The sequence below is a fragment of the Microtus oregoni genome, unplaced genomic scaffold (assembly GCF_018167655.1).
Source record: "Microtus oregoni isolate MIOR12 unplaced genomic scaffold, Mior012 000071F_ref0000514, whole genome shotgun sequence".
In the NCBI taxonomy this organism is placed as follows: domain Eukaryota; kingdom Metazoa; phylum Chordata; class Mammalia; order Rodentia; family Cricetidae; genus Microtus; species Microtus oregoni.
Window position 1 is genome coordinate 4022503 of NW_024543978.1, and position 144179 is coordinate 4166681.

Consider the following 144179-nt stretch of genomic DNA (forward strand, 5'->3'; position numbering starts at 1 on the left):
CATCCCCTTCTCTGTGGTCACTCTCTGTCTTTTTCCCTCCATCTCCCTCCCCTCTTTCTCTGTTTCTCTCCCTCTCCCAACACCACAGGCTGTCCTGGTTACTGTGAGGTGTAAGCCTTGGGTCTTGGGCCTTCATTTCCTTTAAAATGCCAAGTTTAGACTTAACAGGAAGAAAGAGCGATTCCTATGGCACCTTACAACAAGGAGGATGAGGCTGGCCACCCAAACTCACAAATCTTTAAGTGTTGGCCAAGTGGAGAGAGATGCCTTGTCCCTCCATGCATCTCAAAATGTGGCCAGGCACAGAAGTTAAGGGGGACAGTCAATGACCAGTGGCGGGAACCATGAGCAACGGCATTTGCATGGCAAGGAACAGGAAGCTGTCTTTCTCACAGTCCCTGCAGGTAACCCTGGGATGATATTTATGCAGGGAGTTGAAGCACCCATTGCTTCAACCTCCTACATGAGGGTCCACGGAGTAGCGGTGCTGGCAAAGAATGCACTGGCCTTGCTGTGAAACATTTTTATGTGTGAAGCTGGGCATTGAACCCAGGGCTTCATGCTTGCCAGGCAAGCGCTCTACCACTGAGCTGCATCCTCAGCACTGAACATAGATGGGCTTTGCCTGAACTGCCATGAGATGTGTACTTGGGGTATTGTCAAACGGCAGCAAGAACCAACTGGAAATACTAGACGTTTAATAACTCAAGCTGAGTTTGGGGTTCTTTGGGTAAATGTTTTCTTATAATTTTCTTATCATTGTATTTTGCCTTAAGAAAGTTAGATTTATAAAAACCAGTGACCATATGTTATATTATATATATATACATATAATTTATATTATATAAAGGACTCCCCATTAAAACCAAACGAAACAATATCTTACTTTAGGATATTTTTCAGTAGCTAGCTCCTCCCAAGGTTTTTCAAAATAAATGTCTGATAAAAAAAAATCTATGGAAATACAAGGTTCACAAATTCATGTTGGTTTAAAGTAAAGGGCCCCTGGCAAGACTGACACTCACTAAATGACCAGGTGGAGCAGGGTCTGGCAAGCTGCCTGTCTCTGTCATAGACACAGGGCTTTAAAGAGATGGAATCAATACTTTGCACCGTTGGATATAGCCTAGGGGGTGGCAGCTGGCTATGGTGACTTGGAAGAGACTGTGCTCCCACTGTGACATGTGGCATTGTGTGCTTTTTAGGGCTATGCTTATGTATATATATAAGATGGGCCTGGTGACACTCTTAGGTTTCAGCAGTCACCTGGAAATCAGGGTCTAGAACAGCAGCTCCCTGCCTTCCTGGCAGTGTGACCTTTAATACAGTCCCTCATGTTATGGTGAGCCCCAACCATAAAATCATTTTTGTGGCTAACTCATAACTGTAATTTTGCTACTGTTATGAATCATAATATAAAATCTGTGTTTTCTGATGGTCTTAGATAACACTGTGAAGGAGTCATTTGACCTCCCCAAAGGGGTCTCAACTCCCCAAGTTAAGAACCACTGACCTGAAAGGTAATTTTCTTCCCTTGCCCTGTACCTCCTGAGACAAAGGAGCCAGTTCCACCTACATACATGTTCCACCTACATACACGTTCTCTTCCACTCAGTTTTATGTTCATTGTTTTATAAATTCTGATTTTTAAGGTAGGTGATGATACTCCAATGATGTGGGATCTCATTCTATATATGTGTTGCTTTTATTGGCTAATGAATAAAGCTGCTTTGACCTATGGCAAGGCAAAATATATCCAGACTGGAAGAGATAGAGAGAGAGAGAGAGAGAGTAGGTGGAGTCAGGGAAATGCCATGGAGCTGCCAAAGGTGGCAGACACCAGACCCTTACTAGTAAGCCATAGAGAGAGAGAGTAGGTGGAGTCAGGGAAATGCCATGGAGCTGCCAAAGGTGACAGACACCAGACCCTTACTAGTAAGCCATGGCCCTGTACCAGCAGCACACAGATTAGTAGAAAAGGGTTAATTTAAGATGTAAGAGTTAGTTAATAAGAAACCTGAGCTAATAGATCAGTGTTGTAATTAATGTAGTTTCTGTGTGATTATTTGGGTCTGGGCAGCCAGGAAACTAAATGCAGCCTCCTCGTGTAAAATGGTGCCCAATGTGGGGCATGAACCCATGATGTTGAGATTAAGAGCCTCATGCTCCCCTAAATCAGGATTGCAGGAGTAATTAGAGGACCCTTCCCTCAGTTCATATACTACACAGCAGTAGTAGCCTAACAATATCTGTGAATCAGTTCCCCAAAATGACGACTCTGGAGCAATGGCTTCCATGGGGACATCTCCAGCCCATGAAGACACAGCTATAAAGGGAACCATGGTCTCTCAATTAGCTAATCCCACCAGGATTCAGCCCTATAGACACAAGTGAGCTCCTCTGACCAGGTCTCACTGTCATGCACAGAGACAGCCATCCCCAAGGTCTCCCAGCCAAAGACCGGGTCAGGACTGTGCCTCCCCTAGAGCTCTTCCTCAGCTGCCCTTCTCTGGCACAGGCCATCCAAAGGGCAGAGACCACTGTGCCATTCTCATTTGCTTTAAGAAGCATACAGAGGTGACGTCTAGTTCTTTTCAACTCCTGTTGGCTGGGTTTGCCATCACTGAGCTATCTAAACATGTATGTGATGACCATAGACAGAAGGACCTACTAAGAGGAAGTTGCTTTTGCTGTGGCGTTGAAGTTCTCAGTGAATAACAGCCACGCTGGGAAGGTGACATGGGAATACTAGAAAGTGGATCAATCTTCCTCACAGTAAGGACTTAGGAAACTAGGTTCACACGTGTTGAGATGCTTCTCATGGCTGCCTTGCCTGGGAGTACAAGATGTCACGTGAGCATCATTACCTTAGAGTTAAGCCGAACATTCAGCCAGAAATCACAAACTGTACAAAATCAAACCAAGGCAAGTAGAAAATTGTAGAGGAATGAACAGTGTAAACTTCTTCAAGTTTCCCCCTTGCACTTAAGGGGACGAAGAGGAAGTCTGGGAACCTGGGGCCTGCATAGAGGGCTGGCTGACGCAGACCTATCTGCCTCTGCACGGGGGTGCACCCGTTTGAAATACTGGGGGATTTGATCCATGCTGTTCTGAAATGCCCAACGCAAAGGCTGATTTAATTTGACAGCAAAATAACACCAAGTCCCCAAAATAAAATTACCAAGATGTAAAACAGCATCAGAACTCCAATTAGTTTTATGTCCTGGAAGCTTCTAGAGGAAGCCTAAAAGACTCCATCATGAGGAACAGGCATCAGTTCAATCTGTACAGATTGCTAAAATGTAGCCCTCTAATTGAAATTGCTCAGAGCCCAATATGACGAAAATAATCAGAGGGAAATAAGTGAATTTTCCCCCTTTTAAAAAAATGACTCATTGCAGTGACTATTTTACTGACTTAATGCAATGTTCCTTTGCAAGATCTAAAAAAAGAAAAAACAAAAACACAAGGCTTTTTTGGCACTGGGGGGTCTAACAGGAAAGGCACATGTACAAGGGCCATAGGTGCTCGTGTTACTGGAACAGAAACAGGTACTGACCATTTGTGCAACACTTAAAAGGGCCTTAGGCATTATGACGTATTTACATTGTCCACTGGGATGGCTGGCTGGCCCTGACCAGTTTTGAATGCATCTGGACTTAGTCTCCAAAGTTCACAGAACCATCTTGGTGCCCAGTCCGTACCCCATCCTTTTTCCTCAAGCCACCCCAGTGACCCCAAGTATGTTTGCCACTCTTCTTAGTGATGGAGATGTCAGGAGCTTGACCCTGTGGGTCTCCCTGGTCAGGAACGATGTCACATATGGCTCTTCCAGTTAGTGTCCTCTGACTGCATGAGGCAGGCGAGGATCACTGTGTCATGTTGGAGCTGTGGATGCTGAGCCTCTTGAGATGGTAATTCTGGCCATCTTGGCTCTTCCAGCTCAGTGTGGAAGAGTCCAAAGTCTGTCTGAGAGACACTGAAGAAAGGCATGGCTGTTTCTGGGCATTGTGTTGGTTAGAGCTGGCTTGAAGGACCCTCAGACGGCTTTCATAGCCTATGGATGTTGTGTGAGTGGTGATGTTATCTCTGGCCATCCCCAGTCCTTGGCCATGGCCACCATCTTTCTCCTGAAGCACATCATACCTCTATAACCAGTCTATCTTCATCATCACTGCTGGGATCGCTCAACTCCACCCGAGTCTGTTTTCTCATTCCTTCCAAACTCCTTTTCCGGATGGACTTCAAGGGGGCTTCAGAGACCTCTGAGGGTTGTCCTTGGTCAGAAGGAGCCATGAATTCTTCCGTGCGACATGTGCTGCTCTCACTTCCTAAAGCTGCACATGGGACGCTCACTTCCCTCTGCCCATACTGGGTCCAGGAGGGAAAATCTGCCTGGGGTCTCACTTCCTCCTGGTGTGAACTAGTCGAACCTGGACCTGATGGCAGCATTTCTAAACGTGTTCTTCCAGGTGATATTGGGCTAGGTGAAGGTCTCCTAGGCAGGAGAGCCTGTGCTATGCTTTCTGGAATGGCTCTTCTATCTGGGGAGCTTTGGGCCAGTGTCTCTTCCATATGGGACTCCACACTGTGACCCCCCAGTGTTCTGTGTCCTGTTCGTGTCCCCGTAGGAACACAGATGGCTGCCACAGAGGTAGCAATGTCACGGTGGGGAAATGTTCCTTTCGATCTAAGGGATGGAGGCGGCTTTGAATCATCTGGGGAGATACACAGGCTGGCAACTAAGGAGACTTGATCCTGGGAAGGTGGCAGTGGAGTCCCTGGGGGTCCCACATCAGAACCCTTGCCCTGGGGCAGGGGATCTTCCTGAAACATTGTCAAGCACACATTGGATGGCAGAGATTGTCCTGACCCATTGGCATGATCCTTCTCCTGAGAACAGTCATTACGCTCACCAGCAGATGGAGAAACATCCTACAACAAAGAGCAAAGGGGGAAAAGTTAATTGGCACAAAGAAAACTGTGATCTGAAACATGGTCTGCCATGAAAGAAAGGTCTTGAGGTCCCGACGGCGCCTCCCTGAGCGTGAACCTCAATAGGATGTCCTCAATAAGCTTCCATTAATAACTGATCAGCCCATTAACCTCAGCCAAGCTCCTGACTGATACAAAAGCAGTTTCTGTGTAAAGCCAAACAACCCCATTACCCAGCTGGTCCCACACTTCCTGTCTCCTGGTCCACCTAGGGTGCTTTCGCATTGCAGTAACACCGAACATATGCCTTAGCATCTTTCTTCTGGGGGAACTAATCACGCAGACTTGGGGTTTTCAAGAAAACCTGCCAACAGTTTCACAACCAAAGCCGACCAGTAGCATTGTGACATAGCCCCGGGTGTAGGTCAACTGTCTACCTGGCTCACAACAGGCTTTCTTGGTTGTTTCCCACTGCATACGCTGCTGGCTGGCACCAGAACTTTTAGGGGTTTTCCTGTCTCCACCTCCCATCTCCCTGTAGGAGTGCTGAGGTTAGACCCTCAAGATGTGTATCCAGCCTTGATGTGGGTGCTGGGGATTTGAACTCGGGTCCTCACACTTGAATGGCAAATGTTTTATTTATTGGACCATCTCCCCAGCTCCAAAAGTAGCTAATTTTTCAGTGTAGAATGTTTGGGAAATTTTTTTTAGTCTGGTTTTAGGTTTGTAGAAGGAGATCAGGTAATTTCACCACATAGACAATGATATGGAAATAAAGGCATAAGTCGAGATGATGGGTAGGCACTGGTGCCTCAGAATGGTGGTTCCCACCTTTAGAGTCAAACTGTCTCTTTCCAAGATGGTTTTTGTGCCAGGGGAGATGGGTTCTGAAGATTGTTGGCAGTCACCTTCCTTCTCTTTGCTCCCACGACCAACAGGCAGGTTTGGGCTGGCACACGATGGCTCTCCTTGCAGATGCAGACCTGCAAGAGGGAGCGTGTTTTATAAATACAATCATGAAGTGGACCAAGAACGATGAGGAGGTGGTCCAAGTCTCTACAGTGGGCCTCCGTTCACACAGTGTGTCCAGGACTCTGATCACCTCCAGCTCACACTTGGACAAATGCATCGTCTTCACATCCTCCAAGGAAGGAAACAGTAATGCCAAGACACCAAGGTGATGACTCCACAACCATATACATTGTACACAGAGTTGGGCACGGTGTCCACTCTCATCACATACATTGTACACAGAGTTGGGCACGGTGTCCACTCTCATTACATACATTGTACACAGAGTTGGGCGTGGTGTCCACTCTCATCACATACATTGTACAGAGTTGGGCACGGTGTCCACTCTCATCACATACATTGTACACAGAGTTGGGCGTGGTGTCCACTCTCATCACATACATTGTACACAGAGTTGGGCGTGGTGTCTGCTGTCATCACATACATTGTACATATACATTGTACACAGAGTTGGGCGTGGTGTCCACTCTCATCACATACATTGTACACAGAGTTGGGCACGGTGTCCACTCTCATCACATACATTGTACACAGAGTTGGGCGTGGTGTCCACTCTCATCACATACATTGTACACAGAGTTGGGCACGGTGTCCACTCTCATCACATACATTGTACACAGAGTTGGGCGTGGTGTCTGCTCTCATCACATACATTGTACACAGAGTTGGGCACGGTGTCCACTCTCATCACATACATTGTACACAGAGTTGGGCGTGGTGTCCACTCTCATCACATACATTGTACACATACATTGTACACAGAGTTGGGTGTGGTGTCCACTCTCATCACATACATTGTACACAGAGTTGGGCGTGGTGTCTGCTGTCATCACAGCACCGCCCTCCACATCTGGGCTTCTTGAGTAACCTGGTTCTGGAATCAGGTGGCAAGAGTAGAGAACTTGCTAGACCATGGATTAGAACACCTTGGTGATGACTTGGCCACCACCAGAGTGCCAGGCAGCAGGGGGAGAGGTGGGCACCTGGGATGCTGTCATTTGCTGTGGCTGATGTCAACATGTGGGAAGGGAAGAGACAGAATAGCCTCTCACACCTGTTTCCCCTTGTCCCCCTTACTCTCTCCTCCATTTCCTCGCAGGACTCCAGAATCAGGCCAAAAGAACCACAGGGTGATCCTTCCCAAAAAGGCAGACTGCATTATGAGATGAGCTGATAAAAGAAAAAAAAAACTTTCTAGAATGCCTGAATCCCTAGAAGATACACTGGGCACACTGTCAAATCTGCTTTTATTTTGATTAAAGTTTATACAAGCCCAGAGTTTTAAAACCTTTCTACTTGTTAGGAAAGCTAGCAACCCCTGCTGCCCACCCAGCCATCCTTTTTCATTTTGGAGCCCTAGAGCTTCATCTCTCTCTCTCCTGTTGCTATGCTTACAGGCTGACCTAAGACCTCCTTCAAGGCCAGGAGAGAGCAGCTATTCTTCCCAGCTAGGACGAAGCACACTTGCCTCGCTCCATGCTCTTGACCTTCATGTGCACAGCCCTGACTCCACACCCTGTGTAGGTGGTGTTCTAAGTCACCACTAAGCTGGTAGAAACTGAAACTGCATTGCCTTATATAAGCAAAGTCGTTTGCCTCAGAGTTAGTGCCACGTCCCCTGTGTGCCTTTCTGCAGATACATTAAAATCACCCCAGACTCCCAAACAGTCTTACATTTGATTTCTCTCTGGACAAGCTAAAGCTCACGCCTTAAGCTTGTAGTAAATGTTGTGGGTTCTCTTTCCCATTAAAAAAAAAATGGAAGGAAGTGATGGCGGGAGAGAGGGAATAAGGAATGGAGAGGAGGAGAGAAGAGGAGGGAGGGGGAAGAGGAAGAAGGTAGGAAGGAGGAAACGACAAGAAAATTGAAAGAGGGAAGAAAGAATGAAGGAGGGAAAAGACAAAAAGAAATGATAATGATAATATTGATAATGATATTAATAAACAATTTGCTGGTCTTCACCAGTGGTTTTCCATTATAGGCCTTACTATTATAGGGTCATCTGGCCACACTGTCAAGTTAGAGGCCTACAACCAATGCTGGGTGCAACGTTAGGCACTTTTAGAATCCCTGCACCAGGGAAGCAGAGGCAGGAGGGTCCCTGGGTCTTGCTGGTTGGCTAGCCTAGCCCAGTGAGTAAGCCCTAGACCAAGGGGAATCTCTATCTGAAAATAAACCCAGTCAATGGCACCTGATAGCCTCTGGTCACACATGATATCGCCTCCCCAAACCGTCACCTATGGGCATGGATATCACAAATCAATTAGATGCCTAAATCTTCCTGGGCTTCTAAAAGTGAACAAAGTCTGCAGAAATATGCTGCCCCTTAGAGTTGAGCACAATCATCGATAAAGCTCGTCTCTCTCCACCATCAGTTTCTAGGATTACTGTGTACACTCATCCTGAGCGAACCAGCGCTGGTAAAGAACAGAGAAAGACAAAGGTTTAGAAAGTGGTGGGTTTCCCTTCAGTATGGCCTCAGCGAGCACCCATGTGACAGAGCTGTCAACGACGAAGGCACCAGCTGCTGGTGCTCCTCCTCTGGTTAGCAAGTGTGGCCCTGGTCTTCAGCAAAACAGGCGCTGCACTTCCTGAGAACTCAGAGACGACACGACAGAGATGAATCTGGTCCTCACAGGATCCTGTGCTAATGGGGACAGAGATATAGGACGGGGGAGAGACATGGAAAAGAGTTTGAGATAGCGCAGGGTGTTGTAGGAGCTGCGGGCTGCTTTTTGCCACCCAGCTCCCGGCTCCTGGCCGCTTGGCTAGCTTATGCCCCGAAAGAACAACACACAAATTGTATTCTTTTAAACACTGCTTGGCCCATTAACTCTAGCCCTTACAGGCTAATTCTCATATCCCGATCAACCCATCTCTAATAATCTGTGTAGCACCAGTCTTACCGGGAAAGATTTAGCATGTCTGACCTGGCAGCTTGCTTCATGGTGTCTGCCCGGGAGAGGGGAGCATGGCCTCTGAGCTCACTTCCTCTTCCTCCCAGCATTCTGTTCTGTTTACTCCTCCCACCTATGTTTTAACCTATGAGGGCCAAGCAATTTCTTTATTATAATTAACCAATGACCTTCCTCCATCAGCAGGGCTCGTGAAGCAACAAGGCAAAGGGTAGGAATATGGCAGAGAGTGGCAATTAGGAACTGTTGTAGACAGAACAAGACACAGAAGGTAAGGGAGAAACTGGTCACAAAGGTGGGGAAATACTAGAGAGAGATGATAAATGATGTTGAGAGTGATTGCATTGTCCACATGCAAAGGATACTCTAGAGGAAGGAAAAACAGCAGCTAGGAAGGAACCTAGGGCTAAGACTGCAGCTGGGCCAATGACACCAGTGTGGGAGGAGGGTGTAAGCAAGGGGGAGTGAAGCAAAGGCAGGGCTGTCAACAGGTATTTTTATCTCAGAGTACAAGTGTCTTCTTGGGAAAAGCCAATGTTTTCAGTGTGGATTGATGATGTGGGATGGTCTTCTGTATACTGTGAATATGGTCTATTATCAATTGCTTAATAAAGAAAGTAGTCTGGTCTGTAGCCAGGTGGAATGGAGACTTATGGGAAATCCAAGCAAAGTACAGGGGAAAAGAAGGCAGAGTCAAGGAGATGCCAGCAGCCACCAGAGAACCAAGATGTGAGGTTACACCACAACCATGTGGCAATACAGAGATTAATAGAAATGGGTTAATTTAAGAGGTAAGAGCTAGTTAATAATAAGTCTGAGCACCAGGCCGAAGCATTTGTAATTAATATTAAGCATCTGAGTGTTTATTTGGGAACTGGCAGGCAGGAAAGAAACCACCAATTACAGATTGACATTTGTTTTTTTCAAAGATACATGTTGATGGCACCTGAAGATTGGCTTGGAGGGAGAAAAGCATCCGAGATAAGAAGCCAGTTCCCAGGTCTCTAGGGCCTCCTGGGAGGCCCAGATTCCATGTCCCAGCCAGGGCGAAGAAAGGGTGGAGAAAGAGGGTTTGTCTCAGGACCTGCTTCTTTCCCCCTCAGGAAGCTGTCACAATAGCTGTGTCTATGGCTCCATGGTTGCCAAGGACAGCCACTCTAAGTGGATGGCGCTTCATCCCCACGGTGACAAAATGACCAGGCAATTCATTCAATTTAATGAAGAAATAAAACTAATTAGTATAGGGAAAATAATCAGATTGGCCAAACATCTTTCCAACAGGTTGTTTGGGTCTTTAAGCTTGAGCAGAAAGGTCGTGGGCACATTTGACCAGTAGCTTCTGGCTCATTCGAGAGCGCAAAGGAAGAAAATCTATTGATTTAATTTGGTTTCAACCCTACAGTCTGCAGAGAAAAGTGAATTATCTCTAATAATTGTGAAAAATGTCCAAAAAATGTCACTGAAGTGTGTTAAACTAATTTGGATTATTGAAGCAGGACACTAACTTGCTTTGAAATGAATGGCCCCTTTCAAAAAGCAAGCCGGGCTCTGGTCAGACCTTAAAGTGCAAAATGCCATCTGTTTAGGCTCCATCTCCACACACTCCGAGTCACTCCCTTCTTCAGAATCACAGATTCTACCGTCTCCATGTGTCTTCAGGGCCCGGCTGCCCACACTCAATTACAGAAATCTTATTAGAGAATTCTCTCACCCAGGCTCTCTGCTGCGTGATCTTCCCCTGATTAAAGGCCACACTCTTAATAATTTCTCTCAGAAATAATTGCCATGGCATGTCAGGAGGAAAAGACTGCTTAAGCAGTTACAGCAACTGCGAATTTAGCCCTCTTGAAAGGGCTATGTATGAGAAACTGTAAAATAATTAAAAAGAAAACGCAGGCAGAGACAACATGACAGAACTGATGTGGGATTATGGGCCTCTGTAATGTCAAATCTGCTTGGGGCTGTCACATTTCCAGGCCTTATTAAAATGCTAATAAATGTATTACTCAAATATCATTATCTCAAAATGTGCGTAATTTGAATAATTTCTTTTGGTTTGTCCCAATAGCTCCCCAAATTCCATTCATGTGGAGTCCACAGACTCGGAAATCTGAGGTAGGAATGTCAGCCTCCAGTATCAGCCTGCTGCCCTTCTGAGCGAGTGGAGATTATAAACAGGAAGGTGGGTTTGGCTCTGGAACTCGTAATTGATTTGAGATTAAATTGTTCAAAAGTGTCTCTGCATTAAGGAACACACAATGTGCTGGCAATTAAAACAAGCAATGAGTTAAAAGAGAGCTGGGCAGATCTTTAAAACTAATCGTACTGGGAATAGTTATTTGCTCATTTATTCAAGTATTTATTGAATCCATCGTAAGTCTATATTTTTGACCTCTTCCTGTTGAACTGCAGTATTGACCGAACATGGAGTGTGGTCGAAACTGCTCCAAGAGCAGTAAGGGAGGTGGATGCCACTCATGGAAATCACAGTCTAAGAGGGGACAGAGATTCCTTTTGTTCTCCACATGTTTTCATTATTGTCAGGGGGCACAAGTGCCACAGCGCACACCTGGAGGGGGTCAGTTCACTCCTTCCACCTTGTGGGTCCTGGGATTGAACTCAGGTCTTTAGGTTGGATGACAAATGCCATCCTCACACACACACAAATGTCACCAAGCAGGGGTTATCAACACCGTGAAAGACGCAACAAGTAGATGTTCAGACAGTAAGGTGGTGTCCCAACCTCACGTCTGTCCACAGAAGGATCTGAAACCACCACTGCCGGATGGCGCACACCTTTAATCCCAGCACTCATGAGGCAGAGGCAGGCGGGTCTCTGTGAGTTAGAGGCCAGCCTGGTCTACAAGAGCTAGTTCCAGGACAGGCTCCAAAGCTATAGAGAAACCCTGTTTCTAAAACAAACAAACAAACAACAACAACAACAACAAAAAGACTTGAAACCATCCAGGCAGTGCCTGTCCCTGGGGCTGTGTCACTAATAAATCTGAGTATTCAGCCATGTAACTATCCTACCATTTTCTTGAAGTCCCTGGTGTGTTGTTTGAGTGGCTACCTTCATGTGTTACTGACGTCTGACTGTTCGTGTAGTCTCTTTAGGACACAGTATGGTGCAAAGTGGTGGCCAAGGCCTTCGGGTCTTCTCAGCCAGAGAAGATGGGCGATTTTGGATGCTGACGGCAGCCAGGAAGTGATGGGAAGCCTAGAAGCCTGTGGGCAGTTGGAGAGCTGGCAGAAACAGCATCAGCCTCCAGCTCTACCAGCAGGAGGGACCCAAAAGAGGGCCAGAAAAGCCTGTTTAGCAAGGAGAGCCTCTGGTATTTCTGCTCTAATGCAATCTTTGGAAAGTTCTCCTCAGAGCCATCAGGAGCCTTTTCTTTCAGGGTCACTTTCCCAGTGGTTCTCATCACCTCTCTTTCTCTGATGAAAGGCAATCAGGCTTGACTCCCCTCATGGACATCCTGTACCTTGGCTATGTTTAGGACAAAAATGGTACTTAAAATCTTGCCTGGACTCTTTTTTTTTTTTTAAATTGTTTTTAACATGTCCATTCTGTAAAAGTGAACCCTTCAATACAGAGTGGAGATGGGATTCTGAAATCATAATGGCTGGTGATTAGAGAGATTGCAGGTGTTAAATGCCGAGGTGAACCAAGACTGGTACTTTGCACACTCTGGGTTTTAAAGTCTCTTGTTGCCAAGTGAAGATTCTGTGTGGATCTCTTCCCGGGATGCAATCAACACACCTGCAGCAGAGGGTCATCACTCCTTAAGATTTACACACCCACGAACGGGCAGAAATTACTTTGTCTCAGCAATTTCAGAGAACTGTGATTTAACTAAGAACTATAGAGAAAGAATTAAAACTCCTCCATTAATCCTAATAATAATAATTTTTAAAAAAAAGTGCAGGGAGGGCATTAGAAGAGACATAGGAGAGCCAGTCAGAGAGGGAGGGTCTTCCATACCCCCAGAAACCCCTTCTGAGGACAGAACCCCAAGGCCAGCCCAGAGGCCGGGAGCAGCTGAGATACCCAAGATGGGTACAGCAGCCAACCAAGGCAGGGCCTAGTTTTGGTTTTTTGTTTTTTGTTTTTTTTTATCCGGGATCATATGCAGCCATGTGTGTATAGTATTTAAGAAATTGTAGCCTTGCTACGTGTATTATTAGAAAACTTTTACTTTAGACCACCTGTTACTGTCATCATCCACAAGTCTCGTTCCCAAGGTGACTCAGCATGTCTGCATCACATGATCCTCTCTGCTTGTTTCAATTCTGTGAGTGGAACTGGTCTGAACTGTTTTGAAAGCTAGTTGTGAGCCAGACTGTGGTGGTGCACATCTTTAATCCCAGCACTCGGGAGGGAGAGGCAGGCAGATCTCCATGAGTTCGAGGCCAGCTTGGTCTACAGAGCTAGTTCCAGGACAATCAGGGCTATCATATAGAGAAACCCTGTCTCGAAGAACAAAACAAAAAAGATTTATTTTCATACAAAAATCTCCAACATAATCCACCATATAAGCCAACTAAAACAAACAAACTACATGATCATTTTATTAGGTGCTGAAAAAGCCTCTCATGATAAAAGTCTTGGAGAGTACAGGGATACAAGGAATATATCTAAACATAATAAAAGCAATATACAGCAAACCAACATCCAAAATCAAACTAAATGGAGAGAAACTCAAAGCAACCCCACTGAAATCAGGAACTAGGCAAGGTTGTCCACTTTCTCCATATCTATTCAATATAGAACTTGAGATCCTAGCTAGAGAAGTAAGACAACAGAAGGAGAGGAAGGGGATACGAATCAGAAAAGAAGTCCAACTCTCACTGTTTGCTGACAATGTGATAGTATAAAATAAATGACACCCAAAATTCTACAACTCATAAACACCTTCAGTAATGTAGCAGGATACAAGATTAACTCAAAAAAAAAAATCAGTAGTCCTCCTTCATACAGATGATAAACGAGCTGAGAAAGAAATCAGGGAAACATCACCTTTCACAATAGCCACAAATAACATAAAATAATTTGAGGTGGCTCTAACCAAACAAGTGAAAGATCTGTATGACAAGAACTTTAAAACCTTGAAGAAAGAAATTGAAGAAGACATCAGAAAATGGAAAGATTTCCCATGCTCTTGGATAGGTAGAATTAACATAGTAAAAATGGCAATTTTACCAAAAGCAATCTTCAGATTCAAGGCAATGCCCATCAAAATCCCAGCAGAATTCTTCACAGACCTCGAAAGAACAGTACTCAACTTCCATAGGGAAAAACAAAAAAAACCCAGCATAGCCAAAACAATCCTGTACAATAAAGGAACTTCTGGAAAAATCATAATCCCTGGCTTCAAACTCTACTACAGAGCTACAGGAATGAAAACAGCCTGGTATTGGCATAGAAACAGATAGGAGGACCAACGGAACCGAATAGAAGACCTGGATATTGATCCACACACCTACAGACAACTGATTTTTGACAAAGAAGCAAAAAATACAAAATGGAAAAAGAAAGCATATTCAACAAATGATGCTGGCATCACTGGACATCAACATGTAGAAAAATGAAAATAGATCTGTCTCCAAGCACAAAACTCAAGTCCAAATGGATCAAAGACCTCAACATAAAGCCAACCACGCTGAACCTCATAGAAGAGAAAGTGGGAAGTATGCTTGAACGCATTGGCACAGGAGACCACTTTCTAAATATAACCCCAGTAGCACAGACACTGAGAGCAACAATCAATAAATGGGACCTCCTGAAACTGAGAAGCTTCGTAAAGTAAAGGACACGGTTAACAAGACAAAACGACAGCCTACAGAATGGGAAAAGATCTTCACCAACTTCACATCAAACAGAAGGCTGATCTCCAAAATATATAAAGAACTCAAGAAACTTGACATCAAAAGAACAAATAATCCAATAAAAAATGGGGTACAAACCTAAATAGAGAACTCTCAGCAAACAAATCTCAAAGGGCTGAAAGACACCTAAGGAAATGTTCAACATCCTTAGCCATCAGAGCAATGCAAATCAAAACAACTCTGAGAGTCCATCTTATACCTGTCAGAATGGCCAAGATCAGAAACACTGATGACAACGTATGCTGGAGAGGATGTGGGGGAAGGGGAAGGCTCCTCCATTGCTGGTGGGAGTGCAAACTTGTACAACTGCTTTGGAAATCAGTATGGAGATTTCTCAGAAAATTAGGAAACAACCTACCACAAGACCCAGTAATACCACTTTTGGATCTATACCCAAAGGATGCTCAATCATACCAAAAGGACATATGCTCAACTATGTTCATTGTGGCATTATTTGTCATAGCCAGAACCTGGAAACAACCCAGATGCCCCTCAACCAAAGAGTGGATAAAGAAAATGTGGTACATTTACACAATGGAGTCAATGGAGTACCATGCAGCAGAAAAAAATAATGGCATCTTGAAATTTGCATGCAAATGGATGGATCTAGAAAACAACGTATTGAGTGAGGTAACCCAGACCCAGAAAGACAAATAGAATATGTATTAACCCATAAGAGACTTTTAGACATAAATCAAAGAAAAAACCTACAGTCCACAACCCCAGACAATTTAGACAGCAAAGAGGACCCTAAGAGAGGCATACATGGATCTACATAAGAGGGTGAAAAAGACCACATCTCCTGAGTAAATTGGGAGCACTGGAATCACAGGAGAGGGTAGAAGGGGAAGAGAGAGGAAGGGAGGGGAGCAGAGAAATAGGTATAGCTCTGGCAAGAATTCAACCTTGCCAGTGAATGAAACAAACTGCTCAGGTGCCATTGCTGGAGGCTTTGTCATGGGTTTCCTGAGAAAAACACCTGCATAGTCCAGGTGGTCTGTGTGAAACGTTGGTGCTCAAGCAGAGAGGACTGAAGAGTGTGGGCTGCTCCCAAGGTGTCCTTACTGGAAAAGACCTGACAGACAGCACATTCAGAGAGGCTACCTGGATGCAGGGACATCATAAGCAAACTCCTGGAACCTGACCCATGCTCGGATCCAGCAGAGAGAGACAGGGGAGGACAGAGGCTCTCTCTCATATTTGCCCAGAGAATGCAAGGAAAAAACTAGAAATTAATATTTTGTGTGCCTTTTATCATCGCTATTTTCTAAACATCAGCTGTGTTTACCAAAAACATCTCCGTGGCCTGAATTTGGTCATTAGAGTTCAGCACTGTGACCCAGCTTCCTCCCCTTTAGTATTTTAGACAATCGAGTACAAGGACCATGAGGGCAAACTTAGCCTTGGATTTCCCTTTGCAAAAATATTATGTAGCCAGGCATGGTGGGCTTCTGGGACTTATGAGTTAGAGGGAAGATGATCAGAAGGGTAGTGTCATGTTCAGCTATATGGTGAGTTTGGGACCAGCTTGGGCTACAGGAAGCGTTATCAAAAAGAAAGAAAGAAAGAAAAGAAAGAAAGAAAGAAAGAAAGAAAAGAACAAAGATATCTAAAAAATAGTTGCCAGACTGTGAAAATTGTGTTGGGAAAGTAATTTGGTAGCCTCCAAAAGTGAGATAATATTGACAACAGCATCCAAGAGACAAAATGGTTCTTGGAGTGAGAAGGCTGGCTAGAAGAAAAGGCGGGGAGACAGTAGGAACCGAAATCAGAAACAGAATCAGCAGAGTAAAGGTTGGGTAACTAAATGACAGGGCCCTCCAGGGAAGACTTTCCTGCCACTGTATAAATAACATATGCTATATATTATGTGGACAGAGAGAAGTTTGCATAAGATGTAGGAAGAAGGGAAGAGTTGCTGGCTGCTGCTCATCTTAGTTGCTTTAGTTGTTGTGACTAAAAGTTCTGACAAGAGCAACTGACAGGAGAAAGGGTTCAGTCTGGCTCCTGTTCCAGGCACAGCCCATCATGGAGAGCAGCGCAGGGAGCCGGAGCTTGAAGCATCTCATCACACAGTCAGGAAGCCAAGAGCAGTAAGCATCATCTCACTGTTTCCATCTGTATGGTCCACAGTCTCCCGTCCAGGGAATGGCACAGTGGGCTTCCTACCTAAGCTAACGAGATTGAAGCACCGCCTTCTTCATGTGTGATTGTGTGTGTTTGTCTGCCTGTGTGTTTATTTGTGTATATGTGTGTATCTGTGTGTGTGTATGCATGAGTGTGTCTCTTTGTATCTGTGTGTGTCCGTTTGTGTCTCTGTATATGTGTATGTGTCTCTGTGTGTATCTGTGTATATACATGTGTCTCTGTGTGTGTGTATGCATGAGTGTGTTTGTTTGTGTGTGTCTGTTTCTCTGTATATGTGTGTCAGAGTATGTGTCTGTGTCTATGTGTCTGTGTGTGTATGTGCATGTGTGTCTGTAGTGTGAGTGAGACCAGGAGGTGGTGCATTTTCCTTTGCTCTTTGCTGTTTCTTTTTATTGTAAAGAAAAACTAAAAGGTAAATTATGATGTTGCCTCTAAAATTGGAACTGGAAACCATGAGGCTCCCTCCCAGCAGGTGCCCACATGTGTTCAGATGCACTTAAAAGTCAGTGAGCACTGTCATTGTCAGAGGGCCAGAAGGGGTTGCTGAGAGTGAGCTAGACCCTCATAGGTCAGAGCAGGCTAAGAGTGAGCTAGACCTCACAGGTCAGAACAGGCTGCTGAGGGTGAGCTAGACCTCACAGGTCAGAACAGGCTGAGAGTGAGCTAGACCTCACAGGTCAGAATGGGCTAAGAGTGAGCTAGACCTCACAGGTCAGAACGGGCTGCTGAGAGTGAGCTAGACCTCACAGGTCAGTAACTAAGGCATGGGTTCTCTAGCACAGTTGACAGGCTCATGAAAAAAAAGAGAAAAAAAGTGTTTTTGTTTCATCTCTAACCAAATCCATGATTTTTTCTTACTGACTTTTTTCAGCCTTGCCTCTTTCAAACCATCTTTTGAGTCTCTCTCTTATTTTTTTTCTCTTCTTTGATGACAGTTAATCCATCTGAGGAAACTTACTTATTATCCTTCCCTCACTCAACCAAAAAAATCACCATATCAGAGTGGGGAAGTATACTTAAAATCTTCTGCTAAGTCAAAACTTTAACCATGCCCAGACAAGAAGAGAATACTCCAAAATAACGAAAGGACAAATTATGGAGAAGAAAGGAAACCAAATGAAGCGGGGGCGGGGGGAGGACTGCTAATGTTATTTGAATTCTTTAGTGTCAAAATTAATTCAAGAGAATCTACTTTATGGGTCACTAATTTCAAACTTTCTTAACTCTAAATGAAATGGGAGAGAGAAAAGTTCAGGCTCAGGAAGATAATTGATGTGTTTAAGCCGTTGCTCCATCGTTCCTGAAGATTTACAGCCTGCAGAAGGAGGGGTTATCCTGCTTCAGCAACTCTGCAAGCAATAGTGCTGAAATAATGGCTTTGGGAAAGAATATCTCCTATTAATTCTGACAGGAAAAATAATGTTGCAGACCCATTAGCTCTCATCAGAGAAGAGGAGGGAGTCCGTGGGTGAGGGAGCCCTGTAGTTCAGGCTGCCATCTTGATTCTGCCAGAGAAAACATCCTGGGATGGGGCATGACAGTGTGCAGGCCTCTGCGTACAACCCCCCTCTCTCCATGGTACACACAGGTTGTAACAGACACACACGGAACACTTGGTTCTTTTGCCTCGTATGCATAATAGGTAAACGTTTTTACCTCTGAATGCCCCAGTCAGAGCAGAAAAGCAACTACATAAGGGTTTGTGTGTGTGTACATGAATGAATGTTGTGTGTGCATGTGTTTGTGTGAATGCATCCATGTTTGTGTGTCTGTGTGCAGGTGTTTGTATGTTTGTGTATGTGTTTGTGTGTGCATGAACAAGTGTGTTCATATGTTTGTGTGTGTGCACTTGCGTGTGCACTCAGTTAAGAACTTCAGTTGGTTATGTGACAATTCCATGAAGTACATGCAGACAAGGAGTAAGAACAGGAGACTTCTCTCTCCCTGCCCTGGCCTGGAGTTAGATACAGGTTCATTGCTAATAACTAAAGGAATGAAATTCTGCAGTTGATGTAGTGTTCACGTGACTGAAGAGAAAGAATTAAACCTAATTATAATTCTTTTGCTGCATGGAAAATGCCACAATGAGATGGGCTGCAAATCAAGCCATAAGAGCTCCTCATCTGGCTCAGGTGTCAGAGATAGACAGCCTACGGAATCACAGAAATGTCACCTCCCAAAACCACTCTAGAAGGGACACCACGACCATGGAGCCTCAGCTCCAGCTCCCCAGAGAGATGGGGTCAGAAGAATAGAAAAGCAGTTTCCAAATTCTCACTCTGTATCCCAGCATTCCCTCTTCTATCATGTGAGGTTTGGAAAGTTGGTCTCTGAAATAATCATACATTTTACTGCAGAGACTGCCTTTCTTAGTAGGGCTCAGTTCCTTGTTATTTAACATTTAATTTAGCCAATTAATTTAACATTTCTCTTTTGAAGGTTATTTTTCCTGTTTCTGAAATACATATCAATGTATGTACAGTCATGTTCACAATCAGCTCTCAAGTTAAAGCTCTTGCCCAAATCATAGCCTCCCCTAAAAATACAAGAAGGAGGAGGAGGAGGAGGAGGAGGAGGAGGAGGAGGAGGAGGAGGAGGAGGAGATAGAGAGGATGATCAGAGGAGGAGCAGGAAGAGGAGGAAGTAGAAATGCCATTATTGAAATACTCTTTGAGATCTGGATTGCCAGAGCCAAACTCCAGTGATCTCCAGGCTGAAGGGGTAGCTCAGGAGGAAGGCACTGCTCTGCAAACGTGACAACCTGAATTGCAATTCCCTGCACTGTGTGCGGCCCTGTGCACCTGTAATCTCAGCGCTGGGGAGGTGGACACCGGCGACTTGGCAGTCTAGTCTAGTGGTTGAGCCCCAGGTCCCAGGGAGATATCCTGTCTCAAAACACAAGGTGGACAGCTACTGAGAAATGACACCTGAGGCTGACCTCTCAACTCCATGTTCCTATGCCCACATACAGGTTTGTGTGCAGACACGCATGCGTGCACACACACACATACACACACCTCACACACACTCAATCTGAATCATTTTTAATGCTTCTTGCAATCGAATGAGCCTGCGAAAGGCAGGCCCATTTCTCAAAACATAACTGAGTTATTTGGGAGCGCTCATTTTTCCTTGCATCCTTAAAAAGGAGAAATTGATCCATTTCAATGATAATAGCCTAGCCAGGGAGAAAAAGCTTCCCTCGGTTCCCCATTAATCCTGAGGGTGTGGGTTGGGGAGGGGGGACAAGCTTACGTCAAAGGAAGAGCAGAAACAAAAAAGAAGATCTGGGAGCTGGCCCCATCAATTTTGGTTTTCCAATCACCTTAGGGAGAGACAAAATTAGGTGCAGTCTCTGTGGAAAGATAAATGTTCAGAGAGAATCATGGTCTTTGATCAATCCCAAATTTCAGAACAGCAGAGAGGGTGGGAGAGCCGTTGTTCTGACTCATTCTGAGGGTAGAGCTTGGTGGCTCTTCCCCACTTTGGCGCCGGCCCTTGCCATCCCCTCTTTCTGGGCTGTAGTAGGAGGGAGGCCTTGGGAAAGCCGGCACCCAGAAACTTCTAAACAGTATTAGTGGAAGGGTGGAAGCCTGAAATCCCCTTCAGAGCGAGGGAACTGAGAAAAAGGGAGAAGAATAAAAGTTGACCAAACTCTACTTAAGAAAGGAGAAATGTTCCTGCCGAAACTCGCTCAAGAACCGGGTGGACAAAGGGGCTGCTGGAGTGTTTTCAGCCTGGCTCCAGCTTGCAATCTGGCTACGCAGCAACCCACTGGAGTACTGTTTTCTCAGCAGAGGCATGGGCTGGTTTCTATGGATCCCCTTTACAAAATAAAGGGGGCAGTCACGAGTTCTTTCAGACCAAAGTGGAGAATGAAAACTCAAGAGTCAGCTGAGCTGGATCAGAAGTGGATCACGTGGTCTCGAACTCGGAGGTAGGCCCCGAGACTTAAAAGCCCAAGCGGTGCTCACAATAATGGGACAGATGGGCCCTGACTCCTGGAGAATCCTACAAAGTCACTTTACAAACTCACACGGGCTTTAGAAATTCCCTCTTTTGTGACAGGAAAGTGGAGGTGGAGCACTTGGTAGGCTCATGCTAAAGCAATCCGTCTGGGTAAAACTGCACTTGCAATCCAAAGCCTCAGTAGCTCACAAGCTTGCGAGCGAACCCAGAAACACAGGTGGGCAGAAAGATGCACTGCAGAATTCTGAGAGAGGAGCAACAGCACAGCACCGTACAGCCTCAGAAAGAAACTTCCACCAAGCTGCGAGACAGCCTGCTTGATAAGGTGCTGACCCCACAAACAAAACGACCCCCATATTAAAAAAGAAAAAAAAGAAAGGAAGGAAGGAGAAGAGAGGAGAGGAGAAGAGAAGAGAAGAGAGGAGAGGAGAGGAGAGGAGAGGAGAAGAGAAGAGAAGAGAAGAGAAGAGAAGAGAAGAGAAGAGAAGAGAAGAGACAAACTTGATATGGCAGTATCTGCTTGTAATCCCAGAACTAGGGAGGCAGGAACAGGCAGGTCTGGTCTTTGGGGCTCACTGGCCAGCTCCAGGCCAATGAGACACCCTGTCTCAAAAAATCAAAGTGAGCCAGGCAATTGTGGGCCGTGCTTTTAACTCTAGCACTCAGGAGGCAGAGGCAGATGGATCTCTGAGTTCGAGGCCAGCCTGGTCTACAGAGTGAGTTTCAGAACAACCTGGGCTACATAGGGAGACTTTGTCTCAAAAAAAGAAAGTTGAGACAGGAGCGGGGGAATAAAAAGCAACTGAGGGATAACACCCTGGATTGACCTACCTCTGACCTGCACGCGCGCGCGCGCACGCACACACACACACACACACACACACACACACACACACGTGTACAACACCTAACAAGCAAAATCATCAACAGATTGCTGGAGCTTTCCTTTCCCTCTCTTTAAAGAGTAGCAGCTGGCATCCAAGAACCACCTAGAAGCATACACAGTGGTGTATAAAAAGCAAGTAGCAAACATCAAGTCAGGAAAGCAGAAAGGTTCATCTGGTGAAGGAACTGGCCACCAAGCTGGATAACCCGCATTCAGTCCCTGGAACCTGAGCAGTAGGAGCGAACCCGCTCTCACCACACACCTCTGACCTCCACACATTCACACTGTGGCATGAGAAGCTCCCCCAGTTCCCACGTGCAAATGAAGAAATGTGATAAAAAGAAGCCTGGTCCTTCCCAAAAGATTTTACTCCAACACTCACCAGTGGAGTTTGTTCTGTGACTGGAAAGGCTTGCAGGAAAGAATGTGGAAGGGGCCTTTCCCTTGGGGGAGGAGCGTAAACTACACAGGTGCCCTGACTATTCCTTGGGGCTGGCACGTGTTAGAAGGTGAATCTTGGAATCTATATAGATAAACTGAAGGCCTATGGTTAAAAAAAAAAAAAAGAACAAAAAATACTCAGGCCTTCCTAGAGAAAGAGAAGGCAATGGACAGAAACTTTAGGCTGCTCCCAGGCTCCTCTCCTGGGATGGTCTTGGGCAGAGCTGAGGTACCATGGCTCGCCTGTGCCCACACATACCTGTCTACTTGGATGTTTTCCCAAAGTAGAGACAGTCATGTATACAAGGCGACCCTCCTCCAACTGTCCCCTGATGGGAGTCAAAGGCCTTCTGACCACACCCATAGAGAACACTGACAGACTTGGACCCTGTAGAGGCAGAGAAAGGAGACCTGAAAGTCAGACGCGGCTGCTGGGATTTTACAGAGGGACTCATCCTGGTTTGTAAAACACGGAAGTCATAAATTCAACCCAGAAAAGGCATACACAGCTCAGGGGTTCATAAACTAGCACAATGGTCTGGAAACAAAGCCGTTCACATGGTTAGCACGGATGCTGACAGAAGTATAATGAGAAAATTCATGAGTGACCGTCAAGGAATGAGGGTTGGAAACACGGAAGTGGGCTGCATTGAGCTTCCTCTCTTGGGCCTCTAATGAACATCAGAATGGGCCAGGAGGCAGTTGGGAAAGTGAGGTAAGGAGCGGACGGTGGGGGGGGAACACCCCAAGGCCTTCTGGGGAAGAGTGTAGTAAAAACGACACTCCCCCTCCATGCCTGCTTATCACTTCAAGAAGGTTAGCCTAGGCTACCCCAGCTCCTTGCCCCCTCCAGAGGAAAACAGGGCTAAGTGATTTCTCACAAGGGCACCCTCCAGTCCTATGTGTGCTGCAAAGGCCTTTCAAGCATACTTCATTATGACAGAAGTTCCATCCGGGAAAGAAACCTATCCGCAAGCTCTAATAAATACAAGGTGGAGAGGATACGAGGAGATGAAATAAAGCGTGGAGTAGGTTCTCCTGCTGAGATACACCCTTCCTGTGTGATCAGAGTTCCTGATTGCCCTGAGTCTTTCTCAACCCTCAGTCCCACCTTTGATGTCCTCCTCATCCATTTCAAAGAGCACAGGCCATTAACCCTTCCCCTTCTGCGTGCTAGCTTTTTCAGAAAGGGAGAAGAGGGATGTGACTTCTCAGGGCGGACATCTTCCAGCCCTCGGCCAGCCACAGTGCCCAGCTGAGGTGGACTCATCCCGAGCAGGCGATAAGCTCATTAGAGCCTAGACAACCAGGTGGACAGAAAAGACAGACAAATCAAAAGCACTGATTTCAGAGACCCCAGGGGGGGCAGGATGCCCAGCAGGTGGGAAGCAGTTTCCTGTCTCCTAAGAGGTAATCAGCTAAGTATAGGAATAACAGCCTAGAAATCAACCTTGCTGGAAGAAGAACCCCAGGCAGCCTGGGCAGACATGAGCGAGAAGTCTCCAACTGATCTGGACCGAGAAGAGAAATCAGATTTGAAATGCCCCACAGGGTGAGCTAGGCCAGAGCATGGGCGATGCTAAACCCTCTGTGTTGCTATAGGGGAGAGTTGCCAAGAAAGTATGGGTGTCTGGTCTATATGAACCCCAGGCGTATAACAATTCATTGTGAACACACATATACGTTATGCAATATTTGGGACATATTTATGCTTCAAAATATACATGCCAGGGTGGAGAGTTGGCCCTGTGGTTAAGAGCACTAGCTGCTTTGGCTGAGGAAATGAACTTGATTGCCAGCACCCATGTGGTAGCTCACTACCATCTTTAGCTCCGCCTCCAGGTAAACCAATGCTGTCTCCTGACCTCCATGGACAGCAGGCATGAATGTGGTACATACACACACATGCAGGCAAAACACTCTCACATATGAAACAATTAAATCTAAAACAAAAACTAAAGAGTCATATACATGCCTGTTGTCCATTTAGAATTCAAATTTAACATCTAGAATTCAACTTTAACTGGTATCTGGTATTTTTATTTGCTTAATGTAACCACCTATCTCAGGATGGAGGGCGGGGACATGGGTCAAAGAGCAATTTGTTTGAGGACTGAGTAGGGGAGCCAACCACTGTACTCAGCCTTGCCCAAAGCTCTGTATCATTAAGAGACTGCTGCCCTGGGGTTGGCTATGGCCAGTTAACTGGGAATGAGCAGTAATTATCAATAAATATGCCTTTATTGAAGCGGGCGCTTAACAAAACCCTCTAAGTGGGAGAATTCTTGATGGGCCTCAGAAGAAAACAGCTTTTGGAGAGGGCATCGAAAAACTCAAGGCACCTTGTTGCCAGGGAAAAGTCAAGATGAAGCAGTGTATGGCCAGCATAGTCCTCACGCCCTTTCTCTGTGGTGGATGTGCATCTGTGTGTTTAAGCCCAGCATGAAAAACAACCTTCAAAAAGTCCATTTGAAAAATGATTAGTACATCTGATCTCAAAAACCAGTTCTGTTCTGGCCATTATTGGAGAACCCAAGGCTATCCATTTTCCTCCCAGTGGCCCCCTAACCACTAGGGGAGACTAGTAAACACAGTCTATTACTCCGAAGATTCTGTCAGGGTGAAGAGCCCAAACCAGCCTCCCCTAAACTCCAGGGAGAGAGCCACAGTGGCTGGATGGGAATAATAACCTTTAAAAAGCACATTAGAGAGAAACAAGCCTGTGGGTTCCGAACAGGGCGGCCAAGCTCCAGTAATTGCAGGTTCGAGGACATTTTCTACATGAGAGTTTTGTTATGCTCCTAACTTCCCCTCAAGATCTTTAAAATGGAGGAGGGAAAAGAAAAAGAAAAAGAAGCAAAGGGCCTTCTCTTAAACGAGGATGGAACAACAACTGAAAAGGAAAAGGAAAAACCCACAGACTTTGGCTTTTGTGGTAGAACTTGTCCCCAGCACACAGTTTGAGACAGGCCAATGCAAACTTTCCCTGCCAGAAACATCTTTGCTCAACTTCTGAAGACAAGGGGCTTGTAAGAAAACCACCACGCTCACAGGAAAAAGGATTGGTACTCAAGAGGAAAGCTCTTTGAAGGGTTAAGTCAAGATCTCTCTGCCAGCTGGACCTGGTGGCTCACATCTATCGTCGCAGCACCCAGGAGGCTGGGGCACAAACATTGCTGTGAGTTCCTGACCTGGTCTGAAAACTGAGTTCCAAGTCAGCCAGGACTCTGAATAAGATGGCGTCTCAGCACAAGCCGAGACCCATCAGTGGTCGTTTCTTCCTCCACACCTAGAGAGGAGACGGAGAAGAAAGATGTAATCTAAAGTGGAGTATTGACTGGAATAAGGGCATATAGACCCGGATGTATGCGTCTTGTGGCTGCATATATCTAGATAAGGGTACAACCTAGCCGTGGCAGAGAGAGACCTTGGGTAGATCCAGGAAGAGGGATGCATCTATAAGGACCAAACAGACTCAGGAAGCCACCATAGGGTTGACAGTGGATGAGAGAGAGGTAAGGGCTGAGCAATGGCCAGGGTGGGAAAAGTCAGTTTCTGCAGTAACCTCACGCGGCCATCTCCGAGTCATTTGAAACTTTTGTATACAAATTAAACCTTCAAAAGCCCTATCTTAAAAAGTATTAGTCTATTTGCTCCCAAAATATGTCTCCCACCTTATGAAGGCCTAGGGCTTATCCATCTTTCTACAGTAAACATCACCGGCTCCTGCTTGCTGAGAGAAAATCCGCTCAGGAGCTGCTATTAGGATGCCTATTTGAGGGAGAAAGCTGTACCCACCTTCTGATAAATAGGGAGCGAGGAGCCAGGAGCTGATGAAATAGTGCGGGGTAAATAATAAAACTTTAAAGTAGGTTTTTGCACAGGAATGTACCCCGTGGTTCTTTATGTTTTATAGACATCATCTTCTCTCTGATTATAGGTTTGGGGTGTATTTTCTCGGTGAGGGTTTTAATGTGGTTCTTATCAAATACTTTGAAGGAAAATATAAGTAATTTACTTCTCCAGTCACAGTTTGGTTTGGTAAAGACTGTGGTGGCCTCAGCTTCACACTCTAGCTCTGAAAAAGCAGGCATTGACATCGATGCAGGAATACTAACTAGGTCTCATGTCAGAGGAAACAGGAGTGGAGTGCAGAGGAGACCCCAAGGCTGGAGGGCAGAGTGTGCCTTTGGGGGGACGCTGTGGAAGGAGGGAGAATGAACAGGCATTGGAGGTTTCTAGGAGACAAAAGAGCCTGACCATGGAAACCCCAAGTGTGACCTTGGCCAGGGGGTTAGGGACAAACACCACAGAGTTGGTAAGATGACTTTCCTTTCTGTGGCCCCCGTTCTTAGCACCACAGGCCCTGTCCATACATGAGAAAACATCAGGCAAACTTGGACAGAGTCAGCCTACAAGATCACCAGCATTCCCGCAACCATCATCACAGAGACGTTCAAAAACATGGCTCCAGCCAAGAGGAGCCCAGAGATACAGCTACATGTCATGTGGTGTTTAAGATGGGATTCTATGTTAAGGAAAAGGTTGTGAAACTTCTTAATGATCATTGGTTAATAGAATTTCAGTACCTATCCCACAACCACCCTGCTCCCATAAGATATTTACAACAGGGGAAACCGAGAGCATGTCGCAGCCACTCTAATGGTGTGTTTAAAGATGAAAAACAACTCACGCCCCCAAGTGTCCTTCCCCTTTCTCTGAGGGAGAAGTTGGAAGCAGCGTCTCAGAAGACAGACTTCAGGAATCTTCCAGAAGTCCACATCTTCTTGTTCTCTTCTCAGATGTGACCATGCAATGTCACCCTTTCCCTGAGAGTCTTAGAAATCAGCACACGTTTGCCTTCTATCTTCAGTTTTAGCATTCTTCTTGGGGACATTGCACTGTCAGGACCACCAACTGGTGGGTGGGGCTCCCACCAGCAAATATGCGAGGCCTTTATTCAAGAGCAGCAAGAATTTCAGTGCTGGGAAGTTGACTTCATTGGTAAAGTGTGCTTGCCTTGCACATAGGACCTGCGGTGGAGCTTCATGATCCATGTAAGAAAGCTAGGCATGGTGACATGTGCTTAACCCCAGCACTGGGGCGGTGGAGATAGGAGGGTCCCTGGACTTGGTGGGAGCCAGCCAAGCCCACCTGTAGATCTCCAGGCCAGTGGAAGACCCTGTCTCAAAAACCAGGGTGATGGTTTCTGAAGAGCAAGCTCTAACATGATTTCTTACACACACACACACACACACACACACACACACACACACACACACAGAATCAGCAGCAATCCAACAGCAAACCTAGTGAGAGACTTGGACCTACCCCCATGAGACAGTTAATGCAGAAGGGATTGGTTGCTTATGATGAAGGTCTGATGCCAGCAATGTCAATCGACAAAACAGAAAGCTCAAGAGATGTCCTGAGAGCATATGGCATACAGGCAGACCACGCCCTCCAGTCACTAGTGCACACCACAGGGGGGTAAATAGTCCTCTACTCTCTTTTAGAAGATGGGGGTGTGGCCCCCAAACACCTGCCCTAAATTAAGTCATCAACAACAGACACGAATGAGCACAGTCATGGTTTCTGGCCCACAAGACTGAAGAGGCTCCAGGCCACTCTTCAAAGGCCTTCCCTTGGCGCCTGCTGCACACTCAAGATGAGGCAGAAGTATGAGGTAAACTATGGCCACCGTCCACACAGAGGGGTAGCTTCTTGGTCTTGTTGCTTGCTTCAACAAAATGTGTAACAAACACAACTTAAGGACGGGTTGATCTGGGCTCACAGTCCCGGGCTCCAGTCCATCACATCAGGTGAGTCATGGCGGCAGGAGCATGAGGCAGCCAGTTTAGTGGCTCTCACAGGCAGGAAGCAGAGAGAGGTGAATGCTAGTCCTCCGCTCGCTCTCATCTTCTTATTTAATCTATCTCTGTGCATCTGGTGCCTTCCATGTTTAGGGTAGGCCTTCCCATCTCACTCTGAAAACATGCCTGGGGATTTGTATCCTCGGTGGGTTCCAGGTCCTGCCCATTGGTGACTGATGGTAACCCTCACACCCAAACCTGAGGAGGAGAGCACAGATCTGACGCTGTGACTCTTGATCATTCCTCAAAGGTGACCCTCACCACCGCAAACTTAAGTTCTTTCCTTCTAGCTCATCGACAGCTACTCAAGTGCTTGGGCTCAGTCAACACAGTTCCTAACATGGGTACTAATTCCAAAGCAGTTCGGGCCTTGGGGGAATGGCTCAGAGGGTAAAGGGGCTTGCCACCAACTGCTGGCTGGAGTTTTATCCTCGGACCCTCTTGAAAGCCAAGTCCTGATAGTTGTCTCCTGACTCCTGACAAGCAATAAAATGGATTTCATGGATGAAAACCAGCCTGTCTGTTATTTCTAGACTCCCAGACCCAGGCTCTTCATGAAGCACAACCCCTTCCCCCACATTTATCAAGATTCTGAAGGAGGCTTGTCCCAGGGCAGACTAAGGGACAGCATCGGAGGGAGCCCAGGGCTGAGGTGGGCTCCAGGAAGATGGCATAGTCAGATCAGCATTAGAGAAAATTTTCTTCTTCTGATTACTCTGGAGCCGCTCTCCCCTCCCCTCCGCGAGCGAGAGCGATAATGATGGACTAGGTCCCTCTCTTCTCGCTGATTATAATGATATTGTAAACCCTGATCATTTTTTTTTTCAAACTCCATTTAATGTCGGGTGTGCATTCATCAAGGGTTGTTGTTGTTTTTCTTCCTTCTTTTAAAGAAGTAGTTTTATTTAAAGGCTACGAAGTTTAAAGGTAACTGAAGGTGTTTGAAAAGCATCTCTGATTACCAGCCTTCGAATTGCAGGCACCTGCTGGCACACGAAGTACCAGCCTACTCAGGCCTGTTGCACCCTGGCTGATGGTGGTGGGGAGGGTCTCTCTCCCTCACAGTGTAGACTTCTCAGTGGCTCTCCCTGAGTGACAGGTGGGGGGGGGGGTGGCTGGGAAGGAGAGTGAACATGAAGAGATAATAGGACACTTTCCTGAAGTTTTGACGGAATCTCACGCCTTGTTCTGTATAAACAATAGCAAGGTGCTTCTCTGCTGTTATTACTGAGGCTCACCATATAATTTGAGGCTTCTGCTGTGGTTGACAGTGGGAAGCAACAGCAACAGTGTGGAAAAAGACACAGGGCCAACCACTGCAGTGTGGCGACAAGGGAGAAACGTCACTCTTCGGGGTACAGAAGAGGAAACAGGAGGTAGAAGAGGAAGGGTCCCCAAGCTCATGAACAGTGTGGCGCATTTGATAACAAAACTTTTAAAGAGGTATCAAAGAAAAACGGGAGGTTGTTGCACGCACCTTTAATCCCAGTATTTGGGAGGCAGAGGCAGGTGGATCTCTATAAGTTTGAGGCCAGCCTGGTCTACAGAGCAAGTTCCAGGACAGCCAGGGTTACACAGAGAAACCCTGTCTCACTATATATATGTAAACACACACACACACACACACACATATATATACATAGAGAAAGAGAGAGGTGTCAAAGCAACAGAACCATGCTGCTGAGCAGAGCTTCGAAGCCCTTTTCTCTCTCTCCAGTTTGACCTTCACTGTCCCAGGACTACACTTATGAATAAGTCTGCTGTGCTTGGAAAGACACAAGGCCCAGGCCTTACCAGTTTGAGTCAAAGAGATAGGAAGTCAAGAAGATGTAAGAAGACCTCTGGAGTTAGGGAGTCAACTCCAACACGACAGCATTGCCAGCCGGGACACTAAACAAGTGGAGACTCTTGAGACCTCCTGACTGTATCTCAGCTTCTGTGGCAGAGCTCTGCGTGGCTTCCTCCTGGCCTCTGGCCTTGTCACTGTAGGGTGCCACTTCCTGCTGGATCTGAAACCTGTTTGCTCCCATTTCACTCTGGCCTGGGTGCCCTGAGAGAGGCAGGCACACAATTGACAAGGCGAGCCTCTCTCGGGAGTGAGGCTGCCCTCCCCTTTCTCTCACCAGTCACTAGAACACAGACCGGACAGCAGCAACTGCTGCAGCCATGCTAGGATGTGAAGAAGGAAACCTATGGTGGAGAGAGCAGATGGCACACAGCACACCACGATGCCCTGTACGAGACCTCCACCATTTCCACCCCAGTGGTTATTGGTGAGAGAAACAGAACTTCCTAAACCCATTGTCGTTTTTGGTTTTTAGGAGAGAAGTCCAGACTTGGTCATATTTAATTCTACATCAACATAAAGCATCCGTGAAAGCCCCGCCCTCGCCTGCTCCCCAATACCACGATCTGCCTATGTCCTTGGCTAATATGCCCTGTCTGCGGATCTCCAAATAGGAAGCATTTACCATTCCATCGTATCCATAGCTTCTCTAGAACAGCAACCAGCAAACAACAGTCTGAAGAGCAAACCTGAGCTGCTTGTCTTTGTAAACAAAGTTTGATTGGCACGCATTCCCACCTGTTCTCACCTGTTCACACCCGTTCACACCCGTTCACACCCGTTCACTGCTAGATGCTTTCTCCGCAGTGTGGTTGAGTGCTTGCCATAGGGACGGTGGGGCTTCCCGTCAGAAATCATCATGACTTGATTTTCACAGCAGAAGTTTGCCAGCTCTTGATCTAGATAACTGCATGCAAAGGTTTAATGAAGTCTCCTTTCACTTAAATAGAGTATGTGTGTACACATTTGTGTGTGCGGGTGCACACGCATGTATGTATGTCAGACATGCACCACAGGTCAGCCTGGGGTGTCATTTCTCAGAAACTATACACCCTCACAAATTAACTTTTCGGAACGTCATAGACAAGCACCGTGTTTACGTCATTTCCACTCCTTCTTCCCCTCGCCCTCCTTCCATGCACCCCTTCTCAAAAGCATGACTTCTCCTCTAGCTATATATCCATGTATAGAAATATCTACTGATATAGATAAACTACTGAGCCCACTTAGTGTTGATCGTACACACAGGGTCTCTTCCTGGTCTAGAACTCACAGTGTAGGCTAGACAGCCTGGCTGAGGAGCCCCAGGCATCCACCTGCCTCTGTCTCCCAACTGCTGGGGTTACAATCTCTTGCCACACAGCCAGCTTTTTTCCATGGCTTCTAGGGATCACAAACACTTCACCAACCGAGTCAACTCTAGGCTCTAAATGAGGTCATTGACAATCAATGATCCGTCACCATCTGAACTGAAAGACTTGCAAACCCGGCAGCTACCTTCCCACTCCTATCCTCCTCTTCTTACCAACAAAAGCCCCGTGCTGTTGGGAACATCCTAGAATACTATTTTGGACTCTGCAGCCAGGTGACCTCTTGACCAGATCCAGACAGCAGCCAACATAGGGATGGCTGGAAGTCCTCCAGAAAGCCATCCCCCAGCAGCAGCGCACCACTATGGGGCTAAACTGCCATTTCCCAGTTTTCCTTGTAGCCAAGTGTGGCCACCCTTCTTGAGTTCATGTCCTTTCTCCATCTCACACAAACATGGGAGCCTCAAGGTGCTGCAGTGACCCTGCTACCCACAGGAAGTGCACTGTACACAGATGAGCCAGTGGATGCGGGGCACTGGTGAGGTCATCAGTTAGCCTTACTGGCCATTTTCTTGTATTAGAAGGAGTGTTTAAACACACCTGTGTTCTTGCCAAAAGGAAGGGAGGGAGGGAGAAAGGAAGGGGGGAAAATGCTTAAAAATGCAGCTAGAAATGACAGCTGAGTGGTTAAGAGTACTTGCTGCTCTTCCAGAAGACCTGAGTTCAGTTCCCAGGACCCAGATCAAGGAGCTCCCAACCACCTGTAATGCTGATAGAGCGCATTGCTGAAATTAGTCTAGAGTGAGTGCTCCATGAGCATTCGCTAAGAGGACCCTTGACCGCTGTTAGTTCATACAAGACATTAGAGAGTAGAGATGGATGACGTCATTGCTGAAATTAGTCTAGAGTGAGTGCTCCACGGGCATTCGCTAAGAGGACCCTTGACCGCTGTTAGTTCATACAAGACATTAGAGAGTAGAGATGGATGACGTCATTGCTGTAATTAGTCTAGAGTGAGTGCTCCACGGGCATTCGCTAAGAGGATCCTTGACTTGCCCCTTGTTAGAGCATACAAGACAGTAGAGAGTAGAGATGGATGACGTCACACTGAGCAGTGGCCAACCCTGAACTGCTAAAACAGAGACAATCATAATGGGGGTGGGGAGATGGCTGTTGGTCAAGTTCTTACCATACAGGCATGAGGATTTAGGTTTAATCTCCAGAATCCATGAACAAGCACTAGGGAGTCAGAGGCACGCCCCAAGGCTCACTGATGAGCAAGTTTGAGGCTCCGTGGGAGACCCTGTCCTAAGGTGGAGCTGTTGAAGGAGACACCTGAAGTCAGCCTCTGGCCTCTATCTGCACTCATGCACATTCTTTTCTTTTACTGGAAATAGATTGTTTTCATACCTTGTATTCTGGTTATGGGTTCACCTCTCCTACTCTTCCTAGGTCCTCCCAATCTCCTCCTCTTGCAGATCTGCCTCACATTAGAAAACAAACAGGCATCTAAAGAATAATAAAAAAATAAAATAAGATAAAAACAAAAACAAAGAAACCAGAAAGGACAGAACAACCAAACAAAAGAAAGATCCAAAGAAAAAGCACAAGAAACACAGATAGATACAGAGGCATACGAGTTCCCATATAGAGGAATCCCATAAAAACGCAAAATCAGCCAAGTGGTGGTAGCACACACCTTTAATCCCAGCACTCACGAAGCAGAGGCAGGCAGATCTCTGTGAGTTCAAGGGCAGCATGGTCTACAGAGCAAGTTCCAGAACAGGCTCCAAAGCTACAGAGAAACCCTATCTTGAGAAAACAAAATAAGCAAGCAAACAAGCAAATAGATAAATAAATAAAAACACAAAATCAGAAGCCATAATGTATATACAAAAGATGGGTAAGGTTTAAAAGAAAATGCTCTGATTAAAAATTATGAAACAAAGAAATCTCCAAAAATGACATTGAGTTCATTTTGTGTTGGCCATCGCTGCTGGGCCTAAGGCCTACTGTTAATAGTGGTTTGTGTGTCCCCAGCAAGACTCCCTTAGAGAACGCTAGTTTTTATTTCCAAGTGGCGATCAACTGGATATAGTTTCCAGGCTTGAGAAAAGGCCTACCTCTACTCTTAACTCCAGGACCCCATCTGGTGCAGACCCATGTAGGCCCTGTGTATGCTGCCACAGTCCCCATGAGTTTGTATGTATAGTCTGGTTGACATGCTTATGGAAGGTTAAAATGGATGACTATTTAAAATAACACACAGAAGTAGAACTGATTCTAAGCAGCCATATTCAGGGTACTGTTTAGGTGGTAGGATTTCAGTTTATACTAGAATAAAGCGAAGGTTTCTGCCCCACATCCGTCGAATCTCATCTGACCTTCAGACATGGCGCTCTAGTCTAGCAAGACTCTAGCCCATTCCAGTCCCTTTGGGCCTCTCGAAGGACATACTGTGCTAAAGACTATCCACAGAATGGAAGTTTCGCTCCCTAAAGTTACCCTCAGAACAGAGGCCATGGCCAAATCCATATAGTCTCCCACTTACAGGAAGCGCTCTCAATTACCAAACTGTTCACATTTTACAATAAGTTGCCTTGGTGACTACATCTTCACACGGTGAACATGTAACATGCATTCAGTTGTCCCTGAGCATCACCCATTTTGGTGCTGAATCTGTGGGGTCCTATGGTCTCATAAAGGTGACAGCAACCACTAGTCAGCCCCACCACCACGAAGAACAACAACTGACACCCCACAGTGTCCCGTGTCAAAGACGGATACACGGTAGGTAAGGTAGGAATTCAGGCTTTAGGTGTTCTCCATTTAGCCATGGGCATATCAGGACACAGCCCATCCTGGGCCGAGGAACATGAGTCCTTCACTTTGAATTACAAAAATGCTACTCAGAAAAACACATTAGCCTGGTATGACGCCAATGGATGCTGGTTTGGTTTATTCAGAGACATTATCTGAGAAAATTAGTTTTGGAAAAGGTAATGGGGGGTGATTTTAACACAAATACAGTCATTAGTCCCAGACATTTGGGATACAATTATAAGCCCTACATGTTGCTCCAAACAAATCTCTTGAAGGCCGCCGTAGAAAAGCAAAATAGAACATATTTTGTGAAAATTGCGAACAGGCATCTACTGGAAAAATGAAAGTGACGGTCCTAATGTTGAGTGAAAATGGGCTCTTAGGGCTGAGGATAAATCTCTATGATGGCATTGTCCTCGGGTTCTAAAGGTACTAAATCTCAAAGAGCTGGGATGAAAGCAGAGAGCTATGCTCTGAAAGCTACATTAGGTGACTCAAGCCAGCGGCGCCGGCGATGACAAAGACGTTATTAAAGACGCACATTGCAAGTTCAGCCCAGCCGCCTCGTGAAATGTGAGCAGAACACATGTCACCAACTAACACTTTATGTAACAGGGACTTCACGGGACCCAGGCCACCAGAGTAATCAATTAAGTGTTGGAAGTGGAAGTTGGCCTGTTTCGTCTAATCTCCGTTATGTTTTAGGTTGTCCCCCAGACTCTGCCTTGTGTTGAGAAAAAAAAAAAAAAGTATGGAGCCTGTATGGTACAGGGCTCCATCTTGGAACTTATAGAACTGGTGTCCAGTTCTCCTGGAGATGATTTTCCACTTGCTCCTGGGAGAAGTCCATACAGGAAGAAGCTGGTGAGGGATGAAGAGCTATCCTTCAGAGAGTTGAGGGCTGTAAACAGGGAGTGGGAATAAGAATCATCTGTGTTAGTGCCCAGCATCTACTGAGACCCCACGTGTGGTCCATAGAGTGCAGAATAAAGTTCACTGGCTGTGAAAACTCGTGCTCTCCTCTTCCTCTCTGGAGATGGAAGTACCCCCAGCATCTGTTGCCTTCTGTTCAACAGGGTGTTCCACTTAGCTCTCACTTCCCACCTGACCAAGGAGGGGGCTCCAGGGCTACTTACAGCCAGATCTCCCTAGATTAGACTCCATGCTGGGACTTTGGCTAAGAATCTCCCTATCTAATTGCTAAGTGGGGAGGATTCTGTGGGGCCACTAGAAGCCACTGGAAGTCATCAGAGACGGTCAGAGGTATCCAAGAAGGATACTAACTCTGATTTTAGGAAGATATATAGAGACATGGCTTAGGTCCCCAGTCCAGCTAAATACCCTCAAAACAAACAGGTTTGCTTTGTATCTACTACCTAAGTCTTTTTGCGTTGGATTTTAGGCCCTTGGTCCCAGGAGTAGTGATGGATGTTCAATCATTCTCCCAACCCACAAGGACACTGACATCTTCTTAGACCCCAGAGGATGAAGTAGGTGTTTACCCTTCAAGTCAGGTGACCCCCAGCACCTTCTGCTCACACCAAAAGGGGATGAAAGATTTACCTAACATTACCTAATGGCAGGCACAAAATGCAAGGCTTGGTCATCTGCCCCTGGCCCCCAGGATGTAGCTAATGGAACTGCATCTGAGAAACAAATCACAGACCAAGGGTCTTTTCTAGAAATAGCCAATTCCAGCCGACATCGATTCCTATGGCTTCCCAGTCTGCCTTGCACACTGAGAGAAACCATCAATTCCTTCCTTATCTAACTCCTCAGATGACCACATGGCAGAGCCTCAAATTTATGGAGAGTCCAGATGAGGAATGAAGGAGAAGCATGCCCCTTGTCCTCGGGATCTGGAAACTCAAGCAGATGAAACTCAGACAGACAAAGTAAGCACAAAACCAAACAAAATGAGAAGCCAGATCCTGCCCTTCAGAGAAGCTTCCAGAACATGCCAGATCCCTGTTCATTCTGAACTTCAAAATGCAGTTACTTAGGCTGGACTAAAAAGATTTCTCATTTTTTCCCCAATTTTTCTAAATTATGCGTCACATTTATAATGAAATGTCACTTCAATTAATTGAAATTAAATACAGCAGGGCACAAAGATAGAAACTAATAGCTGAAAATGAAGAGCTTCCTCTGCCACTCAGCAGCACCTCGCTCTACAGCGCAAAAGGGGAGGAGCAAAAATTACGGAACGGAAATCTCTACCGAACCCAGAAGCAACTGGAAAAGGAAAAGTAATTGCTTTAAGATTAAAACATATACCAGCAATTTCCACTGAGCCATTAACCTGTGGATTTGTGAAAGTCAATGTCATACTCTATTGAACTCATTTGGGCAGAGGCAGGTGCGCACGTGTCTTTTCTTGATGGTTTTTGAGGTCTCCATTGCAGTGTTCAGTGCTTTAGGATGCAATGGGGAGAGACAGTAAGATGGTAGGTTGCCCTTTGTAAGAAGCAATGTGAAAAGCCTGATGGGATGGCAACTATGAGGCAGGAGGATTATCACAAGTTTGAGGCGGCACGGACTATCTAGCCATATCTTATGTCGAGAGGGAAAAAAGGGAAGGAACAATTAGAACCCAAGCAGTTCCCTAGGAAATGGCTGCTGGACAGGAATGCCTGTCTGCAGTGTTAAAGCAACAGGGTGCTATTCTGGAGTCCACCACCAGGGGCATCAGAACACCAGGTCCTACCATCAGGCGGGGCAGAAGGTGCCTAGCCTGGGTCAGAGCCCTGCTCTCAGGTGCACCAGCGCAGCAACCTTTAGTATGCCCAGGAAGTCCGTCTTGGAAAACACGCCCCCAAACCACAAATGAACCTTTGGAGTCAAGTGCCAAACCTGAAATGGGCCTGGTGCAAGGAAAAGTTGGGAAGGAAGCATACACACCAGGAGGGGAGGGGTATGGACCCCCTCCATAAGAAGAGAAAGCGCCCCTCCCCAAGTGCAACCACACCCCCTAGGGACCTCTAGAGAGTTGCCCGGGTGGAACAGCTGCTGTTTCGCCCTACAGTCTCCCAGGCCGGGGGACAGAAGGAAAAGGAACAGTTTCCCCTCCAAACCAACCCATGGACCCCAGAAGAGCTACAGCCACAGTGGGTTTGGCATTTGGCTTTCCTGGGCTGGATGCTGGGTGTGTAGGTGTCAAGTGACAGGGAGAAATGGCAGTGAGTCCCCCACCAACCACGACCTCAATAACAAAAGACAGGTGTGTGTGTGTGTGTGTGTGTGTGTGTGTGTGCACGCGCACATCATGTTAACACTGGACTATCTCTTTAGTGTCAAATTCTAGATTTCCCCATAGAGATCAGAGCAGACTTTCTCCATGTATAGGAGCTGAGGTTACCAGGACGCTACGAGCTGTTTCTCATAATAAGGGTTTTTTTTTTCTTGTTTATTTTTATTTTCAGCACTGTCGTTATTTTTTTTTTCAGGCGGGACACTGAGGCACAGAAGCTAGGTGGGTCCTCAGCAACAGGACTCCAGGTGTGAGGCCCCAGGGGTCCAGAGCGAGCCGCTGATTGCTGCTGCCTCTGCTGGGCGGGCTGCAGAGCCGGCTCCTCTGTTTACATTTGCTTTCTGAACAGTGTTTTTTTTTTTTTTTTCCCGTGTGCTTCGTAAAAGCATGTTTAGTTTTGAACGAAAGCCGGTGTTTCAAAGCTGGGGGATTGGGGGTGTGTGACCACATCCAGCAACCTCCTCACAGGGACCCTCACCCCATCGCCAGGTCCTTCCTAGTAGGTCGGTCCTTCCCCTTTGCCCACCTCTCACCCTGCTCTCTGCAATGTTCAACTTCTCTGGATCCCCGTCTCCTACGAGGCCCCCGGCCTGCACTCCTGTCCTTTCTTCCTTTGCGGAAGGGAAGGGGGGGGTCACCATTCTTCCCTCAGTACATCTGGGTGGCATTTACGTGAAAGCAGAGAAAAGGAATAAACAAGCAAGGGTCGCCTGCGTGCTCAGACTGCAAGCATCGCCTGTTCTGCAGGGGTCCAGCTCAAGCCTGCAGCACAAGCCCAGCTGGCTATCGGCCTGCTGGTTTAGCCACGTGAGCTCTGAAGAATATAAGCTAAGGCCCGACAAGGGGTTCAGGTTTGGGTTTGGAACAGACCCGGGATGCAGTGGTGGGGGTCCAGACAACCGTTGGGGACCAGGTCCCCGGCAGCCTGTAGCCCTCAGCTACTGCTGCAGTTGGCTCCCGCCATTCCTCGTAGGCGGCGGTAGGGGGAGCCGTTGAAACTTGGAAGACGATTTTCCAGCAAATACAGAGTCATCCTTCTTTTTTTTCTCTCTCTTCCCGGATAATAAATCCACAGAGCTTGTTTTTAACCCCCACCAGAGGTTAAAATAGTTTCATAAAAAGTTTTTGGTAAATTCATGGGTAACTTTTTGAGGTTATGTGAGGTTTTTGTCAAAAAAAAAAAAGAAAAGGGAAAAGAGAAAAACAGCTTTTCGTTGTTGTTGTTCCGTCTCTGCTCATGTAAGACCAGAGTCACAGGAGAGCGGATGGGAGGGGGCTTGGAGCTTTGTGTTTTTCCAGAACAGTCCACACTCAGCAGCAGCTCCCCAGTCCCCCCGGAAGTCAGTCCGGGGGGGTCGGGGACCGTGGGCGGCTGCCCAGGGTGTGCTCTGCACCCAGCCTGCTTGCAGCCACCTGCCAGACAGCTGCCCCCTGTCTCTGCCCGCTCCCAGGCGGCTGTGATGCAGCAGCCTTCTCGATGTTTCTACGGCGTCCAGCCCGCAGCCCCCTGCCCAAAGAGAGAGTGTGTGTGTGTGTGGGGGGGGGGGAGTGTAGAGAGAGCTGTTAGCGGCTTCTGCATGCATTTTCCAAGTGGAAGTCGGAGTAAGGGTTAAAAAGGAATAAGAAGTTTATCCGATTGATAAGAAAGGCGACGGGAGGAGGCAGAGGGAAACAGCGCAGTTAAGGGAGGGGGCGTCACAAATTAACTATGATTCAGAGACTCAAATAAGGGGAGTTCGTTTTTTCATCTGCCTTTAGCTAAAAGAAAAAAGAGGAAATTATAGAAAATTGAGAAGCAAACATCCCTGAGAGTGCTGTGCACCCGGGGGTGCTTTAATGAACACTTAATAATTTTGAACGTTTGTGCTTAGAAGTGGCTTTTGTCCGTCTCCGGCATGCCAGGTGCCTTGTAGCCATCAAATGCTAATTGAGGCTGGAACAAAAAAAATCCTCTGAAAGTTAAAGAAATAAACCAACATTTTTAGAGTTTTAGCCGGTGGGGGGGGGGGGTATCTAGGGAACCTATTTTTCCCTCCACGTATGTATTTGGGCAAGACTCCCTGCCGGTGAGGATGGGGAGGGGGTGGCCTTGACAGACTCCCTCAGACTCCAAGGGCCATATTGAAAATCCGATGAGGGGAAACATTTGATGAAAACCCTCAAACGAGGAAGCAGGAGGCTGCTTATTGTTGGAGCTGATTCTCTGACCTCCCTACCAGCATCCAAGGTTGGGGTGAAAGTCAGCAGGAGTAGGGGCGCTAGGGACCTTGAGCAGAGCGCCAGGGACTCTTTGGACTCCGTCTGGGACAGCCATCGGAGGTGTTCATGAAGCGTAACCCCTAGCCTTCCCAGCGTCTCCCTAGATACCCACTCACTCCTGACAGTAGAACAGGATTTCACAGCTCAGAGCTCACCCCCTGGCCTTAAGACGTTGTCTCTGGGGCGAAAACGGTTCTGCGCCTTCTACTGTCTGCCACCATCGTCACCGTCACCATGCTACTGAGTACATTCTGTAACAGCAAGAAGACCTTTGGACCTTGAGGACCCCTGTAAGGTGGGCCTCCCACAGCAGTCCTGACCCCCACTCCCCGCGCGCCCCCTTGGTGTGAGGCAGGACTTGTAGACAAGAGCCAGATTAGATGAATCATAGGCAGCAGCTATACACCATTTTACAGAGGGGCCTCGGGCAAAAAGAGACAGATGTCCCTTGACTTAGAAACAAATGAATTCTAAGTCCACAAATGAAATTACCGGTCTTTGTGTGCCCCCCTCCCGCCCTCGCCCCCGCCCCGGCCCGGGCTTCACAGGAAGCTGAGAGGCGAGGACAACGGTTTCCCAGGTGAGCTGGGTACAAGTTGAGGGATTTCAAGGCAAAACACTGGGGCAGCAGATGCTCTGACAAAAACAAGTTTCATCAAAACAACCTTGTTCTCATCTCCCAGCCAGATGTGGACACCTAACCCCTCTTGATGCAAAGGGATTAGGAAAAGGTCAGGCAGGTGGGAAGCACTATTAGCATCAAAATCAAACGTTCCCTGTGACGTCATCAAGGGGGCTTAAAGGACTGAACAGCAAATCCCCTTCTTGTGATTCTGTCACCTAAGGTTGGTGGCATATCACCTAACATGTCCCCTCCAGGACAACACTGTTGAGGACCTGCTCTGTCTCACCTTTCTGCTAGCACCTCAGTTAGGATTAGCCCCAAAGGGTCTAACCAAGAAGGCTGCTTGAGAATGGGAGGGGTGGCAGATGAGAGTGGAGAACCCAACAGGGATGAGGATGCTCTTCATCCTACTCCATCTTCTGCTTTCATTTGGTTGCTTGTGCTAACATTTCACATGAGAAAATTCTAGAACAAAATTCAGACAGCATTTGTAGGACCTTTGGGAAGGAACTCTCCTAAGCCTCCCTTCCCACCTCCTAGCTGATCCAGTCATTAGTACCTAGAGGCATTTTTGCCTTCCCACTTTCTCTGTGTGTGTGTGTGTGTGTGTGTGTGTGTGTGTGGAGGGGGGGACATCAAGCTTCTGAAGGCTGGGGATGTGGCTCAGTCAGTAGAGTGTTTGCCTAGCATACACAACTCCCTGGGTTCAATCCCCAGCACTGCATAGACCAGGCATGATGGTCACAGCTGTCAACCCAATACTGGGGGTGGAGGCAGAAAGATCAGAAGTTCAAGGTCATCCTTGTAGGGAGTTCAAGGCCAGCCTGGGTTACTGTGAGACCCTGACTCAAAAACAAACAAACAAACAAAAACAGGGAGGGATGAGAGAGGAAAAGAGAGAGAGAGAGAGAGAGAGAGAGAGAGAGAGCTAGTTACTCCAGTAAACAAGGCTCTGTCAATGATTGCTAAGGAAACAAAGTTTTAGAGAAACAAGTAAATAGCGGTGAAGTGCTGTTTGCCTCTACTGCTGTTTTAGCATGTACGTACGGTTTTTTGTTTTTTTTTTTTTTAAAAAATCTTTTATGGTTCGGGGAGGGAAGCGAGGAGGATGGATAGCAGCCAGCCCCCAGGCCCCAGCCCTCCATCTGCAGTGGGGGCTGGATGGAGAGGCCTTGGGGACAGGTGCGGACGCTGCAGCCCCCCCTCCAGTTCCTGTTTGTGCCGTGGCGCTGCTCTCCTCCCCCAGCCGGCCTTGTCAAGACCCCTCATTCAGAAGCTTAATCACATCAGCAAGCTCATGGCGCTGCATCTGTAATGACTTGTTTACCAGTCTCTGTCGGCTCCCCTTGCCAGACCCAGCTCTCCCAAAGGACAAGAGCCACGTCGTGTTCTCATTTGCTTGTCTTCTGCTCCCACACACTGCCTGGCACACAGCAGAGCCGGTAATTGCATGCAAACCTCAGGACTCATCTCTTTGGGAAAGGCATCATGGCCCTCTCCCTAGTCCCTAGCACCTTGAGGAGAGCCCACAGCATCTTCTGCCTCCCTCCTCTCTCTCACGGGGTGTCGAGGCACGCACCTGCTTGTCAGAACAGGCTTCCTTGCATTAGCCTAAGGGTGAGACGGCATCCCCAAGTTTGTACAGATGAACAACGTCTCTTGTCACTTGCCTGACCCCCTCCTCTTTGAGGCAGCCATTTCTCCTTTGCTCTCAACAGCTCCACAGAGGTGATTAATCCCCAGGGCTGGTGTACAGTATCTCAGCGGCTGGATTAAAGGCAGGCAGAGACCCAGACTAGGCAGGAAAGATTTAGTTTTGGGCTGGGACAAGCACCTGAGATCACAGAAGCTCTGGGAGGCTGTGGAGGTTCCTGATGCCTAGAGACCCAACTCCAGCGGACATTAGTGAACCTGGACCCAGATAAACCTGAAACCATTTTTTTTAATTTTCCTTCTACATGAGATAATGCCTCCTTCCTTCCTCCTCTTGCCACCCTCTTGTTGTGTGTGCATGTGTGTGTGCATGTGTATGTGTAGACAAACTGGAATCAAACCTCCTTTCCTCACAACAGAATCTTCCTAACCTAGGTATACAATGTTCAGTGCTCAAACCAGTTGGGCAACAATAAAAGCTCTAAAGACCTTGGGCGATGGTTTATCCCTCAAACACGGGGCCCTGAGTTCCACTTCCAGCACCCCCATAGAACTGTCTATGCTAAGTTAGATGAGAATTTGAGGGAAATTTCTGGTTAGTCAGCCTAGTGACCCTGACTCAAAATTAAGGTGGAGAGGGCTGGAAGGATTGCTCAGAGGTTAGGACATACTGTTTTTGCAGAGGACCAGAATTTGATTCCCAGCACCCACACCAGCCTGTAACTCCAGCTCCAGGGGATCTGAGAGCCCCCTCACCTCCTTCCTTCTCCTACATGTGTGCATGCACACACACATACACACACAAATCAGTAATAATTTTGAAATAAGAGAGAGAAACATAAAAGAAGGGAGGAAGGGAAGGATGGAGAAAGGAAGGAAGGAAGGAAGGTAGGAAGGAAGGAAGGAAGGAAGGAAGGAAGAAAATGGCTCAACTGGACATGGTGTTATACACTTTTAATCCCAGCGCACTGAAGAGGCAGAGGCAGCCCAGACTGGTATACACAGTGAGTTCAAGGACAGCCAGAACTACATAGTGAGACCTTGTCTCAGAAACAAACAAAAAAACAAAAAAACAAAAAAAAAAAGAAAAAAAGAAAAAAAGGAAAAAAAGAAAAGAAAGAAAGAAAGAAAGAAAAAGAAAAAAAAAGATGGAACATATGTGCATTTGCACACACACACTGGTACACACACACACAGGAACACACACACACCATAAAGAATTGAGAAATTCACATTTTCTATAGCTAGACTTCTCACTTTATCCCAGAGGTCCCTCCTATGGGCCTGCATACAACCCTGACCCAGAAAGGACTGGGACTGCCATGTCTAGGCTCCTGTTTATGATGAAAAGTGAAGCCCCCCCCCACCCTACCGCCCGTCTTGCCCACAGCCTTCCACAGTGCCGTTGGCTCTCTTGGGTTCCCAGGGTGGGCAGTGCTTCTCTGAGCTTGCTGCCAGGAGGGAGCTGACTAACACTCAGGGCTCAGCAGCCTGCAAATCAATTAATCTCTTTTGCAAATTGCTAACCGGGTCTAATGAATTGGCCAGGCACAGAGGAAGTCCTGTGTGGCTCTGTGTCCTTAGCAGTGACAAGACTGTCCCTGAGCAGGGCTGAGACATCATGCCTCCGCCGGAGAACAAATCAATTAATATTTGGAAGGAACATCAAATTGTGCCCAGTGGACTTGAAGTTTGCTCAGGAGAAACTTCTCTGAGCTCCAAACAGAAAAAGATTGTGAGCAGAACTCTCGGGTTCCTAGGAGCCTGCGATGATGCTCACAACTCTGAGACGTGAGGAGGAGACCCCAAGAGAAGCAAGCCCAGAGGCCTAGGCTTTATGGGTTCCCAGGGAAGCATGCCCACATAATAGGGATCAGAGGCTACAGCTGGCTGAGAGGAAGGGGGCAGAAGGATCTTCTAATATGCTACTGGCAGAGATTAATTAGCAAGCAATTTGGGAGTCTCTGCTGAAACTGTGCAGCAGGAGGCTAAGGGGATGGCTTGGTGGTTACCACACAACCACAAGATCAGAGTTCATCCCTGTACACAAGGAGGAGCCAGGCATAGCATCCTGCATCTACAGTCAGCCCCAGCTCTGGGGAGGTAGAGACAAGCAACGCTCTGGCAGCTTATTGGCCAGCCAACCTAGAAGTATCTTCAAGCTTCAGGTTCAGTGATCAGCCCTGCCTTAAAAGTAAGGTGGCAAACAATTGGGAAAGATACTCAGCATCAACTTCTATCCTCCATACCAATACCACATGACCCCTCAGGAACACACAGATTTTCCAAGGTCCGATATCACCAGCAGAGGTGCTGGATGGGGGGTGGGCTGCCCAAGTCTTAGCCTCATTTATTATTGTATCGCAACATTTTAGAGATGGTATGTCCATGACTATGGAAGTCATTAAAGAGAAATCATCTCTTTCTCTTCTTCTCTCTCCTCTCTCTTCTCTGTCTTTCTTCTCCCTCTCCCTCTCTCTACTCTCTCTCTCTTCTCTATCTTCTTTCTCTCCCTTTCTCTCTTCTCTCTTCCTTCTCTCTCCTCTCTTTTATCTGTCTTTTCTCTCTTCTTTATCTTCTCTCTTCCTTCTTTCTCTCCCCCTCTCTTCTCTTTCTTCTCTCTTCTCTCTCTTTTCTCTCCCTTCTCTTTTTCATCTTTCCCCCTCTCCTCTCTCTTTTATCTGTCTTTTCTCTTCTTTATCTTCTCTCTTCCTTCTTTCTCTCCCCCCTCTTCTCTCTCTCTCTTTTCCCTTCTTTCTGCTCTCTCTTCTCTCCCTCTCTTTTCTCTTCTCTTTACCTCTCCTCCTCCTCCTCCTCCTCCTCCTCCTCCTCCTTCTTCTTCTTCTTCTCTCTCTCTCTCTCTCTCTCTCTCTCTCTCTCTCTCTCTCTAAATTAGAAGACAAAGTCTCAATGCTAGCTTCCTCCCTTCCTCCTGGTGGATACCACCAGTGTTACAGGCAGGAATTGAGGTGCAGGGTACACACACTTTCACTTCCAGATCCATGTGTCCAGAACAAGGAGAACTGGACAGGGACACATGGAGAGTAGCAGGGAAGCTTTGATAAAGGTGACACATCTGGGGCTGCATGGCAGGTGCTGTTGAAAAGACAGGGACCTGCTTCGGATTTATCTCCATGGTAGGTACTTCTGCTCATCTCTGTTCCTGAAGCCTTGGCGGGCAGCATTCCTCTGCCGACAGGAAGGCTTCCCTATACTAATTTGAACACTCCTCTCGTGCGGCACTGACCTATTTCCTCCCAACATTTACCTCCTACAGAAAGGTCCCAGCCAGTCTCTGACACTCCCCACACTAGCAAAGTTCTTCAGGGACACAAAGCAACTTCAGCTTGGACCTGCGCTCATAGGACTCACCAACCTTGCTTACCCTGTTGTTTATCTTTGTTACAGTGCCTTAGGGCAAACCATATCAGTCTTCTGCTTGCTGAAATGGTAAGCAGTCCCTGTTGAAAATAAATGTAAGGTGGGGGGGGGGTTGGGGGTTTTTTTTGGGGGGGGGTTGTTTTGTTTGGTTGTTTCACCCTGTTTTGTTTTGTCCCTTTCTCTTTGATTGGTTTGTTTTTGGCTTTGTTGTTGTTGGGTTTTGACGCTTTTTGAGCAGCATCTTACTCCATAGACCAGGCTGTTCTCAACCTTGCAATAATCCTCCTGCATCCGCCTCTCCAGGTCTGGGAGAACTCTGTGTGTGTGTGTGTGTGTGTGTGTGTGTGTGTGTGTGTGTGATCACCCACTCCAGTTCAGCACCATTTCTGAGGGTCCATGTGAATGGCTTGAACTGAGTAAAGCCCACTGCTGCGCTGGCCACCAGATTTCTCATCTGAGTGATTCCACGCAGGTTGCTAGACACACGTCGCCAAGCCTCAGTTTCCCTTTGTGCTCAATGAGGACAAGAGTCATTCCTCCTACGTCTACCCAGAGGTATAGCCATAGACGAGTCTTCTAGATTGCAGAGACTGCTTCCTAAGCTTAAATTTGAGAGCATTTTCTAAAGACTCCCTTTAGAGATGCAGCGAGAACATGGCAGTGTTTACTGCTGTAAGCCATGCTGAATGCCGGAAGCTGCAGACCATAAACCCAATGTACTTCTTCTCATTCCATAAAACAGCTCCTTCAATCAGTGTGACTTCAGATGTGTCATCAGGCACAAGGCCACACTCAGTTCCTCTTCGGTGTTCCAATTTTAGTCTGTGTAATGAGAAGAGTGGCAGGCCTTCCAATCCACCCAGAAAAGTAAAAACCCAAATAATTAACCTCCATTACTTCAATGTTCTCTCTCTGCTTCTGCAAAATCCGTTTCTAAGGAAATATAGAAGAGTAATCATTCTCCCACAGAATGTTCTAATGTACCCCAGCCCCCAGCTCCAGAGTAAATAGGACAGGGCTCACTTAATGGAAAAGGCCTTTTTACTGCAAGAAATCTCAATAATAATAATAATCAAAGCAGATATGCCATCCATTCGAGAGAGATGTGCATAGGAGCACAAGGACGGGCCAAGCTAATTACCAGATTCTTTTTGCAGCCCTGGGTCAATAACTGTGATATCAGGCGAATGATAATGAGGCAGGGAGTGCGTCGCTTCCAGCTCACCGGGAAGAAAATGTCCCTCTGGAAATGCAAACAAGACCCAGAGATGTGGCACCCACCTCCACCTCCCCCAGTTATGCTCTGAGAGCCAGGGTGCCGCACACCCAAGGAGCACATGTACTGTGTTACACAACAAGAGGCACACAGGTGCTGTGTCACAACAAGAGGCACACAGGTACTGTGTCACACAACAAGAACGCCTCAACAGCCTCGCTCAGGTGGGGCCAGCCCTTTTTCTGCACAGACTGATGGGACTTTCAGTTGCTGTTTTCTTTTCTTCCTTTGTGTGTACATGTGTGCAGGTACAGATGTGGGCATGCGTGTGCACGCGTGTGAAGGCCAGAGGCTAACCTGGGGTATGATCCATTCTCTTTTTTGAGACAAGGTTGGACCCTGATTAGACTGACTGACCATTGAGCCCCAGAGATCTTCCTGTCTCTAGCTCCCCAACGCTGGGATAGGTGCACCCCATCACACTCAGCTTTTAAAACAGGAAAAAGTGCTATGTGTGTGTATGTACTGTGTGTGCTTGTGGGTGCCTGGAGAGGCCGGAGGAGGGTTTCAGACCCCCAAGCTGGGGTTACAGACAATAGCAAGTTGCCTGCTGTGTATGCTGGGAAACCAGCTCAGGTCCTCTGCAAGAGCAGCCCATGGTCTTAAGGGCTGAGCCTTCGCTCCAGCCCAGGCCCTAGCTGGGGATTGAACTCAGGCCTTCTCTCTTGTGTGACTTCACTGGATGAGTCATCTCCCAGCCCCTTAACTGATTTTCCTAGTGGGAACAAAACCCCAGAGCCTGCGATTGAACGGCCATGCACACGCACATGCTGGACTCTCAGGGCTTCTCAAGAGAGACCCCGCCTTGGGCAACACAGTGGAAAAATCATTTTCAGAACACTGTTTATCTGTGAACTTCCCCCATGGCTTTGAAAGGTCAGTCCTGAGCTAGCTGGCTCCAGCTGGCTCAAGCTGGCACTTGGTGGAAAATTGCCCCCCTGCCTCCAAGCTGGTAAGAAAAGACTCAGGGCAAAGGCTGGACCCCATCACATACACATGCAAATGACGTCGGGACACCTGCCGCTCACCCTCCCCTGACCCAGGAAGACTGCAACTTTATTAGTTTCCTAATCCCCACCACAACAAACCACTCCCTGAAGATGTCACAGGCCTTTCTGAGTCTTAGTGCTAAAACCAAAAGGCCCTTGAGACCGACAGAAGTGGGGACACTTGAGACTTCCTCATGCTTCTGTCTTCTGTGGCTGGATTTACTGCTTAGCTGCAGAGGGGCCCAGGTGGGTGGCTGGCCACATGGCCTTTCTTCGCCTCCTTTTAGCTTATCCACCAACACACTGTGAACATTTCTGCTTCCGCTTGTGCACACAATTCCTACCCGAGAATGGATTTTTCAGGATTTTCAAAGATAATTTTCATTATGGGTGATTTTTTTTTCCCATAGGGGCTGGCATTGGAAGGAATAAGGCCACTCTTCAAGACTTTAGTCCCAGTACAGTGTAGGAGGAAACCAAAGAGGATGAAAACTGCATGCACAGGCTGGCCCTAGCTACCTCCACCCCTCCAGAGTTTTCATCTGTAAAAATGAGGTGACAGCCCATGCGCCCTAAGACTGAAGATCATGATTCTGTGAAATTGAATTATGCTGTGAATTATGCTGGTCTGCCCACTGCCAGCCACATTAGACACCTGCTGTCTGGATTCTTCCATGATTGACACAACTTGGAAGCACAGTCAGAAACCAAATGTCCAAGTCTATACGTGGTCTTGTTCAATCTTACTTACATACTAATTATTTGTTGTTATTATTATTATAAATAATAATAATTATCATTATTTATTGATTAGAGGCAGGCTCTTTTGGATCCCAGGCTAGTCTCAAACTGGCTATATAGTCGAGAAAAGTCTTGAACCCCTGATCCTACTGCCTTAACCCCAGAGTGATGGCATTGCTGGCACATGCCACTATGTGTGGTTTGACTTCATTTATCTATTTACTTATATTTATCTATTAATTTATTATTGATGTGCTAGGGATCTAGTCCAGGGTCTCATACATGCTAGGCAAAGGCTTGACCATTGGCTTATGGCCCAGTCCTTCCTGCGCAGTCTTGAAGATCTGGGAACTGGGTCGTGACTGTTCTGTCTGATGACGTTCAGCTGCCGGAGCAGGCATTTGGTTCAGGTGTGTGCTCAGTGGGCACGAGCTCACCGTGGAAGTAGGCACAGAGGCCACCAGCATGGCCAGTCTGAGGCCACGGCTACTGAGAAAGTGACTGAGGTGAACAGTGGGGCCAAGACCTCACTGTGCATAGAGAAGAACTCACAACTCTCATTGTCCTGAAAAACAATGTAGTCTAAAGTTGGGGAGGAAAAAGAAAAAAGAAACGACAGAAAACTAAGATGAAGAGCCCACAAAGATAAAATCAAAGTAAACCCACTAATAGAGGTTATAATAGCAAGCTCTGCATTAACGAGAAATATCAATAAGAGCCAATTAGGTATCGATGAACGTGGAGTCCTCTGTGACACCTAACTAAGAGGTGTCAAGGGGCTTCCTTCACTTCTAATTGACTTCCGTAGCAAGCAAGTACCCCCAGAAGGATGCATTTTTTTCTTTCCCTTCATAAACACCTTATAGGATTTCATCAACTTATTTGAGGTGCTGCTCTGGAGCTGAGACCCCTAGCATCCCCGCTGCCATCCTTGCTGGGTTCCTCCCATTTGCTTTCTCCTTACCTGACTCCCCCGACGAGTGTGAATGAAGTGGGTTGAAGTGGGCCTCATTCACACCCTCTCTCATCACCCCCACGACCCTCAGCATCCTGGCTCTAATTTTCACTTAACAATCATTACACAGCCATCCCCTTATACACAGGGAGCATGTGTGAAGACCCACCATGGGTGACCAGGACTTCAGCCAGTACCAAGCCCCAAACAGACTCTCTGTTTATCTGGACACCATTGCCTACAATAGTGTGCAGTTTATAAATTAGGCCCATGAAGAGATTAACTAGAAATAAAGTTGAATATTTATAGCAATATACTGTTATGAAAGTGGCCGAGAACTTGCAAACTGTTTATTTCTAGAACTTTCCACTTAATGCTTTCACCACTACTCTAGGTGACGGGTAAGCGAAATGGCAGAAGGTACCGCTGTGGAGAAGGAGCATTTATTTGAAAATTATTCTGAAGGGCATGTGTGAGAGCAGGTTGGGGACAGAAAGGAGAGGCAGAGACAAGGAAGTAGGAGGGAATCACAGGGAGGGGAGAGGAGATGTATGGAGGGGAGGGGGAAGGAGGAATAGAGGAAGGAGAGCCAAGGGCTTAGATTTGCCTGCATTCATCTTATTAGAGGGAGTTGGGGAGGTTCCCCTGTTCCCAGCTAAGCAGCCACCCTCATGGTTGGGACACCCCAACCATCTGCTGGTACTCCAACCATCTGGATTCTAAGGTGCTTTCTTGGGATATTCATTGACTTGACTTGTTATTTAAAAACCAGTCTTTTGAATGAGGTAGTTCAAGCCTACTAGATTAAATCTACAAAACTGCTTCCTGTGATTGGATGCACACACAGACACATAGACACAGACACATACAGACATACAGACACATAGACACACACACATAGACACACACACAGACACATAGACACAGACCCATAGACAAAGACACACACGCACAAGACATACACACACAGACCCATAGACAAAGACACACACGCACAAGACATACACACACAGACACATAGACAAAGACACACACGCACAAGACATACACACACAGACACATAGACAGACACATAGACACACACACAGACATACACACAGAGAGACACATAGACACAGACACATAGACAAAGACACACACACAGACATACACACACAGACACATAGACACAGATACACACACACATATTCACACTTCCTGTACTGGGAGGCCTAGTAAGTCTTCTATCTACCAAGAAAGTTGTAGATCCCTCCTTGCCTTGCAGAAAGTTGGCTGAGGTAATGTTGGATTTAGGTTTAAGGAATTTTAAAAAGGCTCTGCTCTCAGGAGTATCTCGCAGCCTGGAGTCAGTATAGAGTTGCGTGCCTTAAGTTCCCTGGCCTTCTGCTTACGGATGGCTTCATCCCACACCATCTGTTAATCTGACTGATTAGCTCCAAGCTATTGAAATGGTTTAGACAGAAATCAAACATCTTTAAAAATATTTTTAAAAAACCATCCTCTCACTCTGTCTCATCCTAAATTATTGACAGGAAGAGAATTCAAAAAAAAAAAAAGAAAGAAAGAAAAAACGTTAAATCTAACTTGTTTTTGGATATGTGTGCTCTTGGCCATATTTGAAGATGTCTATTTCTTGGGAGCCTCCAGGGAGAAAACCCAGTTTTCCTACCTTCAAACCAGCAAATTCCTTATCCCAAAGTAATGGGTTTCTCAATTTCTTCTCTTGAATTTATCAATTTTCTCCAATTACAGCCTCTTGGATGGCCCACAACAAATCTCCACACACTGCCCTGCCCTGGGATGCAGTTCCTCCTCTCTCCCCCATACAGACACATGATCACCTGTTCGTTTAGTTACAGGCACACACAGGCAAAGGTACACACAGTCACAGGTACACACAACCATAGACACACAAAGTCACAGGTACACACAGTCACAGGTACACACAGTCAAAGGCACACACAGTCACAGACACACAGTCACAGGTACACACAGTCACAGACACACAGTCACAGGTACATAGTCACAGGCACACACAGTCACAGGCACACACAGTCACAGGTATACACAGTCACAGGTACACACAGTCACAGGTACACACAGGAACAAGCAGACACGGTCACAGGCACACACAGTCACAGGTACACACAGTCACAGGTACACACAGTCACAGGTACACACAGTCACAGGTACACACAGGAACAGGCAGACACGGTCACAGGCACACACAGTCAGAGGTACACACAGTCAAAGGCACACACGGTCACAGGCACACACAGTCACAGGTACACACAGTCACAGGCACACACAGTCACAGGTACACACAGTCACAGGCACACACAGTCACAGGTACACACAGTCACAGGTACACACAGTCACAGGCACACACAGTCACAGGTACACACAGTCACAGGCACACACAGTCACAGGTACATAGTCACAGGCACACACAGTCACAGGCACACACAGTCACAGGCACACACAGTCACAGGTATACACAGTCACAGACCCACATATTCACGGGCACACAGTCATAGGCACACACAGTCACAGGTACACACAGTTACAGACACACACAGTCAGAGACACACAGTCATAGGCACACACAGTCACAGGTACACACAGGAACAGGCAGACACAGTCACAGGTACACACAGGAACAGGCAGACACAGTTATAAGCATACACAGTCACAGACACACACAGTCACAGGTACACACAGGAACAGGTACACACAGTCACAGGCACACACAGTCACAGGTATACAAAGTCACAGGTACACACAGTCACAGGTACACACAGTCACAGGCACACACAGTCACAGGTACACACAGTCACAGACACATAGTCACAGGCACACAAAGTCACAAGTACACAGTCAGGCACACACAGTCATTTATAAATGGAGGACCACCATGGCCCAGTGCAGCATCCTTTGAAGTTAGAGCAAGCTGAGTTTCACACCTCGCCCCCCTGAGCCCTTCACTTCTCTTCATGGTCACACTAGCTAGCAGTGGGAATGAAGCCCTTTAGCCCTTGGGTTTCCAAGCAGTGTTTACTTTGACATGCTTTCCCATCCCCAGCTGAGGTGTCCATCACACTCTGTCAAGCCCAGCTTGCAGGGCTGCCCTGTCACCCTTTCTGAAGTCTCCTCTGACACTTCAATAAAGACACACAGAGATTAATTCTTCCCAAGCCAGTGTGCAGACCTCGCTAGGCAGGCTTACACCTGTCCTGCAATGGTTTCCAGTTCTTCCTAATTGAAGGGGCAGGAGGCCTTTGAAAATGGGTACTAGGGACCCCATCCTCGGGCTCAGTCTGCTGCTCAAATATCAAACAGAAGAGTTAGACACCTGAGAACCCTGCAGGCTGGTCAGGGTACTATTATGCATATGGAGTGTGAGCCGGGAGCTGGGTCCCTGCTGGGAGAATTAACTTAGCTTTCTCTATCCTTGGGTTCTGTTTCTGCTGAGACTTGGTCTTATTCATTGGCTCACGACTTTGTTCTTGGAACTGTGCCAAAGTCATGGAAGACTACTGTTGAGTTTGGACTACACAGAGTAGATTACCCCCAAATGTAGGGACGTGGGGGGATGTCTGGAGCCTCTCAGACACCCTGCAGGGTAGATACAGATCCTCCCTTGAGGTCAAGAGGGGCTTTTAAGGAGATGAAAGGGGCCACTCTGGTTATGAGAGCCCTGGATCTCAGTGATCAAGCCAGTGCATGTCCTATGAGCAAGGCCCAAATGAGAGTAGATGCTCTTTTCTTTGACTTGCATAATTCCCATGGCTGGGGCCGGAGGGTGAGGCTAGCCACACTCTAGGGGAATGTTGAGCTGAATTCTACACAGCCCACAAAGTCACATGTGAAGGCCCTGCCCATGACTCTCCCAGGCAGTCCCCCAAAATTCTCTTTAAAGGACATGGATGTCTCCCATGGCTACTGACAGGGATGCTACCTGAAGTCTGAGAATTCTGTGTCCCCAAGTGTTACAGAGTCTAATGCTAAGGGTCGGTGGAGGTGGGGACTGTGTGTGTGTGTTGTTGTTGATGTCGGTAGAAGTCTGAAGTCAACATCAAGAGTCTCCTGCAATTACTTGCCACCTTATCTTTTGAGAGAGGGTTTCTCAATGAACCTGTAGCTCATCAATTTGGCCAAATTGGCTTCTCAGTGAAGGCCAGAGATTCTCCTGTATCCACCTTTTCAGTGCTAACATTACATGGTTGGCTTTTCATTTGGGTATCAGGGACTGAATTCAGGCCTACACATTTACCCAGCAAGCACTTTATCTAGTGAGCCATTTCCCCAGTCCCATGGTTCTGTTTTTATAGCTTAGGCTAACTGGAATATTCTGCCAAATGTGTTTACTGTCAGGGTGATCCCAGGTGACATGTCCACACTGATGCCCCCGCATGCACCATGGCCTTTCATCATCTAAGAAGACATTTGCAATCCCTGATGCGGGATTGTATGAGAGCGAATTACAAAGGCGGAACAACCCTGGGGATCTGTGAAAACGGTGTTGCTAGGTTCTGCAAAACTCGCTAATTCAGGGTTCTTAAGATGAGGGGACCCTAGGTTTAGTGAGGATCATGAACCCAATGACAGGTGTCCTTGTAAGAAAAAGGCTGGGGGCCATGTGAAAATGGAGCTAGCTACTGAAGGGTGAGGCTGCAGGCCAAAGAAACTAGGATCATGGGGATGGAAGAACAGGGAGAAATCTGTCCCTGAACCTTTGAGGAACACGAGGCTCCGGGGCTGCCTGGGAGAACCGTGAGGGGACAGGAAGTGCCGGGTTTGTGATGGTGTTATATGGGAAACCAGTACAAGCTTCCTGCATCCCATAGGCGTACTGGATGATGATACACCCTTAACTGGACCACCCCACATGGCCGCTCCTGCACTTTCCCTCACATTCCTCCTTCCGGAGGAGTCTCCTCCCTGTGCCCAATGTCAGCCAGAACACTGTACCCACCTCCTACCAAGACTCAGGAGAGTGGCTTCATAGTCCTCTTGCCAGCATGAGGACTAGTCGCCATGGGTCTCTCTTTCACTCGGCATCCTGCACACACCACTGCCACACATCTGTGCATGCTAACAACCAACATCATCGGCTACTTCGGATGCTGCGAAGGAAGGCCGCACCGAGAAGCTCCTGCAACCTCATACTGAGCATCTGGGTCTATAGGCCAGAGCTTATGTATCTTAGCTTAACCATCAAAATCCTTCACGGGGAAGCGAGCAGGTGACCGATGACATTCCCAGTGTGGTCAAAGATGGACAAGGAGCCAGGAGGCCTGTTACCAAGAGCAGGAATTCTCTCTGCCTCTCCCAGCTGTACAACACAGAGCCTAGGGCCATGGCTAGGCTGGTGTGAGCGCCCAACACAGCTGGATTCACCATTCCAAAGCTGTTCAGGAAGAGAGCTGGAGACCTCCCTTCTGGAGAACAATGGGTAGAGTTCGGTTGGTTCCGGTTGTGCCACCTGTGGCTGCTGGCAACCTCTTGCCCATAGACTGCCATAGACAGCTCATTTGCAGTGTCCCATCAGGGATGATAGTTACTGGAGCTCCAGGCCACATCAGGGAAAAACCCTAGAACCAAACTCTCTGAGAACATGGGAGGATGGGGTCATGCTAACCAGGAATGAAGAGCCGGGGCCATGGCTCCAACACGGAGTCATTTCAACGTGGGACTGCTCTGCTTACAGCTCCTCACCTTCTAGCGCTCTGAGATCTGGGTTCCCAACAATGGGATGCAAGTTGAAGAACCACTCTAGGAATGGGAAGAGCCCATACTCTGAGAGTCTAGAAAGCACAGAGGCCATCAATACTGTTGTATGAAGGCCCACTGAGAAAGCACAGTCACACAGTATCCTGTGGCCCTTGTATGGAAGACTGTTCTCTTGTTCTGATCTACAGACAAGCCCATGAGTAGTTCTGAAATGCCCTCCACAGAGGATATCACAGCATAGGAGCTGGTTTCACTGAGTAAGGAACAAAGGGATGTAGACAAAGGTGAACACCATGGGCAGTAGAGAAAGAGCAGGGTTCAGTTCCTTCATCCTTCTGCACCCCAGCCTTCCCCCTTGAAATTCTTCCACAAGAAGAGAATTTTGCCATTTGCAGCTGGGCATCCAACAGCAAGAGTGAATAACTACGATGAGTTGGTTCTGAGTAGCAAAGCATTAGGCCTCATGTTCCTCTCTCCATGAAGAGAAGACTTTGGGGACAGGGTAAGGGGGAAGAGGGGTGGAGCAAGTGCCATTTGCCTGTAGCGGGTGCTGGGAGCTACACAGAGGTGGAGAAGTAAATGCCCCCACCATGGATCCTAAGGACAAAGCTCAGGGTCAGCTCTCAAACCAACCAGTCAACAATCAGCCACAAACTCAGATGCTACTGGCCAGATGGCCCCACAGCCTCTCACGGTGGCTCCATTCCTTCCAGTCAAAGCCTGTGCAAGCAAGAGCAAGGCTGGAGTCACTGCTGTTGGGTGAAAGGGACATTGTGACCCAGAAAAATTCTCTGACCTGTCCTAGCTGCTCAGGGACGGAAGCTTGAACCATCTCTGTAGTGATGAGGCAAGCAGGCCTGCTTTTCATTCTGCCCAGCTCCTGCACGGCTAGCTTTACACTCGAAATAACAACATACAAATTGTATTCATTTAAACACTGCTTGGCCCATTAGCTCTAGCCTCCTCTTGACTAACTCTCATATCTTGCTTTAACCCATTTCTAATAATCTGTGTAGCACCACAAAGTGATGGCTTACCGGAAAAGATTCAGCATGTCTGACCTGGCGGCTGGCTCCATCGCATCTGACCCAGAGAGGAGAGGCATGGCGATTGCCTAACTTCCCTTCTTCCCAGCATTCTGTTCTGTGTACTCCACCCACCTAAGGGCTGGCCTATCAAATGGCCAAGGCAGTTTCTTTATTAACCAATGAAATCAACACAAAACAGAAGACCCTCCCACATCACATCTCTTCTCCAGAAAGCAGCCTCTTCGAGTTCGGGCTGTATTTCTCTCTGGTCCTCACTGCTGCCCAGGTAAGCATTACACATGGAACCGCCATACCTGTCCATGCCTCTGACACCAACCACAGCCTCTATGCCCCTCCCCAGAGCGATGGCATTGTGCAAAGCACTGAGCTCACTTCTCTAGAGATGGGGGAAGCACCAAGGACTTCTAGTGAACACATCCCCAGATCGTTTCCAGATCCCAGAGGGAATCCATACTTGTGTAGAACCTGCTGTCGCTAGGCCCATTGTTTGTACAGCCCAGAACTGACATCTTGATGTCGTACCCCCTGCCATTTCCATAGATCAAGTCTGATTGTCTCACAGATAAAAACTTCATCATGGCCCTTCATACAAGTGGCCCCTCTGGATCTGGCCTGGCACTGGCCCGTTTACTGCTATCCTGGCATAAATGCCAGGGTGTGGTGCATTTGTTCTCTGCATCTGGATTTGCTGCCAAGGCAAGCGTTACCTGCCGCTTCTGATGAAGCCTTCCCAAGGGTCCCTCGTGGCTCCAGTCCCTCAAGTTGGTGGGGGAGACAGCTTCTTCTTGGCAACCAGGGTGGCTTGCACAGTCGTTTGGCTCTCTGCCAGAAACTTCCTTCATATCTGTGGGGCAGAGCAATGCATACATAGCCATCAGGTAGAACACTGTGTGCCAGGAAAACCAGAGAGGCTCTGAGGGTGGCTGAGAATCTCGGGGCTGCCCTGAGCACCTTCTCACCAGCCACCCCCACTCATCTCTCCTCACCCCTCTCCCAACTCACCTTCTAACCCCAGGATGTGAGGAGAGAAATAGCACAACCCACGAGCCTGTGTGAGATGGGGCTGATGTTTTGTTTTGAAACAAGCTCGAATGGAGCCCAACCTGGCCTTGAACTTTCTGCATCATAGCCGAGGATCGTCTTGCACTTCTGATCCTCCTGCCTCAGCCTTCTGAGTCCTGGGATCACAGGTGAGCACTAGCATGCAATGCCGAGGCCAAAGCCCAGGACTTTGTGTGCGTAAGGAAGGCACTCTACCCAGGAAGGCACATCCCCAGCCTGAGATCATGTTCACGTGCCGTGCTGCCTAGGAACAGCTTGGGGAAATGGCTCTGCAGGTCGATATGGATTTATACGGATGTTAGATTCTGGTCCTTCACTACTCACTAAACACTTTGCTGCAGAGAACTTTGTACAAAGATGTAAATGTTTTGCAGTCAGCAGAGATCCGTATGTTAGCTGCTATCTTCCTGGGGCTACTGAACGGGTCAGCGACAGTTATGTTAAGAGTCGCACACGGTCACTGATGCCACCATAGGTGGTGTTGACAGCCTGCATCTTGGGGTCTACACAGATTCCCCATCAGTGAGCCCCAGCCAGAACATCTGATCTAATGGTCCCCAACACAAAATGTCACTCACAACCCAGAGGGAAGACATGATAAGGATGGAGAAAGAGAAAAGACTGGGAGTTCACTTGCGCTGATTGTCTTGGAAATTTCTCACTCCTCTTGGTGCTGGTGCATGCTCTTTGTAACATGCGCACCGTGTGTCCAGTGAGCAATCTAATGACCTTGTGGCCCTTTCTTCGAATGCAGGTTCACTGTGTTCTACCGACGAGCAGGTACAGCCCTAAATGGACACGCCATCTGGTCTAGCACTCAGAGTTCGCAGGTAAGCAAACTGAGATGAAGGCTTATAGCCACAGGCCTTAAGCTCCTTTGAAAGCTCTTCACCCTGTTTGCAGACACTTATGGGAGCCCCCTCCCTGTGCGGGCTGCAGTTGCCAAGCACTTGACTCCCGTGGAGCTCCACAGACCTTCTGGAGAGGAAGTAACATGCATAGCCGCTCTTCTGCCTCTACTGCTTCTGCAAAGACCCAGGCACCTGAGCGAGTCACAGGGGCTGCCTGCAGGATTTCAATACGGCTTGAAGAGCACAGAATCCCCCAGATGTTGCCTTTTTCTGGCACCAACAATAAGAAAGTGGTTTTCTGTTTATCTTTCCAGGTGTCTACATTTGAGGAAAAAAAAAAAAAACTTGCTTTTCCTGTTTGGATCAGGAGTTGTGGCTCCTAAGGGTTGGAGTCAGGGTACCTGGAACAGGAACTGTGGCCCCTGGGTTTGGGGTGGGGGTACCTGGCTCCTTCCCTGAAGCCTCTGTCTCATTTGTCCAGGCCACAAGCTCCTTAAAGAGCCATCAGGGGAGGGAGGACAGGCTGCTACTCACTCATCATAAACCGCCCCCCCCCAACCCACTGGAGCTCCTGCAGTGTGATTTCAAAGCGCACAGACAAAAGAAGGAAGGGAAGTGGGACTTGTGGGAAATGTCTGCCAGCGAGTGTGCAGGGTCACCTTTGCCCTCGAGACCACGGTAACCGCTGCGGGCTTGCAGGCGTGAAGAATGGCACATGACCTGAACCTTGGGGACGTCATTCCATCCAAGTTGTTAGGGGGTCTGTCAGGAGAGTTCCTGGTCCCTGAGGCCATCTTACCAAAGTGGGGCCTGGATGTTGTCTTTCTTAAGGAGCGCCCACGTGGACTCTGCGGCTGCTGTGGGCTGGGGTGTTCCTATCTCTCTGCGATCCTCTCAGAGGGGTCTTTGTCTGCAGTCCTCAAGCAGCTGCATTCAGAAAATGAGCCTGGTGGGGCAGTTCTTCAGGGACCCCCAAGGCATGTAGGCGCTATGAGGCAACATCCAACTGTTCTCCCTGAGGCTACACATCTCTGCCTGCCCCCCCCCCCATTGGAGTGGGGACATGCATATCCTTGGGTCAGGGGGGACTCACTTGCTTATGAATGCCTGGGAAACCTCCCATCTCACTTCCATTCCCTTGCAGCAGGGACCTGGTCATGTTGGATGAGACCGTCCAGTTACACACCCACCTCTAGGACAATCCCTCTCTAGAGGGTCTGGGGGCCCAGGCTGAGGCCCCCATTCCATTACAACACAGCTGCACTCCCTTCTCCCTGCCCTCACCTGCCCTCCTAAGAGCTCACCCTCCCCAGTCGCTTACCCTCAAACCCTCACCTCGGGCTCCACTTTCTAAGAAACACTCAGGTGTTGGATGTGAGTGGCCTCCTTCTCAAAATGCTTGCTTTGGTCTGAAGGACTTTGAGCAGGCCCATGACCGATACTAAGTACATGTCAACTTCGTACGTGACGCTAGACCTGTCCCTTCTCATTTCTCTTTCTCAGGGCTGAGTTTAAGATCACCTCCATTTTCCAAGGTCATGTCTAATTTACCACACTGGGCTGATCCATTTTCTCGTTTATATTTTTAAAAGGAAGCCCCTGGAGATTCGGGTTTTGAGCTGGGCTCTTGGGCTCCATGCAAGCTTCTCTATTCTTTGGGTTCTCTTTATGGATTTCATGATACGTTTATTCCTGGTCTTATGGAGACCAGTCACTGTAAGCATTTCTTGCCCAGGTCAGTCCAACAGGAACTTCTGAAGACTGCTAGGTTAAGGTATTGAGCTAAGGGGCTTCTGTGTGAACTGGAAAGTGGAGGATTGAGATTATTGTCGTGAATCTTGACAGTGGTTGAAGTGTATTAACCCCTTGTTGCTTTAAACACTGCTGTGTGCTTAGGTATCTAAGGACAACTGGCAGATGGCTGTAGAGACCAGCGTCACATGAGTTCACCCACTCAAATAGCACGCTCCAGCCCATCTTTTGTGTCTCCCAGCTCCTCTCACAGCCCCGAGGACACAGCAAAGCAAAGAGGAGAAGCAGAGAGAGAGCAGATTCAAAGCTCTGGTCCTGTGGGTGACCTGTCACAAGCTCTCAGACACGCATTGCAGCAGAGGTCATATGAGCTCAGGACCACCACTGACCAACCTGCCTCTATCCTTATCCTCACAGATTCCTCTAACTGAAAAAATCGCATAATGACAGAACAGCCCCACAGCCCTACACAGGAACCGTAAATAAGAAAGACCCTCACGATGAATAAAATCCTGTCCTAGGGGCCTGAGGTGAACCCCACTCCTTCAGGGGAGTGTGTGCCTGGTAGAACTGCCCTTCTCCTGCATGGCCTCACTTGGGGCTATCTAAGCTGCATTTGCCGGAAGCTTCCTCAGCCAAGTCTCTCAGCACTTCAACTTTGTACACAGCCACGAATTAATCAATAAAACCCAATTCTATGGTTCAGTGATTGTTGTGGGCCTGGCGCAGATGGATTCTGAGAACTTCGTGAGTCTCTGGGCCTCGAGTTAACACAAGAGTAATTAGGCATGCAAGCATGAAGTTTCTACGTGTTTTCACTGCTTCTCTCAAGATGGACCCCCGTGTTTTAGACACGTGGGGTAGCTAACATGTGTAGCTTTATTAATGAAACAGCAATTTTCATTATAGTGTTGAGAGGGAGAGAGAGAGAGAGAGAGAGAGAGAGAGAGAGAGAGAGAGGAGAAACAGAATGGAAAGCCCTGAGATGAACTTCAAGTATAAACAGGGAGCTAAAACCAGCAAACAGATGTGGGACCCTGGACTGATAGATAGGTCTGAGAGGTTTCTATGTAAATCCCACATAATGCTTTAGAGTTTTCCAATCAAATAAAATCTCTATCTGTGAAATATGTGAGCAATATATAAGCAAATATGTAGTTTCAAAAATATGAAGTCATACCCAGTTGCTAAAACAAATAAAAAATCATATTTGATCCATGCTCCCTGGTTGGCTAGGTCACAAACCAAATCCTTCCATAGATATGAGTGCATATATTTATATATATTAAAAAATATCAGAGGAAATCTTCATATGCTCCCGACATTAGGAGACTGAGAGTGACGGAAGGCTTTTTAACACATTGCTGAAGAAAAGGCGGCCTGTGGATCTATGAAAATGTGTAACTTCTAACACAGCATCCCAATTCTCAGGAGCTCAGGCAAGAGGATCAAAGGTTTGAGAGCTGCTTGGTCACGTTACCGAAATCACAGCTTAAAAAATAATAAGAACAAAAACAAACTCTTTCTGTTTGTTTTCTCAAGACAGGGTTTCTCTGTGCAACACCATGGCTGTCCTGGAACTCTCTCTGTAGGCCAGGCTGGCCTCAAACTCACAAGAGATCCACTTGCCTTCCAAGTGCTGGGATTAAAGGTGTGTGCCACCATGCCGGCAAAAACAACTTCTTCTGATGAGGCACAGCAAATTAAATGACCTGACCTAACCCTCTGATTCCATCACAGCTCTCCTTATACTGAAAATACAACTCAGTTGTTCTTTTTTTAATGATTTATTTTGTATTTTATTACTCTGGTGTTTCATCTGCGTGCATGTCTGCATGAGGGTGTCAGATCCCCTGTAACTGGAGTTACAGACAGTTGTGAGCTGCCACGTGGGTGCTGGGAATTGAACCCAGGTCCGTCTGGAAGAGTAGTCAGTACTCATAACCACTGATTCATCTCTCCAGCCTCAATTAAGTTGTTCTTAAAAATTAAATATACTTAAACGTACTGATAGTCTGATTGAAGTTGCAAAGCAGCTAACATTCACAAGAAAGAAAACCTGGGCGGGTAAGATTGTTTTCTTCTTGGTGGTTTTGCCAGACCAGGTGAATTCTATATTCCCTGTCTTAGGTGGGACAGGATCCTAGTGGAAGTCATGGGACGGTTTCTGTTACTGTAGAGACCTGAGGCCACAGCAGGCCACGTAACCACCACGGATGACTGAGAAGTGAGTGTTCCCACAGGAGCCGGGAGAAATCCCTCATCAGTCATAAAGAGAAGACACCTTCCTTGACCCCTAGGGACTGAGACCAGGAAAACCGTCAGTCCAGTTCTTCACTTATCCCAGAATCTGACAGGTACTTAGCAGAAGTCACCGGCTCTTACCACTAACTCAGTCTTAAAATGGTGATCCTGCCTCCACTAATTCTCAGAATGGGACTGTACCTGAGAGCGATCTCCTCCTGTCTTCTATTCCTCTCTAGTGTTGGGATTAAAGGCGTGCACCACCACTGTCTGGCCTGCATGGCTGACTAGTCTGGCTGCTTTGCACTCATCTTCAGGCAAGCTTTATCTATTAAAAAACAAATAATACACAACTATATGGACATGATGGTTAGTTTAAACTGGCAACTCAACACTACCTAAAACAACCTTGGAAGAGACTCGTGATGGATTCTCAAGATCAGATTGCCCCAGAAATGTGTCCCTGGGGGTTTGTCTTGGTTGTGTTCAGTGATGGGAGAAGACCAAGCCCACTGCGGGCAGCAGCATTCCCCAGGCAGGGGATCCTGAACTGTGTAAGAGTGGAGAAGTCAAGGTAAGCACGAGCCAGCAAGCAAGCGAGTGAATATGCAATGTGAGCATGCATGTGAGTGTGCATGTGAGCGTGCATGTGAGCATGCATGTGAGCGTGCATGTGAGAGTGCGTGCATGCATGCATTTCTTTCTGCTCTTGACTGTGGACAGGACATGACCGCTGCTTCAAGCTGCTGCAGCCCTGGTTCCCCTGCTGTGAGGGACTGTACTCTGGGTTTGTGAGGTGGGATAAACTTTCTCCCCTGTGCTGATTTCTGTCACCTTCTTTTTATCCTGCTTGAGGATAGCAACATAAGTGACACCCAGTGAGAGGATAACTCCCAGAACAACTGAGGTGACTGGGAAAACCAACCTCAGAGAAGAGCAGCAGGCAGACCGAGAGTGTGAGCTTGTTTCTCTCACCGTCTAGAACAAGATAATATACAAGGACAGAAAGCACACTCAAGGTCACTGGGAGCAGGAGGGACAGAATGCACAGAAGAGAGAGATTGCCAAGAGATGGTGGAAACATCGGGTGTGACTATCTGTCTGTGATCTTAGCTCTACTATGGGTGTCACAAGTATATATGTCAAAATTATTTAAATTATATGCCCTAAAGATGTGCAATTAATTAAACTCAATTATATTTCAGTAAAGTTTCAACAAAGAAGTTCTTTAATGAATTAAGAAAATTAGCAAATTTTTAGTGATACCCCTGAACAGTGCATCCATGTATGGCACAGACAGGCCAAAGTTATTAAAGGTAGAAGACATGCAAGGCAGGCCTAGTGGTACCCTCTCTAAGCCCACACTCAGGAAGCTGAGACAGGAGGATGACCAGTGTAGGCCAGCCTGGGCTACACAATGTGACCCTGTTTCAAAAAAGGGGAAAATGTGGAGAGATGGTTCAGTTGGCAAAGTGCTTGCTGCATTAGCATGAAGACTTGAGCCATATATACAGGAACAAAAACTAAATAGACTTGGAGGCATGCACTTGTAATCCCAGCACTGAGGAAGCAGACGTAAGCAGATTCCAGGGCAAGATATAGGCCAATGAGAGACTCGGCCTCAAAAATAAACAAAAAAAGTGAACCAGAGAACAAACCTGAGATTGCTCCCCAGCCTTCATATCTACACACACACATCACCATACACAAGAACATGCTCACATGTGTGTACATGCATGCACAAAACTGGAAGAGAAAGTCTAAGATACATTACTTTCATGTTGTCAGAAAGAGAGGGGCAAGTGGAATGGAAACTATGCTTGAAAAATGATGGTGGAGAGTCTAGGAAGATCATCAAAGCCTGTCTGGTGGGTATGCAGAAAGCAGCATCTAACTTCAAGCATCACAATACAATGATGGACTACAAACACTAAAGGAAGCGTTTTGACAGTGGCCGGACATTCCATGGACAGAGGAGCAGCTAGCAGTGGACTTCTCAATCCAAAGTGGAAACTAAAGATGTCAGATTGGGGGCTGGAGAGATGGCTCAGAGGTTAAGAGCAGTGACTGCTCTTCCAGAGGTCCTGAGTTCAATTCCCAGCAACTACATGATGCCTCACAACCATCTGTAATGAGATCTGGCGCCCTCTTCTGGTGTGTGGGAAGTTGTACACATAATAAATAAAAAAAAATAACAAAAGTTTTTTAAAAAAAAAAAAGATGTCAGATTGACATCCTGAGAGAAAAGGTGTGTTTATCTAGAACCCTGAGGGCAGAAGAAATCTCTCCCATCACCCGGATGAAATGCACCTATTTCTTTTTGTTTGTTGTTTATTTTTGCTTTTTTATTTTATTTTATTTTTTTATTTTTTGAGACAGGGTTTCTCTGTGTAACAGCCCTAGCTGTCCTGGAACTCACTCTGTAGATCAGGATGTTCTAGAACTCACAAAGATCCATCTGCCTCTGCCTCCTGAGTGCTGGGATTAAAGGCGTGCGCCACCACAGCCTGGCAAACATTTTTAAATGATTTTTTTCTTATTTTATGTGCATTTGTGTTTTAGCTGCATGTATGACTGTGTGACAAAATCAGATCCCCTGGAACTGGAGTTGCAGACAGCTGTGAGTTCCATGTGGATGCTGGGAATTGAACCTGGGTCCTCTGGAAGAACAGCCAGTGCTCTTAACTGATGAGCCATCTCTCCAGCCTGAAATGCAGCTATTTCAAACTAATAACAAAAAGGGTAGGCTTCTTTTCTCCTGGAATTCTGAACAATGTGCTTTGGGAAGAAGAAAATGCAAGAAGAATGGTTCAAAATGAATCAAGGGATTAAAAAGGTAGTATGTGGCAATTCCATAGGCTAAATAAATAAATGGGCTTTAAAAATTAGATGCTAGACAGAAGAATGCATACATGACTTTTAACATGTAAGAATCTATATAATATATATACTCTCACAGGCTCCTATAAATTATATTCATCATTTAAACGATTAAAAACAACCAACATTAACAAGCATTAAAAACAAGCATAACAAAGGCCAGATTCACTCACAGAATGTAACACCTCATAGCAAATGTCAGAAAAATGGTAGGTAAGTAGGTAGGTTTGTAGTTAGAATGAAAACAAGGAAGGAAGGAAGATGATACATAGATGAGATAGATGATTGATAGATAAATGGCTGAATGGATAAATAGATGAGATAAAAAGCCTGACACTATATGGATGGATGGGTGGATGGATGAACGGATGGATGGATGATGATTGATATACACATGGGTAGATAGGTAGATAGATGGATGGATGAACAGATGAACAGTTACTATTCCAGTGTATGTCTGCCTGCTTGTTATCATACTCCCCACCAAGATAGTCATTGACCCTAACTCTCTGGAGCCATCTTATAAGCTGCCTTAGTCATGATGTTTATCAAACAATTGAAAAGTAGCTAAGACAAGGCCCTTTCTCAGAACTTCCTTGCTCCTCTTTGCCCCAACTCTATATGTCCATCTTTAAGATGCTTATATAGTAGTTCCCTGATAGAGATGCCCTCTTTTGACTCCCACAAGGTCAAATATTAAGGTCTTCAAAATACAAGTGTCTGTGGGAGTAGGCATATAACACAGCTGAGAAACATAGATGAAAATCCAATGCTGGAGAAAGACAGGAACTGAGACATTCATAATGCACAGCTCTCACCCTACCAGAATGTCTACTACTCCTCTCTGACCACCTATGGCCACTCAAGAAGGCAAATCACATGTCCTCAGAACTTTTAATAACTTGGGAGGAATGAGAGATACAGTGTGAAATCTGACTTTTATGATGTGGCTGTAATTTTTATGTAGTCCTCTATTGTCCTAAGAGCTGCTGCTGAGCTCTTAAGGCCTCCTAAAAGATGTCCTCCATCTTGTCTAGAAGACAGTGCCTCTGAATGTTCAGAGGATTATCCCCAAGTCTTGATATTGTTGAGAGATTCTCTTTGCTTCCCTGGATTTTTAATTTTTTTCTCAAAAGACACATTTGTTTGCAAATACTAAAAATGTGTTAAAAGCAATAATTAGCACATTCTTTCTCAGGACTAAAATTAGATAGACATATTTTTCAACCTGGTTATCTCAAATATTTACTATGTTCCTGTCTTAGAAAGACAGCAGTAAATAATTAAATGATCAGTGGGATCATGCTGGGTAGGCTATGGGTAACAGAGGCAGATCTGAAGCCACAGAACTCCAGACCAATGGAATAGGAGCCTCCCTCTGGGGGTGGGGGCTGCCATTCGAATGCCACATTCAGTTCCTGGGTTCCTGATATCATGCCAGCATGGAAGGGGAAGAGGAAGCCACATATCTTACCTCTTGGAATAAAGCCTCAGTTTCTTCTTCTTGCTGATCTCATGAGATATCTTCACCCTCCTATGGCACAGTCCTTTCGTCCGCTGTGGACTAGACACCTGGTCCTGGGCCCTCGTTCCTGAGACTGTTGGGTGGGGAAGCTGAAAATACCAGGCATGTTGTCATTGTGCCATTCAAAGCCCTCATTTTGGGGACACCATGATGAGTTCTCTCTCTAGAGACAAGATGCTTATCTATGGAAATTAAGGCACTAAAATGTTGTAGTACCAAATGGCCTGAACCTGTAAGACATTCTTACCAGGCAACTAGTCGTATGCCACAATGGAACCTTCCAGAACCATGGCTAGACTGGACCTCCAGTGGAAATACTGGACCTTTGATGTGAGTGGAAAGTTACCTAGTGCCATAGTCCACATCACCCACCTCAGCCAGCAATCCCCACAATTTGGAGAGAGGAGATTTAAACCAGACCTTGAGTCCCCACCTCCAGCCCCTGGAGATTACTTGCAAGTCTTGGGTCCCATCCTTGTCTTTGTTCCATAAAGTCCTGTTAGGACTGAGGCCTCAATGCTTCTGTCAACTCCCAACCCAACCTAACAGGATAAAAACTTTGGTGCTGTCAGATAGGGCCATAAACTCATGGCTTAATTCCCTGGTAAGACTGTCCTTGAACTTTTATCACTTTCTCCTTCTTATCATTGTTCCTAAAAACCTCAGAGTTAGGTCTGAGTCTGGTTACTGTGATTATAGAGGAGCCATTTCTCCAGCACACCCGAGATAAGGAGCTTCTCCATTTAAGAGTTTTACTTATTTTGTTCCGTTTTGATTCTGCTTTGGATTTCTGTCTGGAGTGTTCTGTCAACATGAGTTTTCAGTTCCTGGAGAGATGGTTCAGTGGTTAAGAGCCCTTGCTGCTCCTGTAAAGAACCCAGATTTGAGTCCCAGCACCAACATCAAGGAGCTCACAACTGCTGGCAACTCTAGCTCAGAGGAACTGATGACCTGTGAATCACCTACCCCACATACATAACTGAAAATAAAATTTCTTTTTAAAATATAGTTTTGATTCTTAGATGACCTAGAGAGTTGTGTGCAGGCAGTATGATTGATTTATTTTTGTTTTTTATTTTTTATTTTTGCCTGTTACTAGGAATAGAAAAGATGAAATTCTATGTCTAATTGCAAATATCTTATCTGGATGCTGTGTGTGTGTGCGTGCACACATGTAGAGTCCAGAGAACAACAGTCTTGGGTATCTTCTCTCAAGGGTCAACCAGCTTTGTTTTGGGTCTCTCGCTGGCCTGGACTCACAGCTGAGGCTAATCTAAGCCAGCCTCAGTGATCTCCTGTCTCTACTTCCCAGTGCTGGGATTGGAGATGCCTGCCATCACACCGGGTCCTCAAACTTGTAAAGCAAGCACTTTGATTCAGCCATGACCCAGACCCTAGTACAACAGCTCTTTGCCATTTTATTTTTGTGAATTTATTTAGTTTTGTTCCTATCTAGGACCCTTACTTCTTCCCGCTCCACATATGGCAGCCCTAGTCTCCTTGGGGGACAGAAATTATCACGATGGTGGTAATATCCACAGGGAGAGATCCATTAGCTCTCTCTCTCCCTCCCTACTTACCCCTTCTTTCCCTCCCCTTCTCCATGTCTCACTCTCAGGCTGCCCAAGTACCCAGCCCTCCCCAGTGTTACCTCAGGTGCCTGCGTGGTCCCTCCTCCTCCTTGGCTTGTCTTGGTCCTTCCTCCACTGCTCTTGGGAGGCAGCACTCTGCAGGAGGCTCTACCCTGGAGGCTCCCATCAGGTGAGTGTGAAGCCAGGTCCCTGGGAGCTGCTCTCTGCTGTTCTGCAGGCAGGGCTAGGCTGCTATTCAAGCAGCACCAGGTGAGTTGGGGCTCCGCCTTAAGTGAGGGGAAGGAGCTTGGGGCTTCACAGCTTTTGGGGGTCCCTACGTGGTGTGACAAGTCCAGTTTCTGCTGGCCCAGGGGTAAACCCGGGGGCCTTGTGAAAGACGTGAAGAAATAATGTGCTTGCGAGGGAAAACAGGCGGGCAGCCGTTCCTTAGTCTCTGAAGAAGGACATTCTAGGGCATTCTTAGGTGGCCCCAGTTTCTGGGACGATGTCCAAGGGTTCAAAAGATTGTCGTATACTCTAGCTTTTGCTGGTGGGCTGTCTATGCAAAGGCAATAGATGGCACGGGTCTCATTCACTACACCCTTGGTCACATGAGTGTCACACGTGTGAGCAGGCAGGACGGAAGCTGTCTCCTGGGTGGTGCCGGTGTTGGGGTCAGAGGACAGTTCAGCTGTGGGGATGTTGCTATTGGTCCTGTCTCTTTTCTCTCTTCCCGTCTGTGTTTCTTCTCTTCCATCCATTGACCTGGACCAGCTAGGGTCCTCTGGGATACCACCTGCCTCAGCTGGGCCTGAGGATGCTCTAGGTGGCCCATTCACTCCCAATTCTGATTCAGCAAGAAGGGCCTGTTCTTCAGGCTGTGCACTTGTACACAGAGAGTCTGGACCTTTCCCAGGCCCTGGAGCAACCTGTGATGAGGGCTTCTCTCCCTGAGGTAACCTGAGCAGGTACTTGGGAGCAAAGGAGCCACTTGACACAGCAGCAGGGATGCCAGGATCCTGGAGCTGGGCAGGCAGCAGGGAGTGGAGCCCAGGAGTCTTAGGTACAGAAGGCAATGTGGGATCCTTGTCCCCTAGCCCTGGCCACCTCAAGGCAACAGCAGCAACAGCTGAGGAGGCATTAGAAGACTCCAGGGCCATTGTCGCATGCTGGATACCCTCATTTGAGCTGTCCAGGACCTCCTCAGAGGTACTGTCCTGTTTCTGGGGTGGCTGGGAGTCAGCCCACACAGAGCTACCCAAGGGCTCAGCTTCCAGAGGCCCTGGTTGCTCCTGGTGGTCCAGCCCCTCCACTTTCAGTCTCTTTCTCTCTGAGGGTAACTTGTCTTCTACAAGTTGGAGGCCCACAGACCCACCACTGAGCCGTCTGAGGAGAGTTTGGTCTCCAGGGCAGGTTTCTTTTGTAACTTCCCCACTGTGGTCTGGCAAAGCCACCCCAGGGGCTTTTAAGTCTCTTTCTTGGAGATGCACAAGCTCTGGAGGCAACTGGCTTCCCAGGTCTGATTTCCCATGCGGAGAGAGCAGAGGACTCTTACTGTTCAGACAAAGGGCGTCTGTGCTGCCAAGGGTGGGAGACGACTTGGCTCTGGCCACTGCCTTCAGTTGCTTAGGAAACTCGGTCTCCAATGAGCCTTCCAGGGACGGCCAACTTCCCAGAGGTCCTGGCTTTGCCCCTACTGCAGCGTCCCCAAGGACAGGGACCCTATTGTCCTGAGACAGGCCTGCACCCTCAGCCCCTACCACTTCTTCCTGGGAGGGTAGGTCCAGTTCCGACCCCTGGCCCTGCTTCACGTCCCTGTGTTTCTGTCCTCCCTGGTGGCTGGTCTTCATTTTCTGGTATATTCTCTTGAACGTCTCATTCCCGTACACCTGCCATTTCTCCTGAGAGAACATCTTTTGTTTCTTCTGGCCGTACTTCTTACTGGCCCTGCCCCTGCATGCCATCCCCTCCTTTACCACAGATCTCTTTCCATCTGGGTCTTCGGCAACAGCTGAGGGGTCTCCAGTAGGGGTGCAGGGCAGATCCTCCACGGCAGCCTGCCTCACCAGGGCCCGAGGGTGACCACTGGGGATGCCTGTCAAGGTCAGTCCTGGGTGGTCCCCCAGCCGGGTTGGGGTGAGCCTGGGGCTCAGGGACTTCTGCATCAAAGGGAAGGCATCCTGCGGGTCCCGTGACTCTGGCCACAACTTAGAACCCTCAATGAAAGGCAGCGAGTTGCTTCTGGTGACAGGGACACACTCCACCGTGGTGGAGAGCTGGGTGGGAACAGAGTGGAAGAAGAGGGGTCTGGTCTTCTCCAGGGGCGTGAAGGTAGAGCGAGCTGGGCTGAGGGCAGCCCTCCTGCGGTTGGGCTCCAGTGCCCGGATGTCAAAGTGGAAGGAATCCTTGTAGGTATAAGGCATGGGCAGATCAATGCTGCCCTGCTTGGATAGCACAGTCTTGCGGGGCCGCACATGGTCCAGCTGCGGGTCGTCTACCACCGCCTGGTTGTGGGAGATGAGCTGGGCAATGCGCTCCTCCAGTCTCTTCTTCTCCAGCTCCAGGCTGGATCCCGGTGTTCCCTGCTCTGCCCTGTTGCCTGCAGACCCGCCCCCAGGCCCTCCTTCCCCCTCAGACTCTGCACTGTGCTCCGACAGACTGTGCAAGGGGCTGGAGGCAACCGGAGGCTGCTCCACGCTGTCTGAGCGTGACAGGTAGCCCGAGTCTGTGCTCTCACACTTCCTCAGCTGGCCCTCCACAGCCTTGGAGTCCCAGGGCTTCTCTGAGCATGTCTCCTGCTGTCTCTGCAGGGAGGATGGCTTTGATTCTGGCAACTTCCGCCTATGCTGCGGGCTGACTAGTGGAAACTCGGGTGATACCATCTGGGGATGGTCCACAGGAGCCTCCTTGTGGGCAAGGTTGGCCCCTAGAGAGGGAGCCGCTTCTACCATCCTTTCCCTGTTCCTAGTAGCGAGGGTGGGGTGGGCTCCAGGGGAAAGAGCGCTCTCTGGCGCGCCTTCGTCCCCCCTGCTCTCCAGTGAGGCGGTCTCTCCAGACCTATCTCCATCCCCCAGAAGGCTGCTCCCACTTCCCTCAGACTCTAAAGACAGTCGAGAGTTGTTGAGATGTGTCTGTGTTCGTCTGTGTTTATAAAGGTTGCTCTGGGTCTTAAAGGCGATGCCACAGGTGGTGCATGGGAACGGTCTCTCCCCCGTGTGGGACCGGATGTGTTTCTCTAGCACACTGGGCTTCAAGCAGTCCCGGCCACAGTGCGGGCACAGGTACTTCCCAGCATTCTTCAGCCTGCCCGTGCTGACCAGTGTGGACCCCACACCCGGGGAGAGTACAGGCAGTGTGCCCACGATGTTCACGGTCAGGGCCGGGGTGGCTGGCTTGCCCATCTGGGTGGGACTGGGCCCTTCAGGCTGCAGCAAGGGACTGAGGATGAAAGGCACACTGGCCCCCTCCAGGCTGCCTGTCACCAGGGGCGCACGTGGTTGAAGGCCCCCAGGAGGTACCGTGTGGTATAGTGGGACGGGCAAGGCCTTTAGGAACACAGTTGGAGGCAGGCCCTGCTCTGGCGGCAGGATGACTGGACCCAGGGTCAGGCGAGGTGAGGCCTGCCCACCTGAGACCCCCGGAACACCAGGAGCAGGAGCTGACTGGTCGCTGGCAGGCGGGGTGGGGTGGGTAGGTTCTGAAGCCTCCATTCCTCATCACCTCTGCGGGCCAGGATTGGTGTCAACCTGTGAACGAGACCCACGCTTTACCACAGGTGTCTTTCTTCTCCCTCCCAGAAGGTGTTACAGTAGCCCTATAAGCCTCAACAACAAGCCTGCAGCAATCTTGTCCCCACGCTAAGAAAGGTGTTGCCAAAAAGTAAACCTAGCTACCCAAAAGACCGAGGCAGGAGGATTACAAATTCTAGCCCTGTTTGGATGACAGAGTGAGACCCTGTCTCCAAATAAAACATACAGAAAGGGTTGGGTGTGTAGCTCAGTGATAGAGCACTTGCCTGGCATGTAACAAGATTCTCAGCTGAATCCCAGTCTCTCTCTCTGTCTTTCTCTCTCTCTCTGTCTCTGTCTCTCTCTCTGTCTCTCTCTCTCTCTCTCTCTCTCTCTCTCTCACACACACACACACACATCACAATATACCCTACATATATACATATATACACACACCCTATATATATACATACATACACACCCTATATATACACATACACATATATACACACCCTATATATGCACATGCATACACATATATACACATACCCTATATATATATATATACATACATACATACACATATACACACACATACACACAAAGAAGTCACACACACCCACAGTGATCCACAGTGGCTACTCTAGCAGGTTCAAATCCCTTCCTTGCCTATGAGGATGTTTCTAGATCCGTGAAATGTCCAGATCCAGACCCTTCCCCCACTGTGGTTTTGAGCCATCAGTCAAGAGGACGACAGTGGGAACAAGAGCTGACCTTGGTGGAGGGCTTCCTAGATTAGGAAGCTAAAAATGCAGGAATCTAAGACAAACTTGAATATCAGAAAAATTGTGTATCATTCTTTTGACCCACAGAAGTATGGCTCAAAGAGTGCATGATGAATCTCACGGTATAAGCTTCTCCCCAAACACGATGGGTCTGTGTATGCTAAAACATTATGATCTTGTCACATTCTCTCATGAAGCTATAAGGAGCTCTCATCCAACCTCAGGATGAAGTTTAGGTCTCTACTCAAAGCCCTGCTACGAACAGTTGAGATTAAGTCAGTTGTCACTAGACCAGGAGGAGATAAACTAACACCAGGTCACATTATGTTCTGCAAGTCACGAAGGGCAAGTCAGAGACTGGAGGGAAATGTTAGGTGGGCCGGCGACAGCCACCCCTCACCTGAGTCTGTGTGAGCATGGTACCACCCTCCTGAGAGTTCCTCTGGGCACCCACAACCTCAGTCTTCTGAACGTTGTTGATGCCCCAAGCGGTTAAAGTGCTGGGGTGGCAGGGCCAGCCTGAGCCAGCACTGGCTTCAGAAAACCCACGCGAGGGCTTCAGGAAGCTTGCAAGCTAGCTTTACTTAAAATCAAATCGTGCCAGATAGGGTGCTATATGCCTGTGAGCCTGGCATCTGGGGGACCGAAGAGGGAAGATCAGGAATTCTGGGTCAACCTGGGCTAAATAACAAAGCCCTGATTTTAAAAATGGGGGGAAAAGAAATTATATAAATATGCTATGAAATAAATCATATTGAAAGAAAAGATACTACAACTACATATATTTTTTTTTCAAAGCTGGCATTACTGTGTGTGCATATGTACATTGTGTGCGGGAGCGGAGAGGTCAGAGGTGACTTTGAGGGATCAGTTCTGTCCTTCTACCTTCACGTGAGTCCCAGGATTAAACCGATGCTGGACTTTCACAGCAAACCCCATTACCTGCCAAGTATTACAACCTTAGGCTGTGTGTGTGTGTGTGTGTGTGTGTGTGTGTGTGTGTGTGCTAGATATATAACTGAAGCTGGCCTCTGCTTCATGCCATCTGAAAAAGAATAATTCAGAAACAGATCACAGGCATAAATGAAAGATCAAAAGCTGTAAGTCTCTTAGAAGATATGGAGTGAAATCTGGACTTTGCATTTGGCAAGAGCTCCAAGATATGATGCCAGAAGCACAGGCAGCAAAAGGAAAAGCAGGAAAAAAATCGACTCATTAAAACATCTGTGAATCAGAAACACTATCAAGAAAATGGAAGGCTGTGCAATGGAGAGCCTCAGGCTGAGGCGATGGCTCAGTTAGGGAGGTGTCTGCCATGTAGGCACCAGGACCTGAGCTTGGACACCCAGAACCTGTGCGAAAGCCAGGTGCATGGTACACCTGCCATCCCAGAGCTGGGAAGGCAGAGACTGGCAGATCCCTGGAGCTCGATGCCCATTCTAGCCAAATCAGTGAGCTCCACATTCAGTGAGAGGCTCTGTTGCAAATAATAAGACTGTGAGGGGCCAGCAATACCATTCAGAAGGCAAAGGTGCTTGCTGCCCAAGCTTGACGACCCAAGTTCGATCCCCAGAATGCACACAAAGGTAGAAAGAAAGAATTGACTCCACATGATTGTCTTCTGGTCTCCACACACACTCTCTGGCACATGTACACCGTACATGTAGTGTAGTTCCCAAGGGAAGGTAATCCCATGATACCCTCAAGAGGAGCAGGAAGGCTGAAGCGGTGACAGGTGCTGGGAGAAGAGACTCTTTGGTGGAGTTGCCTGTAACTTGTGCGTGAGCTCTAGTGAGGTGGCTCTCCCCCATGTGTCACCCATGCTGGGTTGGGCTTTTGATGGTGTGGCTGCCTTTAAGTCACTATGCTACTGTGGCCCCAATAAGCTCATTGGCTCATCAAGTTTTCTTTCATTTTGTCCTGTTTTGTTTTGAGATAAGGTCTTCAGTCTGACATTGAATATATATATATATATATATATATATATCAACCCCCCACCCACCCCGCCTTGGTCTCATGGGATGACAGGCATGTGCCACCATGCCCAACTTAATTCATTTTCTTCCTTCCTTCCTTCCTTTGTTAATATTGAGTTAAGGTCTTGCTGCATAGTCCAGGCTGGCCTGGAATCCACCATCCCCCTGTCTCAGCACTCTGGATGTTGGGATTACAGATGTGTGCCACCAGGACTGGTTGGATGAAACAGTCTACATAAAAACACAGAACGTTGTCTGCGCCTACCACGGATAAGAGTTTGATTCATTTGTGTTTTCAGTAACAAAGCATAATATTTTGAACTATTACCCAATGGTTCTTCCCACCCTTGTCTCTTCCTCTATCCCTCAGCCAAGCAGTCCCCACTCATTCCTGGGATGCGTCTCTAGTGTAGTTCCCAAGGGAAGGTAATCCCATGATACCCTCAAGAGGAGCAGGAAGGCTGAAGCAGAGGAGGCTGCCAAGTGTACGTCACCCCACAGGTCCTACTGTGGACAACCAAGGCGGACACCCTCAAATCTGGGGCTGGCTGCCTCGGATTGCCCTGGGCTGAAACTGTCACCTGGCACATGGGTCCTGCAGCAGGCTCTGGAGTCCCTCCTGCCTAGCAGGCAAGGCTGGCCTGGTTGGTTCTGAAATGATGTCCAAGGATTGATGTGTGAGGCTCCTATTGGAGTACTTGTGGCGGACTTGGAGTTCTGAGCCCTAATCCTAAGGAAGGAAGTGTAATGAGCAGAGACCGAGCGACTAACTAATGCTTCTCTGATAGTTTCAGTGGGTGGGTGGGGAGGAAGTAGAAGGGAGGAGAGCCAGAAGGAAGGGAGGAGTGCTTCCCACCTCAGCCTGCCTCATGGGGAGTTGAGAGAGAGGTAAGTGGGACCCCATGCCAGGCAGTTTGCACAGAGCAGCAAGTGTCCTGATGGGAAGAGGAAGGCAGCCCACAGAGTGCTCTGCTAGGGAATAACCCGCAGACCCCGCGTCCTCCCACAGAGCTGTATCCCTGCTGCTGAAGGGCGGGCTCTCAGCAGGTCCCCGGGGAGCTGAAGCCCAGTGACAGGTGGCTCCAGCAAACACGAGCCCATTACCAGGGAGAACAAAAACCGCAGCCAGAACTGCCTGTCGTGGGTAGGAGGCTCGGTTCTTTGAAATGCTGCAGACCCACCTGCCACCCTTACAGCTCTCTTTCTCAAGCCTGATCTGTAATTATAGCCGGTCCCTGCTGTGATCGAGTAAATGATACCCTCCTCTTGGGAGACAGGCCACTCCTGTCCCAGGCAAAGTTACACGGGACACAGCTGATTTTAACCAAGGAGGGACCAGTGACCCCTGTTGGACTGACAGTGATTGAGAGGAAGGAGGAGCAGGATCCAGAGTCCCTTGTCATCCCAACTGGCCCAGTGTCAAGTGTTCACCCTGTTGTCATGTTGAGGGCTGTCACACAGAAAACAGGACTCACACCCTTGTCCTGCCCACCGAGGATCATGGTCTCCAGTAGAAACACTTGGCTTTATGGAGGAGAGGTGGTCCAAGAGAAGGCATGTAGAAGAAAGATGATTTCCAAAGCTTTCAGTAGCAAAAGCAGCCCCCTCAGTGGGCCAGGGCAGAGAGGAAACTCAATGAAACAAGCCCCAGATGGATTTGCAGAATCCATAGTCAAGGTGAGATGCAAGAGAGGCAGCGGAGAAACCCACTGATGGAAGCGTGTTGGAAGGGACTGGATGCAGAGGTAGTAGCTTCTAAAACAACACTAGCTAATTCCAGCCCATATGTGTGCTCCAGTCACCGGCTCGGCCACTGGGTCAGCACTCTCGGCTTTGAAGTCTTTTCCTTCCTGCTTAAATCCCACTTTTGCCAGAAGACCCCTTTTAAGAAGGAATGGCATACCCAAGAGCGTGAACAGGATGCACCCTTTTTATGTTACATAGCATCTACCATGACTTTCAGGGACAAAAACTCATCCTTCCACAATGGGCTGGAAACTTGATGTTCACACAAAAACTGGCACCCAGATAATTAACGTTGGTTATTCATCACTGTGAAAAGCGGGGAGCGCCTGAGATGTCCTTCGGTGTGGGAAAGAATAAACAGACATTGTCACAGCCAGACAATAGAGCATTATTCATCCATAAGAAGAAATGAGCCATCAGGCTATGAAGAGGCACAAGGAACGGTGTATGATGCTAAGTGAAAGAAGCCACGCTCAACAGGCTGCTTCCTGCTGCAGACACTCTAGAACAAACAGAACTGTAGGAAATAGGATCTGTGCGTGCCACAGTTGGAGGAGAAAAAAGAATGAACAGACATGGCCTAAAGGACATTTGCAGCAGTGAAACCATCTGTATGATACTGTCAAGGGGTACCAGGCTGACCACTCTCAAAACCCAGAGTGTGGAGGTGGCCCCGTGGATAAGGCATTTGCTGTGGCAAGCGTAAAGACCTGAGTTTGGATTCCCAGAAACCACTTAAAAATAAGGCATGGCAGAGCCCACCTGTAATCCCAACACTAGAGCTGGGGCTGAAGACAGGAGGATCCCTGGAGCTCACTGGACAGGCTGTCACCAAATTAGTGAGACATAGGTTTGGTGAGAGACTTTGCCTCAAAACTTAAGGTGGGCAGTAAACCAAGAAATACACCTGACATCAACCGCTCCACATGCTCATAGACACATGTGCAAACACAAACAAAGCCATATACACCATGGGAAGAGAGGGCTCTCAGGTAAGCATGGACCTCTGCGGCATAGCCTGGGCTCACCAGCTGTCGCATACGTACCGCACTAACACAGGACACTAATAGCAGGAGGAACTGCATGAAGGACAGACTTCAGCACAGCAGCTCCGAACTCCCTAGGCTTCCCTTCACAGTTTTCAATTGTTTTTGCTTTTGTGAAGTGGGATCTCATTTTCCAACATGTACCATCACACGCAGTTTTAGGTGTAGGTTCTAGGGATTCAAAGGTCAAGCTCCCTGGCCTTTGCGATAAGTATATCACTGATGGAGCCTTCCCCAGCCTCAGCCGTTTCCCAAGTCACTTTCTAATTGGCCTAAAACTGGTCTCAAAATGTTATCATCTAACAGGCAATGTTTAGGAGAGCTAGGCATGAACTGGCATCCATCCTTACTGCAGCAACATGTACACTGCAGGGCTTTGTCAGTAGAGGAACCACTAAAATAAACAGCAACAGCCAGCTAGACTGCTCTAAGTGTGTGTCAGGGGCTGCTGGATGTGGTTGTGACTTCTTCTCTAATTTGAACCCTAACCTGTGACACCCTCAGTTCTTCCGTTCTCTGAGCACCCACAGTAGTAGCAATGGCTTTGTATGTCTGGCACCGAGCTGGCTTGCTCTGTGGGAGACGCTGCAGATTAAAAGGGGGAAGGTGGATATTCACTCTGATGGCCTCTGGCTACACTTCTTCTAGGAGGTTCCCTCCCATCCTAATCATGGTTCTGAGATGACAACACCCTTCCTCCACAGCTCTGCTACCGTCTAAATGTCCACAGCCCTCAAGGAGGCCCACTCCATATAAACAGCGCCCCCACCACGCTCTGAGCCATTTATGCGAGCAAGTCTCTTCTCCATCCCTTCTCTCTCTCTCTCTCTCTCTCTCCTCTCTCACTCTCCTTCTGCATGTGTTTGACCTTCCAGGGCCCACAGTGAATTTGGAACTTAAATTACATGTATGTGTAAATTTTCCCACAGAAAAAGGACCTTTGAAACTTTTCTCATAGTCAAGAAGAACCTAGAAGAGTCTGTCTAACAGTGGGGCTTCCTGGTTCTGTATGCCATTCCCTGAACATGAGAACCAAGGATGCCCAGGACCTGTCAGGCTCAATTGCTTGTTAGTCAGACTACAGCTTCACCTAAATTAATTCTGTTTGGTGATGAAATTATGTTTTGCTTAAACAAATTAAGATAACTGGGCAGGCCAAGAGAGAGTTTACAAAGGCACAATGCGCAGAAAGAGAGTGAGTCCAAGCACAAAGCAACTCCCTCGTTCTCATGTGCAAATGGCGTGGCTCGTGTGAAGACGGACAATGGGTTGCAGATGTTTGGAGGAGAAACCCTGATGTCCAGTGGGCTTTGCCGCAGGCAGGGCCTGGGTCCTGGGCTCAGTTGAGAAAGAAAATCTAAGCTCAGATCCCAGCTTTGGCCCGTGCTCATTCAGATTGCTCATCAACTTGACAAGATCCAGAATTTCCTAGAAGATGAACCTCTGGGCACCTCTATAGGAGAGTATCTACACTGGGCGGATTGTGGTGGGAAGACCCACTCCTGAAGGTGAGAGGCTCTGTTCTCCAGGGATGGGGTGCCGGACTGAATCAAAAGACTTGAGCACCAGCATTCCTCTCTTGCTGCTTCCGGGCTGTGGATGTCATGTGACCAAATGTCTCAAGCTTTAGCCGTTGTGACTTTTCTGCCACGATGGACTGTATACCCTCACGTACAGGGGAGTTGAGCCAAGACAAACTTTCTTTCCTGAAGTTTCTTTTGACAGACATTTTGTTGCTTCAAAGAGACAAGTAACTGGTGCAGCCCCTATGGACTTGCATAGCTCAGGAAGTTTCTGGAGGCTTAGGGATCAGTGAGAGTTAAATTGGTGCTCTCCCAGAGTTCCTGCCTTGCACTTAGCTGTTGCCAGGACACTCAGTTTTACCACAGCCGCCTCGAGGCTGGTACTCCTTTGTTTGCAAGGAGCCACACAGTTCTTAGCTCCCAGTCCCCTGAACTCCCAAACTCTGCACAACAACAGTGCAAACTGAGCTCCCTGGAGTTCATCCATGGGTTACACACAAAAAAGAGACGGCCACTTCCACCGGGCACTGCCTGAGTCAGCAGCCAGTGAGCATGGAGCCAAAGGAAAGGAGGAGATTTCATCCCAGGCTCCCTAAGTGGGGTCCCCACTTCCACCCCACGCATTGAATACTGCTCCAGTGTACGTAAGTATTCAGGCCACAGTGTGCATCAAACACAAGCCTTCACTGCATCTGTTGAATTGACAAAGATACAGGGCAGGGACCGTGAGACAACTCAGTGGATTAAGACGCCTGTTGTCAACAAAGCCTGATGACCTGAGTTTGATTCCAAGGGTAGAAAGAGAGACATGACCATCCTCTGAGCTTGACACAAGAGACTGCCCCTCTCAAACACACACTCAAACAAATAAATACAATGAAAAAATGTTTTAAGGACCCTGGAGAAATTCAACAGATGGAAGCAAGGTATTAAAAATATACTATTCATAGCCAGCCCCAAACAGCCTCAACCTCCACTTCTCCATCCCCACCTCATAGGTTGGCTGTTCCTGGCATAGACACACGGTGGCTTTTTTACCACTCCTCAGTGCTAGGTGGGCCACGAACGCCATGATGCTGTGTCTGGGACTGAAGACGCTGAAAGCATTCTGCCCTGCCTTAGTCAGAAGAACCAGCACAGGCCAGTGCACTGTGTGGTAAGTGGCCACATAAAATCACAGCAGACATACCCACAAGTCCCGTGACACAAAATAAAGCTCTCTGGGGAAGCCTCTCTGTCTTCCCCACCAATTCACAGGTCAAATACGGGATGGGCGATCTACTCTGATGTGTTTGGGGCTGTTTTGTAGACAGAAATATCCAGATGATTTGCAAGAGGACAGCCTCCTGAAGAGCATTAAGGGTCATTCAGACTAAGGGTATCTTGGCTTTACTACCAGCTGACATCCACTTTCCCAGGATGCATTGCTAGAACAGGTAGAACAGGTCTCGAACTAATGGATGTTAGAAGGCACCTTCAGGTCTGAGAGCCCCCAGCTGGACCGTGCAGATAACAGTGTGCATCTTCTTTGGCTATCCAAGGTCTCTGCACAGCATGAACCTGGCCAGAGTTCCTTCAGCCTGTGGGAACTCAAGGCCAGTGCGGCAGCCTGAGTATTCCCACCTGCTTCCTCAGGGCCTTGGATGCTCTGCTGATAGCATTAAGATCAGGAGAGCTTCCTGCCTTAGTTTTTTGTCTCCATCCAACTCAATCACTTGTATCCTTTTTTTCTTTTTGGGGGGTGGTGTGTGTGTGTTCATGTGTGTGCAAGTGTAAGGACACACACATGGAGGCCGGAAGTCAAGCTTGGAAACAGCTCCTCAGGCACTGCCCATTTTATTTGAACTTGAGGTCTCTCCTGAAGCTTATCCATCAGACTAGGTTGCCTGACTAGAGTGCCCCAGAGACACACATGTCTCTCCCGAGCACTGGGGCTACTAGCACATGTGACCACACCTGGCTTTTACATGCGGGTAGAGGTCAAACTCAGGCCCTCCTGCTAGTATGGCAAGCATCTCCCTGCCCAATGCTTGGATAATTTTTTTTAAAACAATATTTATCTATTTAATACAGATTGTGGCTTTACTTGCATGTCTGTCTGTCTGTCTGTCTGTCTGAGGGAATCAGATCCCCTGGAACTAGGGTTACAGACAGGTATGAACTACCATGTGGGTGCTGGGAATTCAATCTTGGTCCTTTGGAAGAGCAGCCAGTGCTCTTAACCACTGAGACTCTCTCCAGTCCTGTTTAGATACTTTTGGACACCATTTTGAGCCAAACGTTTTGCTAGAATTCAAGAAAGCAAGAGAGAGGGACAGCAAGACTCTATGACACCAAACGGGACGGTGGAGCTGGCGGCATGGAGACGGCTTAGGTCCTGTGGCACACCGAGCCTGCCGCGCCGTGGCTCATCAGTTGGCACCACTTAGGACTCTTGCTTTCTCAGATCAGGGAGTTGATAGAGTGGCAATAAAGTGACACTCAGAAGAACATTGAACAGGCCTGTGACTTAAAAAACCAGGCAACTCTTCCAATGCAGCCTCCACCTGCAAAAAATCCGTCCATTCTGCGGTGGTGTTCGCTGAGAGCGAAGCGCCGCCCTGTGCATTGGCAGTTGCGGATCCCGTTTCTGCTGGGCAGAGGGAGCGCTAAGGATGAGGGGCTTGGCACTACAGGACACCGCTAAATGAAAGAACCTCCTACTGTGGGACTCGCGTTTAGTGAAGCAGCAAGATATTGCTTTTTAAAAGTAATTATATAACGTGTTGGAAAATAAGACATCATGGGAAAGGGGTGAGTGAGGTCTCACGTAGAAATGTGAGCGGGGAAGGAAGGACTTGAAGGCGGCAGTTCTGCATGGAATGGGCTGGGTGAGTCTCACTGAGAAAGCTAAATAAACCTGCTGGAAATCTGACAAAGGAACACACATGAGTACTTGGGGGAAGACGGAAACCAAATGCAGACGACAGCAATGCAATGACCCCGAGCCAGGAGCATGCCACACATGTCTGAGACATGTACATATATCATGTCCTGGGGATTTCAGGCCCTCACACAAGCTAGGCAAGTGCTCTTCCACTGAACCACATTCTTGGACCTAAGGCTTAGCCCTCTAAGTTAAAGGAACTACATTTGTAGATGCTAGATGATATTTGTAATTCTTTCTGGGTAAGTCTTTTATTCCTCCGGGGCTTTGGGAGAAAAGGAAAGAGAGAGAGAGAGAGAGAGAGAGAGAGAGAGAGAGAGAGAAGAAGAAGAAGAAGAAGAAGGAGGATGGGAGGGAGGGAAGGAAGGAAGGAAGGAAGGAAGGAACCAATCCATGTACAAAATGGCCTGAAGTGAGAGAATCTTGAGACTGTGCTGTGTTCAATGACAAGGGAAGGGAGCGGGCAGGTCTCAGACCTGGATAGTTTTTTCTGAGTGGTAAATGGGAAACACAGGTCTTAAGCCTTTCTACTTGCTGGAAGAGGGTGCTGAGACCAAAGCCGCCACCCAGGCTGCTCTCCTTCCTCCAGTGAACACAGCCTCACAGACCCCACGGCCAGCTGGAGGCTGTCCACACGTCCCTGAAGCCTAGAACATGTCAGATAAAAAGATGCTGCTCCCTGTTGCCGTGGGCTATAAGCAGGGTTGGGAGATAATGTAGTTCAGAGCGCTGTATTGGGGATGGTTATTGTCTCATATAATTACAATAATCTGCCAGGAAACCAGCAAACAGATAACATGCTGAGTTCAAAGGGAGATAGGAACAAGTCCCTGCAGCCTGTGTGAGTCAGAGTTCCAGAAGCCTTAATCCCCTGTGGTGGTTAATTCCACTGTCACCTTGATTGGATGAAGAAAAATGTTTGGCCACTCTGGGCCATGTTGTCACCTACAGAGGCTATGCTTGGAAACTGGGCAATCAAGTTAAAACAACAAACAAGTCTCACTTAGAACGATGTTAAAGGTTTGGTCTGGGGCTGCATTCACAGTTAAGGCTGGGGCTGGACACTCCCAGCGTAGAGTGCTCTTAGCTGCACGGGTGGCTGTCAGTTTGGCTGGATTCAGAACCGCCTAGGGGAGACACATCTCTGGGTGCACCTCTGAGGGTCTTTCCAGGGGACTAACTGCGGAGGGAACACATACCCTGAACACAGGAAGTACCAGTCCAGGCTGAGCACAGGCGAAAAGAGGAGGAAGCTGGATGAACGTTAGCGTTCATCTCTCTCTGTTCTTGATTCAGCCAGAGGTGAGCAAGGCATGGCTCCCTCCTGCTGCCCTGCCTTACCTGCCATGATGGACCAACCCTCAAACCCTGACCAAAGATCTGTTGCTAGGCCCAAAGTGTGCCTTTTCTAGACTATCATGCAAATGGAGGCGCGGGTGACAGAGCTTGTTCAGCCCAGCCTCTGCCGTCTGACACAATGCTCTGAAGACTCGCCCACACTGTCGTGTGCTTCAGGAGCCCACTCCTTTCCACTGTCAAGGGTAACTGCACTGGGGAGGTGTGCTACACTGTGTTCGCACTGTGAGGGCAGGTCGCACGGGACAGGGACGAGACAGGGCTTTCTGTCTCAGACAGGGAGGCAGGGATGAAGGCACAGCAGGAGGACAGAGAAGCTGATCAAGGAGCCTGCATCTCCGCCACCCCTTTCCCTGCAGGTCAAAGGAAGACAGGAGTTATCATTGTCCTTATCGCTGTGACTAAGGTCCCCACTGAAAGCAACATATTGAGAGAAAGGCTTGATGTGGCTAGGTGAAATACAGTGCTATCCATCACGGCAGGGGAGGCACAAGGGACTCTATGGCTGAGATCCACAGTATTGTCCATCACAGCGGGGGGGGGGGGGGCACGAGGGAGTGGGAGTCAGGACACTGGGACTGTGTGACTGAGATCCTACATCTCCACCAATACAGAAGCTGGTTGCACCAACACTCCCTCCTTTTCACTTCCGTCTGGGCCTACAGCCCACAGGACAGAGTTTCCCATGTCCACTCAGCTAATCCGCGCTAGAATTGCATCCACAGAGGACCTCTCCTAAGAGCTCAGGTGTTTCATGACCTGACCAAGTCAATAATGGAGAGAGACAGTCACACCAGCTGTAGCAGAGGGCTCAATGGGCCCAGGCTCTTACAAGAGAATTTACCAACCCACCCCCAGATCACAAGTCATATCAACACCCAGGAGTACCTCAAAGTGAGTGGGAACAGAGAGCTAGAGAGACAACGCCAAAGATGAGAGACATCAGCTCTCTGGCCATTGATTATCTGGTCTAACTGCACTTCTTTGAGTAACACTTGGGAATAAATCCTGAGCACATGGAAATGGGAAGACAGGCAAAGAAGTCAAAGATTTTTAAAACAGTCATCTTTCGAAGGACAGAAAAAAAAATCACTATATCCAAAAGTTTTAGAGCTCAGTAGCAAACAAAAGAGACCAAGTAATAAGAAGAACTAGAGAACTGGAAACAAGATAATCAAGGCAAAGCTCTTTAGACAACATGAAGAAACACGTAAGGAAGTAGAGACAGGAGGGCCAGGGGCCCAGGAGACCAAAAAGGATCTGACATTTGTGACATCAGAATTCTGGAAAAACAGGAAAAGGAAAGTGGGACTTACTTACAAAATATGAAGATGTCTGAAGGTGGCTGAGTAGATGAACGTCCTTGCCATGCAATCAGGACCTGATTTTGACACCAAAGAACTCGTGTGAAGCTGGTGTGGCCACACATCTGCTGTCTTAGCACCTTCATGGCAAGGTGGGAGCAGAGGCAGGAGAATGGCAGCAAGGTTGAGAGCCTGTTTGTCTGGCCAGTGCAACAAAGAACAGAACAGACACCACCTAAACAAGGTTGCCCTCTGACCTCCACAGGCACTCTGGTCATGCATGTGAACATGTGCAGACACATAAACATCACACACATAAAAGACGCACTTACAAAATGACGAATGGCTTGTTTGTGAATTCCAGTAATCCTAGCATGTAGGAGGTTGAGGCAGGAGGATTGCAGGTACAACATTAGCCTGGGCTATAGGGCAAGATCATCTCTCAAAATACAAAATTAAAAAAAAAGAAAGTTTTCAAGAAAGAATAATGAAAACTCCAATACAGCAAAGGCCTAAATCTATATCTACAAAAAGTAAAGCGAACACTAGCCTGACATTTTATACAAACATTAGCCCAAATCTAAACCTAAGCCTAAGAATAACAACTAGCCCCTAATCCGAACCCTAGCCCTACTCTAACCCTAAGCCAAAGAATGCCAGCATCAAACTTCTGCCACTAAAGATGGAGAAGTTTGACCAAACTGAAGCACCTTTACCATGGATAGCAGGGGAGGAGACAGCGCCAGCCAGCGGCTCTTCAGACTTCAGAGGCCAGCAGGAAGAGTGAGACATTTTCCACAGGGTGAAAGGAAGAAACAACCAACTCTATCCCTATATTCAATGATTCTTCCACACACGAAGAAGAAATCAAGATGGCCTCAAATAAAGGAACGAGCTAAAGCAGTGGTTCTCAACCTGTGGTCAAGACCAACCTGTTGGATTGCATATCAGATATCTTGAATGTCATAACAGTAGAAAAATTACAGTTATGAAGCAGCAAAAAAATAATTTTATGGCTGAGGGGTCACCGCAACATGAGGAACTGTATTAAAGAGATGCAGCATTAGGAAAGTTGAGAACCACTGGGCTAGCTCTTCAAAAGGAGAAGGAATGAGTAATAAAGGAAAGGGAGAAACACCCTAGAATTGCAGAAATAAACAATGATGGAAAAAGTAAAAGTATGGGTAAAACATTTACTTTTGAGTTTTTGAATTCTATTTGATGGTAAAGGCATTAGAGTATGATTTGATACAGTTTTAAGTCCATGTGCAGAAAATAAATGCAGTGACATAGAGAGGGGGCAGGCTGTGGACCTGACTCAGTGGGTCAAGCATGCTGTACAAACATGAAAACCTGAGTTGGGTTCCCAAAATTCACATATTAAAATTGAGCATGGTAAGATGTTCCTGTAACCCCAACTTTAAGGATCAGGGTGATTGGGATAAGCAGTAGATCCCTGAAGGTCATTGGCCAACTGGTCTACCAAAAGTGATGAGACTTCAGTTCAGTGAGAGACTGTCTCAAAATATAAAAGCAGAGAGTAACCAAAGAGAGACACCTAATGTCCACCTCAGGTCTCCACGTCCACATGATAGCTTATGTGCATGCATTCACACATGTACATGTGCATGCACATGCATGAGGCACCACACACATGCACAAAAATTAAAAATAGAGGTTTCCACACTTTGACAAAGAATCAGTGATGCTCACTCACTGTGGCAAGTTTTACACATGCAGACCAAATCATCCCCAGTGTGCACAGGGATTGGATGCTCAGGTCCCACATGTAGACTACGTATCACTTTGCATAAAAGCCATGCACATCCTTTGCTATCTTTAGGTCATAGCTAAAAGATCTACAGTACCTAGCATAAGTAGTCACTATGTAAATGGATGTTGCACTGTCTTGTTTGAGGGTGACATGAAAGAAGAAGTCTTTGCTGACCCAGTTCTTACTTTCTTCATGCATGCCTGGTGTATGTGCATATACATATGTGAGCAGTCATGTGTGAGCAAACATGGACTCCATAGACTGAAGTTGGCTGTCATCACTCCAAGTCACTCTCCACCTTGTTTTTTGAAGCCAGGTCTTTCATTGGACCTGGAGCTCACCAATTTGCTAGGCTGTCTGGCCAGTGAACTCCAGAGATCTGTCTATCCCTGCTTCCCCAGGGCTGGAATTATAGGCACAAGCTGCTGTGTCAGACTTTATACAAAGGGTGCTGTAGGATTAATCCTCTTGTATACTGTAAAGATCTGTCACTTGAATTGATTCAATAAAATGATGATTGGCCAGTAGCCAGGCAGGAAGTATAAGTGGGGAAACCAAACTAAGGATGATAGGAAGAAAAGCAGAGTGAGGAGTCACCAGGCAGACACAGGGAGCAGGAGATGAACATGCCATGCTAATAAAGGTACCACCACGTGGCAGAGCATAAATAGAAATATGGATTAATCTAGCTGTAAGAGTTAGCTGGTAACAAGCCTGAGCTATTGGCCAAGCATTTGTAATTAATATTAAGCCTCTGTGTCGGTTATTTGGGAGCAGGCAGTCGAGACAGGAAATGTCCAATTACAGCTGGGGATCCCAAGTCATGTCTTAGTGCTTGACTATTAGGCACTGTGCCCAAAGGACTTCCTCTTTTTCCTGAGTTACCTCCTTTTCAAATATGTTCGATCCACAGTTGTTTGAATCCACACAGTGCTGTACCTGACTGTACCTGACATGATACCTACAACAACCACGACACTGATGTAGTTGTGAAACCTACTTGCTGTGATCGCTTTCCAGATGCATTGCTCACTATTCCTCCAGCTCCCAGACTAACCCTATCTGCTCAAATCAGGGGACTGCACCCCTCTCTGATAGTCTAAACCACAGCTTCCTCAGAGGTCAGAAGCCCGCCACCCACATGTGCCTTTTCAGGGTGCTGTCTAGAGCCCCTTGACAACTAAGAGCTGTTCTCTGATTGTCACATTATTATGTCACACTTCCCAAGACGACTTCCAGGGTGATTGTAATCTTCTGATTAGTTACAGAATGTCCAGACTTGATCATGGATACACGGTCCCAAGGATAGATTCCTATGGGATATTGGGATGGACTTTATGATGGCTAAGTTCTTTTCCAATGAGAAATTTGAGTCTTGCAACCCCTGGCATGCCACGGCATCAAAATTAATCAAGCTGTCAACTGGGGTCAATTGAGATAAAGTGACGACCAGAGCAGGTGGCCTGGGAGCTGGAGCGGCATGGCCGTGCACACGGCAGTGGAGGCGCGTGGAAGGACTGCGGTGTTAAATGGATTTTCCTAAGAGGCCTTGAGTGCTTACACAGAGAAAATGACAATCTCAGTTCCATTAACTCACAGCTCAAGTCATGCTCTGAAAGTCAGACAGCTTCCGTGACAGCCCTGAAGAATTTCTTGTTTCTTGGAGCTGTGGGGCTGATGTAGCTGAAAATCAAACAGAGTTTACTGGTGCTAGTTGAGGAGTCCAAAGTCTTGCCGAGCTTTTCATGTGCGAAACGGCGGGGGCGGGGAGTGTTCCTGGGAATCCTGGGACTTGGAACGAGGACATCTCAGACTCACAAGAAAGAACTGGATGGAGTCAGCTGCTCTGAACCCTCCTGTGTCTCCCTCTTCTAGCAGAGTTACAGTCCTCAGCTGGGGATCCCTGAGAGACCCTCACCTGGGGCAGAAACCTTCTAAGAGATAGCTGAGCCTTCCTGGAACTCACCATGACCATCCTTCATGCGCCAAGATTCGTGAGCAGGGTGGCTGGGATCAAGCACCCAATATAACCCAGTAAGAAATAGGTGGACAACCATGGAACCCATGCTTGTATCACCTACCAGCAGACACTAAGCACCATATGCAAATGGGCCTGAGGGTTTCCATGAGAGCGGGCAGGGACCACCAGCAGTGATCCCAAGAGTTCATTGACACAGATGATTGCCCTTGAGATTCTTGGGTTTAATGTGCCTAAATTGCTAGATATACCTTTAACTGTGTCCTAGGCCGGGAGGCAGAGATCTGGATGTGACAGTGGCCTCCAGCTCATGAAGTCAGAGCATCAGGGCTTCCCTCCCATGACAAGGATAAGGGAATTCAAAGGCCTAGGTCAACTACACTTCTCATGAAGATTCATAAGTGCTCCTGGGTGGAGCTCTGAGATGTCCAGGGGAGCACTCACATCTTCCCAAAACTGTGTGGACAGGGAGAACTGTGGGTGATGTCCTTAGGAAGAGTAATTCTACCATCACAAGGCAGAGGTGATCTCAGAATAGTAGAGTAAGGGCCAGATGTGGTAGCACTTGGTTGTCAAAGGCAAAATTGGCTTGACAACTACAGGGAATGACGACACACCCACAAGGCGAGCTCTCTGGCACATGGAGACTTGTGAAAGCAACTGCCAAGCCATGGTGTCCCTAGCAGTTGAAGAATTATCAGCCTGCTAAATATTGGTACCTCTGTATGAGAAAATCGCTAGTGCAAAAGCAAGGGGCCTGACTCCAGTGCCCAAGTGGGGTGCCACAGCTTTTGTGGCCCTCACCCTCACAAAGGCTGTCTGCAGCATCAGAAGAGGGACTCCTCAGAGTCTTCAGAATTAGCAGAGGCTCCAAGAAGCAAAGAGCAATGGAGAGGAAGCTGTGGAATGGCCGGTGATGAACAAAGCCGAATCTCCGAACTGTAGCTCACTGGCAGCTACTCACTTGGGAAGCCACTGGAATGACTTTGGACACTATGCACAAATATCTTTATCTCTGTTTGACCAGGCTGCACTTCTTGGCTTTGCTTTTAATTTTTGAGTTTCATACATGAGATGCAGGTGCATAACTTTACAGCTTGGTCTTCAGTGAGGAAAATATTCAGTGAGACCCTTGCTGAGTTAGTAGAGTGACGGGCAGGGTCTTGGCAGCAGACAGCACCTCTGTCTTCTCACCCCGAAGACAGGTAAGAGCTTCCTCAGCAAGACAGATGCTCACTTCTTGTGAGGCAGAAGCAGAGACCTGTGCTGTTGGAAGGAAGTTCACCATATAGAAGAGCAGATGCTGCTGCACACCTATTATAATTGTGTCAATTACAAACGTATCGTCATTCAGCACCCCACACACCCTTTGCTGTGTGCTGTCTGGGAAACAGTGCAATTCTACCCAGCAGGGCATGTTGGAGGGGTACCTCAAGAGAAAGAAGTTTCCTGAACATTCCAAGTTGAGGGCCTTGGGTGTGTGCACAGGGTAGGCCATGGAACTATCCTAGCCACAGGCCTCTAAACATACGTCCTCAGCCCCAGGACAGCCTCGTCCGAGAAGCAACCTGTCCACAATACCCACAGCACAGACTCAGAGCTCAGCTTCAGCAGCCTCCTGGGCAGTCTGTCTCTGACTAGCACATCCGTGGAACACAGCCCTGTTCTCAGCTGTGATCTGTGAGCTCAGAAGACCCGTATGCCCCACACCCAGGCTCTCAGCACACACCTCTGTCTCTAGCTGGGAGTGGACTGTCTCCAGCTTACATGCTGGAAGGTTACCAGCATGTGTGCCTGGCAACTCCCTACAAGTCGTGGTCAGGTGACAGGAGCCAAGAGCCCTAATGTCCAGCTCCACTACCCCGGTGTCCAGATCCGCTACCCCAGTGTCCAGTTTTACACCCACATTTCTTCTTTCTTGGTACTCTCTTCATCATCTGTGGGGATACTACTGTGTCTCACAGCGACTCTTGAAGAGCTAGTTATTCTTCTACCAAATGTTTTCTGTGCTACCTCCTGTGTGGCCTCTGCATCTTCAATAGATCTAAACAGGTACCCAAAGAGAGGCTGCATTCTGAGTCATGAAGCAGCCTAAGCAGATTTAAAGAATTAAAATAAGACCAAGTGTGTTCTTAAACAATATCAAATAACACTAGAAATCAATAAGAGAAAGGAAACTGGAAAAACTCCAAATGCCTGGAAACTAAATGCAACCTATGGGCCAAAGAAGTTGTCTCAGAGGCAGTCGAAAGCACATTGCTGAGAAAAAGCAGAAAGGTAGTGGAGCACACCTTAGAGAACACTGAGGGGAAGCTTGCAGTGTGGAATGTTAGGATTAGAAAGAGGGCTTGAGGGGGAAGTGTCACGTTCCTTCTGCAATCTAGCGCCACACACACACCACACCACACACACACACACACACACACACACCACACACACCACACACACACACACACCACACACACACACACACACACACACACCACACACACACACCACACCACACACACACACACACACCACACACACACCACACACACACACACCACACACACCACACCACACACACACCACACACACACACACACCACACACACACACACCACACACACACACACCACACACACACCACACACACACACACACCACACACACACACACACACACCACACCACACACACACACACACACACACCACACACACACACACACACACCACACACACACACACCACACACACACCACACACACACACACCACACACACACACACACACACACACACACCACACACACACACACACACACACACCACACCACACACACACACACACACACCACACACACCACACACACACACCACACACACACACACACACACACACCACACACACACACACACACACACACACACACCACACACACACACACACCACACACACACGCACACACACACACACCACACACACACACACGCACGCACACACACTATAATAACCCTGAAGCGGAAGGAGAAAACAATAATTGGTTGAGGAAGAAATCAATAAAACTGAAGCAAAAATAACAGGAAAAAATCGATGAAACAGAAAGCTTGTTCTTAGACAAGTTTAATAAAATTGATTTAGAATTTCTTCAAAGACAGACAAAGGAAAACATCAGACAAGACACAAACTATCAATATCAGAAATAAACCAGGGGCTATCACTACAGACCCCACAGACTTCAAAAGGCTCACAAGGGAATCATTCAACCCCCACGCACTCAGTGATGTGCATGGAAAGGCATAAACTGCCACAATCCACCTCATCCGAAATCAATACTAAGAACAGCGCTCTAACTATGATCAAATTGAATCCGTAATTTCAAAACTCACAAATAAGAAGCCTCTAGGTGCTGGTGTAGAGAATTAATTTCACAGTGAAATTAATACCAGCTCTATCTGAAAACTGAACAAAAGAGAGTGTTTTATGTACCCAGATACCATCCTGACTTCTATAGTATGAAGAGAGCCAAGCAGAAAACAACACCCTTCGTGAATCTAGACACAAACCCTTGACAAAGCATTATTAATGGAATACTAAGACATTAAAAAAAATCACACGCCACGACCAAGGGTTTGAGATATAGTCCATGTGCTCTACCACATTAACAGAGTAAAGGAGGAGGCCACATAGTTATAGCCAAGATCCATTACTGAAAGGAAAGATCTCCTTATCCCAGTGTGACAAGTGTCATTCATAATGCTACAAAGCAAACATTAGCCAGCAAGATGAACTAGCAAGGGAGAAGAAGGCTCGGAATCAATACTTCTCAAGCTTTAGCCAGTGAACTAAAGTGGGAAAAAAAATAATACAAAATACAGGCAACAGAAGGACACATAGACAGCAAAGGAAGAAATAAAAGTGCACCCATTGGCAGCTGGCACAGCTCTTTAGGTATATATTCCTAAAAAATTAAACAAACAAAAAAACAAAAAAAACCTCTTTAGAATAAGAAGTTCTGCAGGCACAAGATCAACATACAAACATTAATTAAATTTCCATGCTACCTGTGAATTCCATCAAAATTCAAATTACAATGTCGTTTATACTCAAAACTACTCACATTAAACTCTAACAAAGCATGCCAAGGCCTTAGAGATTGCATCTTACAGAATACTGACAAAATAACTCAAAGAAATATAAATAATAAAAAGACTTATTGGGTCCCTGGATTAGAAGATTCAACCTAGTAAAAATTTCAGGTATTCCCCTAATTGGTATAAAGATGTAGATCAGGTATTGTATAATCCAAGTAAGAATTTCTTAACATCTAAAAGGACAATAAAAGAGGAAAACACTGACTGCCATGGTTTGAAAACTCATTGCAGAGCCATGGCAACCAAGGCTGTGCTTTCAGGAGAGATGCACTGGTCAATGACATGTCACCCTAACACAAAGTAGAAACAGCTAAGACAAGGTCTCCGCGTGTAGAAAAGACTGGCTTCAAGTCACAGCAATCCACCTGCCTCTGCCTCCCTGGTGCCCCCACACCCCAGGTGATTTTTGACAAAGGTTCAAGGTAATTCGGTGCAGAAAGCCTAGCTTTGCCACGCATGACACTGAGGTATCAGCTCTTTGGAATGAGGAATCAATTCTTGTGCACAAAAGCAGAAAGAGAAGCTGCAGACTGAGCTTTCTTAGCTAGACAAAAATGAACTCCAACTGGAAAGTGAGCTCAAGCACACATTGTGAAACTTTTACGCACTGGAGGGAAAGGGACCAGGGGAAACCCTGCAGATCTAAGATGGGAGTCACTCACACAAGCAGGAACTATGAGACAAGATTAGACCTTTGCTAGGTTAGACCTCAACAAAATGAAGATTCTTTGTTCTGTAAATGCCTCTGCTTATAAAAGGAGAAGAGAAGCAGAGCCACATACATGGGGAAAACAGCGGCAATTAACAGAGCTACCAAAGGACTCATGTCTAGAATATATAAAGAGCCAAGAAAACTTAACTGTGAAAAAAATCAATTATTAATCCAGGTAGAAAATTAGAGAAAAGCATAGCAGACAGGTCTCTAAAGATGTACTCGTGGCAGCCAGCTCATGAGCATTCTAGAAAACTGTGTGGCTGTTACAAATGTGCAGTCAGCTACCTTGTCTTGCACAACACTACTGCTTCCCAAAGAAAAGAAAGCAGGCTCTCACCAAAGCCTGAACCACACACATTCAGCCCAGCTCCATTCTGCATAGCCCGAGACAGTAGCCCATTTGATCTTCCTCAGACACATGTCTAAGTTAACTGTGCATATCTGTGTCACAGAATCTTACTCAGCAATAAGAAGACACAGACTGGAGACTGGGAGGTATCACAGTTGGTTAAGTACCTGGCAGGAAAGCATGAGGATTCCAGACCCCAGCTGAAGAAAGATGGGGCATGGTGATACACACTTACAACCCTATCATCAGAGAGGCAAAGGCAAGAGAGTCCCTGAGGCTCGCTGATAAACTATACTAATCTACTTGGCAAGTTCTAAGCATGAACATGGCACTTCCCACAGCTCCAACACCTGCACACGAGGAACGCACACACCAAAACAAATCTAAAGCGGAAATAAAAAATAAGAGGATGAAATAATAAGTTGGGTGAATCTCCAGAGAATGAGGCTACTCACTATGCAATCTTCTTTATAAAATATTCTTTTAAAATTTTTATGAAGTAGAATTGGAAGTTAAATGCATTCATTTGCGGTACACTTGTTTATCTCGTGTGCATATGTGCAGGTCTGTGGGTATGAGCAGGCCACATCATAAATGTGGAGACCAGAGGAAAATCTCCTTCTTCCATGGGGGTCCCGGGTACCAAAATCATATTATCAAGTTTGGCAGCAAGTACCTCTACCTGCTGGGTCATCCCTCCACAAGTGGTCAACTGTGGGGCAAGGGGACAGAAGAATGGTTACTGAGGTGGGGAGAAGGGCAGGGGATGGAACGGCAGAGTAGAATCAGTTGGCCACCAGCAGGTCCTTGACACGCTAGGACATCTCTACCACAGTCAGCCGGGAAACTGGATGAAGCACACGAAGGGAGTCTGCTCATTTCTCACAAGTCTGCAATTACTTCCGCAAAAGACTAATTCATTAAAATAAAAGCAAGTTAATAGATAGAGTCAAAATTAAAAGCCCATGCTGTGTAGTCGAATGAGCACAGAGTACTGGCTGTGCACCCTCAGCCATGTGTCCCACTGACTGGCTCTGACCAGCCGATTTCTGTACCATAGGCTGATTTTTAGACCAGAATGCCCTGAAACTTGCAATGACACTCCTGCCTAGAGCTCCAAAGCCAGAACAACTGACAAAATTCATATCCCACTAATAGTTTTCTTAATTCTAGCTCACTTTACTTTCTTCTGAGTTTCCTTATATTGGAAGGGAATCTGCCTTACTGCCACACATGGACATGCTTCAGTGTGGCTGTGAGCTGGAGACCATCACAAACGTCATCCGGTGTGAAGGAGACACTCAAGGCCCTGCCTGGGGTGGTCACCCATTGCCTGGCCTGCACTGTAGACCTGCAGAGAAATATAGACACTTCTGTCCCAAGACCAGCTGTATGCCACTCCCATGCTCCAGGGTGACAGAGTCCTGAGACCCCAGAGATAATCCCTGTCCTTGCATCTTTCCTACCTACGGGCCTCAGGCTTCTGTTCTCTGGGGTATTTGCCTTGTCTCACAATAGGCTCTCGGGCCTTTGTTCAGAAGCAGCTGTGACTGACCACCCAAGCTCACTCCCCCTTGGCTTGCCCCTGCATCAAGCCAAGGCCTTCTCACCTTCCTTTTCCAGGCCTGGATCTGTGTACACAATGTTTGTGGCCTCTGCCAGGGAAAAGGTGTCTCTGGCTGGTGACCCCTGGCCCCTCACCGTGAGCTCATTTCCCCCAGGCAGCTGTGCAGCAGACACTGGGGCCCTTTTGGGTAACCCTGCGAGCATGGGGCTCCTCCTTTGTGGCCATCCCTCCCCTGGCTGCCCAGCCAAGTGCCAAAGGAAACCAGATTCACACCCTGGTCTTGGAGTCTCCTTGCAGAACCTGAGATGGCTCCAGAACTCAAGGTCCCGCTCTGATTGGCATTCACCTGTGATCCCAAACTTGCTCTATGCAGGGATAATGGGTAGGGTGGCTAGGGGCCACAGCACTAATTTAAATCAGTCCAAACATTTACTCTGCCTGCCTGGGAGCTCACTGCACCTCTCTCAGTCATATCCTGCGCTTTGCTTGGTCAGCAGTTAGAGTTAGCATCTTGGCCTGAAACGATGCACTTTCTCTAAGGAGAGGAGAGGTTGTTATCCTCAGACCTGCTTCCCAGGCTTATCTGAGATTCCCTCCAACTCTTAGCCATCTGGAAGTCTGGGAAGCCAGGCCGGTGTATAAATTTATGGTTTGTTAACCCTTGAAAACTCACTGAAAAATGATTCTGCTGGGTGGCTGATGGGAATACCTGTAATACTGTTACTATCAAATACTTGGATACTTAGGGGTGGATGTGGGGGTGTGAGGTGTGTGTAGATGAGTGTACTTTACAAACTCTTGGGCTAATATATGTTTCTAACCAATTCATATCTTTGGTTTAATTAGGCCACTTTTGGCGAAGACCAGCTAATAAAACAATGTGTTTGTTTATTAATCTTTAAAAACTGTAGATCACTTTACTTCATGCATATGAATATTTTGCCTGTATGTACATATGTGTGCCATGTATGTGTCTGATTTCCAAGGAGGATAAAGAGGGCATTGTATCACTTGAAACCAGAGTCACGGGTGGCTAGTATCCTCCCTCTTGGTCCTGGGAATCCAACACAGGTCTTCTGCAGGAGTAGCAGTGCTCTTAACTGCAGAGAAATCTCTCCGGCCCCCTTATTTGTCTTTTTCATGGGACTGGCTTCTGACAACCATTATGAGTTGCAGTAAACATGTTGAGAGATGCAACCGTGGAGGTAAGCACACCGGAGGCAAAGGAGATTGCTGTTTAAAAACACCACGAGCAGCTGCTATGTGTTGGTGCCCTTTAACACCCACGTACCTTTACGAAGGATGGAGTTCTCAGCCAGTGAATCTCTGCTCTAAAGCCAGGTAGCCCAGGACAGTCCTGAGAGATACAGCCACAGGTCCATGGAGCCTAGAAGCTGGCTCACTTGCTTGCTCGCTCTCTTTCCCCTCCCCCCTCATCTTCTGGGGAAGTTGCTACTCTGCCAGGGAGGTATCTTGTCACTCTCGATTGGTGCCTGATGCACAAGCAGTCTCAGCACAGAAAGACGCCCTACACCCACACCCCACACACCTCAGCAAAGAGGAGGAAAGAGAACAAGAAGGTGCCCAGAAGCTGGCGGCTGAGTCAACTCCATGTCTCTCTGAAGAAAGCAAATAAAGCATCTGGAGAAGCCTGGAGGACACTCCAGTGGAGATGAGGCTCGGGTTGCCTCAGAAGAAGGAAGTAAGTTGTTTTCTGTGCTTTACTTAACGCGGCAGTGGCGACACTTAGAAAACAGGAAGCAGAGACTTCAGACGCCTCCTCTCCGGAGACCATAACTATTGATCTGGAAACCCAAGAGGCCCTGAAAGTGCCAGTGCAACATTCGAGTCTATAGATGAGTCTGTTCTGGGGCTGAGTGAGAGCCAGGGTGTTGGTCTTCCTGGAGATGGGCCCGACACGAGCATCCTCAAGGCTCAGTGTGAGTACTTCCGTTGTAGATGGCCATGGCAGGGAGCAGGAGCTGGGAGCATCCCGTCATCCCTGGAGTGCCATTTTCAGATAAACTGCTGTGAAGTCGTTCAGTATGGTTATGTTTGCAATCATTTTTATCTTAGAATATTGCACCAGAATGATCTCCCTCCAGAGGAGTTACTTCCTTCACTCTCTCTGACCATGGCAGTGGTAAAACAGTGTTTGCTCTACTGGCCTTCAAACAACAGTTTCTCTAGGTGCAATCTGAGACACAGAAAAGGGTCCAGTCAAAAGAAAAGGTCCTAAGACATGGCCGGCCAGAAGCCCTCCTGGCTGTGGGCTCCTGCAGACTGATTGATCATGACTTGGAAACTCAACGACAGCCACAGATTCGCTCCATTTTGACACCAGTTGTTTCCAGGTGATTGGAAGCTTCAGCCTGGTTCTCAGCTAGATTAGGAGGGGGATGTTTCCTCTGGACTTTGGAAGGATCAGACGGAGTGAATTCCCATGATCTCTTGCTTGAGCCATGCAAGTCATTACAGGTATAGGAAGCCCTGGGAATGTGAAGTTGGGGTAGGAACGATGCCGCAGAGCCAGGTTTAGTACCCAGAAAACACAGGGCCTTGCTGTAGCCATGTCTCACAAGGGCCTCCAGCGCCTCCTCTGCAGCACGTGAGGAAGCTACCAGTCTCTTGCGTCAGCATCCCCTCTGATTTATTGGGACTCACTATAACGTATGTGTGTGTCCAAGTGTGTCTGAGTGTGTTCATGGTGTGTATGTGTATATGGTGTAAATGCTTGCATGAGGTATTGTGCATCTGTAGCCCCAGCACTCAAGGAGGGAGGCAGGAGATGACATCAGGGTCATTCTCGGCTACAGTGGGACTTTGAAGTCAACTTGAAACACATGAGATGCCATCAAAAAAAAAAAACCCTGATAAAACAATAAAAATGAAAGGGTGAGCTGCGCGGTATGTGAACCTATCAGAACACTAAGAGATTCTTCTAAGATCACAACATGCAGCTCTGATGGCCATAGCCATCACAGAAAACCAACCAGAACGTTTCAGAGCTAACTTGCTTTCTGAGGCCATTTCCCCAGCTCAAGTAAGAACGAAGGATTCTTATTTTCTCAAATAAGAAATCAACAAGAAAGATAAATTGCTCCATACTCTTTGGGCAAATTGCAGTTCATATAGCCTGCCTTTAAAGGTAAAGCACTCTAATACAGCCAAGTGAACAGGACACAGACTGCGAGGGGACCCGAGGAGCCTGTGCTCAAGGTTCACAGGTGGAAGGGCACGGTCAGGGTCCTGGCATTGCTGCTCCCTTGCCATGGCTCCTTCGTCCCTGTAGGTAGCTGTGTTGGGAGCAACAATGGGCTACATTATCTCTGGGAGCTCGGGGTTCAATTGCAGGGTGTCCCTAATCCCACATGCAGACGCTGAGCATGGGTATTCAAGATGGAATCACAAACCAGAGTGACGTGCAAGGCTTCTGGTGTTACCGTGAGTAGAATCCGTGGTGACCGTAAGACACATCCCCTGTGCTCTGTGCAGGAGCCAGGGCCCCGTCACCACGCATATCTCTCTGTGCTCTTTGAAGGACCAAATTTATGCCTCTCAAAGTATGTGCTGTCCAGATGAGTGGAGTCGGGCAATATTCTCCCTTGTTTCGGTGCTGATGTTCCTACCACAGGACACAATTTGAGAAGAGCTGATACTCCACACCCAGCTGTGAGAAACAGCTGTTCATTGTCTTCAGGATGGCCAGCAGCTGACTCTGGGTTTGTGTTCCCACCACTTCTCTGGCTTATTAACCCCACGTGCCTTCAGAGACTTGAGCATCCACCTCACACAGAGGGTTACCCATTCAGCTCTGGGGTCCCCAGTACCCCTTCAGAAAACATCTCAGGTGACATCCGCTGCTGAACGATACTGGGGAAAAGCTCCTAAAGCTCCTTTCCCTGACAGGACTAGGAGACACTTAAATCACATGCCAGGTGGAAACTGCACAGTGGGAGACCTCAAAGGCTCAAAAAAAAAAAAAAAAAAAAACAACGCAGCCAGGAAACAAAGGCAAGAGCTGTCACACCCCATATTAGGCTTCTCTGTGGGGTTTAACAACACCCTGCTTTGTAAACACATATACCAGGGCTTCACATTGAACTGGAGCCCTATGGGGGTCTGGTCCCCCTGACAGCCTCTGCTGGGTTCCTTCCAGTGTCAAAAGCAGGGACTAATCACCACCCTTGTGTCCTGAGAGAAACAGGCCATGCCTGTGGAGCTGTGGAGTCTTTCTTCGGAGGAGCCCTCACAGATGTGCGGCCGAGGGCTGTAGTTCTGCCAGCACACACAGAAAAGTGCCTCTCCCCAAGTGTAATTGGACCAGCACCCCATGCAATTACCTGTCTGCACGTCCTCTGGCCAGGTAAATGGTGTTTTTATTTAAAGCGTGATGCATGCAGCCAGTTTTTGATTACCCGTGGTAATGGGGGTCAAGGGTCAGCTGGATCATTGGAACAGAACCTTTATTCTTCCTGGAAGTTTCTCTCTGTTCCCTCCCCCCTTCCTCCCATGGCTCCCCAGCTGGGGTGTGGATCTTCATGGAGCACTCAAAGCAGCACCGAAGAGAGATCAAAGGGACAAGGTGCCTCAAATCCAACCCCAGCTCAGCCAGGACAGGGCTCTGACCTTGCAGAATGACAAGGAAGCAGCCCAACCTCCCAGTGGATCTGTGAAGGAAATAAATGTCCCATTCTGAAAGCTCACTCTCTCTGACTCTTATTTGTGTGCGTGAAACCTTTATTCCTGCCAACTTGCTTTTATCATTTAATTTGTCCAAGCTGTACTTCATAATAATGCATTTTAGTAATATCCATTGAAATATTCCATAATCATGGCCGTGTGTGTGTGTGTGTGTGTGTGTAGAAGCACACACACTCACCTGCACACGTAGATGACAAAAGTTGACACTGTATGTCTTCCTCAACAGCTCTCAACCTTGTTTTCAGAGACAGGGTCTCTCACTGGACCTGGAGGTCACTGAAGCAGCTAGTCTGACTGGCCAACAAGCTCTGGGGACCTGTCTCGCAGGGACGCAGACACATGCCACTATGCCTGGCGTTTGCATGGGTGCTGGGGATCTGAACGCAGGCCTTTGCACTTAGAAGTGACTCTCTTAATCCATCGAGCCATCTCTCCCCAGCCCTACGTAGTACACTTCTTTTTTAAAGAGTCGTGTTGTTTGGGCCTAAGAGATGACTCAGTGTTTAAGAGCACCGTTTGTTCTTCCAAAGGACCTAGCTCTGATTCCCAGCACCTGCCTGACAGCTCACAACTGTCTGTAACTTCATTTTCAGGGGATCTGATGCCCTCAATACAGACATTAGAAGGCAAACAAAACACCAATTCAAATGAAATAAAATACATATTTAAAAAAAAAAAGAGTTGTGCTATAAAAGGCACCGTCAAGCACAGCTTGAAGAGAGAGCTGGAGGGTAGTATCCAGGAGACTGGTAGGATATCGGAGACGACTCGGCCTCAATCTTTGTGTCTCTCAGCTTTGGCCAATGGCACATGAGGGTCACAGTGTCCAAGAGAAAAAGGACACTTGTGGTAAGTTTGCAAACTGTCTACAAATCTAAAATAATTCCAAATGAAAAGTTCAAAGGCTACAATAATTTTATATTTAATAATACATATTTAATAGTCGTTTAGTAATGTGTTTATTATTAATAATAATTATCATTATTAATAGATGTCCCTTCTAAAGTTAAGAAGAAAAATTATAAAAACAAAAACAAAAAAGAAAAATTCACCTAATACCCTGAGAGCTTTACAGACCAACCTTGGGGGAATGCTAGACCAGACTGTACATCTGAGAACCCCCTTACATCCAATAATCAGGTAGGTTGCACTGGGGTTGGTCTCTTTGGCCCAAAACTCTGTAGGGACAGTGGTGACAGAGAGCAGAGAGATGGATACTCCACACTGCCGTCACAGAGACCCAGTGGGCTCAGAATGGGCCAATTCTCAAAAGATAAGATCCTTCTGACCCCCCAAACAGTCAACTTTACCCACAATGTACCCGCTCACCTCCTCTGACCCGCAGCCCCATCCTATCCCTGGGCAGCCAAGGCTGTTTGGGAAATAAATGCCCTGGGGCTCATTTTGGAACAGTTCCCCTCACGTTGGCAGAGCTGGCTCCATCAAGAGGGAGGCTGTGCCTGGTGCTCTGGGGGAAAGGTACAATGGCGCACTTCCCAGGGCTGGCACACCAATGTTCTTTCGCAGGTAATTGCCCAAACTATCACTGCGGGCTGAGCTCACGCGGCGTTACATGTAATGAAGGTGGCTGAGTGACAGCCGAAAAATCAGGGGAAAGCAGAGCGTTTATGTCCCTAAGACTGCATCCCTGTTCAGGAAGCTGTGATGTGGCACTTGAGCACTTGGCTCTCTCCCACTTCGAATTACAGAGTGTAAAAACAAAATTGTTTTTTCGGCACCGGAAGTGATTTTGCTGGCATTACCCACTGTTTGGTAAATTAAATTTTTGAGGCCAGAAAGAAAGAAAGAAAAAAAATCTTGAAATTTCAGTGAAATCAAACACACAACCAAATCTTGCTCCTTCCTCTCCTCATGTTTGCAAAGTTCCCTGAGGAAGGAGTTGTTTCCTTTTTATTTTTAAGAGATGGGTTCATCAGTCCAGATGGGGACCAATATGGCTGGCTGAGACCCTGACACACCGCCATGGTGGGGTGGGGAAGCTGGTTAAATCACTGCCTGTTGAGTATATTTATAAAAGCAGCTTGTTTAAACATTTCAATAAACAGATTAAAACACAGCTTTGTGTGTTGGCCGCAGCCAGCCATCTCTACAAGACAAGAAGTCTTTTGTCTTTGTGAAACCCATTGACAACAGGTCCCCGAATCCAAGGTCTCCGCTCTGGGAGGCCTTGACCCTCCTTGGGGCTTTGATTTGTGTCCTCATGAGCTCTCCCTGTGGCTTATTTCCCTCTATCCTCTGGTTGTGTTCTTACTCTAAGTCCCTTCAAATCCTTTTGTTGCAAAGAGTCAGAACTCAGATCAAAAGGCACTCACTCAATTTGACTCCTAAGTAAAAGCTCAGAAGCACATCTCCCAAGGGGGAGAAGGGGGTGCTGGTGTGACTTCATCTCTTCCCTAAGCACAGGGCTCACCAGCTGGTTCCCACTAGGACTTTGTTTTTATTTTTATATATTTTTATTCTTCATTAAAAGCACTTTAAAAAACAGAAGGCACCCTGGCCTTCGCAGCAGGACAGAGACATTGACGACACTGCACTAAGGGAAACAAGCCAGGCATGAAGACCACAAGTTCCGCCCCCTGTCCTACGGGCCGGAGTTAAATGACGATGAGCAGGAGATGGTGGCAGCAGCTGTCAGAGGGACGGATGCTCTATTAGCTAATTAGTTATCAGTTACTTCTCCTGCTTCTCTGCAAGATGGCCTGACCAAAGCAACTGGGTTGATTTCAGCCCAGAGCTCAAGGGTCCAGTCCATCATGATGGGGGAAGTCACACTGGCAGCAGCTGGAAGCAGCTGATTGGTTCCCCTTGCATTCACTGTTGGGCAGCAGAGAACAATGCACTCTTGTCCTCAGCTCGCTTTGCCGACCCCAGACCCCAGTTCGTGCGCCCGTCTTCCCGTGCAATTACCCTAATCCTGATAATCACCCATTGGCGTGCCCAGAGGCTTGTCTCGTAGGTGATCTGATGATCAATGCCAACCATGACAAATGCCTTCTAGAGATCTACACAAGCTGGCCACTGCAGCTAACAGCCCTTGCGGGGCCCACAGGGGCCTTCTAAAGGAGTGGAACCAAGGAATGCTTTCCTTAGACCAATGTCTCAATGAGAGAGGAAACTATAGAAGTGGCAGATGTTCTAGTCACCAGTCACCTTAATGGTGTAAATGTTTCATCGGTGTGTGTGTGTGTGTGTGTGTGTGTGTGTGTGTGTGTGTTTATCCCCCAAATTATCCAGTGCATACAGTTTTTCTAGGGATTCACTTTTCAGTGCTGAAAATTCACAGAAATGGTGAAATTCATGCCTTCATCATCCAAGGGACGGTCACCTCCCACTGTCCCCAAGGGTCTTCCTCCTATGTCCTCCAAAGCCAAGTCCTGGAGAAAGAGACCCCTCCCTGCTCTCAGAGTCTTCAAGTCAACTCTTGTTCCCAGAACATGCAGGGAGTCTAGAGCTGAGCACCAGCAGTGCCTTGGAGATCTTATCGCCAACAGTTCCTTGAAGATCATCTAATCAAGCAAGGTCAAGTCCAGCCCAGCATCCCTCCTTCCTCTGACACTTAAGGCAGGTGTTGCTGAGCTACATGATTCTCCCATCACTTCCCAGTCAGAGTTAGCATCTGAGCTAAAACCAATTTGTCACCTTCTTATCTTAAAGGTCACGAAGCAGGGAAGAAAGTTGACTAGCTAGTGAGCACATGGCAGAAGCCCCGCCTTTCACCAGATCCTCAACAGTCGCCCACACCACCATTGTTCCAGCGCTCCTGTTCAGACCAGTGTGTTCTGAGCGCACATGCAAACACAGACATACACACAGGTGTGTGCAGATAAAAACATCAGTGTGTTTTGTGTCCAGCATTACCCACTCCTTGTGACCAAAAGGAGCCCTGACTTTTTCCAATTTGTTCCAATTCTTCCCTCCTGCTAAGGACACTTTTGTCTTTGAGCAACTCCTCTATCGTCGTCTTTGCTCAACTCTCCTGTCGTCGTCTTTGCTCAACTCTCCTGTCGTCGTCTTTGCTCAACTCTCCTGTCGTCGTCTTTGCTCAACTCTCCTGTCGTCGTCTTTGCTCAACTCTCCTGTGTCGTCTTTGCTCAACGCTCCTGTCATCTTTTGAGTGGCGCATAATCAGGATAATTAGAGAGAACAACAGATGACAAAAACCTAAACAGGCAGCTTCTAACCCCAAAAATCCAGAAGGGAAGAATACACACTCTCCCAGGTGCCAGGCAAGCCACATTCAACCGTCACGCACTTGCTCAACGAATACAGGTAGAAAGCCAAATTATTCCTAGGCTTCCTGGAAGCTGGAGGATCAGTTGGGAAGAAGATGGGTCGGGTGCCTCTTTACATAGACTGACCGTCCCGTAGAGATGTCCATATAAGAAAATATATCAAATTAAGTAAACTCCTTGTTTACTTAATACAAGGGAGAGGGGAATTGAGTGAAATGGAGCAGCTGGCACAGTGAGGTCATTACAGTGAACCTACGAAACAGGTTCGCACGACATAGGAGGCCTAATAACGGGCATCTGAGGACACGGGCAGAGAAGATGGCAAACGCAAAGACCTTGAAATGGCCCATTGCTTACGAGTCACAAAAGCCAACCAGAGGCTAGTGAGGACAGTGTTGGGAGAAGCCAGAGGGCATGCAGGGGACAAGTGGCACAGAGTCTCCAGGGTGAATGATCTGCCAAGTAGTATAGGACTTGGCATGGAGTGGGGTGAGGGGATGAATGAGAGAAATGCCTGGGTCAGGACAGAAGAATGAAAACATGGATGTTGGTGTTTTCTTGGGATGGCGGACGGGTGATTAAAGCAGATGTTCTGGAGAGACATGGACCTGTTTCTTCACAAGAGATACCGGGAATAACTAGAGTCATCAAGTCTCTGTTTGTACCTTCAAGTCTGTTGTTCAGAGACCCACTCGGAGACTAAAGCTCCATTTCCTGTGGGGTTACATGTGCATTCTATAGAGTTTACTGCCGTGTGTGGAAATGTATATCAGGTATCTTTGGAGAAGGGCCAGTTTCTGGATACATCTGTTTCCTCCCCGTGAAGTGAGAAAAACAGATCCAGGCCCCAAATGTTCCTGTCTATAAGGCCTGACACAGCCAAAAGGCACAGGGAGTCACGCCTGCCTCTAGGGTCTCATTGTCCCTGGCACATTCTCAACGCTTTGAAACCTTAGGTCAAGCTTCTCCACAAAACCATGCATTCCTTGAAAATGTGGAGGAAAAATAGACTAGCTTGCTTTAGTTAATTCCAAGTGGGCACATGGTAAGCAACTGCCCAGGGACGCCATGCCATATGGAAGTGAAGATTGCCTGGGGCTTTATCTAAGAAAGAGTTTGTTCACTACGACACAAAGAACATGGAAGTCATTTGCTCTCCAAGACCAGTGACTAAAGTCCTCTTCTGCCCTGTCCTTGACCTTCTAGAGATCAGGGGAACATACACCTCATGGCCTGGCACTTTCTAAGACATGCTGGTAGCCCTAGGGAGAAGCAAGCTCAATCTTCTGACCTCATGATCGGCAATCTTGGCTGTGAGAGACGTAGACAGGCCAGACAGGGTGGCACAAGTCAGCGTTTCACCTTGGGTGCCTTAGAGTCCATGCTGCATGAAGCAATCACAGCTTCTGCCAAGCCTCTTGCTCCTCAGGGAACCACTCTGTGAGGATACACCCAGCCCAGCAAGAAGGGCCAGACAGAAACCACTCTCTGACCTTCGTGAAAGCTAGGGACCAGGTCTTAAGCATGTTTAATATTTTGTGGACTTCCTGTTCTCTTGGGGTGAAGTTCCTTGAGATTTGGCTTAATTAGAAGGAACTCAGAGGTAGATGGCCAGAGCCAATACACATGTTCTCTGGAGCTCCGGTGCTGGGAGCCGAGTGGGGCACAGAGCTTAGGAACGGAGTTTGTCCAAGACACTGTCTGGCGAGTCTCTGAGGACTCCGGGCTGAGATCAAGAAGCAACAAGATAGCTTGTACAAATGAAGTTACACCTCCAACCCATGAGATAGTGATGTTCCCTGGTCCAGACGGTCCCACACTTGCTGCCTCTGCTTACCTCCCATCCCCATTTCTTGTCATCTACATTAAAGCCACACATTGGCCTCTAGGTTCTTGAGTTCCTGCCTGTATCCCTGGAGAGCCGCACTCGTGGCCTGGGATGTTCTTTCCATCCCTCCTTTCTTCCCACTGACCTTCCACATCCTTGGGGGAGCCCTGCCTCCGTGGTTCTCAGTCTTCCAAGGGCTGTGACCCTTTAATATAATTTCTCATGGTGTGGTGACCCCCAACCATAAAATTATTTTATTGCTACTGCATAACTTTAATTTTGCTACTCTTATGAATTGTAATTAAGTATCTGATATGCAGGGTATCTGATACATGACCCCAAAGGGGCCGTGACCCACAGGTTGAGAACTACTGCCCTGGATGCTGCTACAACTATCTCAGATTCTCATGCACATATTAGCACAGTGATTATTACTGAGTGTACTTATTGTCTCTGGTTTCCACAGGGCAACATATTCTCTTACCTGTTCCACACTCACTGCCAGAGATGGATGTGTTGGTGGGGAGATGCATATGTTGGAGAGTCACGGATGGATAGGTGACTGGATGGATGAACGAGGGATCGATGTGTACACAAATGATGGACGGCTGGATGATGAGTGAATGGGCGGGTGCGTGAGTGAATGGGTAGATGGATAAGTAGATGACTGGTAGGTGACAACTTCGATGCCAGCTACAGTTTCTCCTCCTCCGAATTCTCCTCCACAGTTGTTAGATGCTGCCCCTTTCACCTGGAATGACCATCCTGTCCTGGATTCACAAGCCCAAGGCCTATCCTCCCCTACATGGTGGATCCCAGGGGTTGCCTCCTCAAGCAAGGCCTTAAGGAGTCTCTCCCTAACTAGAAATGATCTTTCCATATCCTGAACACTGCCAACACCATCTCTATGAGTTTCTTGGGTGAATCTTTGCCTGTCTTGTGTTGCAGTGGGCTCAGCTTTCTTCATAGACCTCTAAGATCTTCAAAGGTGAGAAGCACTCCTTTTTCTCTCTCTAGTATAGAGAGAGAGGTGTGACCAGCTAAGGAGATGCCTGTGAAACCTCCACGCTACATGGGACAGAAATACCTCACCAGACACACCGTGCCACAAGTGGAGACAGGAAGCCCACAGCAGTGAACTAACTTACCCTAAACCAGCCAGCAAGGGATCAGTAAGGACAATTACAGGTCCAGGCTTCATGACCCATTTTCTAACTTACAGAAAACTAAGGCTGACCTTGGGTGGTGGATACCTTTCCCTCATACTGCCAGATGGAAAATCCAGGGAGGGTCCTCTCCTGGGTGCCCCCCCCCCTCAGCTCAGCTTCCTGTCCTGGAGAGTATCTTTCAGCACATAATGTCACTGAGAATGAACATTGAAGACCAACCTACTAACTCTAAAAGTATGAATCCCCCAAAAACCTTTGTCATGACTAATACAAACTACCACGGAACCTTCTTTCTGTGGTAAGTCCACGCCAGGATGCAGCATGCCACCCTCTTCTGCTCCTCCATGCTAAGATGCATGAATCTTGGCTTAACATGCCATTAACTGTGAGCAAGTGGCTGTACCTTCCCCACTGTCACTGTATCTAAGTATCAAATGCCAACTATTGGGTATACAGTTAGGGTAGCCCAAACCCCGGGGCCTGTAGAATTAAGCACAAGGTGCGCACTCCGGGGCCAGGTGTAGCATCAGTCCCTGCCGATGCCAATGGCAATGTTGTGTTAGGATTGGTCTCCAAGGGTATCTCAGTAGAGGAACTCCAGGAAAGACTGCTTTCTTCTCTCCAAAAAGCAACGCCAGAGCTCTGGGGAAGGTCATCCCAGGAGACAGGAGCCATGTGGCTTGCTGGGAATACACATATCAAGGTGGCAGGTCACGCACACATCACCACGCCCCACAACCTCAAGCATCCACCTCCACACCAGCCCCCTCACATCCGCATCCACGCCTAGAGAACACGGGAACACGTGTGTGCATTTCCCCCAGCCCACGTGCGCAGGGAACTCAGGCCTCCCAGGGACCCAGTGGCTATCAGCTTGCTATGCGCTTGCCCATACTAGAACCCCATGGACAACTAAGACTGTGCTCTTGGGTCTCCCACCTAGGTGAGCCTGCCAGGAGGGCCAAGAATATTTGCATATAATTTGCATGTGTTGACACAGCCTCCCCATCTCTGCACAGAGCTTTCCTAAGCTAACCTGTTATTACCGCCTCTCTGAAGTTGGTGCCACTTAACCCACCCACTGCCAGGGATACCGGCTGGGAGCTGCAGATCAGTGGTTCACACCAGCCTCCCTGCCTCAGTTTCTCCTCTGGGAAATGGACACTGAGACAGCTGCGCATAAAACTCCTGACACAAGGTGTTCCAGAGGGAAGTACTGCTAAGGTGTAGAGAGCTCTTGTTTGTATCGGAGGGCCAAGAGTTGTGCTAGGCGAAGAAGCAGGTCCCCTAGGCCTCAGGGCCCTGTTGCCATGGACCCAAAAGTACAGGACTCTCGGTTAAATTTCTATTTCAAGGGGATGATGAGTAATGTCTTAGAAAGAGCAGCTTCTATACAATCCTCTATCAAGACAATTGTCACTGCTTAACTGAAATTCAAAAGTTAGCCGGGTGACCTAGATTTTATAAAAACACCATACCTGGGGCCCAGGCCCCAGGGCTCCAGTTATTACTAATATCCTGTTTTCTCGCTGCTCTCCCAGAGATCAAGGGTACATGGTCCCCGTTTCCTAAATGTCCTGCTTCCTACTCTGGGATAGGAAGGGGGGGCAGGAGGCTTCATGGGAGGCACATTGAGAATTGCTGAGGGGGGAGGGGAAAGAACGTGCGCTTCCTAACCTAGGTATAGAGCTAATGGGTGCTCCCCTCCATTCTGTGTGAGGAACCTGGCAGTTATCACTGCGAACGTGAGGCCACGCTTCCTGTGGTGAAGAGCACGCGTGTTTTCATCAACAGAGCCCGTTTCTAGGGCCTCCTCACAGGATGTGAGGCCCGTGGCAGGTCACAGAGGAAGAGGGCGAGCCATGGCGGGGGTTGGAGCTGGGGGGGGGGGGGCACGTGAGCTAGGCTGCTTCAGTCCAGGGGCTGGAGCAGGAGTCCAGCCTGTAGTTACCTACAGATCCCTCCATCGGCCTTCAGTGCTCTGGACCCCTTCAGGGAGTTTGGAGCAATACTAGATTTACTTGATTACAGTCTTTATCTAAGCTGGGCACTGTGTGGTGTGGGGCAGAAATCAGTACCTGAGTTCAAGTCCAGCTCCATTAGTTACTTGAGACCCACCAGGAAGGGAGTTAGGGGCTGTGTGTGGCTCGGGAGGAAGAGTGCTTATCGAGTGTGCACAGGGGCCCTTGAGTGTGTGATCTGCAGCACAGCATGACACACCTGTCACCCCAACATTGGAAGGTGGAGCCTGGAAGAAACTTCCAGGCCATCCATCTTAGGCTACCTGAGACCCGAGACAGAGGGGAAAGAGAAGAGAATACACGTCAAGCTTGCATGAGCCATGTGCGGTGACTAGGGCATCAGCTCTGTGCCTAGAGGCTTTGCCGGGCCAGGCTTTGCACACTGGGGAGCAGAGACACTATTGGTAAACCTGTACCTCACCCAAGAGTGACTGTTTTCCTTCGAGATTTATAGAGAAGGGAACGTGTATGGTAAGACCAGTGGGCATGTTATGGAGTGTAGTACCATATAAAATCCCAAATTTAAAACAGAAGCTTTACATGTTCCTCCATAAAGAGGTATTGGGAAGACCCCATCCTTAAGGCAAGTTGCAAAGATGACACAACACAAACGCCACCTTTCCCTGACACCTCCAGCCTTGATGAGACCTTCCTTCTGGGAACTTAGGTTTCCACTGAATCGGAGCCAGTGGGATCTGCTTCCCCGTGGATGGTTAAACCCTAAGCAGCAAAGCAGCTTGAGAATTAAAGCAGCCACCAGGCTCTCAGCAGAGTTGCTATTGCTATGTACGGTCACACCTCCAACAGAGAGAGGCCAGGGGTCTGCAAGTCACTTTCCTGTTTGGACTGGCAAGATGTAACCACAGATCTGTAGTTACAAGTATGGCCAGCCTAGAAAGGACTAGGGACTTTTTCCTGACCAATAGAGACCCATCTTCTGTCTCTGCCCTCATGGACAGTGTTCCTGGCCTACAGCTTCCATCTGGAAACTTCTCCTAGGCTGAAGGTGCTTCAGAGGGGGACTGTGGGAAAGTGATCAGAGATCCTGGTGGTGTCTGGGGGATAGAACACACTCGGGCCTGTGAATCTGGGGTGGGACAGCTCAGGGTCCTTGATGCCGCCCTGGCAATGCCAGGCTAGAGTAGACGTCAGGACTCAAGACCAAAGCCAGCAGCCTGATGGCGCATACCCTCGGGTCTGGCCATTATTCTCAAAGGCTTCAGAGACTGAGGGAAGGCAATTCCTCTCCAGGGCCAGGAAATACAACTGTCCAGGATTATCAGAATTTCTTCACACTCCAGATTTCTTCACTCAACAGTGGGGCCTCTCACATGCTACCAGGCACATGAGGACTTCTCCCATCCCACTCTGTAGAGTTCATCAGTGGCCCGGCCTTGGACTGGCCAACCAAAGAGTGTTTACTCACTAATGAAACCTGTGTGCTGGCCTCCAAGGATGGATGGTTCAGGCTCACTCTTGAGATGTAGGAACGTGTTCTGGATCACTGAGGAGAGCATACGGGTGATCTCCTCAGACAGGACTATGGGAGAGCAACTCCTGTGTTTTAGTTGGCTGTGGTGATGCTAACACACCACCTATCACAGACACTGGCTACCTCTTGGCCTTCCAATTCTCCCTCTGCCTTATGCTCAACTTGTCCATTGCCTGCATCTCCTCACGAAGCATGGCTCCATGCCAGTAGCCTCTCCTGCTCAATTATGGGTCTTTATAAGAACAGACATACCTCTTGAAACAGAAGCAAGCTTTGGGGGTGGTAATAAAACTGATTTTATCAAAGTCAGCATCCTTCTTCCTAGCAGTGGTAGAAATGCCCCAGGGCCTCCCTTTCTTATGCCAAGCCTGACCCAACATCTCCCCGCAACACGCACTAATCTCAACTTGTACAACCTTTCCTTTTGGAAAAACAAGGCATAACAATTGTGGTTCTCCTTTGGCCAATGGCCAGACAGCTAAGGGCTGGAGCCAAGAGACGAACGGATACACCCGGAGAGGCCAAGGGCAGAGGGCAGGACATACTGGACACGTTTTTGTCAGAGACCAGCCCGAAAGGCCTTGTGGAGAGTCTGTGCTTAAGATCAACACCTCTAGTCTGAACGGCACGCCAAGGCCCTTCAGAACCGAGTGTGGAACACGCCTGTGACATTAATTAATGCCGGGCAAACTGTAACAGCAGAGTCTGAACACTAAAAATAGAGCTTTGCCAACTGACTCATCTCTGACTGCACAGAATTCAGAGCCTTTCTTCCAGCTTCTGTTCTACATGTGCGTTTTTCTCTCTGTGTCTCTGTCTCTGTCTGTCTCTCTCCTCTCTCTTTCCCCATCCCTCTCTCCTCTTCCTCTCCATCTTTGTTGTCCTTCTCTTCTTTGCATTGGGAGGTTTCACTTCCGGAAGTGATGGTCCCACTCAGCTACCCTCTGACCCACAAACATGCTTAATAAGCAAGGAAATCATTGCTTTTCCTGGCTCCCAGGGTCCGAAACCGTGTCATTTGTACTTAATATTTTCCATGCGGATGCCCCTGCCTGTTACATCACATAGAACTCTATAGCTTCGCTTCCGATTACAGTCCCATCTATTTTAAACTTTGTTGATTTCTGCAAGGAAGGAAGCCTCTTTCATACAGATTAGCTGGGCAGCTGGATCTGATTGCTTCTGATTACCGGGCTAGGGGCCACTAGGGAAAAGAGGTTTCCCAAAGCCCCTTGGATGGAGGACCATTCCATATGGCCCCCAAAGTGTGGGTCACTGCTCACTCGAGGGAGGAAGGGCCAGCAGCCTCAGTCGGAAACCAACAGGTCAAGGCGAAGGCAGGCTCACACATTGCTCCACACCTCAGGGTTTGCAGGCTGTGCTGGAGGTGGAGGAGGGAACCCCTGGGTTCCGAGCTCCTGTGTGCCCCTGAGTGGGGGATTGTGTGGGAAACAACTGCGTGTGTTGGAAGGAGGCATCCATCATGCTCGCCTCACAGTCACTCGGAGGCGAGAGCCCAGGCGTAAGAATCAGAGCCCTGCACCTGGCCTTGCACCCCAGACCTCCAGGTGCACAAAGAAAGCACAAAGTCTTCTCTCACCTTTCAGTGGTCAGTCCACAGGCAGGGGGGGCTGCCGCGCTCTCCTGAAAGCTGGTGGCTGCGAAGAGGCAGGAGCATTCTCCCTGCTCGTCCCATCTCTGCTTTCTCTCTGTGCCTCCTCTAGAGAAAACCGAGAGCTGGAGATTTAAAAAAAGAAGGATGGTGTGTGTGGAAGGTGGTGGGAGTCGGGGGTGCCGAGGCGGTGGGGGGTGGCAGAAGGACACTGGGGGGTGGCGAGGAGGCTGCCCTGGTGTGGGTTCGGGGTAATGGCCGACACAGGGGAGATGGCTTGCCTGCCGGAGCTCGGCACCACGGCAGCTTTGTGTGGGCGGCGGCAGCTCACGGCTGGGTTTCAAACCATTACACTGAACATTTGCAAACAGATAAAAAAACAAACCCGTTGGGCACAAAAGGAAACTTCTCCTTTCCTTCACTCCACGCTTTCCCCTTCTCCTCTGCTCCAGGGTTTCCCAAGAGGAAAGTCAGGGTGGTTGCTGACCCCTCAGACCTCCCCTGACCGCTTCTCCTCCACCATTCTGCCCCCATGACCACCACCACTGTGTGTGTAGACAGGAGCCAGGGTGCAAGGTCTTCACCAAGCCTTGGGATCCATTCACTTAAACCACACTCTCTCCTCCAGGGTCCCACTCGAAGCCATACGACTGAAAAGCGTCTTTGACTTTCATACTGGTGGATGTGGCGTCTCTCTTGGTTTTGAAGCTACCTTAGAACAAGTCAGCAAGAAGTCAAGTGAGAACACTGCCGTTGCTCCGTGACTTTCTTTCCCAAAGGACATCCCGAGAACAGTGGTAGGGGATTCTGCTCGAAAAGGAAACCAATTCCAAGTTCAAATACTTTAAGAAGCCTCAAAAGTGTGCCCAGGAACAATCACAGTTCTTGGCAGGGAAAGGGTCTGAAAAGTTCTGCAATCAAGGCTTGCTTCACTTTGCTTAGGTATTTCTAGAATGTGTAAGACCCTAGATGAGAGAGCTCTTAGTGCAAATGAACAGGTCAGGGTCCACCAGTTCAGGACTCTCTCTGATTGGCACCACAGTTATCGATGAACTTGAGACTATGGCTCTGTCATGAACAAGAGCAAAATGTGGATGACTCCGATTTCTCACAGCTGTGATAGCTGCTAGGACCTCCTTTCCAGGTGGGTCCCGGCTTCATTTCTACAGTTCAGAGCCCATGGGAGGAAGACGCATGTTCTCAGGTCTCTGTAACACCACCTGCCAGGGTCTCCCAGCCATAGACTGTGCCAAAGCTGGGAGATGGGATTTCAGAGACTGTCTCCAGGGACGGGAAGATCAGAACCTTGAAGCACAGATCCTGGAGAGGCGACTCTGGGTGACTGAAGGGTCCATACTGTGGTGACAATGACAGAAGAAAGAAGATGGTGATGTCGGTATAGCAGGACAAAAGGGGACAGGACACAGCCTCCTGTGAGCTGGAGGATGGCTGAAGGTTATCAGCACACATAAGGAATTCTAATTAGTTGCTTCCTATTGCTATGATAAATGCCATGCCCAAAAGTAATGCGAGGAAGGATGATTTCACTGTACAATTATAGCCCACCATCAAGGAACATCAGGGCAGGAACTCAAGACAGGAACCTGGAGTCAGGAACTGAAGCAGAGACCATGGAGGAGTGCTGCTTAATGGCTTGCTCAGCCTGATTTCTTATAGAACCCAGGACCAGCAGCCCAGGGATAACCCAATCCACAGTGGTCTGGGACCTCCCACATCACACATCAATTATCAATCAAGAAAATGTCCCACGGTCTTGCTTACAGAACAATCTGATAGAGGCAATTCCTTAGTTGAAGTCCTCTCTCCCTGGGCGACTCCAGTATGTGTTGAGTTGACAAAACTTAACCATGTAAGATAAGAGGTAACCCCCTCAACCCTCAGGGCCACTCCCATCACATGGATGCCTCTCCTTAGCACAGAGTGGTTTGGGTCAACTGTTAGCAATTGCGGGTAATTTTGTTCCTCAGAGGACACAGAAACCTTTTGTTTCTTAGAGCAAAGGGCCAAGAGTACAAACTAGGGCCTGTTGCTGAATGTCCTTCAGGGCATACAACAGCCTCACAAAGAGCATCCAGTCCCCAATAATACCAGGGCTGAGTTGGTCCCTTTGTGAGGTGCAGGTGAGGAACCTCAGGCATCTCAGAAGGCAGCCACACTTTAGCTAAGAAAGAAACTTCCAGGTCATTCTGACAGTTTTCACTCACGTGGGGGACAGGATGGAAATGGATGGAAAATAAAATCTCTATTTCATACCCAAAGGAAAGAGCGCTAACCCTTCCTTGTAAACAGTCCAAATTATGTGATTTAAAAAAAAAAGGGAAAGAAAGACAAGGAAAGAAAAAAACTGCTTCATCTTTCATAAGTCCCTCCAACAACTTGAACTCTGTGACTAGAGTGAAACGGTACAGAGAAGCCAAGAAAAGCTTTAAAAAGCTTGGGAGCACTTCAGCAGATAATCGCTCATAATTAGAGCATTTTCTAGACTCCATTAAAAAGGCTTTAAACAAAGCTGAAAATTATTTGTTGACCTCCACTCTGAAGGAGGCGAGTGGCCATGTCGACAACACTTCAGTGTGCCAGGCCTTTGCGGATTTTCTTCTTCTAAGTGGAGCATTAGCAGGGAATCGCAGGGGCGCTGGGCACATGGCAGTTATTACCAGCCAATCACGGGAGGCGCGGCCCAGACTGATGCTCTGGAGACTGCATGGCCTCAGAGAAGACTTTGCCACACTCTGGCCTCCCACTTCTAGGCCCAAGAAAGGGTTTTCTTTCTGAGTAGAGAAAAAGCAAGTGTCCACACCCTGTAGAGTAAGGTAGGCTCATGCCAGTGAGGCACAGAAAAGCCCCTTGGGCACAATCAAGAGAGACCGCATGAGGGACCCCCCAAAAAGCGACTGTGGAGGAAGAGTTGGCAGCCAAGTTCCCAGGGTGGCTCAGAACAGAGCTATTCAGCCTTCAGATGCTGTTGGGGACCCGAACAAGGCTGGACACGTGACTGCCATGCCCCTTCCTCTAGCACATGTGTGCGCCGGTATGGAACACTGGGAAGGTGGTGGCTAAGCTCTTGGTCTTCTGGACTTGTGCTTTGCTATACCCTAGGAGCATAATTCAAAGGGTCACAATTGGTTGGTCTGAACAAAATTAAAGAGGAATCCAAAAGAGATCCAAATCAATTATTGGTTGACTGACAATTGCAACCTCCACCCTGTACCACACAATACCTAAGGAAGGGAACATGGGCTGCTGAATTACTATGGAAACTATGAAAGCTCAGGGGTATTTAGGTAGCAAAGTGCCTGTCCAGGAAGCAAGAACATCCAAGTTGGATCCCCACATAAAAGCAGAAAGCTATGTATGGCTGTAACTCCAGCCTGGGTCAGAAAACAGAAAGATCAAACAGATCCCTGGTTCATTAGACAGCAGTCCGGCTCAATCCCTGAGTGACAGGCCAATGAGAGACCCTGACCCAAAGGAAGTGGACAGTGCCCAAAAACATCAGATGTTGACCTCTGATCTTCCCATGCAGGCAACATGTGCACTTACGTGTACAAACGTGAACAAACACATAAATGGATTTTAAAAACCATTAAAACAGAACAGTCTTGCTAAAGTCTGGCCTTGAGGGTCCCACTCTCATGTCTCATGCTCTGACCCTGGTGTAGACAGAGGTTTCTGTCCTGCCTGGTACTGTAGCCGTTCAGTTCCAACAAAACATACAGAGGCTTATATTAATTATAAACTGTTTGACTTATTAGCTCAGGCTTATTATTAACTAAATCTTACACTTAAATTAACCCACAGTTCTTGTCTATGTTTGGCCATGTGGCTTGGTACCTTTTCTTAGTGAGACATTCTCATCTTGCTTCCTCTGGGTCTGGCTGGTGACTGCACCTCTGCCTTTCCTCTTCCCAGAATTCCTCTAGTCTGGTTGCCCCGCCTATACTTCCTGCCTGGTTATTGGCCAACCAGCATTTCATTAAACCAAGATGAGTGATAAATTTTTACAATGTATAAGTGCATTATCCCTCAGCATCCGGAAACCTTCCTGCCTGTGTGGAAGGGCATGAGGAAGGATTAGGTGTTGGCCTCATTCCACTGCTTTAGGTCAAAATCATTGAACAGAATAACTTTTCCATTATGCAATGTCCCACTTCTTAGTGCTAGGTTCTGTGCACCCTAAGATCATCTTACCCCTAGCTCTTTGTGGATCCTAAGCTAAGGAATGTGTGTGTGTGTGGGGGGGGGTGGTAATGGAGAAGGACAAGGACACAGCCAGTTCTCAGGCAGTGGTGTCATTTCAATTGCATTTTAATAAATAAAGCTCGCCTGAGGATCAGAGAATAAAACAGCTTCACTGGCCAGCCTTACAGACCAGAAAATGGTAATACACACCTTTAATCCCAGTAGCCACACCAGTTGCCATAGACACCAAGTGGTACATGTCTTCAATCCCAGCCCTAGAGAGGATTAGAAAACTGGAGGAGACAGCTCTCACTCACAGTCTCATTCTGAGATTCCTGGAGGCAGGATCATCATTTTTGGACTGAGGTTGAAGTAAAAACCGGTGGCTGGCTGTTTTGATTTTCAGATCTTCAGGTTGAACCCAATTTCTCTCTCTCTGAGTTTTTATTAATTGTGCTTTATATAGTGCCAACATGGGGCAACTGCATCCACATAAAACCTGAGGGAGCTCGAGAAGGGAATCTAGACATAAAAGAACAGAATTAAGTACAACTTTCTTAGTAGATGCATTTTCTCAGGTGGACCCTGTTTTCTAGAAGAAAGCAAAGGCCCTTTAAGAGAGGCTTCCTGACTCAGCGTTCACGGCAAAACCTTGTAACTCTTTTGAGAGACCCTGCCAGCAACAGGTTTCTTGATAGTGGCATGAATCTAAAAACTCCACAGAGTTGTAGTTAACAAAAAAAAGTGGCTCCCGCCAGTACCTCTGCCATGAAGCTGGACTCTCAGGAAGTTGAGGAGTGGGGTGGATCCAGCCACCTAAGCTGCAACTTTAACCCTACTCATGTCGCTAAAGACTCATGTAGTCAGAAAAAGACAGAGATATACAGTAAAGATAGATTCAGAGGGGAAAAAAAACTTCTAAATGGTTTACAGTGTGTTTTAAAATATACATTGTCTTGGGAGATAAAAGAAACAGGATAAAGTCTTTTTAAAAAGAAATATAGTTGGGTGTGGTGGCACATGCCTTTAATACCAGCACTTGGGAGGTAGAAGCAGGCGGATCTCTATGAGCCAGAGGCCAGTCTAGCCTACAGCGTGAGATCTAGGATAGGCAGAGATGCACAGAGAAATGATCTCTCAAAAATAACCAAATATTAAAAATAAAAATAAAGAAAATAAAGTAAAAACAAAAGAAGCCATGTAAGGATGGAAAATACAGAGAGTCTGGATACTGTGTGTTATTGTGTTGTCTTTAAATGGTTTGACTGCTGAGGAAGGAGCAACAGCTGCCAAAAGACATTTGATTATACATGCTGCTGGATTCATCCAACCTATGTATTTTGAAAATGCCTTGACTTCAAAGTTTAAGTCAAAAGGTATGTTACTTTGGGAAAAAGGTTTTGCTTTTGTTTCCACAGGAAATGAGAGGCTATGGATTCATTCTTGGTTAAGAAAAATAAGGTTTGATATAAGAAGACCCCCTGAACAATCTCCAATAAGGACAGTCAAAAGACGCAAAGTGGATAAAAAAATTGGAAAGATCTCCACCTAATTTTGAGACTTGCTTTATTACAACAGCAGCCAAGTCAGCGTGGGGCTGATGGACAGACACCAAGCCCAATAGCACAGAATGAAGGGTGTGGAAATGAACACCAACATATCACTATTAAGCCATAGCCCTTCTTTTCTTATTCCCAGGATCTCACATTAAAATCATAATCCTAAAAGTTCCACAGTCTTTTCAAATTCAAACACATTAAAATTTCTATCTTTAAAATATCCAATATGTTTTAAAAGTTCAAGGCTTTCATCTGTGGAGTTCTTTAAAAATCAAAAATTAAATTAAATACTTTCTTCAACAGGGAAGAACCAGGACACTGCCACAATATGAACCAAGCAGAACCAAACTACAGCAGCATAAAGAACTCAATGTTCAACAGTCTGAGATTTGCTCACTATCTTCTGGGCTCCTCCAAGGGGCTTGGGTCACTTTTCCAGCTCCACCCTCTGCAGCACACACAGCTTGTCTTCTGGGCTCCAACTGTATTTACTCCACTGCTGCTGTGTTTGGTGGTCATCCATGATACCAGCATCTCCAAACTGCTGGGGTCACATGCTGCAGCTGGGCTGAGCTCTCACCAATAGGCTCACCTCATGGTGCTAAACCTCAGCTTCTTTGCATGGCCCCTTCAGTCTTGGGCTTCAACTTTCACTGGGGCTGCATCTTCACTCTCCTGGCCTCTCTCAGTGCCAAGCCTCAGCTTCTCTCCGTGACCCCTTCATGCCTTCAAAACCAGTACCTGGGCAACTCCTATACATTACCAAGTCCAGTTGCCAGGATGAATCACAACCGCAGCCACCTCTGGAAGATAGTTTCTCTGTGCTCTCAGGAAACACTTCCCAGAAGATTTCTCTCTCTCTCTCTCTCTCTCTCTCTCTCTCTCTCTCTCTCTCTCTCCTCTCTTATTTTTATTTTTTTAGAAAAGGGTTTCTCTGTAGATTTGGAACCTGTACTGAAACTAGCTCTTGTAGACCAGTCTGGCCTTGAACTCAGAGAGATCCTCTGCCTCTCGAGTGCCGGGATTAAAGGTGTGCGCCACCACCACCTGGCACTGCTGGTCTCTTCTTAATCACTGCTAATTCTTAGCTCCAGCTGACTGGCATTGAGTACTCAGCAAAATAAGGTTTCACTTGTTTCAAGTCAGTAGTTTATGTTGACCACAGCTGATTCTTCAGTACGAGCTGACTAGACCACAGAATTCCAAATAAAAATAACAAATGGTCCCTATAGAATCTCGAAACTTCCTTCTAAATTTTCACAAATCAGGCCTCCATCCTCTGCACTGCTCTCTAAATTCTCAGAAAATCCCACAGACTTAACACTGAATGGCTCTTCTAGCCCAAAGTTCCAAAGCTGTTCACAATCCTCCCCCAAACAAGGTCAGATCTGTCACAGCAACACTCTACTGCACTAGCACCAACTTGGCTTAGTCAGGGTTTCTATTGCTGCAACGAAACACCATCACCAAAAAACAAGTTGGGAAGAAAGGGTTTATTTGGCTTACACTTCAACAATACTGTTCATCACCGAAGGAAATCATAACAGAAACTCAAACAGGGCAGGACCCTAGAGGCAGGACCTTGTACAGAGGCCATGGAGGGGTGCTGCTTACTGATTTGCTTCCCATGACTTTCTCAGCCTGCTTTCTCATAGAACCCAGGACCACCAAACAGCCCAGGGATGACACCACCCACAATGGGTTGGGCCCTCCCCCATCAATCACTAATTGAGAAAAAAAAAAGTCTTACAGCTAGATCTTAAGAGGCATTTCCTCAGCTGAGGCTCCTTCCTCTCTGATGACTCTAGCTTGTGTCAAGTTGAAAAAAAAAAAACAAAAACTAACCAGCAAAACTAACCCTTTGTTATCTTGACACATAAACATCTCACTTTTAGAACCTTTTCCTAGTTAACCTAGTTCTAGTAAGTTAGAACTTTTCCTTTCTCATTTATCCCCAAGATGCCTATTAATACCACAATATAAAACATAATTTTAAAGGTCCCACAATTTTTACAAATTCAGATACATAAAAGATCAATCTCTTTAAAATGTCCAGTCTCTTAAAGAATCCAAAATCTCTTTTAAAAGCTAAAAGTTTCTCAACTGTAGGGTCCTATAAAATATTAACATTTAGTTAAAGACTTTTTTTTTTTTTTGGTTTGGGATTTTTTGTTTGTTTGGTTTGGTTTGGTTTTTTGTTTTGTCTTGTTTTGTTTTGTTTTGTTTTGTTTTTTGAGACAGAGTTTCTCTGTATGTAGCTCTTACTGTCCTGGAACTCGCTCTGTAGACCAGGCTGGCCTCGAACTCACAGAGATCCACCTGCCTCTGCCTCCTGAGTGCTGACCAGGCACTCCACCACCACCTGACTGCCAAATACTCTTAATTTAAGAGGGAAGAACCAGAGCACAGTCACAATCAGATCAGAGCAAAACAACAATGTAAACAATACAATGTCCAATATCTGGGATCCACTCGCAATCTCCTGGGCTCCTCCAAAGGTTTTCGGTCACTTCTCTGGCTCTGCCCTCTGTGGCACACACAGCTTGTCTCCCAGACTCTGCCAGGCTCTACTCTAGAGTTGCTGCTGTTCCTGGTGCTCACTCTATGGTACAAGCATCTCCAAAATGCTGGGATCTCTGCAGCAATTGGGCTGCAACCTTCACCAATAGCCTCTCCTAAGTTCTCTTCAGGGACTCCAGCCCTGTCACTCAATGCCAAGCCTCAGATGATCTTTACAACCCTTTCCTGCCTTCAGAATAAGTACCATCTAAGTGACTCATACTACCAAGTGTGGCTGCCAAAAGGAAGTACAACCTCGGCCACTACTGGAACAGCTTCTGTGTGCTGTCCCTGAGGAAACATTTCCCAGGAGGCTTCACCTTAGTGATGCTGGTCTCTTCTTGACCACAGCTGATCCTTCAGCTCCAGCTGACCAGCATCCATTATCCCATCAAAGCAATGCTTTCACTTCAGTGGTCCTGGTCTCTTGTTAAACACAGCCAGTTCTTCATTTCCAGCTGACCAGATACCACATATTCTTCACACAAATGACCCAGTGGTCTTTGCTTCCCTCTGAAACTTCATGAACCAGTCCTCCATTGTCTGCATTGCTCTCAAAATTCTTATTATCCAAGCTCCTACAGAATGGATCACCAAGCTTTCAACACTTAGTGGCTTTTCAAGCCCCAAATTCCCAAGTCCTTCCACAATCCTCTCCGGAATAACATGGCGTGTGGTAGCACTATCCCACTCCTGGTATCAATTTGTCTCAGGGTTTCCATTGCTTTGATGAAATGCTGTGACCAGAATCAACTTGAGGAGGAAAGGGGTTATTTCACTCACACTCTCACAGCTCACCATCAAATCAGTGCCGGCAGGAACTTAGTAGGTAGCCTGGAAGCAGGAGCTACTGCAGAGGCCATGGAGGGTGCAGCCCACTTTCTTACAAAACCTCAGATGCCAGCCCAGGGGGTGCCCCAAGCACAGAGGGCTGGGCCTTCCCTAATCACTAATTAGAAAATGCCCTCCAGGTTGGCTTACAGCCCAACCTTATGGAGGCTTTTGTTGTTGTTGTTTAGTATTTTGTTTATTTGGTTTTTGGTTTTTTCGAGATAAGTTACTCTGTGTAACCCTAGGTGTCCTGAAACTCACTCTGTAAACCAGGCTGGCCTCGAACTCAGATCCACCTGCCCCTGCCTCCTGAGTGCTGGTATTAAAAGTGTGTGTGCCCTTACCACCTGGCTGGAGGAATTTTGTTAATGAAAGATTCCTCGTCTCAGATGATTCTAGTTTATATCAAGTTGACATAAAACTAGCCAGCAGATGTACCTTACCAGACAGTTCAGCAAAATGAATCTGTGTTTCACATTCAAAACTATTTAGAGCCAGTGAGATGGTTCAATGGGTGGACGACAACCCTAATGATGAGTTTGATCCCTGGACCCCAATGGCAATGGAAAGAACCAACTCTTACAAGTCTTCCTTTCTCCTGCAAGAGAGTGCTCTGTGTGTGTGCGTGTTTGTATCGGTGTGTCCAAAATCAAAAACAGAATACAAGGAAAGTTGCATCTGAACATTTATGAGTGCTTTGATTTCAATAGTCAAGACCTAAAACACCTCAAATACTGTAGACAGAAGATTCGGTCCCACCTGGTCCCACAGTCGTTCAGTCCCAAAGAAACACACAGAGACTTATATAAATTATAAGCTGTTAGACTTATTAGCTCAGGCTTATTATTAACTAACTCTATTAACTAACTTAAATTAGCCCATAATTCTTATCTATATTTAGCCACATGACTTGGCACCTCTTATCAGTAAGGCATTCTCATCTTGCTTCCTCTGTGCCAGTGTGGCAACTGCACACTGAGCCTTTCCTCTTCCCAGAATTCTCTTTGCCTAGTCACCTCACCTATACCTCCTGCTGGCTACTGGCCAATCAGTGTGTTATTAAACCAGTAGAAGGGACAAATCTTTACAGGGTACAAGAGCATTATCCCACAGCACTTTCCTTTTTTCTTTTCAAAACAAGAGCTCTGAATCGAATCTCCTTTGTTTAGCTTTTTTCCTGACCATTATCCATAACAACTTGGAACCACCACTCTAAACAAAGACAAACACCCATAATCCATGTTTTGGGAATGTGGGCATTGTTTTCTAGGCTACTTCCTGCTGATTGGGGGCACTAATAATCTTATGGCAACACAAAGAAAATTTAGGATTATGGTCAAGTTCTGATGAGAGTTTTTTTTGAGGTTGGATCAACATCTCAGTCGGCAGTCTTGAGACCATTCTGGATGTAGAACTCAGAGGAAACTGCAACAGAGGTGCTCTGAAATGTTGGATCATCTAGCCTATCTGCTCCTATTGGAGGTTTTTCAGGGGGTCTTCCTATACCAAACCTTATTTTTCTTAACCAAGAGTAAATTCATGGCCTCTCATTTCCTGTGGAAACAAAAGCAAAACCTCTTCCCAAAAGTAACATACCATTTGACTTAAATTTTGAAGTGAAGTCATCTTCAAAATATATAGGTTGGATTAATCCAGCAGCATTTATAATCAAATGTCATTTGGCAGCTGTTGCTCCTTCCTCAGCTGTCAAACCATTTAAAGACAACATAATAACACACAGTATCCAGACTCTCTGTATTTTCCATCCTTACATGGCTTCTTTTGTTTTTACTCTATTTCTTTTATTTTTATTTTTTTGGTTTTGGTTTTTTGAGACAGGGTTTCTATGTGTATCTTAGGCTGTCCTGGATCTCACTCTGTAGACCAGGCTGGCCTCAGATTCACAGAGACTCGCCTGCTTCTGCCTCCCGAGTGCTGGTAGTAAAGGCATGTGCCACCTATTTCTGTTTTAAAGCACTTTCTCTATCCTCTTTTTTTTCCCTCCCAAGTCTACATATATTTTTAACCTCATTGTAAACCATTTAGAGGGTTTTTTTTAAATTATAAACTTACTTTTAACAGGTAAGGGATTAAGTTGGGTTATGCTGGACTTTGATTGGGAAACTGTTCAAAACAAAAGAAACACCCAAGACATACCCAAGCAAATGATGAAATCTCAAGAATGAGTGGAGGGCTGGAGAGATGGCTCAGTGATTATGAGCACTGGTGGTTCTTCCAGAGGTCTTGTATTTAATTCCAAGGACCCACATGCAGCTCACAATTGTATGTAACTCCACTACCAGGGGATCTGATACCTTCAGAGCAACACATAATGTTAGATAAATTAATTTTTTTAAAAAGAAATTGAGTAGAGAAAAGCACTCTCGTAGAATGTTCAGTGTAATAGTGTCCTTAGAATGACACAGCTAAGGAGACAGAGAAGCAAGGCGAGTCAGATATGAGCATGAGGTCCAGGCCAGGGCCATCTTCACCCAAAAGGACAGCTCTGGTGATGGACAGAACCCAGCATCACACAACCCTGAATGGGTGGCAATGTGGCATAGAACCACACACCGTCAGAACATGAACACCCGAATGCTGACTGCAGCCTTTAAGAACAGTTCTTTGTGTGGATCCTTTTCCTGCTTTTGATAGTGTACTTCAGTATCATAAAGCTTTGCCATTTATCAGGCATCGGTGCAATCCTTTGATCCCAACACTTAGGAGGCAGAGGCAGGTAGATCTCTTTGAAGTCAAGGTTATCCTGGTCTACATAGAGTTCCAGGCCTGCTAAGACTACATAATGATACCCTGTCTTAAAAAAAAAACATGCTGTTGACTTTGGGGAAGCTGGGTGAATGGTCCGTGGGATCTCTCTAGACTCTTTAGAATTCTCAGTGGTCCTATTAGAAATAAGAGGCTTCACAAAAAAAAAAAAAAAGCTATCCATTGAATATGCTTCAGATAATTCATGAATATAAAAAATAAAAACTGTAGGGTTGAGGTATAGTCCAGTCGACAGAGTGCTTACAACCTATGCATGAAGCCCTGGGTTCCACGTACAGAACCATATAAAATCTAGGGAGACATAATGGGACATACTTGTAATCCCATCACTTGGGAGGTGGGAGCAGGAGGAATATAAATTCAAGGACGTGCTTGGATACATATGAAGTTTGAGACTAACTTGGGGTATGTAAGACTCTGTCTCATAGAAGAAAGAAAAGATGGAAGGAAGGAAAAAGGGAATTGAAGACAGGGAAAGGGAGGGCAATGGAAGAAGAGAAGAGAAAGGAGAAAAGGGGAAAGCAGAGGAGAGACGAGAGGAAGACGGGTCTCCCATCCAGGGCAAGGTCTCCCATCCAGGGCAGGGTCTCCCAAGAGCAGTGACCCAGGAGCCCAGTCACATCCTCCTCCACTGCACTGAGTCTGAAGCCTCAGGAAGCTCAGAGTCAATGGAGCCAACTTTCTTGTCTTCCACAGGCCTTCTTTCAACCCAGCTGTACTTGCATGGAATGACTCAGCAGATGCCTTGGTGGTAGGGCGAGCCTCGAGGGAATACCGCCTTGAGTCCCACAACTGCAATGAGCGTCACCGGTCTTTGTTTGCTCTGAAAGAATATGCTGCCAATTAACCGCGCCACAATGCTTCCTTATCGCTGGGAAGTTTTTAATTTTAGTTATTGAAAGAGCTCTTTGAGACTTAATTAGACAACTTTTTATCGCTTATTACCGTTGGGCAGACATAAAAACCCAGATACATGCAGAATCATTGATCATCAGTCCTCAGACTGCTCTAAACTGAACTCAACTGGCAGTGACTCTCAGCTCAGACCCATCCTAGCATGGTCGCGCATGCTCTCTTATCTGCTTCCATCCGCCAGTACATCTGAGGCAACAATCCTTCAAAGACTTCAGAGAGGGACGGGCGAGATGGCTCAGTACGTGCAGCATGAGGGCCTGGTTCACATCCCCAGGACCCACATAAGAAAATAATCTGGTGGGAAGGGAAGGTGCTGGAAGTCACAAGGATCATGGGACTTCATTGGCCAAATGTCCTAGCCTAAACCCTGAGACCCAGACCCAAGGAGAGACTCTGTCCCAAAAAATAAGATGGAGGGTAATAGATGAAGGCACTCGATATCATAAACAAGTAAATAAGATTAAGAATAATGGCGACTGGGCTCTGAAATAAATTTTTGTCTGTGCTTCTGCTTTGTGAAACATGTCCACTTCTGTGCTCCCACAACCAAGATGCTCATAGAGATGAGAAGAGCACCCTGCAGTCAGACTCTGCATGCGCATGCCATGTTCCAATGCTGCTCTCTGGCATGTGTGGCGTGTGAATGGCTCATGTCAAGTGCAGAATGAAGCTTCAGGACTGTGTGGCCACTTGGATGTTCACACACACACACGCATACGCACACGCGCACGCACACGCATGCACACACACACACACACACACACACTACAATTTAACTCTGCTATGGTCTGTGTGTTCCCATTCCTGTGCTGGAAGGCAATGCACACAAGGAGGGCAGAGGTCAACCTCATGTCATTCCTCAACTACAATTCAGTTCTGTTTGGTTTTGTTTGATTTTAGTCAGGGTCTCTCACTACCTTGGAGTTTGCCAAATAGGCTAGGCTGGCTGGTCAGTGAGACCCAGGTGTCCACTTCTCTCCTCCATCCCAGCACAGGGATTACAAATGTGAGCCTCCAAGCCTACATTTATTTATTTATTTATTTATTTAGCATAGATTCTGGGGATCAAAGTCAGAGCCGACAATCATGCTATCTCCCCAGCCACTACATCATGATGTTAATAACAAGCCATGGACTACGAGAACCAGCCTCACTGGGAAGGACAAATAGGGAAAACCATGATCATCTTTGAACGAATGAAATGCAGACACAATGGCCAAATTAAATCATTTCAGATGGCAAAAAGTGCCATGAAGGAAGAAAAGTAAAAACATAGGTGTGGCTCAGGGGAGGCAGATAGAAGAAAGGTATATCTGGCTGCATTTATCAGATCATATTAGATCACGTGGTCACACAAAACAATCCACAGTTCTCGGTGTCTTAAAATAAAAGAGGTTCACTCAAACCATGTACTCCCTATCACAAACAGACTTCAACATCCTGGTGTCAAGACCAAGGGGATGAGGCGCTCCTGTCTGGGAAATCTCTAGTTGCCATGGCAAAGGAGAAAAGATGGGGTAGATTCCATGGGGTGGTGAAGCTTCTGCCCAGAAATGGCACATGTCCCTTCTGCCCACGATGCCTTAGTTACTAGGGATACCCAGTTTTAAGAGAATGAGGGAGGGAAGTATCATCTACCACATGCTTGGGAGAAGAACCAAAAATATATGAAGAGGAGCAGGTAGGATGCAACAGAGAGAGGAGGAGGGAGAAGAGGGAGGAGTAGAAACAGGAGAAGAGGAGGGAGAAGAGGGAGGAATTGGAGCAGGAGAGGAAGAGGGAGAAGAGGGAGGAGTGGAGCAGGAGAGGAGGAGGGAGAAGAGGGAGAGGAGTAGGAGCAGGAGGGGAGGGGAGAAGCAAGCACAAAGGCAGTGCGGTTCTGATGAGCAGAGGGTGGGCAAACTAAGACCAGCAGACTGGAGGAGGCCTGGCCTGCAGTCTGAGTTTGCTCTGGAAGCTACAACTTCATCCCAGCCAGAAGCTCCAATGCCTGCGGACAGAATTAAAAACTAATTGTGTAATGAGATAGTTTGGTTACACCTAATTGCCACATGTGCTTTCACTGAGCAAACACTGTAACATAGAATTTGGTTCTCAATCATTTAATTAGTCTTTCCAAAATGTCGCCAAATCGGTATTAATACATTTAGTATAATAGTTTCAAAATAATCCATTTAGTGTGTCCTTAAGCCATCAGTGGGACTCAGCATTAATCCTGTAATTAAATAATCAAGTAATTAATGACATTTGGTACCTGATGGCTGGAGATGGAAAATAATGTTCCTGAGAGCAGGTCGCCTGGGAGTGACATTCAAAGGGCCTTCAGAATTCTCCCTGGATGGCCAGGGAGGGGAACAGGGATCTTGGCCTTGAGGCAGAAGTGACACATGCATTAAAATGGAGGACTAGGGTCTGATCGCAAGGCCAGAGGAAGAATGTCCTAATTACTTTTCTATTGCTATGCAGAGACACCACGACCAAGACAACCTATGAAAGAAAGCATGTCATTGGGGACTTGTTTATAGCTTCAGAGGGCTAATTCATAGTCATCATGACGGGAGCATGGTAGCGGGCAGGCTGACTTGGTGCTGGAGTACTGCTGAGAGATCACATCTTATCAAGAGTTGAAGACAGAGAGAGCCCAGGCCAGACATGAAGTTTTGAGACCTCAAAGCCCTCTCCAGTGACATAAGTCCTCCAATAAGGCCACACCTTCTAACCCTTCCCAGACAGGTCAACCAACTAGGGACCAAGAGCTCAAATATGTGAGCCTGTAGGGCCATTGCCATTCAAGCCCCCACAGAGACTAACTTAGAACCACACAAGTGAGTCCCACCACACCCTCTACTCAGTGCCATCTGCTGTCCCCACGTGCTGCTCATACATGGTTGGAGACGACAGACTGACTTGACTTCCCCAGCCTTCCTCCCCATTGATTTCTGCCACTCTTCATATCCATGGAAGCCTGAACCACTGAGAGAAGCTGAAAAAGCTGGCGTTTGAGGCTGGTCACTTTGGGGGACCTACAGACATCAAGACATGTCAACATGCTGAGCTTTCCACCGGGCTCTAGCAGTGACTGATGTCTATGTGGACCCAGTGAGAAACACGGGGCATGTTGTCTGCAGGCAGCACTTTGATGATGCGCTCAGAAACGCACTCAAAGGCACTCTGGGAGGGTACTGAAGACATAGTAGAGTGAGTGGCCCGGAGCCAACTGGGGACTGCTGTCTGGGGACAGTTTGGATGTTCCTAATAGACACACAACCTAACAGTGAATTAATCAAGATGCTAGGGTTGCTACCACTGCTGCCCCTCCTCTTGCCATCCCCCTCCTCCTCTGCCCCCTCTATCCTCCACTCCTTCTTTTCCTCCTTCTTCTATATACAATATAGGGATTGGGGAGATGACTCAATGGGCAAGTGCTTGCTGTGTATCTCTCAGGACCCGACCCAGATGCCCAGGCCCCACATAAAACCAGACACATCCAAAATTACAGTATTCCTGGGCAGAGATGGGAGGCAAAGGAGGAGTCTCCGGAAACTTCAGAACCAACTAGTCTGGTGTATGCAGCGTCAAATAACAAGAAACCCTGCCTCAAGCTAGGCAGAAGGTGAGGTTGTCTTCTGACCGCCAAACACATGCACCTGCACAACACTCACACACACACACGCACAGCACAACACACATACTCGCTCACACACACACACATTACTACACACTCACACATACACACACACAAACACACATACTCGCTCACATACACACACTACCACACACTCACACATACACACACACTCACACACATCCTCTCTCACATACCACACGTGAACACACACATGAACTCACACTCTCACACACACCTCACAGCAGTCTGACCGCGGACCTGGACTGCTTCTCATTGGTCTGTTCCCTTCTTATCAAATGGTCCAGCTCACATGGACTGAGCTGGCATCACCATGGCTCACGTGGATTGAGATGACATCATGACTCACGTGGACTGAGTTGGTGCATCACCACATCCCAGGATGGATAAACGTGGAAGAAAGGGATGTGATACAGGATCAGAGTCAAAAGAACACATCTGTGCCCAGAGCTCTCTCATCGCCCCTGCTCTGCCTAGTACTGCTTGATCCACATACTCAGCTGATGTGGTCCTCATATGCCAGGCAGCTTGCTCAATGTGGCCATGCTGTCTTTATGACTCCTTAAAGGCTAGAGAAAGAAATGGCATAATCATGTATGTGTGTAGCTGGTGTGGGAAGTCCTGTGTATGTGTTGTTTTATGGTCAATAAAGAAGCTGCTTTTGGCCAATGGCTTAACAGGGAGAAGCTGTGTAGCTGCCCACAGGAGACAGATGCCTCCACCGGTGCCCACCAGAAACTTGACAGTAAGTCACAGCCATGTAGCAATATACAGAATAATAGAAATGGGTTAATTTAAGATATAAGAGTTAGCCAGAAATATGCTCAAGCTATTGGCCAAACTGCATTGCAATTAATACAGATTTCTGTGTGATTATTTTGAGTCAGGGTGGCTGGAAAATGAACTAGCAGCCTTTCCCCAACATGTAGCTCTTTGCCCAGAATATAGACATCAGGTTGTAACTGGCTGCAAGAAAAGTAGGGAATGTCTTTTAAATATTTATTTTTATTTTACGTATATGTTTACCTGCACCTGTGAATGTGTGTTCTGTGTGTGCAGTGACCTCAGAGGTCAGAAGAAGGTGTTGAGTCCCCTGGTACTGCATTTATAGATGGTTGTGAGCCACCATATAGGTTATGGGAACTCAACTCAGGTCCTCTGCAAGAGAAGCAGGTGCTCTTTGAGGTGGTAGCCTCTCCTGCCCCTGGAAGTTTTATTTCTGTTCTGTATGATCAGAGGTCCAGCTAAAATCTGGGGATTAGTGCCTATGGCAGTCAGAAGAGACATTGGGAACAATGAACAGCCTGCACCGTGTTACCCTCCAGGAGCCTGGAACCTGGTGGGAAAGAACAGAATACTGCCCGATTCAACATCTCACCTGTAAGTCCAAAGGGTGGTGGACTTCAGAGATGGGAATCTAGGGAAGAGCTAGCTGTCTACCATAGAGGAGTATACTTTCAATGTCTACTCAAGAGCTCAGTGTGAAGCTGAAGCCAAATATCACCCAGGCTCCAGGGCCATGGGACAGAGCTAGGTCCTTCCCATCATTTACTGAGGAGGAGTGAATGTGAAGGTCAGAGTTCTTAAGATGTCCCCAAATATTTCTAGCCTATGTTTAGCCTACATGCTACTGCAAAGGGATTTTACAATGGCCCCTTAGATAGGAACTCTAAGATAGGAAAACTCTGGGTTATCTGATGTAGGATTTTTCTCTGTATGCTGTGAATGTGTTTTGTCAATGAATAAAGCTGATCTGGTTCTGTAGCAGGACAGACTAGAGGGAGGCAAAAATTCTAAGCAGAGACAGAGGAGAAAGTAGGAAGAGCCGGGGAGATGCCATGTAGCCGCTAAAGGAGGCAGATGCCCAGGAACCTTACCAGTAAACTACGAGCCTCTTAGTAAAATATAAAATAATAAAACTGGGTTCATTTAAAATATAAGAGCTAGCTAGCAGTACATCTAAGTGATTGGCCAAGCAGTGTTGTAATTAATATAGTTTCTGTGTAATTATTTCCCAGTCTGGATGGCTGGGAAATAAATGAGCAGTCTTTGCCTACAGTTATCTCCTGAGGCTGGTATAATGCCCTGAACGGAAAAAATAGGAAGCAAGACACAGAGCATGGAAAGCCCTGATGTGGGATTCGCCTCTGTCTGCTGTGAATATCATTGGTGAATAAAGAAACTGTTAGTGCAGATCTTAGATAGGTGGGGAAACAAAACTGAATGCTGGGAGAAAGGAGGTGGAGTGGGGAGAAGCCATGTAGCCCCACCAAAGACAGATGCCAGAACTTTACCTGGTAAGCCACAGTCATGTGGAAATATACAGATTACTAGAAATGGTTTAAATTAATATGTAAGAGCTAACCAATAAGAAGCTAGAGCTAATAGGCCAAGCAGTGATTTAATTAATAGAGTTCCTGTGCGGTTATTTCAGGTCTGAGCTGCCAGGTGACTGAGAAACAAACAAGCAGCCTTGTTACAACAAATTAGTGCCAATGTGCCTAACTAAAATCCACTTAAAACCTGAGAGGGTTTGGAAAGGAATTCTAGATACTAAAAAACAAAGTTTGGTTGCATTTGTTTTCCTGAATGGGGTTTGCTTGCTGGCGGCATGCTGTGGCTCCTTTAAGAGAAGTTTTCGTGATTCAGTGGTAGCAGTTAAAAAGCCATGGTTTGGAAATGCCGGCTATTTGGGCTGTGCTGCCAGTACAAACTCTGACTCTTTCTGGAGGCCTGGCTATGGAGCATTTAAATGGAGTTTTGTGAGCAGAGTGCTTCAACCTGTTTAATGGCATGGCATAGACCCACTGTATTCCTGGAACTGGAACTGGGGTAATATGCATGGCTTGCAGAGACAGTGAGCAGACTTCCCCGCCATGTCCAGCTGGGCAGAGCAAGCAGGCACTACTGTATTTCCCCTAGCAATGGCACCACTTACGTTCATAAGAAGGGCTTAGAATTTTAAGAAGCACTTCTGGTCAGAAAATAATTACAGATACACAATAAAGACAGATTCAGATAAAAAGGACCTCTAAATGAGACACAGTGTGTTTAAAAAATGTAGGTAGGCTTGGTAGAGAGAAGAAAAAGAATATAGACAGTTATAAAAAGAATTACAGACAGTCATAGATTAAAGGAGTAAAGATAATAAAATAAATATTAAAAACTAATAGAGTAAAAAACAAATAAGCTACGTAAAGATGGAATATATACAGAGTGTCTGGATTATGTATATTATTGTGTTTTTTTAGATTTTTTGACTGTGGAGGAGCTAAATACAGAGAGACATTTCATTGTATGGGCTGCTAAGCTAAACCAACATATGTACTTTAAAGGTATCTTGATGTCAAAATTTGGGTCTAAGGAGATGTTGCTTTGGAAGAGAGCTTCTTCTACTGTTTTCACAGAGGATGAGAACCTGTGGATTGCTTCCAGACTAATGTGGTTTGATGAACCAATGCCACCAAAAGGTCACTGTGAACACCCCCCAAAAATTTCTTCACCCAACAAAAAGTAGGAGGCAGTATGGAGAGAACTATATCAATATTCCCAAATATTATCTCTAAATGTTTATTTACATTTAAAGGGGGATATGCTATAGATATTTGCATTAGTATAGATCTTGGTTTATTGATACAAATTTAAGGTCAATTTTTTATATGTGTATTCTGCTCTTGATTAAAGTATTATGTTTGTACAGTTCATTTAAAAATGTAATGTATGATTAAGAAATATAGGTTAATAGCTAATCATCTATAGTAGTCAAGCTTGTAGTCATGTTAGTTAGGTTTTCTAGATGTACAGAGATATATTTCAGTTAGATAGGTCTTCCCAAAATCTTTCAGAGACATTCAGAATATGGCATTTAAAATGTTTAAGAATTTAGGACTTTTCATGACAGTGAGACACATCTGCTCCTGGTAGCACCATTCTACTTCAAAAGGAATATGGGCATTGAAGAAGCTCCTTATGGAGTTGGTTAGCCATTTGGGCAAAAAACTGCTCTTGCCTGGAATGCTTGATGTTATGCTATATAAAACTGGATATGCAGGACCCACAGAGAAATGACTGCTGAACTTGCCTAAAGGTGAGAAAGGCCCTTCAGGGTCCCTGCTTCCTAAAAGAGTCTGCGAGACATTTTTCAGCACATAGAAGAAAGTGACTGAAACTGGCAATGCAGGCAGAACTGTCTTTGAAATTTCCTGCTTCATGGAGAAGTCTGCTGAATATTACGGCCCGTAGGCTGAATATGGATCCTTCAATGTTACAGAAGAGCTTTGGGTGACTTTCCAGATAGGGAGATGTCTCTGTCAATTCTAGAGTTTTGGAAGTTGCTTACAATGCACATCCTGTTTACTTAGGTAATAGTATATCTTTCTGGGGTCTTTGATGTAGTTAGAGAATAGATATAGCTTTCCATAGTCATGATAAAAGATAAAATAAATATAAATATGCCTGAGCTGCCAGGTGGCCAGGAAACGAACAAGCAACCTCCTCATAACAAAGCTCTTGTCACTGCTGACTGCCTTTTTGGCAGGGTCAGAAGGCAACAGTGTGACCTCTAGAAGCTGATGTCTCCTGGTCCATGGCTAGTAAGAAAAAAGACTTCAGTTCAAGAAGCACCTGGAACTGATTTTATCCAACAGCTTAGAGACCTGGGAGCATCTTCCCCTGAGAGTCTCCAGAAAGGGAGATGGATGTCCCCTTCTCAGCTTAGGGAGAGTTGGTTCAGAGAGCCACTGAGACGCTTTCTAACACAGTGTCCTGGGTGCTGGGTTTCAGGGGTGAACAAGACAGGCCCCACTTGAGAATTCTAGTAAGAAGGTAACTGTGAATGGAGAGAACTGGACAGCCATTTCTGGATGAATACAGGATACCGAAACCCAGAAAAACCTCAAAGAAAAGTTTATTGACTTCTCAGGGTGGATGGCTCCAGGGCATGGTACCACCCTGAGGTATCATGTTGGCAGGGATGCCTTCAAGGATGGTGACCTGGCAAGACCACAGAGGGTCCAGGCTTCTCATAAGCATGGACCAGGATTCTCTGAAAATTGCATTAATTCCTCCCAAGCGACACACTCTAGAAACCCAATTACTTGCCATGGGTCCCCACCTCCCAGCACCTCCCTGGGTGACCAGTGTTCCAACAAAGAAGCCATGGGGGTCACACTCAGCTGTATCTCAGTCATGGCTGGCTCCTTTCAGTCGGGGGCATAGTACCTGCAGGCCCTCGCTGCAGCAGGGAGAGGATTTGGGAATCTGTGGACTGTCACAATGACCCTCTGTCCGTACTCCAGAGTCAGGCTGAGCATTGCTGCTTGAGAGGGCTCTGCGGCAGTCCTCAGCCTACTTGGGGGCCTTCTAGGGAGGTCACTGAGAAACTTAGCCACTGGAAATAAAGAAGGTGGCCCTGGGTAACAAGTTACCTCATGCTAGAGTGTTGGTCACCCTGCAGAGGCCTTGTGGCATCAGTGCTCAAGTCCTGGGACCTGAGACCTAACAGTCTGGAAGCTCTGTAAGAGAAGAAAAGGGGGCCAGAGTGGCGCTCTGGCTCTGGTTGACATGGTGAATTAGTATCCCTCTCTGAGTCTCGGTTTCCAGAGCTGTGAAGGGAGGGGAGGAGGGAAGAGGAGCTTAGAAGTGTCCTTGAATTTTGCTGCTCATGCGCGTGAGAATTCCTCACTTGTATCATGAACCTTTGTCTGTGCTCGCCCTGCACGCAGGCCTGCACCTGGAACCATCAATCAACCCTATCTGTAGAGTTCTCCTTCTTGACAATTGCTAAACAGACTCACACGGGCCCCTCAGCCAGTCCACAGGGAGGGCTGTCTGGCTCGGCTGAAACGGGCCTATGTACAGAGCTGCGTTGCATTTTATTCCTGAAATCATCTTGGAAATTGACTTGGGGTGAAGATCTGATGGGTATGTGTGTTTTCTAATGGAAAAATAAGCACAGAAACTGCCGAGACTACCCTGCCGCAGTCATGTGAGACCAGAGGTTAAATACCACCTAACATATCGCCTGAGCATCCGCCCCAGTCAGAAGCACAAGGGGCCACTGTCCGGCTTTAGGGGTGGCAGCATAGCAGTCCCTTAGCCTGCGAGTCCTAGGCCTGTGTCCAGGGGGCCAGCAAGCTGGAAGCAGCCTACCTCCCACCCCCACCCCCAGCTCATCTACTGCTCAAGGCTAAGATCAGGGTTTACAGAGAACTTGACTTAACTCACTAGCCTGCTGATCTGGAGGTTTAAAATGAGTAGGAACAAGAGCTAGCGATATGGTTCAGTGACTGAAGTGCTCACCTAGTCATCATGAGGACCTGAGCTCAGTTCCCAGAATCCAGGTAAAAAGCTGGGCAGGGAGGTGCACACTTACCATCCAACACTGGGGAGGCAGAAATAAGTATGTCCTTGGGACTCCTTCACAAGTTCCAGGCCAGCAAAAGACTCTGCCTCAAACACACAGTGTCTGAGGAATAAATGATACCCGAGGTTGAACTCTGATCTCCACTTGCATGTGCACACACACACACACACACACACACACTCACAGGCATGTAGGCACACATAAACATGTGCAAGCACACACACACTCACACACACACACAGGCATGTGGGCACACATAAACATGTGCAAGCACACACACACACACACACAGGCATGTGGGCACACATAAACATGTGCAAACACACATACAACAAACTAAGAAGAAGACAAGGCATCTGTTTCATTAGGGGTGCATGAGAAAAGACATTTCCAGATGACACGCCACCACACCCATGGAGAATAAGTAAAGGCATGGAACCGCTCCACGCATGGAAAGGAAGACAGATAACACACGTGGCAGCACTTATCCTATCAGAGCGGCAGCAAAGTACAGCTGTTCCCAGGTGCACCTACCCAGGAAAGTGCTTCTACCCTGTGGACTGTGTGTCACGTGATATCAAAGTTTAATGTGCAAAATATCCCCCCACGGTTTCGCGTGTGTGAACACTTGGCTCCCAGCTATTCAGGAAGGTTCTGAAACCTTTGAGAAGTGGGGCCCAGCTAGAGTAAGCAGATCTCTGATGGCCTGGCCTTGGGCCTCATGCATTCTTTCCTACATCACTTCCTGGTCTCCTGAGATGTGAGCAAGCAGGCCACCCTCTCCAGCTGCCACAACTGTGGCTGATGCTGTCCATGATGGACCACACCCTCACAAAACATGAGCCAAAGTAAATCTTTGCTCTTTGAGTATTTGCTTCTCCTGTGTTTGGTCACAGCAGCAAGGAAAGCAGTTCACACACAGGGTAAGCTCTGGGGGGACCAGTTTGTCAATACCACCACTGTGATCAACCATGGAGATGGTTTGGTGGTGTCAGACACTTGCCAGGATAGAGAGGAGAGAAGGAGAAACTTCCAACCGAGGCTTGTTTGGCTAGGGATGGCCATCACATAGTGGAACACAAGGCAGCCATTGAAAATGCTGATAAAACATTGCCTTTTTTTGTTGTTGTTATTACTTAGAAAGATGTCTCTATCATATTATTGAGCAAAAGAAAAAAAAGAAGGAAAAAATCCAACAAGTTACAAAACAGCACAGGACGATGTTCCCATTTATGCCAAATTACTCCCACAATGGGGCATGCGTGTGCCCACACAGCGAGACATCAGAGCAGCAGCAGACCAACGCTACCCTACGCGGAAAGAACCAGAGGGGTTTTAATTTTCATCTCTATGCTTTCCTGTGCAGTTTGAGTTCTTTACAATGATCATGCATCATTTTTATAATCAGAAAAAGTACAATAAAAACCATTTCCATTTTAAAAGAAGGGAACAAACTTAATGAAGCACAAACAGCACCATTTGCCAGGGGCTCTCGCCAGGCCTGGTGGGAGATCAGCCTGAAGGGACATTTATTGCTCAAGGGTAGGTCATGGCTCACACCTCCCTGCGGTTGCCTTGGAGCCCTCTACCCTGCCCCTCTCCCAAGATTGTGCCCTTACAGGAAAACAGGACTCCCTGTTCTAAGCTGGGGACTGTGAAGTGGAAAAGGAACATGACTCAGACCGCCGTTGGGCACGGAACAGAAGAAATACCTTGAGGCCAAGGCCTCTGAAAACAGCCCAGTCAGTGGGCATGGGAAGCCATGCTCTTTCTGTCAATCAAGGTATGGAATGCCTCTTTTTAGGTGTCTCAGAAACCCTTGTGTTGGTTCACATGTAAGTTAGTGTGTGGGGACTGAAGTCTGGGCATCATCACAAGGGTTGAATCCTGCCACTGTCATTAGCGGGGGTCATCTCTCTTCAGGGCCTTTGGATTCTACCTAAAAGGCAACTTTAAGAAGGGAAGTGGTGACCCCAGTGAGTGGCAGAAAGTTACACTAAAGAAGGAACAGAAGGTAAGAAAGCAGACCCCACTGTGAGCACATCACTGTGAGGTCTCGTTCCCTGGAAGATGTCACATGGAAAGACTCAGAAACACTTCCTGTTTACTGAGTTCCCACAGTGTACCACATGGGTCCCCTCTATTTGGACCTCACAGCAACCTGAAATGAGCAACTAAGCAGCTCCAGAGATGAGTGACAGCTAGAGTCATGTGACAAGTACAAGCTGGAGCGTAACTCAGGATCACACCTCAGAGTCCTAGAAGCAAAGACTAAAGCACCACCCCCACCGTCCTTGTATTATGGGTCTCCATCATATGTAGGCATGGTGGGCCCCCACAAGCTTTCAAAGACTGCCCGTCTGTATGCCCAGCAGCGTTCTGGGAACTCCTTCACCCATGCAATTCCAAGTTGGTTTCATCTTTCTGCCAGCAGCAGCTCCCAATGTCACTGTCTGTCTGTAACAAAAGAGTATCTCGTGTCTCTGGAGGAACCATGTCCATAAACACCCATGGGCAGGCTCATAAAGCTCAGCTTCTTCATCTAGAGAGAAGGGAGCCAATGTCCTCAAACCTCTTGTTCTGGCTCCCGCCTGCAACCACATCTTAGATGGAAGGACCCACATCTGGTGCCTCTAATATGGTTTCTGTGTGATTGTTTTGGGGCTGAGCAGTCGGGAAACCACTAAGAAACCTATTACATCAAATTGGCACCCATCGTGGGCTAGATCCATGTAAAAACCTGAGAGGGCTTAGAAAGGAATTATAGACACTAAAAAAAAGAAAAGTTTATCTGCATTTATTTTCCCAAATGGGCTTTGCTTACTGGCAACATGCTGTGGTACTTTAAGACAGGTTTTCCTGATTCAGTGATAGAAAAGAAAAAGCTGCGGTTCCAAAAGGGCAGCTTCCTGGTCGGCCAGCACGAACAGCTCTGACTTTTTTGGGAGGTTCAGCTATGGAACACTTGAGTGGGGTTTGTGGGCCCAGGTGCTTGTATGTCCACTTGGGAAAGTAGCTGAGACCATGCCCGCAGTTCAGTACTGCCCCACCTGGGCAGGTGGCAGGATCAGGACTGCTAGGAGTGCACAGGCAGGAGAGCATGGCAGGTTCCTGCCACCATGCACAGAGTTATCTCTAGGCCGTGCGGTGCTCTGCATGGCAGATTTAGCCATTACTCAGAGGAAAAGGGTTTATGTGCTGCATGCTCATTCTCAGAGTTAAAGAACTGAGTGTGGCTCCTACCTGGCAGCCCCAGACCTGGCAGAAATGATACCTCCACCATCTTGAAAGTGGAAAGAGGCAGAGCCAGCATCCAGAGCAGCTGCAACCAGGCTTCTTACCATTTTAAAAGCTCTTCAAGACAGTAAAGAATTACAGATACACGATAGGACAGATTCAGACATAAAAGACCTCTAAATGGATCACAATGTTGGATAAATGTATGTAGGCTTGGAAGAGAGAAGAAAAAGAGTATAGAGAGTCATAAAAGGAAGTAAATGGTTTGTAAAAAAAACCAAAGTCTTTAAAGAGATAAGTAAGTCATAGATTAAAGGAGTAAAGATAATAAAAAATATTAAACTTGTAAAGAAATTAATAGAGTAATAAAAATAAGCCACATAAAGATGGACTATATAGAGTCCATCTTTATATTATACACAGAGTCCAATATTATATTGTGTTCTCTTTGAATGACTATGAAGGAGCTAAGTAATCAACATATATACCTTAAATGCATCTTGACTTCAGAATTTGAGTCTAAGAATATGTTGCTTTGGAAAAGAATTTCTTCTTTTGTTTCCACAGAGGATGAGAACCTGTGGATTCATTCCAGGCTAATGTGGTCTGATGAACTAAGACCCCCTGAAAGGTTACCCTTTAGTGAACACCCACAAAAAATTACTTCACACAATAAACAGCAGGAAGAAGTCTGGACAGAACTATACCCATATTCCCAAATACTGTCTATAAATGTTTGTTTGTATTTAAAGGGGTATATGCTATAGAGATTTGCATTGGTGTAGATCTTGCTTATTGATACAAATTTAAGGTCAATTTTGTTATATTTCTGCTTTTGATTTGAGGTAATGTATTTGTGCATTTAATTTGAAATTATAATGTATAATTAAGAAATATAAGTAGAGAGTCATCTATAATAGTCAAGCTTGTCATGTTAGTTAGATTTTCTAGATGTACAGAGATGTATTTCAGATGGATAGGGATTTTTCAAATCTTTCAAAGACTACAGAATATGGCATTTAAAATGTTTAAGAATTTAGGACTTTTCATGACAGTGAAACACATCTGCTCCTGGTAGCATCAATCTACTTCAAGAGGAAGATGGACATTGAAAAGGCTCCTTATGGAGTTGGTTAGCCATTTGGGCAAAAAACTGCTCTTGCCTGGACTGCTTGATGTTATGCTATATAAACTGGATATGCAGGGCCCACAGAGATATGACTGCTGAACTTGCCTAAAGGTAAAAAAAATAAAGGGCCTTCAGGGTCCCTGCTTCATGAAAGAGTCTGCAAGACATTCTTTAGGCTCTTGTGGTGCTCTTCCTGGGCCCCGTGACCCACAGACGGCAGGAGCCGAACGCTGACTGTGCACTCCGCAGCACTTGTCCCTACATTGGTGCCTGACTACATGGGGCATGGAAGTCTCCGCCCTCCTCTTGTCTGGGCTAGAAAGTCAGTTCACACTCAGATCCACTCGCCTGGCAAGTGACTTGGTGCTCACTCCAAAAGTCCTGCACGCAGAACCCGACACAGCACTGGAATGGACTCAAACAGGGAACATGCGGGTGTGGAAGCTCCCTGCAGAGGAATAAAGTCTAAAGACAGCTGCAGTGTGGAGAGGCCCAGGATCAAGCAAAAACCTGGAGTCTAGCACGTAAGAGACCAGGAAAGCCTTGATTCCTATACCTCATGAGAGAAGGCCAGGAGAAGTTGTCATCGACACAGCAACAGAGGAGAGGCCAGAGGAGTGACTGCTAAGGTGGTGGAGAAACCAGATCTGAGACCTGGGGGACAAAGCAGAAAAACACTTCCACACTCAACGTGTAATCCAGCCCTGGGAAGGTAGAGATAGAGGAACTGCAAGTCTGAGGTCATCTTGGTCTACATAATGAGTCCAAAGCCAGCCTAAACTACATAGCAATATCCTGTTCCAAACAAACCAAGGACAGGGGCATAGCTTAGTGGCAGAGTGCTTACCGGGCATGCACAAGGTCCTGTGTTCAATTCCCAGCAATCACAACTCAAAAATGTTTCTGGAAAAACAGAGGAACCAACTGTGTCTAAAGGTCACTGATGAGAACAGCACGCAGACCTGGTCTGTGGTGGAATCTGGCCTCCTGTGAGCTCACCCTTGGAAAGGAGGTGGGATGAGAGCTGAGAGGAATGGGGACAGAGAAGGGTTAACTCTTTGGAGAGAACAAAATAAAAGTAGCCAGAGAAACACAGAATCGAGATTGGAGAGATTCCCTCTCTAGAAATGATAGAAATAACAGCAAACTCCAAGTACCATGGGGGGGTGCAGTTGGGAGGGGAATGGTTAGAGTAGGGATGGAGCGGGATGAGCAAAGAGGGAGGTGGTTTTGTGCCAGGAGAGGCTGGTGGAAGACAGGAAAAACACAGACCGGTAAGAAATTGCATTTCCTAAAAACATCCACTTGTCTCCAGAACTGAAGTGTGTTCTGCCAGCTGGGGGCTTGAACAGAAGGAACACTTGCTGGATATTTGTTGATGGATTGATTTTGAAGAATGACTCCCACTGAGCTTGAACACACTGAGGATCGTTGATAATTGGGACCATCTCTCTGTATCCACCGTGAGAGCCAGGGTCCATGACATTCACTAGCTCTGCCCATCCCGCAGCCCAGCCTCCACCTTAATTAGCACCTCAGAATTGGTGAAGCTTGAATTAATGAGATTTCCCTGCGCTCACAGCTCAAGGTTAAAATCGATCCGTACCCAAATGGGAGTCCATGAAAAATGGTTCGGCACCACAGAAAGTTGCTTCACGGCCTGCTGGGCCTCCATCTTTCCGAACATTGCTCAATTCTGGCCTACCGTGAGACTTTCCAATCCACACAAACAATGCCTTCAGCTGAGCCCACTGTTGTCAAAACCAGAGTTCTCCTCAGTAGGCTTGTCAGATGGAAAAACATGCCCCTGCCGCGGGGCTTCCCAGTCGACACCACTACACTATCATTCAGGCATCCTGGGAAATATGGAGGAGTAGATCCCAGCCACCTGCCACCCCCACCACCCAGTCCTTCCTCTTTCTCCCTCTCTCTCTTCCCCATCTCTCTGTTTCTCTCCCTCCTCTCTGTCTCTCTCTCCTCTCTTTCTCTGTCTCTCTCTCTCTCCCTTCCTCCCTCGCTCTCTCTCTCTCCTGTTTAGCTTCAACGTGTAGTCCAGACTGACTTCAGACTCTCAGCAATCCTCCTGCCTCAACTTCCCATTATTCAGCGAGTACAGGTATGCAGCCCATGTCTGACTTCTGTCAAGCAGCTAGGGTGCTAACACTATAGATCGAGCCCCGTCCTAAGGAACAAGGGCTTCGGGACATTACTCTACACGCAACTGAAACTAGGCCTTCAAAATGGCCAAAGGGAGGTTCTTTTTAGAATGTCACATACACACACCACAGCAAAGCACCCTCAGGGATGGGAAAGGCAGGGGCTCCACAGCTCCTAGCAGAGACCTGGGACCCTTGTATATTTCTGATCTTGCAACCATAGCGTGTAGACTTTGTGTCCCAGGTCATCACAGTCACAATCCAGCTAATGCCATAACAGTCAGTCAGCTCCAGCCAAAGGCAAGAGCCTTCCCTGCCATCAGCACCTGTGCTTCTGCTACGTGTACACATTCGTGTGTGTGTGTGTGTGTGTGTGTGTGTGCAAACATGAATACACTTGTGTGGTATGCGTGTAGAGACCAGAGGTGAACACAGTGTCTTTCTCTGTGACTCTCACTTTTCTGGCATATGTGCACGCTGTACTGTGCATTCATGTGTGTATCTGCTATGTTGTATGAGGAAGGGCATGTGTGCTTGTTAATGTGGATTTGTGCCTGTGGGTTAGGGGCAAAGGTCAACTCCAGATGTCTTCCTCAGTCGCTTCCCACTAGCTCTGAAAGGAAGCTCTCTGATTTAGCAAGGCAGGCTAAACAAAGAACTTTTGGGCCTCCTGTCTCTGACCTCCCAGGGCTGGGGTTATTGCTCCGAGCTACGAACTTGGACTTTTTATGTGGGTCCTGAGATCTGAGCTCATGTCCACAATTGCACAGCAACCTCTTGACCCATGGAATCGTCCGCTCAGCCCCCTTGAGCTTCCTTTAGGTTTGTTTTTCTGTGGTTTGTTTGCTTGCTCTGCCCTTTCTTAGAGCCCTCAGCAAGCATCATTTTGAGTCTCGGGTCAGACTCAAGACACCAACTCAACCAAGCACAAATCAAAGGCTGAGATGACCAGGACTGACCATCAGTCAGAATTCACGCCTGTCTGGGGATGACGGCTTCACCCTTGTACATAGCTGGCTACCCAAACTAGGCAAGAACCCCAAATCCATGGTGAGTGGAAGGGGCTGAAGGTCAGGGAGTTTTGATGGAGCCTGAGCCCTTTCTTCTCACTGAAAGTTGGTGTCTCCTTGTGGGACCCTTTCCTTATCAGAATGTGAGGACCAGGGACTGAAGTGGATGCCCCTGGACATACTACACTCAAGGAGGCATCGTAGCCCACCAAGAAGTATATTAGGTATACCTGTAATCTTCAACTAGATGTCCACAGTCATCAAAAGCCAGACCCACAGCTTATCATGGTTGCAAAACTCACATTTCCAGAGAGCCAACCCTGGACAGGTAGGTGGTAAATCAGGTACACCAAAACAAACCCAGTGTGTCATTGGGGGACATTGCCAATGGACACCAAAACAAACCCTGCGTGCCACTGGGGGACATTGCCAATGGACAAGAGAGGCAATAATTTTATTCAAAATTAGAATCCGTATGCAGCTCTGCTTCCAGCCAGGACATCCTAACATGAGGCCAGATAAGGCCACCAACACAGCCGCCATTTTTCTTTACCAGGGGGGCCTGAGGAGTGACCCTAGAGACAGAAGTAATAGAACATAAACAGCCACACACACATGCATGCACACACACACACACACACACACACACACACACACCCCAAATCTTAGGAATGGAGCAGCCTTAGCAGGAGCAGTTTTCCCCCCTCAGCCTCTGGAGAATCACCTGATGTTGCCACCAACACAGATTATTTTATTCCCCCCTCCTTGTCCCTTCCACTCTCAGCACCTGAACCAACATCCCTGACCTTCACAGGGAATGGCAGATGTCTGGCAGGAAGGGACCTGTGTTGCCTGCTTGTGCCCTCGGTGAGCTAGTTACCAGTCAAAACTTCAATATCCTTTTACTTGGCACATACTTCAAACACGCTCTGCAGGGCTTCCAAACTGGTTTGTGCTCAGTGAAAGAAGTCAGGGGGGAACCCTGCCACTCAGACACAAGGCAGACAAGGTCCCCTGACCCTCGGAAGCAGTACAAGGAAGTCTCAAGCACCCAGGATTTCAAAGAGGCCCACGCCTTCACACCAGTGACCTTCACACCAGTGACCTTCACACCAGGGTCCAGGAAGTTGTGTCATTTCCACGCCTGTCTCCTTTGTCCTTTTTTTTCTCCTTGTGCTGGTCACATACTTTCCTTGACCACCCTGCCTGCCCCAAATTGTGCCCATCAGTTCCTTCTTTACTGTGAGCTTAAGATGGGCTCAGCCTCAGGACCCTTTCTCCTGGCCTTGGAGAAGCCCTACAAAGCAAAGCAAACCACCTCCACCCCCGCAGGCTCCTCAGCCACGCTGTTTTGGTGGAGACAAGATGTTCATGGCTGCGCTGTACCTCTGCAGACACACATGGGCATTTCCCTACCGTTTATTTGCTATGCATAAGATTTCCACGCACGACTGGCGATTTTTCCCTCACAAACAGATGCCCCAAACTTCTTCCTTCCCCTCTAACTTCATTAAACGCAACATCTGGCCCTCTGTGTGGAGGTGCTGCTCTGCAGGAGACAGTAAGGTGCGGGGGAAGGAGACACGGTCCAGGGAACAGTTTAGCCCTCAAGTTCCAGCATTTTCTGGAGACTCTGGGCAGACTCAACCCTCCCTGAAGCTCAGTTCCCTCCTTGACAAAGTGGAAAGCTAGTTCAGTCTAAACCCACCTTGCTTGCCCATCAGGGAAGAAATAGGGACTCCGAACTGCCTGGAAGCTTGTAAAATGTGACATCAAACCCCGAGGTACACATTTATTATTCTACTTTTATTATATTTAAAGATAAGAGTAAAATTATTCTGCTCTTATCTTTAAATATGTATTAATGTGCATTTATTTATAAATATATAGAGCTGTTTTGAAGTTGAACTCTGGCTCAGTCCCTCTCCAA

The 144179-nt window shown here is 47.3% G+C and overlaps 1 protein-coding gene across 2 annotated transcripts; it reads right to left on the reverse strand.

Annotated features, from left to right (window-relative positions):
* Positions 1 to 1871: 1871 nt before the first annotated feature.
* Positions 1872 to 112027, reverse strand: Znf831 (zinc finger protein 831). 2 transcript variants are annotated; one of them, XM_041641935.1, is made up of 7 exons: positions 111842 to 112027; positions 67945 to 71610; positions 66243 to 66382; positions 56687 to 56823; positions 32656 to 32754; positions 5767 to 5918; positions 1872 to 4935 (listed from the first exon to the last, which is right to left on the reverse strand). In XM_041641935.1, exons 2-7 carry the CDS (start codon positions 71572 to 71574, stop codon positions 4141 to 4143), a joined length of 4953 nt encoding a protein of 1650 aa, XP_041497869.1. In that variant the 5' UTR covers positions 71575 to 71610; positions 111842 to 112027; the 3' UTR covers positions 1872 to 4140. The 2 variants fall into 2 exon arrangements, with proteins under 2 accessions (XP_041497869.1, XP_041497870.1); XM_041641936.1 differs by lacking the exon at positions 32656 to 32754.
* Between the last annotated feature and the right edge of the window lie 32152 nt (positions 112028 to 144179).

Excerpts from the sequence above, each read along its gene's own strand:
- Znf831 (XM_041641935.1), bottom strand. The coding sequence starts at position 71,574 with ATGGAGGCTTCAGAACCTACCCACCCCACCCCGCCTGCCAGCGACCAG. Across the intron at positions 66,383-67,944 it reads GGACCACGCAGGCACCTGAG|CTTCCCCACCCAACAGTCTC; the intron begins GTAACACTGGGG and ends TGGTATTTTCAG. Across the intron at positions 4,936-5,766 it reads GAGACAGTTTGACTCTAAAG|GATGTTTCTCCATCTGCTGG; the intron begins GTGGGAACCACC and ends TCTTTGTTGTAG.